Source organism: Tiliqua scincoides, chromosome 4 (assembly GCF_035046505.1).
Source record: "Tiliqua scincoides isolate rTilSci1 chromosome 4, rTilSci1.hap2, whole genome shotgun sequence".
NCBI classification, from domain to species: domain Eukaryota; kingdom Metazoa; phylum Chordata; class Lepidosauria; order Squamata; family Scincidae; genus Tiliqua; species Tiliqua scincoides.
Genome location: NC_089824.1, coordinates 152,356,146 through 152,475,759, shown reverse-complemented (window position 1 = coordinate 152,475,759; position 119,614 = coordinate 152,356,146). Strand labels below are relative to the sequence as shown.

Genomic DNA, 119,614 nt, shown 5'->3' with positions numbered 1-119,614 from the left:
GCAAGGGCTGGGTGTGAACTTATTTATTCTTTTATTTATTTTCATTTGAATGTCTTTGTGTACGTGGCCCCTGTGATCCTGTTTTGCTGTGGACAGGGAAAGAATCATGCCCTTTGTTAACAACTTTATAGCATGAATATATGAAGACACTGCAGCCAGAAAAGAAATCTGTGGCTGAATGCTTACACTAGATAATCTGCAGGCTATTGTAAGAAGCCTAGAAAGATTTGACTCTTTCTCCTGCTCCACTTCATTGGTTTTAAAGATTTTAAAAATACTTCTTAATCGGAAAGATTATTGTGACTTTTTTATATGATTCACATCACAATAGTTAGCAAACAAACACAGCTGAGAAGATTATCACACTTCTTGAGGCACTCTGTACAAAAGAGTAGGCAGTTGCCTAGGAATGTTTATGTCACAATCAACTAGTTTAAGGTTTGATTGCACTTTATAAAAACAAAAAAAAAATCAAGGCACAATGTTTTGGAAGCCTGGTATGATAATCCCAGGCACAAAAAGCATTGGAGGCGGTACATGTTCTCAGGGTGGAATGCATGTTTGTTTTAAAAATAAACGTGCACATCCAAAATTATATAGAAGGGGGCAGGTTTTTTATGTTAGTCGTTAAAAGAGTAACTTATAGCACATTCCAAAAAAAATGGGGTTGCAAATGAATTTGTACAATTTTATTGTGTTTGGCTGGGTGTAGAAATCTCATAATATGGAACTACAAGTTAGAATTTGCTGATTTTTGAATTTTCCTAAATCTGACCTAAAATATATGGTGTTGTATCTGCAGTATTACACAATTCTATTTAGATTTTACTTCTTAAATTGTCTTTAAAATAATGTTTAAATTTAATCACATGCTTCACTTATACCAGCAATTAAGTTAAGAACCCAGTCCTATCTCCTTCTATGCTAGCATGCAGCTGGACCAGTTCAACATGTGTTGCATGCTGTGGGGGGGGGGGGCAATCAGAAGGCCAATGAGAGATACGTTAGTTGCTGTTTTATGGAAACTCATTAAAGTTAACAAGTTTGGTAGGCCTTCCGGCTGTCTGTGGTTCTGCTTGGGCCCACACCAGCTGTGGTAGCTGGCGTAAGTCCAAGGAGAAGAAGCGGCTGGGTGAGTTGGAAAAGGGGGGATGGGTAGGATCCAGCAGGTGCTTTTGCCACTGAGATCTGCCCTCTCCAGCCTGCTCCCCTTCCTGTCCCAAACTACCCATCATTCATCCCTATCTTACCTGGGCCAGTGGAGTGTCTGGGTGAGTGTGGTGCAGTGGCCCCATCATGTGCCACCATGGCACAGCTATCACACTGCTGCAATGGGGGACTACAGCAGCAGATAGGATTGGGCCATAATTGTGTTACTTTCAGAGCCTTCGCAATCCTTCAAGTTGACATGTTTCTGTTGACTACTTCTTGGGGTTTAAGATCTTTCTGTTCACTGAACTTATTCGTTCATGACTTTGGTAGCTTTTTGAGTGCTTTGCCTCATCTGCATTGAAAGAAATGTCTCCAATGCAGATCTTGTACCATAATATTCATTTTTTAATGCTGATTGTTTCAATGCTTTAGTAGATTCTTGTAATCATGTGGCTCTAACTGCAAGAAGTCTCCAGCAGAGTAGGCTTCTTCAGTGACTTTGATCTACAATGCATTCTATCTGACTTGTTCAACTACAGGAACGTCAACATGCAAGGTCCCAAACCCTATTTAATGCAATGAGATTTAAGTTAAGCTCATTAATTTTAATAGGACTTGGGCTGCAATCATATCCACACTTACCAGGAGGTATCACACACTGAACATGGGACTTACTTCTGAATAAATGTGCATAGGATTGCAGTGTGAGAGTGTCAATTAACTTGAACTGGGTAGAACCAAAAGACAGGTGTTGGTAGATACAATTCTCTTGTGTAAATATGAGTGGGTCCTCTGTAACTGCAGATTTGGAACCTGTGGATTTGACCCACCACATGTCATGAATCAGCAGCTGAGGAGCCATTGAATCTCCCAGACCCAGCAGCACCCGGAGTCCTATGGACTGCAACCCACGTATTTCCTACAGGTTTCTGTATCCGTGGGGGATCAGGGAACGGATCCTCCGTGGATACCAAGGTTCAGTCTGTATCTCCATATCGCCTACCTCTGTACTTAAGGGCCAGAAAGCATGGCCTTGCTATCCTTGCTGAAATTATTCTTCACAGTAGCTTGGCATTGTTCTACTTTGTCTTGTATTCAAATGGGAGAGATAAAATAGTATGTCATGAAACATTCCATGTAACTTTACCCAAAATAACAGCCAAGCCAGAGATGATAGATTGCAGATACTGAACATGGTAGCTGAGCCTCTGGTTCCTGCCATCCCCTGTAATATGGTGAAGAACATGCATTGCAGTATTGTGACACTTCCCTGCCCTAGATCACTCCCTGTTAATACAGGGAGAAGAAAAATTCAGAGCATTGGTGTCGTGACACATGGTAACTTCAAGTAGAGATTATGGAACATGAGGAACTAGAGGTGCAGCTGTCATTTCTGGTATTAGGTGCACATTTACTACCATATCTAGTTTAGACACCAGTTGGTTGAATAAAAATAAATCACTTTGCTTGTTTGTAGCACTATCTTCCACAGTACTAAATTTCACTCAGGATTATTCTGAAGCTAAAATGAGTATCAGCTAAATTGGTATATGTGTTTTAAAAAACCTGAAAGAAGTCCAATTCTACCAGTCACTGGTTTGGTGGAGATCTTGTAGAAGATCAATACTCTAACCTCCCTCCCCTCTCAACATATGATAGGTGATACTGAACACACTCTAATAAGGCTGTGTGTGACAATCCTGAGCTTTTAGGCTGAGCTATTTAGCTTGGGGAAATCTTATGTGAAACACATTCAGATGTGCTCCACTTGGATTGAGTTGAATGTCTTGAGAATGTCCTAGCATCTTATTTATTGTGAGTCATTTGGCATAGTAAAATTATATGCCCATATGCATGTCATAACTAAGTGCACCAGAACTTGTGGACTATTTGATGTGGAACTAGCAAAACTTGAACTACCTCCTGCGACTAATGCAATTCAGAGGTTTCCTCACCAGCAATTCAAAATTTCCCTCCCCCTGTTTTAAAGCTGATAAAATATAAAGTAGATTAAGTGGACTTTTCCTTCTTGAATTTGTTCTGAAAATGTGACTTTTTAAGAAGTTGGATAATTGTTTAAGAACTGAGTTTGTATGTGTTGTGTTTCTGATGTTTCACAATGTGGAATCTTTATTAATTTAGGGATAATACAGAAAAACTAATTGTTTGTGCTAAGCCTATAACATGTATTGTGTTTAAGTGGGTTCAAGAAATAGATGAACATCAAGCTTTACTGGAAAGGAGAAATTTCTTATAAAACTGGTACGGATACAGTAAAAGGTACAGGTTCATTAGTTAAATTTTTGTTCTTAATTTATCTTAAAGACCTGAAAATTGCTCTTGCGCTCTTACTGTCTCCAAGAACAGTGTTTCATGAATGATAAAAAATGAAATGGAACCATTTTTACTAAGGACCCAAACTGATCTAGGGCCAGCCCAGAGCTTGCAACAGTGCTGATGTAGCCTTTACTGCATACTGTGGGCTGGCTGGGGGTGATGAAGTAAAGAATTTTCTATGGACCTGCTCCACTGGTCCTCAGTGGGCCTACTTGCATCTATGTGAGCAATTCCAAGTAGGTCCAGGAGGCATGTCAGGCCCATCCCAGGAGCATAGGATTTTGGTGCTGCTGCTGAGATCTGCCCAAAGCCTTTCCTCAACTTACCACCAGCCTAGTCCCTGCCCTGATCCTTGCCAGAATGCCTTCCCTGCTGACCCAACTAGTCCAGTGGGGGCTTGGACAGTTATTGGTGTGCCATTTGCTCTGGTGGTGCAGAATTGCAGTGGCTACCACACTAGCAGCCTGGGCTGATGGATCGTGAGATCTGTCAGTACAAGGCCTGGATAAGATTGGGCTGTAAGGATTGGTTCTACAAAACTGCACATTCATATTTTAGTGGGCTGTCACTAGAGTAGGTTGTGGTAAGTTGTAGTTAGCTTAATAAGTGGGAAAATCCACCAAGGACTGCAGTTTACAACCTCTGTTCACTTCAGCAGAAGCTGAAGAAAACTCAACTGGTATTTAGCACCCACTTGTAATGGTTGCATGGTTTTGACTGGATTCCAAAGTACTTTTGTTTATAACCATTTATGAACTGACACCGTGGCTAATTATGGAAAATATGACTGACTTATTTAAAAAATCATGAACATTTTTGAGATCCTTTTAGAGGCAATGGACTAAAGCATTGAGTAGATTAATGAAATATGTCACTTTAACACTACTTTCAAGTATGAAATAGATAAATGTTCAGTTTTCTAAGATAACCATTTGTTTGGGACCACATAATTGTAAGCAATACTAATGTTTTCCTTTAGTAGGGATAAACTGTAGGTTTGATTTTATTTTTTCAATTAGTTGTTGGGTCTGCTATTTTTAATGTGTATTTGTCTATAACTGTGCAAAGAAAATGAACTGCATAGGAATGGAGAAAAGAATTTGCACTAATTTGTAAACTTGGTTTTACTTTTGTTTGAGAAATATTCTTTTATATTCACATAAAAATTTTTTGACTGATTTTGTGGTCTTTGATTTTATATATTGTAGAATTCTGATCTATAGACTTGTCCCACATATAAACATAAAGGATAGCAATTAATAATGACCCTTTCTCAAGAACCAATGAAAATACATGTTACAGTGCCTTAAATCACAGTCAACAGATGTAGTAGTGGTGCATTTCATTTTTAGATTTCCATTTTGCTTCACCTATTGTGTTTTGGCTCAAAATAAGCATTAACCCTTTCTCTTTATGGCACTCGCCTCAATTTTAACTTGGGGGCGGGGGATACAGGGACCCAGGCATAAAAGTGACATTCACAGATTGCTGTAACACTACTTCAATTATATTGATAGCTTCTCCCACCAATTTTACAGGTTCTTGAGTCTCTCTTAAAACAACTTCTCAGATTTTTATACTCCTTGCCAGTATTGCACAAACACTTCTAGGGCAAAATTTAAGCTGCAATGCCAAACAAACATTTGATTAAATAACAGTGACACAAGGCTGCTGTGTACAGTCCAGTCCTATGCATGTCCGTGCATAGTCCCATTGTGTGCAATTAAGCTTACTTCTAGGAAAATGGTTGTAGGATTGCAGCCTTAATTGCTTTTTAAAAATATAGAAGAATTCATCAGTACCACATCAGATTTTTAATATCCTCAGAGTAAAATATAAATGGTCTGTTTTTTTCATAGGTTCAATCACACAGAATTTGGTGTTGATCTTTTACCCTAACTTTTGAAGAGCAGTTGATTGACTGAAGTATTAAACTGATTTTACTGTTGCTTATTCATTCAATGTGGACAGGGTTCTGTTCTGTTCTGTTCCAGGAACCCCCTGTGAATAAGGAAACCCACTGATAATGAAATTAGCTGGTTTTGAATTCCTGTAATCTTCCGGAGGTGAGCGGAGCATGTCTGAGGGTGTTCTGTGTTTTTATGAAAAACCCGAAGTGGCCACCTGAGGCCTTAGAAAACATTGTGAAGGGTGGGGAGGCCACACACAGAATGTGGAAATACATCTAGCACAGCTCCCCTCGTCTCTACAGGGTCCACATAGCTCTACATCTCCGCTCATCTCCCAGTTAGCTCCCCTCATCTCTACAGGGTCCACATAGTATGTGTGAGCCCCAAATCTGAATTCAGCAGGTCCACTGTATTTTAATCAGAGTCCTCAAAGCGATTTACAAAAGCAAAGAATGAGACTGTTCCCTGTCCCAAAGAGCTCACAGTCTATAAAAGACATAGGGGAAGCAAGAGAGGTTGAGGAGGGAAGTAGAAACAACATAAATAGGAAAATGAAAAGCATGTCTTTATTTACAGTAAACACTAGTATGCTGCCCTTCTGCAAACAAGGCTTCTGGAGGACCTTGCCAGTGCCATCACTAGGATTTGTGTCACCTGGTGCGGGAGGCCTGCGCATCACCCCATTCAGTGGGCGGGGCAACACCCCAGGTGGTGGGTGTGGTGATGTACCATCACCCCGCCCCCACTGGTTTTTTGGCTGTTCCTTTTGTTAGAACACAGATATTTCAATGTGGTTTGTTTAATTGCATTCTGCATGAAATTACGCATTGATATATAACATGATATTATTCCTCCAAACTCTGATTTTAGTGATTTTGAAAACTTGTGGTCACACACACACCAGACACACACACACACACACACACACCCGTGTCAACTTACTAACACCTTATTGCAGCAATTCTCAAACTTTTAGCACAGGGACCCACTTTTTAGAATGACAATCTGTCCAGGACCCACTGGAAGTGATGTCATAGCCAGAAGTGACATAATCACGCAAATTAAAATAAAAGAAATAAGGGGGAGCCAGTCCTGTTTTACCAAGTGAAATTTTCTGTAGTTTGCCTGCAATAACACCCCCCCCCCCCCAAAAAAAAAGAATCAGTGAGATTTTCAGCCCTCCCCAGTGTCCAGTTTAAAGTTCTATTTCAAGCATATCAAGATAAAGACCCTCCTGGCTTTACAAGTGCAAAATAGAAAACATGTCCCTTAACAGTTGAAGCCTCTTTTTTTTTTTTGGTCCTTTTTAGTGGGGGAGGGGTGGAGGAGAGGTTGCCTTCTGGAACATTTGTTGTGCTCCAGTTCCATCTGATTGGGACCATTCTGGTGTCCTCACATTTCCCTTTGCCTGGCCTGATCACAAGCCAAGGCATGTCTGCCTACTCATGAGTAAATGCAGCCATGTGGCTTAGTTCCGCTTTCCATAGGGCTCAATACACTCGCAGCTGGGAGGGAGGGACCTCCTTCTTGGGTTTTTTGGGGGTTGCATTCATTGGATAGGGACTGTTCTGGTGTCATTGGATTTCTCTCAGCCTGACCTTTCCAACTTACTAAGGCAAGCATGCCTACTTGTGAGTAAATGTGCAATACGGCTTGGTTTCACTTTCTATAGGGCTCCATGCATTTTTTTGTTTCCGTTTTTTTGGCCATAACTTTTGAAGAAAAGGAGCTATTTCACTCTGGTTTTTTGCATTGCATTCTGCTGAAAATTCCGCATCCAACAGTATATGGCATGACGCGGTTGCTCCTAAAAGCGTGATTTGAGTGCGTCACCCCCCTTGCTTGCCACCTGGTGCGGCCCACACACCCCTAGCGACACCACTGCACCTTGCATCAAACAATGGAAAAATATTGCAACAGAAAAAGGCAGGTGCAGGTGGGCATGCTTTGGTTGTTCCTTCTTTCCCTCACACCTCTATGGCCACTGTGAGGTGGGGGCACAGTCTAAACTTAGAGGCCCTAGCAGGTGGAGGTGGTAAGGGTGGTCCTTCACCTTGTAGACTTTCCATCCTCCTCCACCTCCTCCCACGCAGGTGACTTTCAGCCCTCTTCACCCATTTTCCAAGTTGCCACAGGCAGCAGACTAACGATCACTGTTGAATTATGAACCTTCCATAACATAGGCATGCTTGGCATCCTTATGGTATCACCATAGGGATGATACCATATATCAGGGGTGTAAAACATAAGGCCCAGGGGCCGGATGCAGCCCGCAGAAGCTTTTTATCTGGCTGTCAGGCTCTCAGCTGCTGAGCCATGCGAAGGTGTTACTGCTGAAAGAGCAGCCCACTTGAAAAATTGACCTCATATCTTGAATATGATCAAGATATGTATATTTTCTCTTCTATCATTTGAAGCTAATGAGTTTCCAAGTGAGAAAAAGTGCTTATTTTTGGTCATGACCTGTTTAATGACATCACTTCCTGCCTAATGACATCACTTTCGGCCCTCAGCAGGCATCATGAATGCTATTCGGCCCTCTATATGAAATGAGTTTGACACCCTTCCCATATATCATATATCAGTCTACATTAAGAGTGCATGCATGTGACCTACTTGTTATGGTTCTCATGTGTTATCATAGATGGGACAGGAATCAGAGTGAGATCACGCTGCCACTCCATGGAATTTACTTATCCTATTTCATTGTTTGTTTTTTTTAATCAGAATCACAATCTGATCCTGTTTGGGTTGGAACTGTGTACACAAATAGCTAGGAACAATGTTTTAAAGGTTAGCTAACTAGTTTTGTCTCCTCCTCCCCCCCCCAAGTCACTTGAGCTGCAGGATGCGTACAGAAGGGACAAGGCATAACCAACCAGGTTATCTTGATCTCAATGTTAGGCTTTCAGAACAGAACAACAGTCAACCTTCATTCTACTAAGAGCAATGATAGAATTACTTGCTCAACGAAGGTGTGCACGTAACTGGTATGGCTGGGGAGTCAAGGTAAGGCCCACTCTGTAGTCCAAACTTAGTGTCACATCTTTTGGAGCCTGGAAAGAACTTCTGCAGCAAGGTGGTGAGGAAAAGGAAAAAGCTCCATTTTAGCCAGCTGCTCTCCAAGACAAGCTCGCTTTCCTTGAATATGGAGGGAAGGGGAATAGCCATGTTAGCTTATGCTTTAGATACAGTGAATTTTGGTTTGATGACAAGTGGTAACACAGGAAAGCTACTACTTCATATGACACAACATTCCCCCCCCAAAGAGGTGAAAATCACTTTCTGCTTATAGAAACAGCCATGCTGTGAACACTTCTTTGAGAGTGAACGCCACTGAACACAATGGGGATTGCTTCTGAGTAGACTGTACTGTAGGATTTCATTCATGACATCCATCCTAAATAGGTGTGCAGTGGTGGAGTGGAGAATACAAGATCCTTTCCCACTTCTCATGTATCTTGCTGAAAAACGTAGCAATTTAAATGCTGATAGACACAGACAGGAGCTGCACATTGAAAGAAGCAATAGAGGAACTGAAAAAAGATGTAACATGTTGAACTCATAGATGGTGTGGCTTTCTCATTACTGTATTGGGGGGCACTGAATAGTTGGGGATGTTCTAGATTCAGTGGAAATGGAAAAGGTGCAAAAGAGAGCGACTAAGATGATTACTGGGCTGGGGCACCTTCCTTATGAGGAAAGGCTACGGCGTTTGGGCCTCTTCAGCCTAGAAAAGAGACTCCTGAGGGGGGACATAATTGAGACATACAAAATTATGCAGGGGATGGACAGAGGGGATAGAGAGATGCTCTTTACACTCTCACATAACACCAGAACCAGGGGACATCTGCTAAAATTGAGTGTTGGGAGAGTTAGAACAGACAAAAGAAAATATTTCTTTACTCAGCGTGTGGTTGGTCTGTGGAACTCCTTGCCACAGGATGTGGTGATGGCATCTGGCCTGGACGCCTTTAAAAGGGGATTGGACAAGTTTCTGGAGGAAAAATCCATTACGGGTTACAAACCATGATGTGCATGTGCAACCTCCTGATTTTAGAAATGGGCTATGTCAGAATGCCAGATGCAAGGGAGGGCACCAGAATGAGGTTATCTGGTGTGCTCCCTGGGGCATTTGTTGGGCCACTGTGAGATACAGCGAATCCAAGCAGCCCCTGGATAATCCTTTGCCTTTGCCTAACTCATCATTTGTAGGAAATCCATTAACTGTTAACCTGCAGAGAAGGGCATGAATGCTTGAATTGACCATTTTCCAGGAAATGGCTGGGGTTAAAGACATCAGGGGTGTCCCACTCATCCTTATCAAACAATACAGAGGTCAAGTTGGTAATCAAAATGGTTCCCTGCCAGAGAAGAAGCAGAGAAGTATAAAATCACATCAGGGAACGCATAGTAAAATAACCTGTAAATCTACAACAGGACTAACCTAGATTAGAGCCCAACCATATCCACGGGCTTACAGCAAGAAGATATGCTTTGGCCAGTTTCTTCATTTATTATTACGACACACCTCGATGTTCAGACCCCTGGCATAAAGTTTTAGCATCTCTAGGGAGGCGACAAAGACAAGAATAATACACTGTCTGAAGTTCTTGCTCTGGGTACACAAAACCCAGCCAGTTTGGTGTCACTGGTGGCCATTCAGGGAACATTCAAAGGCACAATGCTGCTTATTCTTTGAACTTCCTGAACAACTGCATTGGTATAAGGCATGCTGTCTCTGTCTTCCATTCTTTGCTGGCGGGACTGGCCCATCTCAAAGTCTATTTTGCTTTGAACTCTTGCTATAAACAAAGTAAAAATATGAGAAAAAACAAGGTTTGAAGAGTCTGCATTACACACTTAGAGGTGTTGAATTCTGGAGACAGCAAGGTTCTCTTAGCATCACTTCAGAAAATACTTAGATCCAAATTCTGGAACAGAATTCACACATGCAGTCCTGTTCATGAGCCACAAAACCACATTGCCTGTACTGTTTTAGTATTAGTACATTACTAGGATCTATGGCAACATTGCAGCCACAATCCAGTCCCTCTTTTTCTGGCCTGACTGTCTTGGACTCACTAAATAACTGCTGTATGTCTGAGAAGTCTCATTGGAGGCCAGGCACTTACACTTACAGGGTCATCAATAAAGACGATTTTTACTTATCTCTCCCAAATTATCTCGTTGCCCCTCTCAAATAGCACACAATATATCAGCATCACTGCACGCCACGAGTTCACAGAGGATAGGATTCAGCCATGTTATTTATCCCCCACATTGAAGCTGGAGAACTGAGCCTGCTGCACGGCGAATCAGGGTTCAAAACAATCTCAGCAGACTTAGAATTGTGGTTATCTTCAAGCTTTATTCATTGCCAGCAATGGGCTTCTCTTGGTGGTTCAAAATGGGGAACATAGAGAGCTGTGGTCTCTCAGTGTCCCAGAGAAAAAGCAACATTCCCATAGGTGTACATTGTTTAAATAGTATTCTGGCCTCTTTGTCTCTAAATCTCACACTCTCATTTGTTAGAAATTAATTAGCTCGTTTTACAGACATTTGGTTGGCTAGGTTGAACTGACCAATAAGAAAAATAGAAATTTGCATAAAACATGTCCAGAAGTGGCACTGTTCACCCAATTATTACTGTCTTTGCTTGTCTCTGCTTATTCTTCTATTGACCTGACCTTGACCATCTCTTTAACATTCTTAGTACCAGGCTTCTTAGAGCTGTGTGCCAGCATTGTTTAAACTAAGTTTTCTCTTATATGTGTACTTTAGGAGATGTTAGCAAGGTATAGTAGTAAACATATATTTATTCTGTACAGGGAAACTAACTTTAAATAAAGATTTCTCTTTTTAGAACTCTTTTCTTATTTATTTTAATTAAACTTAACTTTTTCTGTCAGCTTTTAGGAGCTTCATTAATGTTTTGCTGACCAGTGGACTTTCAAGAATGTTGGCCAATTAGACAACTTCATAGACAATTTATTACCTCATTATGCAGGTGTTTCTCTTATCTTAGAGACACAATGTTAGTTAGCTGGACTTGATTTACAAGTGTCCTCATTAGTGAGACTAGATTAATAGCTGCTTAGCTCAGACTTTCTTAAAATGATTTGAGTTATGTCTCTTTTGTGGTACTAAGAGATAAGTTCTTTAAATTATTTCATTTCCTGGCCAGGTGCATCTTTGACTTCTCATTATTTTCAAATCTCCTTATGAGTTATGTTTCAGTTAAAACATCAAACAAGACTTTGAATCTTACAGAATTGGAATGTACTCCAACTAACTTTTATTCTTACAATTAACCTATTAAATTCACTTAAAATACCATACTTGTACTTTAAAGAATAGCTTCAGTAATTATTAAAGCTATTTTCCTGGTTTAATTATGTCCAAATTGCTCCTTTTGTCCAGTTTGACTTCCAAGCTTTTGGGGGTGTGTTCTCTGTTCAGCCTGGCTCCATTTATCAATTCAATTAACTTCTTGACAACTGGATCATTCTGAACTCATCATTCTGGCAGGCTGCCAAGAGCAACACCCTTCAGGACTGCCTGACCAGCTTCCACTCTCTGTCCTCTGATCATACCCCTAAATTTGCCTTTGTTTATTTGTGAAATGCTTAAAACACTCAGGCTTCTAGCATTTGATATGTTCTTAAGCATTATTGTGTACTTTGTTTGTTTATTTGGCTAAAAAGGGAATCTTGTTGAATCACATTCTAACATTCACCTTAGCTTTTCCTATTGCATACAAAATACAACTTTTGCTAATTAGCCACTCATCTTGACATATCAGTTCCTTTGGCAGTTTGCCTGGACATTCTTTAAAACTGGATATTCCTTTAGCTGGGGTCCTCTCTAATTATTTGCTAGCTGTCAAATAGCACTTTAATTGGACTGATTTATTGGACTAGCCAATAATTGGACTAGCCGTACCTTTCACCTACTTCCAACTGTCTCAAACAGAGAGAGGGCAGAAATGTATCCTGCTGTTTGTCTTATGGGATCATATATATAAACCTAACTAATTTGCCCATAACATTGCATGAACAAGCATTTGCATAAATGATTAGTTTCAGCATTAGTAAACATGAGTAAACATTTAGCATTAAGTTGCTTACAGTGGCCTGTTGCACAAACAGACCCTCTCAGAAAGAAAGAGAGCAAAGTTGCTTCTCTGGGCCTGCTTGAGCAGAAGGCTGCTTCTGAGCAAACATACATGTTGGCTTACTTTGGGTATGGACTTTGGGTATGCTGAACTTACATCTTCTCCTTACATAACTTAACATTTGGTTCATAAGCACTATTCAGCATTGATACATCTTGGCATCATACATACATTTGAACAAAACATCATGACATTTTACTGTATTTCCTTCTGGCCTAAGTTTGGCTTCTCCCTTTGGCCTTGCCTTAAGCCAAATGGGAATGACTTAGCAAAGGGCCAATGACCTTTTAGTGAGTACATGGTAGAGGTGGGATTTAAATGGGGGAAGTCCCAATTTGCAGCTCAGCTGCTACACCACAGCAGTTATAAATCATAACGCTTCCAATCCTAACCCCCAACACCAACACTGATGCACAGGCGCCAACAAGGCATGTATGGGGGGGGGGGGTCCTGAGCCCTAACTAACCTGGTCTAATTGGTCCTAACCAACCTAACTAATTGGTCCTGAGCCCTAACTAACCTCACACTGGTGGACAAAAGCATAGAGTTGAAAGGGATGTCAAAGGTCACCTAGTTCAACCCCCCTGCCTGTATCAGGTGGCCTCATCATTCTCACCAGTGGCACTAGAGCAAACAACATTGGTGCACAGCTGCTGACCGAAGCTGACCCAGGTGAGCGTTAGGAAATAATAGATAGCCAGTTAGCTTAATTATTTTATGCTGATATGTTTCCTAGAAGTTTTTATGCCTCTAGCATTTGCTGCCTTTTGTAACTTTTTGTAACCCTATGTACTTAATAAAGTAAAAATCCTTTTACCATGTTGGTTCATGTCTGTTGGGAGCAAAGGTTCAGAATCCTGCCTAGCCGTTCAGCAAGCTACCAAAAATCCTCATTGTGGACTAGTAACTTGAGGACTGAGACTTTAAGTAAAGAAAGTGCTCAGTGCCTACAAGGGATATAGTTAAGCCTAGAGGGTCTCGGTTTCCCTGGACTGAGGCACTGGCTCTTACAGGGTGGTGGCAGTACTACCGAACAGGGATCTTTGAGGGCTCTAGGGTTCAGCACCAACAACTCTGAGCACCCAAAACCCTGGGAGTGAGACCAAGTATACGACAGTTCCTGATGCAGAAATTACAGTGGGCTATCATGTCTCTACCCTCTGCAGGGAGTGTGTGCTGCTATGAGAGTAATTTTGATAAGAACTCCTGAAATTCAGTCTTTTCCTAGGAGGAGGGTTTTGCCCAGGGAACCCTTTGGGCCAGCCTGAACTTCCTGGCAGCAAATTCATCCTTTTCCCCATTCAGTTGGGTTTGCACGCAGGGGACAGAAATGGGAGCAGGGAGTGAGTTTGTTAACCACTAGACACTACTGCCTGAATAAGCCTGCAGCTGTTGACCGCCTTCCCTTCACCCTAATAACGTTCCAATGTTATACCGATTTCTGATCTAGATTCCAAACCCAGAGAGACTTCATTCAGAGGGACAGGGGAGGTAATGGGCGATCACCTGATGTCTCTATTATGTGACATATTTTGGTCATGTCAAATGCTCTGGAACATGACAGACATGTGCTGAAATTAGGATTGTCTGCCTCCTAGACAACGTATGATTTCATATGCCGATACAGTGCTCCCAACCCCAACTTTCACGTAAGACCTTAAAAGGTCACTTCCAGTTTTTTTCTGAAAAACCCAAAGTGACGTTTTAAGGCCTTAGAACAGGCTCCAGTCCTGTTCAGAGCAGGCAGGGGAGTGGCCCGCAGACCACTGGCCCTCAGCCAGGTTCCACAAGTAGCACATGGCCCCTGAGTTTGACACCCCTCATGTAAGTATTCATAGGAACAGTGTTATTAGATGAAACCTATATGCACAAGGAGGAATTGCTCTTCTCCTTTCTTAAAGTGGGGCTGGATTATCTAAGGTGGGGAGGTGGCTGCACAGAGTCCAGCCACATGTTGCGCACATGTTTTGTAACGGCAATTGTGGGGGAAAAGTGATGCATTGAGTGAGTTGTGGAGGCTTTATTTGTAAAAGGGGGGAGGAACCCATCCACTGGGGCATCCATTCAGCACTGCAGGAGCACAGAGTGTGCAACGATGTTTTGGAACCACTTTGCAAAAGTTAAATATCTGCTTTTGGAAATGGCAGTAAAGGGTCAGATTTTAGTATTCAATGAATGAGAGAGAGAGCTGTGGGAGTTTTTAGCATAGGAAGGGGTTGTTGGAACTCAAGCAGAGGGTAAGCATGATCTGGCTCGGCTTGGAAAGGGAGGGTGTGTGTAGGCAGGGTTTCAAGCTAGTTACTGCTCTGATTCCCACTTGAAACCATGAAACTCTGAAAACTCCCTCTCAACTGACCTGTGGAGGCTTTATTTATAAAGGGGAGGAGCTGGTTAGGGTAGGAAGAGGAGAAGGTGTGTGCATAGATGTTTATCAGCATCTGTTAAGAAATCCTGCCCACCTATGGAGCTGTTTTGGGGGCATGGAGTGGCAGGACATGTGTATGACATGTGAGTGAATGCAAAAGTATCAAATGTATGTATGTGGTGGGGTTCACACTAGATATGTTCCTCTTGGCTGCTGTTCCCACTTGAAAACATGAATATGGAAGGACCAATTATAGGTTTGGGCCATTTAACTTCCAATCCCATTGCTATGTGATTAAGTCGTTAAGCAAACATTCAGCCCAATCTAGTGCCTTTGTTGTGTAAACAGACATTCGGACTGCCAGATACTCACTGGCTGCACAGACTGCTGGAGACCAATGACCTCTTCTTTGCATGAAGAGTCTCTTTGTTGTGTAAACGAACATTCTGCTGCAGGATATAGGAGACCTGATTACCTCATTAAGAGCCTGTGTTGTGTTTTGATCACTGATGTATATGTGGTTCATCATTAAGTGGAAGGTTGTTAAGCGGAGCATGCCTGTACATGATTTTCTGTCTCCTCTAGTTTGGTTATCCCCTGCCAAACAGACCAGCCCCAAACATGAAATGAAACATGAAGTCATGATCAGTGCACATCGTGGCAACTCCAACTTCCTCTCCACTTTACTTGTAGATATCTCTTATTGCCTGTTCAACTCTGATGTATTTATTATGCATTATTTTTCTATTCCTGGAGAACCTGTCAGAATACAATTTGGCTCTTGTGCCAAAATGTTTAGAGACCCCTGGCTTAGACAAATCAATTGACCAGTCTAGCGTTTGTTTCTCACAACTAAAAAATGAGTTGATTTTAATTTATATATTACCATGGCCATTTCTTTGAAATAAGCATCAATGAAATCTCGGGTTTCAGGTGGATTCCAGTCTTCTTTGCGCTTTTCAACCATCTCTTTCATAAAGGTTTTCACTTGATCCCATTTTTTATAAATAGTCTGATGAGGTCCTGGTAGGTACTTCATTAGGGTTGGACACATATCATACAACTGAGGAAACAAAAACCTGAATTATATTGTGTGGAGAGAAAAAATTAGAATTTCTAGAGAATCTCGTAGATCAGCCACATATCTGTGAGGTGTCTTTAGCCAGATAAAATATTGATTTGATGGACTGTAGCACACTGCCACTAAGAGGTTTTTAAGAGGTTTCTCTCTCTCTCTTTTCTCTTTGATTATATTGTAGTAACAATATAATCAAACCAAGTGGGTTATTCTGAAACAAAATAATCAATAAAAAGACTCTTAGATTAAGGCTTCTACTTACACCATATTGCTATTCTGGCAGAATGTTTCCATTCAGTTCCTCACAGGTCATATTCCCTTTGCATTCTCCTCTCTCTTGCTGAACAACTGCCTCCTTTCCAATTGTCAGCTTCTGACTCCTTTAGTCGCAACCAATTCAATCCCTCATCACTTTCTCTAAAATCACATCTCCTCCCCATCACCACTAATTCTAAAGGGGTTCTACTTCATAATAACAGTGCTGTGCTCTAGAGTCCCTCTAGAACTCTTAAGTTCTAATTTCTCATACCTTGGTCTCTTAAACTTTCATGTTTATAGAGATAGACACAGACAGGAGCTTGGTCTCTTAAACTTTCATGTTAATAGAGAATGCGTTAATGGCACAATCAAATCTAAATGACATGCTCCGCCGGCACTAGCCATCACAAAAGTGCTATACAGCATGTGGCAATGGTGTTAAAGTTAGGCACACTGGTGCCTTCCGGCCAGAGCCTTCCCTTGCATGTCAGCACAGCAGAGGAGACTTGCCAGAACATGTAAAATATGTGGTATGCTGATCTCGGAAGCTAAGCAGGGTCAGGCCTGGTTAGTACTTGGATGGGAGACTGCCTGGGAATACTGGGTGCTGTAGGCTTATACCATAGTCTTTCGAGACTGAAGGTTGCCAACCAGTTGTGGGTGCAGGGTGGCGGGAAACCGCTGGGGTGGGGGAGAGAAGGGGAAGGGGGCTGGGAAAGGGCAGTGACAAGGTTGTAGGGTGGGTTTGCTGAGGCCCAGAAAGGGGCAGGCTTGGCAGCACTGATATGTGTCATATCGTATTCCTGGGCCTGATCCAGACAACACAAATCAATGCAGACTTGCACAGCCATATCACTGGTGCATATTTATATCTGAGTTGACCGACAGTGGCAATTAGGGCTTTCCCTGGGGCATAACGACAAGTGTCCCCTTATCCCAAGGAGCCTTCCCACCTGCTAAGTTTCCTCATGGGATGCAGTGTAGTCCACGCTGTAGCTGCTGCATCAGCGCAGGAGAACTTGGGTAAGGTTGGGTTGTGAGCAATGTTTAAAAATGAATCTATATTAACACATTTGCTATTTCACCATAAAATCACACTGCTCTCAAGGGAAAGAAGCCAGCAGAAAGAAAAGACATCTTTTAGACAGCCTGTTACAGAAAAACAGAAGACACAGTACATATTCTCACAGAACTAGAGAAGACACTACACTCACCATAGAGATGTCACTGAAAATGGCACCTCCACAATTCTTTACGCCTAAGTTCTTTTACTTATTTAAAGTTTTTTCACCTGTGGAAAAATCCATGGATTTTTCTATCTCAACACCCTAAAAGGGCCCTTTAAATGAAAGGAAACCAGTCATTTAACAATAGCCTTGTTAATGCGAAAGAGGGCAGCCAGCTGACAATCCTTCAATCATTCTCTCTCCAGGCACTTAGAACAGCTTCACCCAAGGCAAGCGACCCCTCCCTTTCCCCTGAGCACCTGAAAGAGAGATAATTGCTTTACTCTGGGTGAAGGGAGGGGCTGCTGGCTCAGAGTGAAGCCTTCCTAAATGCCTGGAGAGAGCCTGATTGATGGATTGTCTGCCTAATGACTCTGTCTTACATCACAAATGTCAGCAAGGCTGTTTTTAAATTGCCTAGCAAAGGGACACTTTTTAAAATGGATGTGCTTTAATGCGATTTTTGCCATCCAGGTGAGTTCTGGGAACAGAACCCTTGCAAATAATGAGACTCAACCTGTATTATTATTTTCATAACACTTGGGTGGATGCCACCTGGGCCTGGTGACTTAAAGCCCAATCCTATACAGTGTGCATCGGCTCACCGCTGGTGTGCACTGTCGCAAATGTGCTGTAAGGCACATTAGCAGTCTCTAGTGGCAGTGCTCGCCGGTGCCTGAGTAGCGCTGGAGGAGCACCAGAGATTTGCTGCTCGGCATTCACATGAACTGCCAGGCAGTGGAGAGGTAGGTGGGAGCATGGGGGAGGTGGGGAGGAGGTATTCTAGGGTAGGGGGTGGCAGAGGGAGGGTGGGGAGGAGGTGTGCCGGGGAAGGGAGTGGGGCGGGAGGGAGGTGGAACCAGTGGAGCAAAGCTCCACCGGAACCTGAGCCTCTGTTTCGGGCTACCGGCCTGTCACAGAGGCACAAAATTCTACGCCAACCCTTGGGTCATCGTAGAATTGAGTAGCCCCATTGCAGGACTACTTGGCTTATCCGGGGGAAGGGGACGTCCCCCTTCTCCCAGGGAGCCACTGGCAATGTCTGCAGAGCACGCAGGATGAAGTGGCAGCCATTTTGAGTGCCAAGAGCACAGGACTGGGCTATTATTGGTCTTTAATTTGTCAGTTACATTTGAAATGTCTTCTCTTTTAACCTCTTTTAACCTCTGACTTAATTGCTTAGTCAGGAGCGGCCATTTGGCAGTTGTATCTGTCTGAAGTCTGCTGTGAAGACAGACGGAGATCATACTCAGAATCTGACCTCACACAAGAATATCCTGCCAAACCAATTTTTTTAAACTGAGCGCATAGACTTAGCTCTTCCAGATCTTGTAGAGCATTGCATCAGAGGAAGCCTCCTTGATCTGTGAATGCCCTGTACAAAACTTGAGGGGGAAAACCCTAATATTTCACACTGAGCTACCTGCTGCAACAGGTACCTTGTCAGTTTTGCAGCCTCAGAACAGAAACAGTACCTATCATCATCCTGTCACTTGCTGGAAACAAAAGCCTTCAGTAAGACAAACCTAGAAATAACCCTGCTACCTTGAGAAACCTGTACATTGCCGGAAGCATAAGTTTTCAATAACAAGTGAAGCATCTCCAAGGTGCTGGTGTTGAGGGTGCTTATTTCTCACTTTGCAAATTTTAACTCCTGCTTGTCAGTTACGGGCCTAATCCTATCCAATTTTCCAGTGCCGGTGCTGCTGTGCCAATGGGGCGTGTGCTGCATCCTGTGGTGGGGAGACAATCACAGAGGCCTCCTCAAGGCAAGGAAACTGCATTGCAGCTACACCAGTGCTGGAAAGTTGGATAGGACTGGGCCCTAAATGTGTTTGTGCACCAGTTCGTTTCACAGCTGATTACAAGTTTGACAGCACTCTGTGGATCATCACACATTCCAATCTAGAAGAATTATGCAGGTCAAGAATGGAGTGAAGAAGGAGTGAGGAGGCAGGCCTCAAGCTGCTGATTTATTATGCAAAAATGTACTGCCTGTTTCTCAGGTATGTAGCAAAAATACAGGTAGTCCCTGACATCAGGCTATCCACCTTACAGACATGCCAACTTTGGAATGTGCATGGCACTTTCATGCAGATGCAGTCCATCTGTTCTGATGTTTTTATGCAGGCATGATAGCGCAGGTTTTTGAGACAGACATTGGTTTTTGAAGTGAAGACACTGCAGTTTGAAGATGTAGAAGTGGTGGGTAAAGGACAGCCAGTACAGCACTTAATGGAACTTAAAGGAACGCCACGAGATTTGCTTTCTGTAAGCAAAGCCAGTAAGAACAGTCGTCTGCCTTCTGCAAAAGTGTTGCAGTTATCCAGGGTGCTGCTACTGATGATGTAAGAAATGAGGGCAAAGTTTGCAGGCTGGTCACACCCACAAAGAGGGCCAGTGAAAGTTGCCCATCCAGAAACCCTAAACAGAAAGTTGATAAATCTAAACCTTTGTTGATAAATCTAAGCAAAAGGGAGAGGGGTCGTGTTCTGGATTGGAATGATTACTTCTTCTTCTTCTTCTTTTTTAAAGGGAACCAGTTCTCAGTTAGGTTTAAGGCAGACAGGCTAGCAGACACCTTTTCACGTATGTGCAGGATCACAGTGGTAGCTACATATAGACTAAAACATGCTCTGCATGTGTATCATGGGATTAGGAGGAAACAGATACGCTCCAGGAACAAATGAACCTCTGCTCTATATATTCAATGCAGTGTTGAATTTAAATTGAGATTTTAATATCGTTGTCCATGTACACTCATCACCACCAGTGATAGATATTATAATTAATGTCAGAGCCATCTCATTCATCAAGCTGATGATGTGGTTGGTTGTGTGGAGTGACAGGTGTCATCACAGCGGCAGACTCAGGGTGCCCTTAACCTCCCTCCAGCCTGCTGTAGACAGAGGCTCACTGATCCGCTTCCTCACTTGCTAAAAGTGAACAAGAAGTGGATTGTCTGTTTCATTACCTTGTGCCTCCTCACGTGTTTCCCCCCCCCCCAAAATAGGAAGTGCAGGATTTGCTGCTTTATTTTAAAAGCCTGTGTGAGCAAGAAGCAGAATGAATGGAGCGGGTACTGCCACTGCCTGTGCAACTGTTACCCTCCACATCCCTGATCTTGTCTGATCTTGGAAGCTAAGCAGGGTCAGGCCTGGTTAGTACTTGGATGGGAGACTGCCTGGGAATACTGGCTGCTATAGGCTTATACCATAGCCTTTTGAGACTGAAGGTTGCCAACCATTTGTGCCTGAAAAAAACCAGATAGGTAGTGGTGATCTAGTTCCCCATTCATCACTTTGCAGCGCTTGCTCTTTTTAGGAAAAAAAAACACAATGAAAGGCAGTGGTGTAGCTTTTTCATTTGACACCCGGGGCCCATAAATTTTTGACAATCCTCCCTCCAGTATATGACAAAATTATTTTCAGTAACAGTAATGACATTAAATGAATGATAATAATGACTAGAATATAAATGCAGTGAACATTTCCCCATAAGTAAAGGATGAAAGTCAGTGCTGTCCCCTGCATGTCGTAGTCAGTGACATACAGCCCCTGCATCTGGGGGTTCAATGTAACCAACATGGTTAATAATCACGGATAGAACTATAATCCACGATTGATATTTAGAATCCACTTTAAAAGTCATCTAAGCCAGTGATCAATAACACCCATCTTCCCACCCACCCCCCACATTAACTTACAACCCCTTCTTCCTATTCAACAAACTGTAGGAGGTCTGTGTGACCTGAAAGACTTTACATAAAAGCAAAATCCATGAGAACGTTATTCTGCTATTATAAATTTTTCCTAGACATTCATAGAGTTACTCAACCCCCCCTTCTCTGATTCCCAGTCCTCATTCTCACCAGAATTCAAATCACATGGAATATGGCCCTCATTGAGTGAAACAAGGCCTCTGCTCTGTGATTTCTTGTCCTGCCAAGCGGTTTGCCTGGTGTGTGACCTGTGATGCTCTGGAGATCAAAGGGCATCGTGACGTCCAGTTTGGGAACCTTTGCATACCAAATAATGCTGTTAGTGGTAGATACAGAGTCTAACTTGACAGCTGTATTTCTGCACTTGGCTATGGTTTCTTTAAGACAGCTGAATGACATAATTCTGAGTGCAGTACTCTGGGAGACTCCCTGAGTCATTAGAACAATATTCAAGGATGTATAGAAGGGCAGCCTTATGACAAACACCTTGTGTGCAGGTTGTAAGTAAGTTACCAAAAGGCAAACTCTCTCAAAAGAATCTACTCCAAACAAATGAATCCTCTTTATTTATTTACTTATACATACATACATACCTCACATTCCACCCCGCTTAAGGGTCCTCAAGAAAGTTTACAACAACAACAATAATAATAAAGCACTTCAAGCTAAAGAAAAAACAGAGGCAACACAGTTGTTTGTTTCCAAAACAAACTCCTGCAAGCCCTTCTGCAGCATTTTTATCCCTGCCTGCACATGTCACCACTGGCTTAAGAGGTTGAACATGGCAGTATGTTGGCAACCTTCAGTCTCGAAAGACTATGGTATCGCGCTTTGAATGGTGGACATGGAGGTTCAATGGAGGTTGAACATGGCAGCAGGTACCATATCCATGAGGTAGCTGCACAACATCTGCAGCTCCTAAGAATTAAAATTTAATTTCCAAAGCTGCTGTTTGTAGCAAAGTTCTTTCTTAGACTTCCTATAAATGTAAAAGGATTAATGTTACATTGCTTTTCAGGGTGTGTCTATTTTAATACAGGTTGCCTTCTCCCTCCCACCCCCAGCACTTCCAAGGATCCACACGAATGTATATAATTTCAGTGGGGCATCCACGCTTCACATACTCTAAGTGCACATGTCATCTTCATCAGACTGAGCTCAGGGGAAACTGGTTCTCCATCTGACACGAGAAGCCATATTTGCACAGCACTAATTGGCCAGTTTCTCTTTTGGGCATGAAGATGGTGTCACCAATACGCAATGTCACTTTCAGTGCTGATTTGGCAGGTTCTTGTGGCAAAGAGACCTCTCCCCACCCAGGTTTTTATACCCAACTTCTTGCCAGTATTGCACAAGCAAATCTAGGGCAAAATGCAAGCTGTACTGCCAAACAAACATCTGATGAAACAACCATGACACAAGCCGCTTTGTCCTTTGGAATCCTATGCATGTCTATACAGAATCTCATTGCTGGCAATTAAGCTTGCTCCCAGGAAAATGTGTTTAAGATTGTAGCCTTAATTGCTTTATAAAAATACAGAGGAATTAATTAGTGGCACATCAGACATTTACTCTTCCCCATTAAAATATAAAAGATCTGTTTTTCCATGAAAACAAAAACAAAATTTGATGTTGACCTCTCTTTTAGGTTAAACCTTTGAAGAGCACTTGATTTACTGAATATAAAACTGATTTTATAAACTCTTTTAGAGTCCTCAGTGCAGTCTACAAAAAGAAATGAGACAGTTTGCTGTCCCAACGAGCTCACAGTCTGTAAGAGACACAAAAAAACAAAAGGCTGGGGAGGGATATAGAAGCAGGATAAACAGGACAAGGCAAAGCATCCATTTAATTATAGTAAGTAGTATGTTGCCCTTCAGAAAACAAGGCTTCTGGAGTACAACAGGAAAACAGTGCAGCAGAAAAAGGTGGAGGTGAGGTGCAGGTGGCTATGCCTTGCTTGTTCCTCTCCTTTTCCTCTCTCCATCTCTCTATGGCCACTGTTTGGGGGGGATGACGACACAGTCTACACTTAAAGAGGTCCCAGGGGGTGGAAGCTTCTAGTGCTAGAAGGGGCCAGCAGCGGTTCTGCGAATAAGCAGCTGCTCAGAGCAGGGCCAAGTGGCTTCTTGTCACAAAAAAACAGGCGCCGGCAGCAGCTTTGCAATGTGCTTGAGCCTCCAGAGGAGGAAGGTGTGGCAGGCGCACTGTGAAACAGCCACATCTGCCTGCTTCTGGCCTGCTCGCCCCCACTGCCTCGTTCTTCTGATGTGCAGACTTTCCATTCTCCTCCACCTCCTCACAGGCAGGTGACTGATGGTCCTCATCCTAGTCAGCCTGCCTCTCGCAATTTACCACAGACCACTCAGACTAATGTCCACTGTTGAATTATTTTGTCTCTTGGTAATTGGATGCATGAACAAGGCTGTTACGGTTTGAGTTCTGAGAAATAAGAACTGCATGAGTAGTGCACATGTGCTGCCTACTCGTTATGGTTCTCATTACTGTGGTAGATCTGCCAGGAATCACAGAATGAAATCACACTGCCACTCCAGTGGAATCTACTTATTCTATTGCTTTTCTTTCTTTTTTTTAAAAATGAGAATCCCAATCGGATCCTGCTTTGGTTGGGATTATGCATGCAAAAGGTTAGGAACAAGAGTTCTAAAAGGCTAGCTTCCAAGTTTTGTTTTTGCCCCACAGGTCACTTGAACTGCAGGATGAGTATAGAAGAGAGAAGGTGTAACAAACCAGGCCATCCAATCACTGATTTTGATCTCAACATTAGAACGTATCGTCAAATAACCTTAATTCTAGTAAGAGCAACGACAGATGTGTTTCGCTTAACGAGAATGTGCACGTATCTGGTATGGATGGGGGACCAACATAATGCCCACTCTGTAGTCCAAATTTAGCTTCACATTTTGGGGAGCCTGGAAAGTGAACTTCTGCAGTAAGGCAGTGAAGAAAAGGAAAAGCTCCATCTTAGCCAGTTGCTCTCCAGGACAAGAGCGTTTTCCTGGAAAAAAGGGGGGGGAATAGCCATGTTAGCAAATGTTTTCGATGCAGTTAACTCTGGTTTAACGACAAGAGGTCACACAGGAAAAATACTGCTTCATACTCCAATATATACTTCATACATACTTCAAAAATGCATACTTCATGCCCACCAGTGCATCACAACCCAGTTTTTGGTGGTTCGCAAAACTGACGGGGTAATAGACCAGTCTATGTGCATCAAAGGTTAAACAACCTGCTACTGTGGGGTGGGGAACACTACTGCCCAATCACCATTATATGTCAGGATATAAATTTACAAGCCTGAACAGGACAAAATGCACTACAGGTCAACCTGACCAGGTGCCTGTAATTAAGCTGAAAGTGCACAGTCATGCTGAGTCATCAAAAGCTGATACATTGGGTTGCTGTAATGTAAAATCTGATTGGCTAAATGAAATATAAAGGTGGAGGACCAGAAGCTAGCTTCTGGGGCTGTTTTCTTCCTCCTTCTGTCTGCACCATTTTGGACTGAACTGCCAAGAGACTGCTATGGACTTTTTTTTTTGCTGCTGTGTATATATATGTGAATAGACTTGGAAATGGGAGCTACTGTGTCTGCATCTTATTTGAACTACAAGGACCAGTGACATGGAGTGCTGGTATTTTCTTTCTAATCTGCGCATTCTGACATGATAGCCATAGAGGCTTAAGTGGCTGGTGAAGTGAAACATTTTTCAGTGGGTCTTGATGCTAAGCATTTTGAGAACCACTGCTCCACAGCATCCAAAAAACCACTAAGGAACCTTGCTAGAAGAAGAGGTGACTACTCTGAGTGACTGTCATCCTATGAAAACTTCCCTGAGAATAAGCCCCACTGAACACAACAGGACCTGCTGCTGAGTAGACACGCATATGACTGTGCTGTTGGATTTCACTCATGACATTCTTCCCAAATAGGTGTGTAGTGGTGGCAATAAAAGATCACATTTAAAATTGCACAATGGAGTATTTTGCCACATCTATGTATGTTTGGAAACCACAGGACAAGGAATAAATATACTGTTATGTCAAGGCTGCTTCTTTCCATACATTTCTCCTTGAGTACTGACAATCAAATACAAAACAAAAATCTGGCAGAAGTGTAAAATGATTGCTTTTCTTAGAAAAATACATGTAAGTAATGCTTGGGAAAGAATAGCTCCTCACGTATCTTGCCAAAAAAGGGAGCAATTTAAATGCTTAGTTATTTGATTTTTCTCTGTAAACCGCTTTGTGAACTTTTAGTTGAAAAGCGGTATATAAATACTGTTAATAATAATAATAATGCTGATTGAAACAGACAGGAGATGTGTATTGAGTCAAGTAGCAGAGGAACTGAAAAAAGATGTAACATGTTGAACTCATTGAGGATGGGGCTCTACTGGATGTAGGGGCACCAAACATTGAGGGTGTTTCAGAATGTTGACATATATTCCTTGCCTCCCTTCTAATTCCCAAACATTTGGAGATGTAACATTTAGATACACAGATACACAGATATCCAGTTAGTTTCAAACCAATATTAATTTGGCACGTAATGCATACAACTGAATGAAGGCAGGTTCCCACAGAGCGAATTGTGTACCAGGTAACACATAAAGCACCTGTTGCTCAGGCTGAACTGCAGTGCAAGGAAAAAACCTCTATAGTAGCTGCTTCACGAGTAACCAACATTGCAGACATACTGGAAACCAGGGAAGAGACTCTCTCCACAGCCTGTGCCTGACTCAGCATCAGGGAGGGGCCAAATCCCACACGGTTTGACTTGAGTCACAAATCTCCGCCCCCAATGACTTGAGTCAAAAACAAGTCCTAATGGGGACATTTTCTGAATCGCCCAGATAGTTTTCACAACTCAAAAGGACTCGAATCACAAGTCTTTCAATACATGTATCAGGTGCGGGGGGGGGGGGAAGAGTTTCTGCTGTCTCTTTCTGTGTGCGCTCTCTCTTTAAACACTTCCCTGGTTCTCCATCCCATCTGTAAACAGGGCAGAAGGGGTTGGGGCAGACCGTGTGAGAGGGGGACAGACGTAGCAAGAGGGAGGACATCACACGCAGCAGCTGCAAAGCTTACCAGGACGATCCAATCCTTTGCAGCTGTACTCAGAAATAGTCTCATTTGCACCGCTTATTCAGTGGAGCTTTCTTTCCTCCACCCCCAGGTAACAACAGAGCTCTCGGGAGCCATGCAATTGGAAAATGTGATCTCTACGAACATCCCCCTCCCCCCTGCTTCCCCACCTCCTTTTTCTCTGGGCTTCTCCAGTCTATTCCAAGGCAAGAATCCCTTTGGGCTCCCTCTCCTGCCCTCTCACCCCCCCCCCCAAAAAAAAGAATCAGACTGCCCACCCTTCTTTCAATGACCATTGATTCCTTCAGAGATGGGCAAGAGAGCCTGCTCCTGCCTCCCCACTCCTGCTCAGATGCAAAAGCAAACATTAATTCTTCTCTGCTTCCTGACTGGAACTTCCCTGCTGCTCGCCTGGTCTGAATGATGGTCACACAAGGTTCTTCATGCCATAGAAAAAGCAAGCATGTCACCCAGACGCAGACTCAAGTCTGCATGCGTGCGACTGAATGCTGAGTCAGGGGCCATTGACCCAAGTGTTTTGCTGAGTCCTCGAGTGTACATGAGTCAGCAAAAAACGCTGATTTTTGCAACTCAGACTCAACACAACAGACTCAAGTTCCCAATCCTGCTAAGCATTTGTAGTCAATCCACTAACTGTTACCTGCAGAGAAGGGCATGAATGCTTCCTTCTTCTTGAATTGACCATTTTCCAGGAAATGGCTAGGGTTAAAGACATCAGGGGTTTCCCACTCTTCCTTATCAAGAAATATGGATGACAAGTTGGCAAGCACAATGGTTCCCTGCCAAAGAAGAAGAAGCAGAGAAGTATATAAACATATCAGAGAACCCCTAGTAAACTGAAAAACTACAATACAGTATAGGCATCACCCATATCTGCAGTTTTCACTTATCTATGGTTCTTAAATCCCGCCAGTTGCACTCATGACTCACCTCTTTTCATTTGCAAATGCTTTACCAAACACAGCCTTTTCTTCAGATCCAGAAGGATGCAGGGAGCACTTGGACTAGCTGATGCTAAAGCAATGCTACAAGAGTGAAACAGTGGGAGGGAACTCTGCTTCAAGTTGGCGTTTTCACTGTTGCCTCCTGTAGCGTTCCTCTAGTACAGTGGTTCTCACACATTTAGCACTGGGACCCACTTTTTAGAATGAGAATCTGTCAGGACCCACCGGAAGTGATGTCATGACCAAAAGTGACATCATCAAGCAGGAAATTTTTTAACAATCCTAGGCTGTAATCCTACCCACACATACCCAGGAGAAAGTCCCATTGACTATCATTGTTAAAAGAATATACACAGTAGCCTGTTAAAAGTGCAGGTCTGTAACATTTCCCCAAATGCAGTTGCATAGCATGGTAACATCAAGTCTAATATATTAAAAATAAAATATTGAAGTGAATGGGGACCCACCTGACATTGGCTTGTGGCCCACCTAGTGGGTCCTGACCCACAGTTTGAGAAACACTGCTCTAGCAGCTAGCTAGTCTGCATTTTGCAAGGCTTTGGAAATGAAGGGAGGCGAGTTGCGAGTGTGTTGATGGGAATTTCAGTAGGGTTCACTACTATCCACAGTTTCTATTATTCACAGTGGCAGCAGAAGCTTATCGTCTGCAGATCCCAGGGGATGCCTGTATTAACCATTAAAGCCCAACTATATCCACTGACTTAGAGAGAAGATACGTTTTGGCTGGGGCCAGTTTCTTCAGTTAGTATTATGCAATGCCTCTACTTTATAAAGACATAGTTTCCTAAATGGTTTTTAAACATTTCCAAAATGTGACACCAGCTAAATTTAGGTTTGAGAAACACCAGATACTGGAGATGGAAGCCACCAGCAAGTTTCAGACCTAGCTATTGGTTCAAATTGAGACTGAAGCTGGAAATAAATTTCAGAGAGGTTATAAGTGAGCAAAAGACCAGTCTGTCTACCCCCCACTAGATTCTTACTTTGGGTATATGAAACCCAGCCAGTTCAGTGTCATTGGTGGTCATCCGCGGAGCACCGATAGGTATAACGTTGCTTATTCTTTGAATTTCATGAACAACCGCATTGGTATAAGGCATGCTGTCCCTGTCCTCCATTCTTGGCTGGCGGGACTGGCCAATCTCAGAGTCTATTTCACTGTGAACTCTTGCTACAAAGAAAGTAACAATACAAGAAAAACAAAAATTTGAATAGTGTGATATTAGAAAAGGTGGGACTGTTTAAAGAACAATGAATGTACAATTTGCACCACTGTAAATAAACCTGCTCATTTTTCATTTCCCCAAGGGAGAGCCTCTTCCATACAAGAAGAAACATTCATTAGTAAGAACAAACCTTTACATTATGTGTGCATCTTCTAAATCTGCTGATGCATCATGCTTCATATTCCTTAATGTAGTATATTGGGAGTTAGGCATGCATAACAAAGGGAAACAAATCTGTTCAACAAAGCACATGATCTATGAAGATGCGCTGTTGTTAAAGAGAAATGTTGAATGTGATAAAATTATGCAGTTATTACTAAAGAATATATGGAAAATATTGTAATATATATTATTCTATATTCCAATATAGAATGTTAGACTATAATATAACTATTTCTATAACTATAGACAGTTATATTATATATATTATTATTGAGATTGGAGGTGTGAGAGAAAGTTAAATTTTTCAGTTAGGTGAAGACTCTTAAGACTGGACTGCATTTGTTTCAGGGATTTCTTATTTCAGTGGTTCTTTAGCACCTGGACCCACTTTTTAGAATGAGAATCTGTCAGGACCCACCAGATTTTTTATTTTTATTTAGTGTATGGCATACAATACATTGACTTATATAACAGTTAAACTAGATCCAATATCAATGTCCAGTTCATCCAGCCGTTCAAGTACAGAGTTACCTTCATTGAAAAAGTCAGACCATGGGCCAGTATATGCCCTCAGTTTGCAGCCAGACACAATAAGGTATATGGTTTGGCAGGAAAACCTGCAATCACACTGTGGGGTAGATACTAGCCCCCATTTAAACATTGAGTTCTGGCAAACACTATGTAAGGTATGGATCCTAGTTTGTTATTATTATCCAGTTCAAAGTTTTCCAGTGCTGGCGAGGTAAGTTGAAACCTGGCACCTTAAGGGCACAATCCTAACCCCTTATGTCAGTGCTTTCCAGCACTGACAGAAGGGCAATGCAGCTCTGAGGTAAGGGAACAAACATTCCCTTACTCTGAGGAGGTCTCAGTGAGTGACACCCAACTGCAGGATGCAGCAAACGTCCCATTGGCACCGCTATGGCAGTGCTGGAAAGCACTAACATAAGGGGTTAGGATTGCTCCCTTAGTGTAGGATTGTTTATATATCTACCTGTTTCTGGGTGTTCAACTGCCTGTTTAACTTTCCATCGGGCGATGATGTTGAAATTATTGTGCAGATGTTGTGTGAGTGCCAGAGAAGGCTTCCTGGATTTAAGCCTACCAACTGAGAGATGAGGAAGATTGGCATGCACTGGTAAAAGTGAGTTTTTGGTGATTTTTCTATATCCTTTCACTAAAGCCTCTAGTCTCTGTAGGGCTGGTGGTGCTATGTGGCTCAAAACGGGGAGCCAACAGACAGGAGCGGGTCTTATACAGCCGCTTATGATCCTCATGGTTTCATTTAATCTGGCATCGATCTTGCTAGTATGGCAGCTGTTAAGCCACACTGGAGCGCAGTATTCTGCTACGGAGTAGATCAATCCTAATGCCGATGTTCTGAGAGTGGTGGCTGAAGCTCCCCATCTTGTTCCTATTAATTTCTGGAGTACGTTGTTCCTGGTATTGATTTTTGTGGCCGTGTTCTCGAGGTGTGACTTAAAAAAAGAGAGTTCGGTCCAAAGTTACTCCAAGATATTTTGGATGGGGATTGTAAGGAAGTAGGTTGTTATTTAGATAGACCTTCAGGGTTGCATTAAGTGATGCATTAAGGACCCACCAGAGATGATGCAATGACTGGAAGTGACAGAATCAACCAAGCAGGAAAATTTTAACAATCCTAGGCTGCAATCCGTCCCACACTTACCCAGAAGTAAGTCCCATTTACTATCATTGTTAAAAGCAACTTCATAGTAGCCTGTTAAAAGTACAGATCTGTGACATTTCCCCAAATGCAGTCACATACATTGGTAGCATCAAATCTAATATATTAAAAATAAAATATTGAAATGAATGGCGACCCACCTGAAATTGGCTTGTGACACACCAAGTGGGTCCTGACCCACAGTTTGAGAAACACTGTCTTATTTTATTAAAAATAGCTGTTTTGTCACATGCCTCTCAACACTCCTGACGTCTGTCAGCAGCTAAGGGTGGAAAGCATGTGCCCCGAACAAAGGGGTTCCAAACTTCTTATAACTCATTCACACCCATTCTTGCATACGTAAGAGAACAGAGAAATATTTGCTGCCAAACAAGGTCAAGTTTTACATTTAATCCAATCAAAAATCAAGACAATAGTCTGAGTTCCTGAGTAAGGAGGGCTAAACATACATACTCAATAGGTCAATCAATGCATATTGATCCCCTTTTCCTTGGAATTCACTGCCACATTCCTGAGGAAGGGCTGTTTCCTTGAGTGGCATACATGCTTAGCTCTGGGAACTCTTACTTCTTTTGCTCAGGGTTTCCAATCAAGTGTGAGAGAGTGTGATTCTTCTGTTTCCAAGGTGGGTGCTTTAACATCAGTTCTGCTGAACTACTAGCTTATAAGAAAGTAGAGTTCATAACATATAAGGTAACTTAATAACTAACTAAATAAGGGCACAATCCTAACCCACTTTCCAGCGCCGACATAAGGGCAATGCAGCCCCAAGGTAAGGGAACAAACATTCCCTTACTTTGAGGAAGCCTCCATGACCACCCACCCCCACCCCCCCACTGCAGGATGCAGCACATACCGCAATGACACAGCTATGCCTGTGCTGGAAAGTGGGTTTGGATTCGGGACTAAAATGATTAAAAAATGAGTATGACAGAAATGGACTCTGCATTTCTTTAACAGAAGCAAAGAGTCACTCTAATGAGCCAACATTACAGCATTGAATTGGGGAGTAGACATGAATGAAAGACTGAGAAACAACTGTTCCAATTCCACCTTGAATTTCTGGATGAAGTGCCATGTGTAGTAAAGCCCAGCGCAGGGTTGTAGTAGATGTTTCTGTTCCAGCAAAAAGCAGATCGAGTGTTGACATTAAGAGGTTTTGTTCATGGAAACTGGAAGCAGCACCGTCCTTTAAAATAAAACACACAAATGTGCCCGTGGGTTAAACTGTCACAAAACATCATCTCAACATCAGGTGATCATGGTGAGATCTAAGACCTCCGCAATCTGTCTAATTCAAGGACACTTCAAATGGATTAAGTCAGTGGTTCTCAAACCTTTTAGCTTGGGACCCACTTTTTAGAATGACAATCTGTCATGACTCACTGGAAGTGATGCCATGACCAGAAGTGACATCATCAAGCAAATTAAAATAAATAAATTTATTTTGTCCTTATTTGCACATTTCATTTTTTTTTAAATGAGACTTTTACCAAACCTTTAATATTTTAACCCTGAGTCTGCCTGGTCCCTGGTACAGAGGATTGTCATGTCTCCTTGTTCTGCAGGTGCTACTGGTAGAGGCCCTCAGTTTGGCTGTACTTGTCGTAAGAGGGGACTAAACAGCCACCGGGTAGATGGGACTTGTCAGCCTGGGAAGGCAGCTCATCTGAGAGAAGGAAAACTCTGATCCCAAACCTCCACTGCCTTGTGGCTACATCCAGTTATGGGAAAGGCTTCAGGAGTCAACCTCGAGGCAAAATCCGGAGCCGGAGTCCCTGAGGCAGTTCATGGCTGAACACAGTCACGTTCTGGCAACTCCTGCGAAGCCGCTGGAACCAACCGTATTGGCCTCTGCCTTTCCAATGGACCATTTCAGCGACGTGGAGAGGGGGGATTTGCTGCATGGGTAACTATCCTCCATACCTACTTTACCCAGGCTTCGCACTCTGGAGAGGACACTCTGTTCCAGAACCACCATTCAGAGCGTGACACCATAGTCTTTCGAGACTGAAGGATGCCAACAACTGGTAGAGTGATTTTGATAGGAACTCCAGTGATAGTGATTTTAATAGGAAATCACTATTTCATTTTCCAGAGGAGAGGGTTTTCCAGAGGAGAGAGTTTTTGCTCAGGGAACCCTTCTGGCTAGCTTGATCTCCTGGACTGGTGGCATGGATTCATTCTATCAAGATTTTCTCCTAATCAGCTGCATGTCTATGCTGAAGAGAGAGAAGGGGAGCAGGGAGCAAGTGTGCTAACTACTGGGAAATACTGTCTGGATTAGCCTGCAGCTGTTGACAACCCCCTCTCGTTCCTGTTGAAGGAACTGAACCCCATGATGTATTTTGTGATCCTGTGATGCTCATTTTATCTATTTCTATCCAACTATGCTGTATTTTAAGCTATCTGTTCTAGAAAAATTGTAGGTCTATTTTTAGATATTCTCTGGGAAATCCACAAACTCATTGATCAGTGAGGTGAGTATTGCTACTCAAAGGCAATAGGGCCCTCAGGGATAAAAGCAGCACCTGCAGGAAGGAAACGGGTGTGGATAGTAGAAGGAGAAAAGCTTGAGGGAGGAAGGGAGACTGAATTGATGGACTGCTGATGAACTAACTGACTAAAGGAATGGATGAATGGACTTTGGAGACTGCTGGAGACACTGGAGATTGATGTATGGCTGCCATGCCCAAGACCTACTAAGGACCAATGTGCTGCTGTCGTGGAGCGAGGAGCTGCTGGCAGGAGACGGGAGGAACGAGGGCCTCTGCAGGTTGAACAGGCAAGCTACCCTGGTGGTGGGGTCTGGCAGTCCAGCAGTGCAAAACTAAAGCCATTGGTGGGGAACAAAAGGAAGCTAATTAGCTTAATTCTTTAAGCAAAGCTTGGACTGGGGATCTGGCAAAACACATTCATCCTTTGCACTCCCCTACATGAGGCCTTCTTTCCAAAACCAGAGGAGGGTGCCTTGTTTTCCTTCTGTTTTCAGAATGGAACCTGTACACATTTACACACTGAATTCAATCAGAGTCAATAGTAAAAATAAGGAGATAAGCCACTGAAGGCTTAAACAAGTTAGTTGACCAGCTAGAATTTCTCACATCTTAAGCAACAAGTTTGTTTTAATTTGCCCATTACCTTGGCCATTTCATTGAAATAAGCATCAATGAAATCTCTGGTTTCAGATGGATTCCAATCTTTTTTGTGCTTTTCAATCATTTCTTTCACAAAGCTTTTCAATTGATCCCAATTTTTAAAGATAGTCTGATGAGGTCCTGGTAGGTACTTCATTATGGTTGGACACATATCATATAGCTGAGGAAACAAAAACCCAGATAATTATTTTGTTCAGAGGGGAAACCATTAGAACTTCTTGAGAACCTCACTGAAGAGGTGAAGTGTCCTTAGCCAGTGAAGTATTGATTTGCTGAATTCTCCAGCCCACTCCCACTATGTGAGGGATTTCTTTAGCCTCTCCCTGGTACCTTCAAGGCAACACTTGAACTTCATTTGAAGTAGTAACAATATAATCAAACCAAGTGGGTTATTTTGAAATAAAGCCATCAATTTAAGAAAGGAGACTCTTAAACTATGGCTTCTCCTTACACCATACTGCTATTCAGGCAGAAGTTTTCTATTTGGTTCTCAACAGGTCACGTCCCGTTTGCATGAAGGTTTCCATGGACCTCTCTCTCCTCTCTCAACTACCCCCTTCCCAACTGTCAAATTCTAACCAACTCCTTTACTCACAAGAAATTCTACCCCTCATCACTTTCTCTAAAATTACATCACCTCCCCAACACCACTAATCCTAAAGGAGTTCTATGTCATACCTGATAAGAGTGCTGGGCTCCCAAGTTCTTCTGGCACTCCAAGTTCTCAATTTCTCAGAGCTTGACTTTTTAAACTTCCAAGTCAATATTATTATAGAGAATATATTTAGCAAGGTTTAAAAATGAATCTAAATCAACATACTGCTCCATTTCACCATAACATCACACTGCTGTCAAAGGGAAAGAAGCCAGCAGAAATAAAATATATCTTTTAGACAGCGTGTTACAAAATATAAGCAGATATGGTACACACTCTCAGAGAACTACTCACCGCAGAGATGTCACTGAAAATAGCACCTCTGCAATGACTTCTCAGCTCTAATGTAGAAGCTATAGATCTGTGTTTCTCAACTGGTGGTACTGGTATCACCGGAGGTACTTGAGCTGGTGTTCGGTGGTACTCTCGGGACCCTCAGACCTCCACCACCTGCCAGCAAGACCAGCAATGCAATCTATCAAGCAGTAGAAAGAGGCTCAGCTTAGTAGGCAGAGTTCCAGCATGTGTTTTTTGCATGCTTGGAAAAAGCCCTGCTGACTGTCCTGAATCTTTTTACTGGTATTTGTTGTGTAGCATCTGGCCTCCCAGTCCTGAAGTAACTGGCATTGATGTCATTACAAGTTGCTTCTGGCGGTACTTCCAAAAGGTGGATCATGCAAAGGACAAATGTTGAGAAATGCTGTTGTAGATCGTATCTTGTCCCTGGCATGGGAATGCCACCACAAATCACATGGGCAACCCAATCCTTCCTAAGTTCCCCCACAAGGAAGCTGTACCTGGTTCCAGATGCTTCCCTGAAGGACTAGTGACTCATCCATTATCTGCAGTAACTTCTGGAACCGATGGTCTCAGTAATCAAAGCGGTCTCCAAATACAATGGAACAGATGATATTTGACGCAGCATTTTTTATCTGAAAATGAGGGTCAAATGGCTGCCCTGGAAGAAGAAAAGAAGCATTAGAGAAGCAATGAGATTGCTTATGGCTTCCCTGTAACAAAAACAGAGCATGAGGACAGTGTGGGGAGAAGAACTTTGATAAGAATAAAATATTTATTCATTATTTAAATCAAGTTCAGTAACTTAAAGAAGAGTAGCATGAGATGTACGGAGACCATGAAAAATAAACACGGTATATTGGTATTTTGAAGCAGGCTTCACTCTCCATTATAGGTTCGGCAGGGATTACCCCAGAATGACAAAAGTGGAATCCTACAGATGGACACCTTGTATATCCACTGAGGAAGTCTTACTGCCAGAGTGACACCTGCTAATGAGAACTGCGTAGCTATAGGTATCGAGCATATCCGCTATAAGCATCAATCAATATACAGTATTGCCAAGCACAAGTAGGAGAAAGATCTGTCTTGCATGGATGACATTTGAAATGGGCAAGGACTGTCCTCGTCAAAGACGGAATTAAAAGAACGCACCCACATCTAAAATGATGGTCCTGCAAATCTAAGTAGAGTTCCATTCTAGCATTGGCTTAAATGTCAGCAGAACCTCTACAAGCCACAGTAAAAAAGATCCTGTGGAGCTTTCTACTGATGTTTTCTGTATTATGGTTTGGAAACAGATCAGAAGTTACACTTTGGGGGGTGGAGCCAACACTCAGCGAAGTAGCAGTGAACCTCGGAGAGCTCCCCGGGGGGACTGCTAAATAGATGTGTTTTTCATGTGCCTAAACAACTAAGGCACGCTTCGTTGCCAAGAAGATGGTACGAAGAGCTGAAAGCTTGAACGGGGGAGTCTTTTGAAACAGGCAATTTCAAAGATTTCTCCCCATTTGCTCTGTGCTGAATCACATCGTATCCCGGTCGCCATCCTGGAGACGATCCGGAAAGCTGAGAACTCACCCTCCCACAGCCTAGATACAACAACATGACAGCGAAAAAAGCTTTAAAACTGTAAGTAACCTTGGCTCATTAAAAGGCATTAACAAGACTTTAACAAGAACTGCAATCAAGAGGTTGGAAGGAGGAAAAGATAACTTTAAGATTATTTACGTTGGCCGGTAGCCACCGAGAGGGGAAGTGAGTGAATCTGGATTTAAAGAAACCCCTGCTGGAGTAAACACAAGATTATTTTACTTAATGGTATGCATGGAAAAGAAATGACTAATTAATACTCAACGGCTGAAAAGATTTGCACTTTCGTTTTCCTAGTAAGAGGCCTGGAATCAGGCCTGGTCATTTAAAGGCATACTAACCTAATTTGACTGTGTTATTGACCTGGATTATTGATATACCCTTTTTGGAAGAAGGGATCCAAGTTAAAGCTTTGGATGACTCTTTAATGGTTTGACTGATTTGACATTGATTGGATGTGGAATATTGACATACTTTTTGGATACAAAAATTGGAAAGTAGCCCTACAAGAAGTGGCTGGATTTGATATTGACAAAAATGGCATTTAAAAATTTAAAGGATGTTAGTAAAAGCCAGACCTTATTAATGGATTTTTTGATGGATTTTAGAAGAGAAATGGAACAACAGGTCAGAAAATTATCTGAACAAATGAAGCAAACAAACTTCTCCCTGATAAGCATGCAGGAACAGATCACAAACAATAGACAAGAAAAAAGAATGGATCAAATGTTGGGTGAAATTAAAGAAGTGGAGTATTTTGAAATGAGACAGGAGATGGAAGAAGCAACCATCACTATAACAATGAAGAATGTTAAGGAAGAAAAAAGAGGAAACGTTCAGGGAGTAAGCTGTCTCAAGAAGAGGAAAAATTTATGGATTGAATCCAAAAACAACAGAATGAAGAAAAATAAAGAAAAAGAGAGAGGGGCCAAGAAATTTAAGAGATTTAAGAAGAAAAAGAAGAAATGGAAGTAGCAGTGGGAGGAGTAAGAAGGAACACCGATAAGACAGAGAACAAAGCAAGCCCTAAGACAGAAAGTTAAAATGGCTGAACAAGTAGAACTTTTTTCTTTTCTTTTTAATCATATTAAATCAAAGTAGATGTAAATGAAAATTTGAAATATAAATATTGCAAAAATTAAGTGGTATTAAGATAAATAAGGGTTATTTTTTAAAAGAGAAGTTATATAAAATAATCTACAGATGGTATTTTATTCTAGAGGAAATAGTAAAAGTGTAGCCTGGATCATCAAACAAATGTTGGATGAGTAAAGAATTGAGGAAATTTTTTATTATGTGTGGTGGAATGGCAAAAAAATAAAGAAATTCTGGAAAATGATATATAACATGTTATAAGAGATATTGAAACCTGTATTACCATTTCAATTGGAGACATTCCTCTTAAATGCAACATTAGAAACTAAGAATCAGATAAGAAAAACCTTATTTTAAATATTAGTTTAGTGGCAAGAAGACTGTATAAGTAAAAGTTTGAAGCCTTTTTATGATTGGATAATTTTAGAGAAAAAATATTGATTGTTTAGTTGAACTATTAATTAGTAGTTTAATAAATATGATAATTTTTGTGTTAATGAATAATTTAGTTTGGACCAATGTTGTAATCGATGGCCAATACCCTCATGTGTAACCCGTGTAGTCCCAGCCCTAAGTTTATCCAATGTTCCTTACCTGTACCCGTAATAAATAAATAAACTATTGCAAAACAAACAAACAAACAAACAAAAACAGAAGTTACACTTGGACCCTAGAGTATTATAGAACTTTATACCACAGCCAATATAACTGTGTGCTTTGTTCATTTGAAACAGCAGTGTATAGTATACAACACAAGCCATTGGCCACTGGCTCTACTTCTTACCTTTCTCATCTTTAATTGCATCTGCCAGGTATCTGCTCTCACCCTGTATTTGTTCTTCCAAACTTTTCTTCCCCAAACCAAAGTTTCTTAAAGTAGTTAAAACAAATCGTCTTTGCTGTTTCCAAGTAAGTCCATTAGAAGAAAGCAGTCCTGTATGGAATGAGTTAACATTAACATCCCATTGTAACTGGAAGCAATTTAGGCTGTTCTATTTGGGTACTTCTGGAAATCTAAAAAATAGTAGTTTTGGCCTAATAGAAAAAAATCCAAAACTATGGAATGGTACCAGTGGCGGGAGGGGGGTGAATCACAGCCAGCGTGCTACTACCCCCCCACCAACTGAGCTCTGTAGCATCCAGATTACTGTGGGGTGGTGAGAAAGCAACCATGATATCAGGCAGAAACCACCTGGCTAGGTATACAAGGATGCTGAGGGTCCCCATCTGTCTCAGCTAGAAGGGAAAAGGACAGAGACTTACAAGCTACTCTTCCTCCTCCCGCCCCAGTACTGACAAGGTACCATAGCATGACTTCTGTGGTCAGAACTGGATTTAGATGGAATCAGTATTCTTCCCACACAAATGAAACAGATTTATAAATGTGTTAAAAGGAAAATGGAAAAGAGTCATAGCAGCAAAAATTAGAATACAGTTTGGAAGAACTACCAAGTAGACAGAAAACAACAAGGACTAAACTCCTAGCTAACCATCAGCTAACCTCAGGGAGCGTAGTTCCAAGGCTCTCACAGAGTCCTGGTTCACTGTCCCTCAGCAAGGTCATCAGCCAGGCTAAGCCCAGCAAAAGGCAGACAACAAACTTTTCGCAAGAGGGACATTTTATGCCTTAAGCCAGGGGTGCTCACACTTTTTTGGCTCGAGAGCTACTTTGAAACCCAGCAAGGCCTGGAGATCTCCCAGAGTTTTTTTTACAATGTTCGCACCATCATAACATATAACATTTATGTGTACAATGTATGTTGGTGTACCTTGCATAACCGCATGAGCCAATATTGCACAACACAACATAATTAACTATAAACATTTTTATAGTTTATAAATAAACAATATTTTATTGTTTTATAACAATATATTTTATTTATTTTAAACTTGTAATTACTTGTAATTACTTTGTAATGCCTGAGCTTGCCCCAACCCCCCCAGGGCACACCTGAGGACTGTTAGTGGCACACTAGGGTGGTCTAGCCAAGCCATCCTTCTTACTCAGGCTTAAGTCACTGCCTTCCCCCCTGCCCCTGCTGCCTCCCTCCCCTCCCCTGCAAGGACTAACTGTGGTTTCCAAACTCCTGGAGAGTTTGGAAACCGCAGCAGTAGCGGGTGGGATGAACTGAGTGAGAGCAGGGGCAGAAGCAGCAAGAGGGAGGAGGGTCATGCAAGGCAGCTGAGAGGTTTACCAGTATGACCCAATTCTTTGCAGCTCTACTCAGAAGTAGTCCCATTGTGGCTGGTCATTCATGCTGGAACCATGCCATGAATCACTCCTCGATGGTTAGGAATCACCTCCCCCCCGCCCCCCACTTCTCCTCTCATTCATCCAGGGGAAAAAACCTACATCCAATGATTATCGGTCTCTTCAGAGATGGATTTGACAGCCCGCTCCCGCCTCCCTCCACCCGCCTCCTGCTCAATACAAAACCAACTTATTAACTGTTCCCTGCCTACTGGCTAGAACTTCCCTGCTCGCCCGGTCTGAATGATGGCTCCCCAGGCCTTTCATACTGCCAAAAAAGTAAGCAAGCACACCCAGACAGACTCAAGTCTGCATGCATGGGGACTCAGTGCTGAGTCAGTGGCCTCAGACTCCAGTCAGTGCTGGAGTCATTGACACACCTGACTTGAGTGTAACGAGTCAGCAAAAAACATGTGTTTTTGTGACTCGGACTCAAGTCATCTGACTCCAGTTCCCATCCCTGGCTTTGAGTATTATTCCATCACTACAAGCAGCTAACTATAGTCGGTTTTACACAATAGCAAGATTGGGTTTGGCATTCAGGGTACATAGAAGCATGAGGCACAGTTAATTCGGATTCAGGGACAAGTATACCTCCATGACATACATTCAGATCAATGTCATTCTTTACATTTGGTTTCCAAGTATAGGAAATGCAAAAACGTTTCCATTTTTGCAATCACTCAGGACAATCCCTTTCTGTGAAATAATCAAACACATTTTCCTTTCAAACTTAGCAGCGTAAGCCAGTGTTTCTCAAACTGTGGGTTGGGACCCACTAGGTGGGTCGTGAACCAATTTCAAGTGGATCCCCATTCATTTCAACATTTTATTTTAATATATTAGATTTGATGCTACCATGGGATGTGACTGCATTTGGGGAAATGTTACAGACCTGTACTTTTAACAAGCAACTCTGTTTATTCTTTCACAATGATAGTCAACGGGACTTACTCCTGGGTAAGTGTAGGAAGGATTGCAGCCTAAGATTATTAAAAATTTTCTTGCCTGATGATGTCACTTCCGGTCATGACATCACTTCTGGTGGGTCCTGACAGATTCTCATACCAAAAAGTGGGTCCCAGTGCTAAATGTGAGAAAACCATTGGTGTAAGCTATTGAACAAAACAAAAGACACTCACCAAATGTCCCTGTTATCTCATCCATGAGAGGAAATTGTGTACGATCTAGGAAGTTTTCACCCTGGTGGACAAGAACTTCTTTCACCAGAGGCAGTCCATTCACAACCACAAACCACTCTCTTCCCAACTGCATGCTGAAGACTTTGCCATATTTTTCTGCAATCTGGTAGGGGGAAGAACGTTAATGAGGTGATTAAATTACATATTTATTAGTTTGTCTGTTGAGCACCTCTAGTATGCCTGTAAGATGGAGGAAGGGAACCTAGGTTGCTAATGTTGGAATACGTGTGCAACTGCACCTACACGACTCTGGGGAGCTGTGTATTGTCCAGAAAACTGAGACCCCTTATCTGCCCTTTATGATGCCTGTAAGCTGTGTGCACCTTCGTGCAACTTCCCTTTTGCCCTCCTACCTCTTGCACCCTGATCAATGACAGAGCACTATGCAGACTCCTGAGCTCTGTCCTTGAATGGTAGGCAGCCATGACTGAAAGGCATCCCCTCACACCCATATAAAAAGAACAGCTATACTATTCTCTGTTCCATAAATAGTAGAAGCCTCTGTTACTTCAAATGATGCAAACAATTGTAGAAACTGTAAGTATTTCTTTGGAAATTTTAACTGCCTCTGCTCCTGTGTATAGCAGCAAACTAGCTGAGTGGCGGAATTTCCCTTAGGAAAAGGGTATTCTGCTGATTGCTCTGCTTCCCAGACCCCATCATCTCATCAAACAAATTATTCTAATGGGCTCAAGCCTTTTAACCCTTTTCACCTCATGGCACATTGGGGAGGCACTAAAATGGTCAAGACACACCAATCTTTATTTGACATTTGACAAGGTACACCACACTGCTGGTGGGGGCCTCACATCCCCCAATGACCCTACTAATAAATAACCCTCTCCCAAATTCCCATGGCACACTTGAAAGCCATTCACGGCACACCAATGTGCCATGGCACAGTGCTTGAAAAATGGCTGGGCTAAAGAAAAACCATAACAACAAACCCGAAGAATGGTGCTGTCTCCTTTCCTGCTCTCAAAAAGTTAATTGTTGATACTTTCAGATATTAGAAAAGTTTCTATTTTTAGAACAATCTGGATGAGCCGGTTTATAGAGAAGTAAGTGGTCTCTCAAATACCCAGGAGCCTCCATTACAGTTAAGAGGTCCCGTGCCTCTGGATACCAAACAATAACCACCAATGGTGGAAGGCTTTAACCTTCATGACTGGTTTGTGTCCCTGGAGGGCTTCCCAAAAGCTTCTGGTGTGGCTATAGATGGAAACAGGATTGTTATGAAGGTGAGGGCCATTATTTAGGAACTATATATTTTTTCCAGGTAACAATGAAGGACTGACTGTGTTCCATCAAATTCCCCTTTCAGTCTTGAGAAGTCATATGCTCACTGTAAGCTAACTGGCTTCCCACATCCATAAGATAGCCAATCCTAGTTATGCACCGCTGAACCCCACCACCCACGCAATGGCAATCAGCAGGTAGCTCGCCTGCGCAGGCTACAGAGTTCTTCCTTTCAACAGTCAGCAGTCTCTCTCACCACACCAGCAACTCCTCAGTTTTCAGTAGTTCCTGGGCAAGGCAAACTTCACTAGTCTCAGTTCTTGAGTGGTGGCAACCATACACACACCCTCTAGCAATGATTCTTTCATGTTTTTCCCCCCAAGGTTGTCTTTACCTCCACTAGGATGCAGCTGTGAACCACACCCACTGCAAGCCAAAGTTCTGGTTTTAACTCTATACTTCCCAGACCTGTCAAAACTAAGGGCTATTGCTGACACCATACACCAGGGGTTTTCAAACTGGTGGGTTACTACAACCCACCAGTTAGTGTAAGGGTCCGCCGTCCCTTTAAGAGGCAGGGGACAGGGCAAGGGCAGCGATGCAATCCCCAGGGGCGTGCTTTTACTTACAGGTGGCTGAAGGATGTTGCAGGAGGTGCGGGGAGGCCTGCGCAGCCCTCTGCAGGGCTCCCCTATGCTTGGAACATTGAAACAAAGTGGGCGCAAAGCACTTCCTCTTTGCATTTGCAACTGCTTGTTCCCCAAGTTGGATTCCGTCAAAGGATGCTACACTAGGTAGGCCTTTGGGATGGAGGTTCCAAGGAGCACATTTTCTATTAATTTCAAATAGCACTTCTAACCTGTGAGCAACATTTCTGGGGTGGGGAGGGAAGGAAAATTTCCAAGCATTCTTTATAGGGCAAGCTCTGATGTTCAGTCCAAAGATGGGGGCACAGTCTGGTCTGTTCAGAGTGTCCCTTTCGACCGCCTTACCTTCAGTGCAGAGAGATGAGGTTTCTTGGGATCCACATGGATCATGGTGCCCAGGACAGGAAGGGACACAGGCCCTGGAGGAAAGTCTTTGGGCCGTCTCCTTTTCAAGCAGTCAGCAACGAGAAGAAATGAAGCCAAGAAGAGCAGAACCTCCGACCAAGGCAGGGACTCCCAGAGTGCAGACAGCAACTGCAGCAGCATCTTGGATTCCTGGCCTGCCTTGCCAAGATAGACCCGACTGCTGTTGATGAAGAGGAAATAATTCTAAGCCAGTAAATGCAATCTGCGCCTGCTTTCTGTGAAACTGTTGCAATTATCCAGGCTGCTGCTACCTGATGATGAGGCAGAAAACTAGGGCAAATTTTGCAGGGTGGTCACACCCACAAAGAGGACCAATGAAGGTTGCTCTCAAAACTCTAAGTAGAAAGAGGATTTCCCTTCTTCGGTATTTCTAAACCAAAGAAAGAGGGTTCATGTTCGGAATTGGAACGTTGCCCTCCTATTTTCAAAAGGAACCAGATGTCAGGAACGTTTTGGAACAGTCAATTTGAAAATGTCCAAAACACGAAATGTGTTCCAAGTCTTTAAACCAGGGGTGTCCAAAGTTTTTGGCAGGAGGGCCACTTCATCTCTATGACACTGTGTCGGGGGCCAGGGAAAAAAAAGAATTAATTTTCATTTCAAATTTGAATAAATTTACATACGTTTACATAAATGAATATATTAAAGATTAACTTATATGAATGAATGAAGGTCTTGTAGTAGCTCAAGGCCTATAAAAGACCTTGCACAAAGCAAGGCTGGCCTTTCCTTTGCTGCCGCTACTGCATCACAGACGTGAAACAACAAGCCGTAAAGGGAGCCCTCATCCCACTGCTCACTTGAGAGGTCAAACAGTTGCCCTCACACTGAGAGCAGTTGCGTCGGGCCAGTGTGGGCTCCAACAAATCTCTGGAGGGCTAGGAGCTCATTGGAAACTAGGGGCTCCCAGAGGGCTGCATTGAGAGGCCTCAAGGGCTGCAAATGGCCCCAGGGCCAGGGTTTGGGCACCCCTGCTTTAAACCATGGATTAAAGTACACTGTAGGATCTAGTCCCAACATTTCACTTTCAGCAGTGGAAAGCATCTTCACAGGTTATAAAGAATTTGTGTCCTCTCAACTGTTAGCTGGCCACCAGCTTCACTGCCAGTTTCTGCTTGAATTGTTAAAGTCATACTAACACTCTTCCCCTGTTCATCATTGCCATGTAGGTCTCTCGTCAAAGTTTTTTATTTCAGTGTATTTGAGTGCTGGAAGTCGGGCTTTGCTAATACTGAGAGCCTCTTTTCTGTTGATATTGTTTTTACGTTTTTGAATTTCTGTGGCCTCTGTGTAGATTCTAGTTCCGTATTGTAGCACTGTGCAAAGAACCTGAGTCTGATTAAAATTCATTTGGTGAACTGTTCTCACAGCATGCTCTGCCACATGACTGGAGGTTTTTGCTTCTGCCTGTGCCTGAAAAAAACCATGCAGGCAGTGGTGATCTAGTTCCTTATCTACTCACCTGCACTTGCTTTTTTTTTTTTTTTTTGGAAAAGAACAATGAAAGGAGTGAAGTAAGAGACTGGATGCATATGAGTGAGCACACATTTGCATGCATGCATGCTGCAGAGGCAGCCGCATTGGGTCGGGGGAGGTATAGTTGGGCTGCCCTTCTTAATCCAATAACAAATAAAATGAATCTTAAATTTCCTTGTTGTCAATACTGCAATGCTTTACTTGGACATAATCCAGTTGGTATCAGTGGGAGTTGCTTCCAAATAAATAGGGTTAGGCTTTAACTATTAGTGTGAAAGAGAGATTTCTGCTCGGGGAATTTGCCCACTTCCAATAAATCTTGGCCCCTTTTTGTCTATCCTATCTTTGGGTTTTGAAGCTGCCTTGCAGCAGCTGATAATCACAAGTGTAATGGATGTTTGTGGGGTATGAGGAACATGATTTAAATTAAGGCAGATCAGAAAAAAAAATCTTTCACAATTTGGTCCTTCTTGTTAGCATGACGTTTTGTATTTGCAGCGTCCAGTGTTCTGGTCTACACCTGTCTAGAAATTGGGTACTTTTACCATCCAAACATTGTAAGTCCCCCCTCCCCATATTCTCCAAGCAGTTCCAAGCAGGAAACGGCTAGCAGCTTCTCTGGTTTGTAATCCTTTTCACTTGATAAATAGGGCCTTCAACAGTTTCACTTTTAAACATCATAAAAGCAGCATTCATTAATTAGGAATTGAACATGATCAGTCATTAGCAATTCCCATTCTTTAATGCAGTGATTCTCAAACATTTAGTACCAGGATCCACTTTTTAGAATGAGAACCTGTCAGGACCCACCGGAAGTGATGTCATGACCAAAAGTGACATCATCAAGCAGGAAAATTTTTAACAATTCTAGGCTGCAATCCTACCCAGGATTAAGTGCCATTTACCATCATTGTTAAAAGAATATTCATAGTAGCTTGTTTAAAAGTACAGGCCTGTACCATTTCCCCAAACGCAGTCACATGCCATGGTAGCATCAATTCCAATATATTAAAAATAAAATATTGAAATGAATGGGGACCCACCTGAAATTAGCTCGCAACCCACCTAGTGGGTCCCAACCCACAGTTTAAGAAGACTGCTTTAATGCTAGACGTTGCAAGCTAATGTGCAAAGGGTGCTCTCATGTGGTTTAAACTTGCAATTGCAGTTTGATAGCCTGTTCTTAAATATAAATTTTCATTTTAATGATTTTTTTTTCACAGAAATGAGTACATTTCTTTTTGCTCTTGTAATCCAATAGGTGTATTGCATTCATGATAAAAATGAACCTGAAATGGTAATTTATCCAAAATAAATTAATTGGCTACAATTCACTTCAGAATTGCATGCTTTGCAAATAAATGTTATGTGAACAAGGGGGCTCCATATCCATGGGTCACATATCTACAGATTGATGTGGATCAGGTTGGGCTGCCCTGGGTGTACCTTCTTACTAAGTGGGGGACAGCACCTGCTGGAGTGTGTGCTGAGTTCCAGTTCAAGTCAGAACCATTCTGGTGGCTTTGTGTTCCCCTTCTTCTGGCCTTTAATAAGAGCCAAGGCACATTTGCCCACCCATGAGTAAATGTGCACATGTGGTTTAGTTTTGCTTTCCATAAGGCTCAGTCCATTTTCCTTGTCAGCTTGGAGGGTGGGACTTTGTTCTCAAGAGTATTTGGGGGCCTGCATTCATCGGATCTGGTCCATCCCACTGGTATTGTGTTCCCCTTAGGCTGCCTTCAAAGTGGCCTGAGACATGGTTGCCTACTCATGAGTAAATGCACATGTGCTGCTCCATGTTTGTTTCCATGTGACTCAATATATTTTCCTTATCAGCTATCAGCTAGTCCAGGGCTTTTCAAACTGGGGTGTTACGACGCCCCAGCCTGCGGGTCTGGCCCCTGCCCCCTTAAGGGGTGGAGGCAGCCTGGAGGCAGGGAGGAGGCAGCGGTGCAATCCCCAGGATCGAGCCACTCAGGGGGGCTGTGGGGGCTTGGGTACATGTACCCAAGACCCTGCAGGCTCCCGGGGGTGCAGGGAGCCCAGCACCACCTGCAGCAGGGCTCCCCACAGCAGTGAAAGTAGATGCGGAGCGATCGCGCTCTACTTCTGCTTTGGGGAGGTGGGGCGCGATTGCTCCGCATCTACTTTCAGTGCTGCGGGGAGCCCTGCTGCAGGTTGCGCCGGGCTCCCCGCACCCCAGTGAGGCTGCAGGGGCTTGGGTATGTGTACCCAAGCCCCTGCAGCCCCCCTGAGTGGCGCGATCCTGGGGAACGTGTCACTGCCTTCCCCCGCCCCTGCTGCCTCCCCCCTCCTGCCCACACAAGAACTTAGTGGCTCTCAAACTTTTCTAGAGAGTTTGAGAACCACTGAGCTAGTCAGTTTCACAGCCCATCAAAAATTTGGTTGCAATCCACTAGTGGGTCATGACCACAGGTTCAGAACTGCTATCCTATTGTATTCAGTGGGATTTATTCTAACCTAACAGGACAATCCTATGCATGTCTACTGAAAAGTAGACATTGAGTTTAATGGGTCTTGTTCTTAGGTACATGGGTATAGGATTGCAGCCTATGGTTATTGTCAGGGCAGCAGGGGAGGATAGCCCTTGCCTTCCTGATAGCAGACTGGCACAGGAGCGCAGGGAGATAGCACAAGAAACAGGCGATCCAAACAGAGCCAAAGAAGCAGGCACAGGCTTGTTTGTTGCAGAAGCATGTATTGGTAAAGGAGCAGGCAGAAGAGTAGTCAGTTAAACGGTCCAGGAGTCAGGGATACAGCAAGGCACAGTCACAATAAGCAGTCCAAGTCACAGAACAAACCAGCAGCACAACACACAGAAACTCCACCACAGCAACCCACACTTGGTGTCTGTTCTTGCCCTCATATATACTGGGGCCAGCCAATCAGAATAGTTGTGACCTCATCGTCACAAGACTGTCTTGTGACCCTTTCTGATTGGCTGTTCAGTGGTTCACTGCACCACTCCACCACAACCTGTGTTACTCTGCACACATCCTCCCAGGTCACATGGCTCCTACCTAACACAGGTGCAGTTGATTGCTAATCACGCACATATACAGTGCTGCTGTTCCAATGCTTGCATTTCATACCAAGCCTGGACATCGAGGCCCCTCCTGCCACATCCTGGCTTACAACAACTCAGGGCCTGGGATGCCAAAGGCCTGACATGATATGGTTATTAAACACACTTAAATCTACTTTGCAATTGTGACCATTACAGAAAACAGGAAGCTAACTTTTAAAAAGCCAATTTTGGGCTTGTTAACCCAGTTTTGCCCAGCACACAGGTTTACACATGTGGTCCCTGTTCCGTATATGCAATGTTGGGCAGAAATGTAATAAACAAAATCTTCCAGCCGCAGTTCCAGTATAAGTGTAGATCTTTCTGTCAAAGGTCTGCTATTAAAACATGGACACGTGAAGTATCACAGAATTTTCCACAAAGGGGAGGTTTCTACATATTCATCCACTTGCATTAATGCTCTTTCTGCCAGTTCTTTGAGGAACAAAATGTATATTTATAAAAATACAATATTTTGTAGAGTCCAACCTGTGGCCTTAATTACAGCAATTAATTAAGCAATGTGGCCTTAATTACAGTCCAAATGTCAGTCGTGTACATATCACAAGTATTTTTCCAGGCACAGATGTCTGTCTTGTTCCAATATGCTCTTTACGTACAGTCAGTCCTCAGCATATATGAGTTCACGTATCTGTGAGGAGCAAGACTGAGACCAGCCCTGGCCATTTGCAAGGAGGGTCTCACTGTTTGCGATCACTTCTGCAGAAACAACCTTCCAGAGGCAGCAGGGACATTTATAATTGTGCCCCCAATTGGCACAAAGCGTGTTCAAGTGGATGGGGAAAGCAAGGCTTTCCCGCTCCAATTGCAGGTGCTGTTTAGAATGTCTCTGCTGCCTTGAGGAAGTTCCTGCATGCATCAGGGGCATTCAAAATGGTGCCCTGCAACCACATAGACCAGCACAGAGTGCTTTCAATGTCAGCAGCAGGTAAGTCACCCCCCCCCCAACCATCTAAACCCCTGGTCTGGATCCTATGGGATCATTGGGGTTTCATACGTACAAATTTGCAACCTGTGGTGGTTTGCAGGTAGTGGGCATTGACGGTACTTGTCCATCTCAAGCATGTGGCCCTTCTGGCAGAGACACCAAACAGCCTCCAACTCCTATTAGGCTGTTAATGAATAATATGAATTTTAAAAGGGGAAATTTAAAAAGTGGATCTTTTGATAACAGCCTGTTTGAGAGCTTTATGTCTGGCGCTTTTACAACACCCACCAGTAGAATTGGGCTCTAAGGGGAGTACCATGAGATTGGTAAGCTAAACTGGTAAATGTGTAGGGCAGACATATTCAAATATATAAGTCAGCCTTTTGTATTGCAATAAGTTACAAGAGAATGGTTCCAGTGATGGATAGTGAACAACAAGGAGTGAACAAGATAGTGAACAACTGCTTATTTTGCTATAAGCAGAAATTATTATTTTTTTAAGCCACTGCTTCTAAACAAATTGAAGAAAACTGAGACTCCAGGAACAGGTGGGAGAAATGGGATAAGCAAATGGAAAAACTTTCCCAAAGGGAAAAAACAGATTGCTATTTATACAAAGTAGCTTCCGTTTAACATATTTTTGAAGATCTTTGGAATTCTAAAATTTATAGCAGGACTCTAAAAGTTGCGCTTTTTAAGGATGATATACTGAGACTTCTATGACTAAGGGTGCAGTCCTAACCCCTTATGTCAGTGCTTTCCAGCACTGACATAAGGACAATGCAGCTCTGAGGTAAGGGAACAAACATTCCCTTACTTTGAGGAGGCCTCCGTGAGTGACACCCAACTGCAGGATGCAGCACACGTCCCATTGGCACCGCTATGCCAGTGCTGGAAAGCACTTAAGAGGTTAGGATTGCATCCTTAGAGGAGATATATTTGCTACCTTCCCCCAAAAATCATAACAATACAAGAACAGTTCATGGAATTAATAGCAGTTCCTTAGTAACAGCAGAGCCATTTTTCTGTGGTCAGAAATACCACAAAATTTCTGTGGTCAGAATACCACAGAGTACAGAATTTCAATAGCCTGCATTAGCAGTAACCACTATGGATGATTTTTCTTTCACACAACATAAATAACTGGAAATTGAGTTAAGGCCTTACACTGTTCCAGAAGGAGCTTCCAACATGTGAGGTGAAGCATAAACAATGAGGGAAATTCCAATTAATTATCAAACTCAGGCTGCAATTCTATACATACTTTCCTGTGTGTAAATCTCACTGAACACAATGAGATTTACTGTAGAATAGACATGCATAGGATTGTGCTGTCTGTTTTTTTAAAATCAAATTCAGGAACAGTTCAATTAGCAAACTGAAGTACATAATGTGCGGTTACACTGACCTAATCATTCTTTGTGGTAAATTCAAAATGTAAGAGACCTCAAAGAGGATGGTAGAGAGTACACGGCCCATGACTTGAGCCCTTAATGATCAGACTAGCACATGTTATCCTGTTTTTATTTTTAAAATGAGAATCTCCATCTGATCCTGCTTTGGTTGGGATTATGTATGCAAATGGCTGGGAACAAGAGTTTCAAAAGACTAGCTACATAGTTCTGTTTTCACATAACAGGCCTCTTGAACTGCAGGATGAGTACAGAAGGAATAAGGCTAACAAAGCAGGTCACCCAATCATTGACACAGATCTCAAAATTAGGCTCTCATAACTGAACAATGGAGGATATTGTCAGATAACCTTAATTCTAGTAAGAGCAATGACAGATGTGTTTCGCTTAACGAGGATGTGCACATATCTGGTATGGCTGGGGGGACAACGTAATGCCCACTCTGTAGTCCAAATTTAGCTTCACATTTTGGGGAGCCTGGAAAGTGAACTTCTGCAGTAAGGCAGTGAAGAAAAGGAAAAGCTCCATCTTAGCCAGCTGCTCTCCAGGACAAGCTCGTTTTCCTAGAAAAGGGGGGGGGAATAGCCATGTTAGCAAATGTTTTTGATGCAATTAACTGTGGTTAAATGACAAGAGGTCGCACAGGGTAACTATTGCTTCATACCCCACAGCAGTGGTTTTCAAACTGTGGAACTGTGGCCCACCAGTGGGTCACAACCCAGTTTTGGGTGGTTGGCAAAACTGTCAGGGCACATTATTCTATGTACATCAAAGGTTAAACAACCTGTTAACTGAGAGGAGCACCATTATAGACACAGTGGCTTAAGTGGCTGGTGAAGAGAAGCTTTTTTTCCCTGGTTAGCATTTCTCAGTGCTAACAGTTTTGAGAATCACTGCTCCACAGCATCCAAGAAACCTCTAATAAACCTTGCTAGAAGAGGTGGCTGCTGTGACAGTCATTCTATAAACACTTCCCTGAGAGGAAGCCCCACAACACAACAGGGCGTACTGCTGACATATGAATGCGCTATTGGATTTCACTCATGACATTCTTACTAAATAGGTGTGCATTGGTAGCAATAGAAGATCACATTTTAAATTGTACAGTGGAGTAAGTTGCCAGATCTAAGTATGTTTGGAAACCACAGGACAAGGAATAAATATACTGTTATGTCAAGGCTGCTTCTTTCCATACATTTTCCCATTGAGTACTAACAATCAAATACAAAACAGAAATCTGGCAAAAGTTTAAAATGATTATTTTTCTTAGAAAAATGCATGTAAGTTATGCTTGGGAAAGAATTGCTCCTTTCCTATTCCTCATGTATCTTGCTGAAAAAGGTAGCAATTTAAATGCTGACTGAACCAGATAGGAGTTGTGTATTGAGTGAAACAGAGGAAGTGAAAAAAGATGTAACATGTTGAACTCATGAAGGGTTGGGACTCCATTTCCTGTAGTGTGGGGGCACTTAACAGCTGGGGGCATTTCAGAATGTTGACTTACATTCCTTGCCTCCCTTCTAATTTCCAAGCATTTGGAGATGTTACAACATTAAGCATGGACACACAGATATCCAATTAATATTAGTTTCAAACTAATATTAACTTGGCATGTAATCCCTACAGCTGGATGAAGGCAGGTTCCCATGGAGCAAATTGTGTACCAGGTCACACTTAGAGCACCTATTGCTCTATAGTACCTGCTTCATGAGTAACCAACATTGCAGACATACTGGAAATCAGGGGAGAGACTCTCCACAGCTTGTGCCTGACTCAGCATCAGGGAAGGGTAAAATCCCACATGGTTTGACTTGAGTCACAAATCTCCGCCCCCAATGACTTGAGTCAAAAACAAGTCCTAATGGGCATTTTCTGAGTCGCCCAGATAGTTTTCGCAACTCAAGTCACAAGTCTTTCAATACATGTATCAGATGCGGGGGGGGGGAACAGTTTCTGCTGTCTCTTTCTGTGCGCGCGCTCTCTTTAAACACTTCCCTGGTTCTCCATCCCATCTGTAAACAGGGCGGAAGGGGTTGGGGCAGACTGTGTGAGAGGGGGACAGACGTAGCAAGAGGGAGGAGCATCACACGCAGCAGCTGCAAAGTTTACCAGGACAACCCAATCCTTTGTAGGTAGAAACAGTCTCATTTGCACCAATTATTCAGTGGAGTTTTCTTGCCCCCCCCCAAGTAACAACAGAGCTCACAAGAGCCATGCAACTGGAAAACGTGATCTCTACGAACATCCTCCCCCCCCCCCCGATTCCCCATCTCCTTTTTCCCTGAGCTTCTCCAGCCCATTCCAAGGCAAGAATGCCTTTGGGCTCCTTCTCCTGCCCCCTCATCCAAAGCAATAAAATCAGAACGCCCATTCTTCATCCAGTGACCACAGGTTCCTTCAGAGATGGGCAAGAGAGCCTGCTCCCGCTTCCCCCTCCTGCTCAGATGCAAAAGCAAACATTAATTCTTCCCTGCTTCCTGGCTGGAACTTCGCTGCTGCTCGCCTGGTCTGCATGATGGTCGCACAAGGTTTTTCATGACACAGAAAAAGTAATGCACACCCAGACACAGACTTGAGTCTGCATGTCGAACCAGGGGCCATTGACCCAAGTGTTGTGCTGAGTCCTCGAGTGTACACGAGTCAGCAAAAAAATGCTGCTTTTCGTGACTCGGACTAGTCACCTGACTCAAGTTCCCACCCTGCACAGCATTTGTAGGCAATCCACTAACTGTTACCTGCAGAGAAGGGTATGAATGCTTCCTTCTTCTTGAATTGACCATTTTCCAGAAAATGGCTAGGGTTAAAGACATCAGGGGTTTCCCACTCTTCCTTATCAAGAAATACGGATGACAAGTTGGCAGCTACAATGGTTTTCTGCCAAAGAAGAAGAAACAGAGAAGTATATAAACATATCAGAGAACCCCTAGTAAACTGAAAAACTACAATACAGTACAGGCATCACCGATATCTGCAGTTTTCACATCCATGGTTCTTAAATCCCCCCTAGTTGCACTCATGACTCACCTCTTTTCATTTGCAAATGCTTTGCCAAACACAGCTTTTTCTTCAGATCCTGAAGGATGCAGGGAGTACCTGGACTGGCCACTGCTAGAGGCATGCTACCAGAGTGAAACAGTGGGAGGGAACTCCGCTTCCTATTAGCGTTCTCACTGCTGCCTCCTGTAGCGTTCCTCTAGCTCTAGGGTTCCCAACCCATGGTCCGCGGACCACTGGCGGTCCGCAGCATCCCCCAAGGTGATCCGCGACGTGTCTGGTGAAAAAAGAAAAAAAATGCCCTTCAAGGCAGAAAAAAGGCCTCTGCAGCAGAAGCAGCCAATCAGAGCACCTCAGAGCCAATGAGAGCATAGCCTCTCTCCTTCTCCTGCCTCCCCCCTCCACCTCCCTTCCCTCCTTGTCTGTGAGTGCCCAGACAAGCAAAAAAGTGAAGCGCAGGCGCTTTGTAAGGAGCGCACACGTTTGTGCAGCCTCATGGCTCAGCTGCATGCAGAGGAGAGGTGCCCTGTCGCCCACTGCTCCAGCCTACTGCCTCCATTCCTTGACCCTGTGCCTTCAGGTGAGCCCTGGCAGCCTGGTTTCTCAGGAGTCAGATCAGGACTCCAGGCAGCCTGGGAAGTCCCTTTTGCGGGCGGACAGGGGGCGAGAGGAGGAAGGGGGGCCAGAGGAGTGGGGCCAGGGTTAGGAAGGGGGGCCAGAGGGGGAAGGAGAGGGGCCTGAGAAGGGGGAGGAATGGGAGTAATGAGGAGGAGGAGGAAAAGGAGCAGGCTCCCAAAGGCATCGCTGGCTGACTGCTGGGGGGGGGGGTTTCCCTGGGAGTGGGTTTCTCTGGATGTGATTTCCCTGGGAGTGCAGACTCCAGCTGGCCAGGAAACACAGAGGAAGGGAGTTGGAGGCAGTGTGGCAGCAGGAGAGGGGAGAAACAATATGCTCAACTCCCAGCCAGTTGGCAGGATTGGGCCCCCTGGATGTGCTTTTCTAACGCCCAGGGCTGGAGCAAGGGATTCAGGCAACCAGGTTTTTGCACCCCTTTTGGAGAGGGAAACAGGCAGCATCTCTGCTGACTTACTGCAAGCTGCCCACCTGGGGAGAAGCCATTCCAGAAGTTGCAGAACAGGCACCACCGTAGCCAAGTACAGCAGGTGTAACCCCTGACTTTTCCTCCTCAGAGAGCAGCAGCAGCTTTGTCCATGGGGAGCCCTCCCCCACCCCACACTTGGCCAGTTCCCCTATCTCCTCAGATTGCAATCCTATGCATGCTTACCTTGGAGTAAGCTGCAATGACTACAATGGGACTTACTTCTGAGTAGACATGCCTAGAATGGGGCTGTTAGTCACACTGTGGCTGTGATGGACTTCTCCAAAAATTTCTACAAAACCCTTTTAAAAGCATCTAGTCTAGACACCATCATCACATCTTGGAGCAAGGAGTTCCACAGACTAATGGCAGAGTAGGCAGCTGTTGTTTTGTGGCTGCAGCCTACCTATAGGCTTGCCTTACGGGTCCCTGACCTCCTAAAGGTTGGGAACCACTGCTGTAGCAGCTAGCTAGTCTGCATTTTGCAAGGCTTTGGAAATGAAGGGAGATGAATTGTGAGTGTGTTGATGGGAATTTCAGTAGGGTTCACCACTATCCACAGTTTCTGTTATTCACAGTGCCAGCAGGAGCTTATCCTCTGCAGATCCCAGGGAATGCCTATATTAACCATTAAAGCCCAACTATATCCACTGACTTACAGAGCGAAGATACGTTTTGGCTGGGGCCAGTTTCTTCCATTATTCTTATGCGATGCCTCTACTTTACAAAGACCTAAATGGTTTCCTAAATGGTTTTCAAACATTTCCAAAATGTGATACCAGCTAGACTGAGGTTTGAGAAGCACGAGATACTGGAGATGGAAGCCACCAGCAAGTTTCAGACCTAGCTATAGGTTCAAATTGAAACTGAAGTTGGAAATAAATTTCAGAGAGAAGTTATAAGTAAGCAAAAGACTGATCTGTCTACCCCCCACTAGATCCTTACTTTGGGTATACGAAACCCAGCCAGTTCGGTGTCATTGGTTGTCATCCGCGGAGCACCGAAAGGCACAACGTTGCTTATTCTTTGAACTTCATGAACAACCGCATTGGTATAAGGCATGCTGTCTCTGTCCTCCATTCTTGGTTGGCGGGACTGGCCAATCTCAGAGTCTATTTCACTGTGAACTCTTGCTACAAAGTAACAATACAAGAAAAACAAACTGAACAGTCTGACATACAAGGCTTCATTACAAAAGGTGGTACAGTTTAAATTAAATTATGGTGAATGTACAGTTTGCACAATGGTAAATAAACCTGCTCATTTTTCATTTCCCCAAGAGAGGGCCCTTTCCCTACAAGAAGAAACATAAAGAAACCTTTACATTCCATGTGCATCTTCTAAATATGCAAATGCATCATGCTTCATATTCCTTAACTGGAAGTTAAGCATGCAAAACAAAGGGAAACAAGTCTGTTCAACAAAGCACATGATATTTGAATATGCGTTGTGGTTAAGGAGAATTGTTGAATGCAACAAAATTATGCACAATTACTACAGAATAAAATATTGTAATATGCATTATACTATATTCTAATATAGAATAATTATAGAATATCATTGAGATTGGAGGCAAAGAGTCATTTTAATGAAGCAATGTTACAGATTGTATTGGGAAATATACATTAATGAAAGACTGAGTGTTACAATTCCACCTTGAATTTCTGGATGAAGTGCCATATACAGTAAAGTCCAGCGCAGGGCTGAAGAAGTTGTTTCTGTTCCAGCAAAAAACAGATCGAGTGTTGAAATTAAAAGGTTTTGTTCATGGAAACTGGAAGCAGCACCATCCTTTAAAATTAAACCCACAAATGTACCAGTGAGTTAAACTGTCACTAAATATCTCAACATCAAGTGAACATAGTGAGATCGAAGGCCTTTGCAATCCATCTAGTTCAAGGATTCAACTTCAAATAGATGGACAGCCCAATTCTAAGCTTCTCTAGTGTCCAGGGCTACAGCACCGTCAAAATGGTGACTGCTGTATCCAGTGGGGCCAGGGAAACACTGCCAGGTCTCCTCGGCGTAAAGGAACTTACATTCCCTTATCCTGTGTAGCAGCCAGACAGCCCCCATGGGTTTCTTCAGAATTGCACCTGCTGTTGTGTGGACGCAGATTCAAGGAGACCTGTGTTGTGTTTCCTGGCCTGGGGGGGTAGGCTGCAGTGGCACAGCCTGCTGTTGTCTCCGCCCCCCTCCCAGGCCCATTCATCTCTTCCCAGGCCCTCAGCCCAGTTCTGCCCCCTCTGCTCTCCCCTCACTCTGAAATGCTCTGTCGCCAGCCAGTGGTACAACTTACTGCTGGAAGCCCTCGCCACTTGTGCTCCAACACTGTGGCCCTACGCTGACTGTCACTGGGTGCGGCGCCAGAGGTGCATCTGTCGCTTTGGTGCAAAAGCACCTTACGGCACTTTTTGCGACAGTCAGGCCAGCAGTGTGTCAACGCCAGACCCAATAGGATTGGGCCCCATCAACAGCCTTCAGAATTACTTTCAGCACAATCCTATGCTTGTCTACTCAGTAGTCCTACTGACTTCATTGGGGCTTACTCTCAGGAAAGTGTGGATAGGATTGCAGCCTCAAGCTGGCATTTAAATTAAGCAAAGGGTAGTTCTAGCAAAGAAAGACTGATGACTTCTGGTGATGACTCTCCCACCGTCCACTGGAGCAGGTAAATCTGTAAGAGAGGTGGGAGGGGGTGGGCTGGAACAGAGGCAGAGAGGAAAGAAAACTGGGCATAATGGGGCAGGGAATCTGTGGGAGGGGTTGGATGTGGAGGAGATGGCATGCATCAGATCCTATCCCCCTTTCCTAAAGTCTCCCAGCCCCCTCCTCAGACTTTGGCCTCAAGGAGACCCATTGCAGTTTGGGAGGCTGCTTCCCGCCACCCTTAAAGGGGAGAGGTGTCCTTCAGATTGGCATGGAAGAGGTGCATGCCTCCTCCAATTATGGAGGAGCCGCGTACCACTTCTCAGGCCCCAACAGAGCCTTCTGTGCCACTTGTAAGCAGTGCGAAGGGCTCCATTGGAGTGCTTTGGGACAGCTGGTTGAGACGCCCAGAAGGCGAGCACCTCCCACTTCCTGGAAGTAGCACTTGCATGTCACAGGCGCCACTTCCAGCTGCCCCAAAGCACTCCAGTGGAGCCCTTCATGCCACTTACAAGTGGCATGGAAGGCTCCGTCTGGGCTTGGGCTGCCTTTTCCCATTTTTCAAAGGAGGAACGGAGGAGGCAGCCGCATGGAAGTAATTGTGGTGACGATATCGCCATCAGGACAGGCTAGCGCTGCTTCCAGAAGGCGGGTGGCACTCGCCTCCTGGGTGCCGCTTTAAGCAGCGCCAAAATGCTCCAGTGAAGCCTTTAGAGTTGCTTCTAAGTGGCATGAAACACTCTGTCAGAGCTACAGAGGTGGCATGCATTTCCTCCAAAATCAGAGGAGGTGTGAACCGCTTCCCACCATCCTAAGGACCATCCACCTCCCCTTTCATTGAAGGGGGGTAGAGGGGGTGGCCTAGACATGACCAGGAACTGCACCAACTATTGGTGCGGTTCTTGGCATACCTGGGGAGGGGGGCAGGTCACAGCAGTGCCCCCAGTGCAGCACCTGGAGCATTCGCCCTGCTTTCCCCCCTCTAGGTATGCCACTGTCTCTGGTGTTTCTTCAGACTTAGGATGCAGGAGAAGGAGATAACCAGATTCTGCTCACAATCCGAACAATGATTTCTGATCTAGATTTCATACCCACAGAGACTGGATTCAGAGGACAGGAAAGGTTATGGTAGATCATCTGATGTCTCTATAAAGCAACATACTTTAGTCATGTGAACTCTTCAAAAGCTCTCTAACAAGTTAGACCAGTGGTGAAATTAGGATTATCTGCCTTTTAGAAAGCATATGATTTCATATGCCAATACACACATGCATATACACAGTCACTCACTGAATTCAACCAGAGTAAATAGTAGCAATGAGGAAATAAGCCACAGAAGGCTTAGACAAATCAGTTGACAAGTCTAGAGTTTGTTTCTTAAGAAACTAGTTTTAATTACCCATTCATTACCTTGGCCATTTCATTAAGATATGCATCAATGAAATCTCTGGTTTCCGATGGATTCCAATCTTCTTTGTGCTTTTCAATCATTTCTTTCACAAAGCTTTTCAACTGATCCCAATTTTTAAAGACAGTCTGATGAGGTCCTGGTAGGTACTTCATTATGGCTGGACATATATCATAAAGCTGAGGAAACAAAAACCCAGATTATGTAGTGCAGAGGGGAAATCATTAGAACTTCTGGAGAACCTCATTGAAGAGGTGAAGTGTCCTTAGCCAGAGAAGTATTGATTTGCTGAACTCTCCAGCCCACTCCCATTATGTGAGGGATTTCTTTAGCCTCTCCCTGGTACCTTCAAGGCAACACTTGAACTCCATTTGAAGTAGTAACAATATAATCAAGCCAATTGCTATTCAAGCAGAATTTTTCTGTTTGGTTCCTCACAGCTCATTTTCTGTTTGCATGAGGGTTTTGTCGGACCTCTCTCCTCTCTCTCTTACTGACCAACTGCCCACTTCCCAACTTTCAACTTCTAACTTATTCCTTTACTCACAACAAATTCTACCCCTCATTACTTTCTCTAAAATTGCATCTCCTCCCCAACACCACTAATCCTAAAGGAGTTCTACTTCATAACATGATAGTAAGAGTCCCTCTGGAACTCCAGGTTCTCAATTTCTGAGAGATTGGTTTTTTACTTCCAGAACTTCCATGTCAATATTGTTATCGAGAGTATTGTATTGTATTGTAGAGTATGAGTATTGTAAGCAAGGTTTAAAAATGAATCTAAATAAAAACACTGCTCTGTTTTACCATAACATCACACTGCTCTCAAAGGGAAATTGATAAATTTCCTCTTCATAAATGACCTGGAGACAGGGTTGAGCAGTGAAGTGGCTAAGTTTGCAGACGACACCAAACTTTTCCGAGTGGTAAAGATCAGAAGTGATTGTGAGGAGCTCCAGAAGGATCTCTCCAGACTGGCAGAATGGGCAGCAAAATGGCAGATGCGCTTCAATGTCAGTAAGTGTAAAGTCATGCACATTGGGGCAAAAAATCAAAACTTTAGATATAGGCTGATGGGTTCTGAGCTGTCTGTGACAGATCAGGAGAGAGATCTTGGGGTGGTGGTGGACAGGTCGATGAAAGTGTCGACCCAATGTGCGGCGGCAGTGAAGAAGGCCAATTCTATGCTTGGGATCATTAGGAAGGGTATTGAGAACAAAACGGTTAGTATTATAATGCCGTTGTACAAATCTATGGTAAGGCCACACCTGGAGTATTGTGTCCAGTTCTGGTCGCCGCATCTCAAAAAAGACATAGTGGAAATGGAAAAGGTGCAAAAGAGAGCGACTAAGATGATTACGGGGCTGGGGCACCTTCCTTATGAAGAAAGGCTACGGCGTTTGGGCCTCTTCAGCCTAGAAAAGAGACGCTTGAGGGGGGACATGATTGAGACATACAAAATTATGCAGGGGATGGACAGAGTGGATAGGGAGACGCTCTTTACACTCTCACATAATACCAGAACCAGGGGACATCCACTAAAATTGAGTGTTGGGCGGGTTAGGACAGACAAAAGAAAATATTTCTTTACTCAGCGCGTGGTCGGTCTGTGGAACTCCTTGCCACAGGATGTGGTGCTGGCGTCTAGCCTAGACGCCTTTAAAAGGGGATTGGACAAGTTTCTGGAGGAAAAATCCATTATGGGGTACAAGCCATGATGTGTATGCGCAACCTCCTGATTTTAGGAATGGGTTAAGTCAGAATGCCAGATGTAGGGGAGAGCACCAGGATGAGGTCTCTTGTTATCTGGTGTGCTCCCTGGGGCATTTGGTGGGCCGCTGTGAGATACAGGAAGCTGGACTAGATGGGCCTCTGGCCTGATCCAGTGGGGCTGTTCTTATGTTCTTATGTTCTTAAAGGGAAAGAAGCCCGCAGAAAGAAAATACATCTTTTAGACAGCCTGTTACACAAAATAAGCAAATACTGTATACACTCTCACAGAACTATTCACCACAGAGATGCCACTGCAAACGGCACCTCCACAATGAGTTCTTTACTTCTCAGCTCTAATGTAGGAACTGTAGATCTGTGTTGGTCAATCAGTGGTAATCATCCCACCAGAGGTACTTTAGGTGGTAGCTGGTGGTACTCATGGGACCCTCACCACCTGCCTGCAAGACCAGCAATGCAATTTGGCAAGCTGCAGGAGGAAGCACAGGTTAGTGGGCAGAGCTCCAGTGTATGATTTTCACATGAATGAAAAACGCTGCTGTAAATCGTACCTTGCAGTGGGCATGGGGATGCCATAGCAAATGACATGGGCAGCTCAATCCTTTCTAAGTTCCTCTGCACTGATGCAGCGGCACACTGTGGCTTGTGCTGCATCCCACAGGGGAATTCAGCAGATGGAAAGTTCCCTCAGGGTAAGGGTAAGGGGACTTGCCCCAGGGAAAACTCCAGTCTGCACAATGGGTCTACTCAGACCCATGCCAGCTAAATGGTTGGTGCTAGTTCACATTGACCAGTGTTGGTGGATCAGGCACCAGCATGTACTGGTGCCACTGATCCTGCCCCTCCTGGGCCCAATCTGTCCATCGCCCACTTTGCCCACTACATTGTTATATCCCCTCCACACCCAGCACTGCTCACTGTTCCAATGGGTGTCACTCCTTGTACTGGCAGGAAGGCTTCAGCTAATGGGCATGCAAGTGTGATTAGAACTCATCATGGGACTATCATTTATCTTAGCAACCCCATTCTGAGCACAAAGCATAAACTACCGCAGACATTCGCCTATAAGTCGACCCCACAGATAAGTCGAGGGCAGCTTTTGAGCCAACAATCATGGAATTTTCTATGACCCTCGGATAAGTCGGGGGTTAAACGTAGAGGGGTGTCTGACTATAGTTTTGTCTGATTTTACCCCAGGCCAGATCCTGAAAAATAACCTACCACTAATTGTTACCTAAGAACTGTAGCCTCTAATTTATTAAAAACATAGTAAAAGATCATAAGATACATTTTTATTCTTTTTAAATTCTGGTCTTCACCACCTCTTTGTTAACACTATCCATGCACTGTAAACAACATACCAGTAGAACAGTGGTTCCCAACCTGGGATTCATGTACTCCCAACGGCACTCAGCAGGACCTTTAGGGGTACTTGAAAAAGAATGAAATAATGGCAGAAAAAGGCAGGTCATGCTCCAGAAAGCCTTGCAAGGAGCAGCAAGGCAGGAAGGGAGGTAGCTAGTTGGCTTTGAAAGCCCGACCAACAGCTAGTTTTTAGTCATCAATTCATCTATGAACCAGTGATTGAAAACCAGCACAGTAAAAAAGCTGAAACAAAATATGTAAACTGATCAATCACCCAGAATTTCTCAGCACACTTCTGGTGCAAAACAGTGCAAAGGCAGAGTCTTCTGTTCCTCAAACAGATAAAAAGAGAAAACACTGTGATGAATACATGAAGTCTGGATTTTCATAGAGAGGAGATGAGGGCTTGTATTATTACAAACATTTTGCTAATATAAAGGGTACAATTTATTATTGCCAAGGGATATGCAAGTGAAAAAGGCTGGCAACCACTGCAGGAGAACCATGAATCAAATCCACCTTTAAGGTGTCTGGTGTGTTAAGCCAGAAGCTCTACATACAACATACAACCCATAACACATAACTGAGAGTGTGTAATTCAATTCACAGCAGAGAGATGCAGTTGCATATATGCAGCTGCATATATTTGCAATCCTTTTTACTCAGAAGTAGACCCATTGCTTTCCATGGGTGTTATTCTTAAGTAATGCTGCATTGAATTGTAGCCTGGGAATTGTTGCTTCAAATGGAAAGGGAATCCCATCCTGGTGTTGAAAAAAAAAAAAGACCTCTGCCAAATGCAAAGCCTTTGCAAAAGGGAATCGGGTTGCAGCAGCAAAAGGAAATTGAGGGGAATAAGAGGTTAACTTTGGCTGAAACATCCCAGGAAAGTAACTATAGCAACTAACCAGCTGCCTGCCTAAGCTTAGCAGAGAAAGAACCTGTTCAGAGTTGAAAGGCTCTGCCTTCAGATTGACCCGGAGATAAGGCGAAGTGAGAATTGGAGCTTGATTACTTGGCAAAATTTTCACGTACTATACCTGAGTATCTACGGTAACTCTAGCTCTGTATACAGACAGAAAAATTTTCCAACGTTACTCAGTTATTCTATTTTTAGCATGATGCAGGAACTAGGCTGATTAGTTCATTCCATAAACCATTTTGTAAATGCCTCTCGTTGAAAAGCAGTATAGAAATATTCTTAGTAGTAATAATAATAATAGGGCTGCCTGTTATTCTGTTGTAGTGTGATGGGGGATCATAGCTGAATATTCCTCATGTTAAAACAAACTTCCAGCTCCTTGCTCCTAGAAAGCCAATATGACACAGAGAGGAGGATTCTAACCTACTAATCTGCTTGATGTGCCAACTTCCCATGTGCAAGGAGTTCTGACCATGAGGGGACATTCAGACATGCTGTTTCCTCCCTTTGTTCTGAAAGTCTTCAGAAGGATGTAGTGAATTTTTTTTTCCTGAAAGAAAGGAAGCTGTACCTGGATCCAGACACTTCCCTGAAGGACGATTGCCTCATCCAATATCCGCAGTAAGTTCTGGAAGTGACCATCATGGTAATCAAACCGGTCCCCGAAAACAATAGAACAGATGATATTTGACACAGCATTATTTATCTGAAAATGAGGGTCAAATGGTTGCCCTGGAAGAAGAAAAGTAGTATTAGAGTAGTGATGTTTGTTGCTTATGGCTTCCTTTCTACAAAAACAGGGCATGAGGACAGTATGGGAAGCTGAACTGGATTTTTATCAAAGTATTTATTCATTATTTAAATCAAGTAACTTAAACAAGAGTAGCACAGAATCTTTGAAGACTCAATAAGTCTCACCGCCTGAGTGACACTTGCTAATGAAAACTGTAGAGCTTTAGGTATAGCTTTCCAGCATAATTGCTGGAAGCATCAATCAGTATACAATATTGCCAAACACAAAAAGGAGAAAGATCCATATTGCATGGATGGCATTTGAAATGTTCAAGGATTGTGCTCATCAAAGACAGAATTAAAAGAAAGCATCCATATCTAAAATGATGGTCTTGCAAATCTAGACAGACCTCCATTAGAACTTTATAGCACAACCAATATAACAGTGGGCCTTGTTCATTTAAAGCGGCACTGTATGAATTGCGCAAGCCATTGGCTCTACTTCTTACCTTTCTCATCTCCAATTGCCTCAGTCAGGTATCTGCTCTCATCCTGTATTCGTTCTTCTAAACTTCTCTTTCCCAAGCCAAAGTTTCTTAAAGTCGTTAAAACAAATCGTCTTTGCTGTTTCCAGCTAAGTCCATTAGAGGCAAGCAGTCCTGTATGGGAAGGGTTAACATTAACATCCCATTCTAATTGGAAGCAATTTAGGCTGCTCTGTTTGGGTACTTTTGGACACATTTCAAAATTTACAAAAATAGCTTTATTTACTAGTATTAGGGGAAAAAAATCCAAAAACTATAGAACAGTAGTACCTTTATTGGTACCAGCGGTGGAAAGGGGGGGGGGAATGAATCACAGCCAGCACACTACCCACCCACTCCCCAAATGTGCCCCACAACATCCAGCTGACTGTGGGGTGGCATGCACTGAAGGCTGCACCAGTATAGGACTCAGGCTTTTTGCATTAATTACATTAGACCAGGTCTAATTACATTAGAGAAGGTGTCTCCAAACTTTTGGCATGATGGCTACATCTTGAACCTGAAATGGTGTGTTGGTTGGAAAATAAGTGAAAAAATAATTTAAATACACTGTGTCAAAACATATTTTGTACCTACCCCACTTTCTTGCCTTATGCACAAGTGTAGTCACACCAAGGTACAGAATTCACTTGCCTTCTCCCAGGTGCCCCGCAGCCAAGATCTCCAGCTCAAGTTTCTTTTGCTGCAAAACAATTCCACTACTATCTCTCTTAGATGCACTCCCCCCCCCCAAACAGGAAGGACTGAGAAGCAAAAACTGATTTGCAAAGGAAGGAGGGGGGAATGGATTTTGAAAAGGAAAGTTTTGAGAGAATGAATTTTTGAAAGGAAGAATATGGTAGAAAAATCAATATTGGGGGAAAAAACTTTTTTGAAGGGGAAATTATTTGGAGGGATTGAGGAGAGAATTTATGTGTTGGAGGGTGTGAGGCCTCCCTGTGGGGGGAGGGGAGGGCCCACCTGGCCTTTCCGAGGGGGACCCCCTTGTGGAGGCCTCAGACTAGTTCCCAAAAAAAAGGGGGGTTGTATCACCTGGCTCCCCCTCTTTGAGTTGGCAGCATTTGCCAGTCAGGAGCAGGGGCTGCTGTCAGCAGATCCTCCTGTCCACCTCTTCTAACTCCCAACTGCCTTGTTAACCCTGGCCTCCAGGTTTATGTAGGTCAGGCCCCTCCCCTTCCCTCACAGGGATGGTACAAAAAGGGCCTGTCTCAGGGCCTGTCCTCCCCTGGGATTACCACCACTCCTCCCCAGACTAGCTCTGTTTCCCTCCCACCTCCTCTCACCTGTTGCTGCCAGGGTTGCTCCTGAGAGGGCTGGGAAGGCTGCTGCCTCTGCTCTGGTCTCTGCCTTTGGGGGGTGGGTTGGCCCTGCCCACCTGGGTCCTGTAGCTCTGTAGACGATGTCAGGAGGTCCAGCTGTGGGCTCCCGATGTCACAGCCAGGTGCCCTGCCCGGCAAGGCAGGCCCCAGCTGGCTGGGCGAGGGAGTGCTCCCCTTCTCTCCCAAGGCGGGGGAGGGGCGGCTGCCCAGCAGCCGAATGACCTGTGTCTCGTCTCCCCCCTCCCTACTCCAAGGCAGAGGGGGAAGCGGGGGGTTCAGCACGCAGTGTTCCTCTGCTGCGCTTTGCTGCCCACAGGAGTGCCCAGGCAGCGTATAGGGAGGTGGCCCCATGTTCCACTGGCTTCCTCCCTGATCCTCTGGCCCAGAAGTCTTCTCCCTGGGTAAGTTGGGGACCTGTGGGAGGAGGGGAACCCCGACAGAGGGATAAGGCTTGGGGGAAAATTGAGTAATAAGTAAAGCTGGGAGAATTTTGAAAAATATTCCACCCACTGCTATGACAGAGTGGCTAACACCACCACCACCAAATATCCATGATGATTTTTAATGTAAAAAACATAGGTCTCCATTAAAGGTATTTAGTGCCATAAGTGAGAGCAATCCTGCAAACAATGATGGCTAAAGGTTTGTGTTTCACTGCTCCTTCATCTCTTGAAATATATGCAAGTGTTACACTGGGATACTGAAGCAACTAGATGTGATGCCCAATGGTCGCCACTGGAACCAAGGGGGCTGGGGGAGGGAGCGCCTGAGGCCTCCTCAGGGGAATGGGATTTTCATCCCCTTACCCTGGGTAACTGTACAGGCCCTGCAATGGGGCTACTCAAGTCTGCTATTTTGCTGACGCAAGCTGGAGAAGCTCCGTGTCAGACTCGCAAGCCTAACACAGAGCATAGGATCCAGCAGAGGCCTCATTTGTCAATCACACCCCCTCCCAGACCCAATCCTCCCCTCCCCCTACCCCAAGAAGCCACTCCGCCACCCGGCGGTGCGATTTCTGTCAGTGGCTTCACAACATGGCTTAAGCCCAGCACCAGCGCTCCCTCCTCACCATGTGCCACAAATATGCTTTATTTATGCCGTTTGTATCCTGCCTTTTTCCCCAAGGGGACCCAAAGTGGCTTACAAAAGGGCAGGTGCAGAAAAAGTAAAAAAAAACCATTGTAAAAATCCATTAAAATATTAAAACAAACCTTAAAAAACATAAAACATAATTACAAACAAGAAGAGCAACAGCAACACCTAAAAAAAAGAACAAGCCTGTAAAAGCCAGGCTTAAAAAGCCAAGGCTTAAAAAGCCAAGACTCAGAAGGCTTGTCTGAATAAATAAGTCTTCAGGTCTTGCTGGAAGGTGTCTAAGGAGGAAGCAGTTCATAACTCAAGAGGGAGGGAATTCCAAAAAGTTGGTTCCACTACTGAGAAGGCCCTATTTTGTGCCACCCCACACACCACCCTAGGTGATGGCACTTGTAAAAAAGCCTTCTCTAATGAACTGAGAAGATGAACTGGATTATACGGAAGTAGTTGGATCCCGGTCCCAAGTCGTATAGTGCTTTAAAGGACAAACCAGCACCTTGAATTGGACCCAGAAATGAATTGGCAGCCAGTGCAGCCCATTACAGAAGCAGCCGACAGAGTCAAACCACCTACCTCCATTGTCTACTTGGGCTGCCGCATTCTGCAGTAATTGCAGTTCCCAAACTGTCTTCAAGGGCAGCCCCATGTAGAGTGCATTACAGTAATCTAACTGTGATGCCACTGTGCTATGGAGCACCATAGCCAGGTCTGCACGAAGTATGGTCGCAGCTGGTGCACCAGCCGAAGTTCAGCAAAGGCCTCCCTGACCACAGCTGCCACCTGGGAATCCAAGAACAGCTACAAGTCCAGGTGAACCCCCAAGCTGAGGACCTGCTCCTCCAGTGGCACTACAACCCCATTCAGCATAGGAGAATACTCTAGCACCTACATCAAGGATTTCAGGACCTGGAGAACCTCTGTCTTGTTCCGATTTAATTTCAGCTTGTTATCCCTCATCCAGATCCTCACTGCCTCCAGGCAGTGCTCCAGGACCTCAACAGCCATCCTGGAACCAGGTGGAAAGGAGAGAAAGAGCTGGGTGTCATCAGCATACTGATGGCACCCCACTCCAAATCCCTGAATGACCCCTCCCAACTGCTTCATGTAGATGTTAAATAGCATGAAGGACAGGAATGAACCCTGTGGCACCCTGCACCTCAAAGGTCAGGGTGTTGAACAGGTATCCCCAGCACCACCATCTGGGACCCATCTGCCAAGTATCACTACAAAATGGTGCCCCCAACTCGGCCAATTGGCCCAGAAGGACACCATGGTTAATGGTGATGAAAGCCATTGAGAAGTCCAGCAAAATTAACAGAGATGCATTCCTCCAGTCTCCGGTGTAGGTTATTCACAAAGCCAGTTTCCATCCCAAAGCCTAGCCTGAAACCAGATTGAAAGGGTTTCAGATAATCTGCTTCATCCAAGACCCTTTACAGCACGTTTGCCACACCCAACACTGGAGGTACACTTCTACTGCAGGCACTCAAGACCACAGGATTGGGGTCCAAGTTCACTGATTTGTACCGATTAATAGATTTGTTTGATAGTGTCTTTTCTAGTGGCTGTCTGCTAGTGTTTTGCATCATTTAGATTGTGAGCCCTTTTGGGACACGGAGACAATAGTTATTTGATTTTTCTCTGTAAACCGCTTTGTGAACTTTTGTTGAAAGTTGAGCAAAGGCCTCAACTTAAGGCCTCCACGGTATATAAATACTGTTGTTAATAATAATAATAATAATAATAATAATAATAATAATAATAATAATAATAATAATAATAATTAATGTGGTGGTTGTATTTTAGCAAAGTTTTTATGGCCCTTGGCCTATATCAGAATTACTGTATATACCTGAAAGGAAGAAAAAAAAATTCTAAGATTTTATACTTAAAAATGGGGGAAAGGTCTTAACTTTGCATTGTCCCAGAGCTAGGAATACAGCTTCTGGATCTGCACTCCTGCCGGGAATGCAGATCAGATACCAGAATTATGAACACAGTGGCTGGAAGAAGGGTCATCACGAAGCCTACAAAAAGTCTGCAGTGAATCTTACACACTTTCTGGACCTCAGTTTCTATCCTGCATTCATTCTGCTGCCCCACCCCAGTCCTGCAGAATTGACTTTGGGCTATGAAGAGCTTTGGCACCATTTTGGTCTCCTCCAGTGCAATATTTAGATTAAATGGAAAACAAAGGACCGTTTATACCTTTGCATTAATGTCTAGTTAGTCATTAGACAGAACCTGGTAGTTGCCTTTGTTAGTGCAATGTACCACTTGAGTGTTATTGCATCATTACAAGCAGCTAACTATAGACAGTTTTACACAGTAGTAAATTTGAGTTTGTCAACTTTGGAGAAGAACAGAAGTACGAGGCACCGCTAATCCAAATTCAGGGACAAATGTACCTCTATGATATATGTTCAGATCCATGTCATTCTTTACATTTAGTTTACAAGGATAGGAAATGCAAAAACGACCATACATATCTCTCAGGACAGACCCTTTCTGTGAAATAATCAAAAACATTTTCCTTTCAAACTTGAGGAGCATAAGCAATTGAACAAAACAAAAAGCACTCACCGAATGTCCCAGTTATCTCATTCAGGAGAGGAAATGGTGGACGATCGAGGAAGTTATCACCCTGGTGGACAAGAACTTCTTTCATCAAAGGCAGTCCGTTCACCACCACCATCCACTGTGTTCCAAGCTGCATGCTGAAGACTTTGCCATATTTCTCTGCAATCTGGTAGGAGAAGGGGAAACAACACCAATGAAATTATTAAATTACATATTTGTTTGTTTGTTGAGTGCTTCTAATATGCCTGTAAAATGGAGAAAAGGAACCTACGTAGGTTGATACTGCTAGAGTATGGGTGCATTGCCACCTGCAGGACTCCGGGGGACAGTGTATTGTCCAGACAACTGAGATCCCTTATCTGCTCTCTATGGTGCCTGTAAGCTGTGTGCACCTTCGTGCAACTTTCCGTATTTGCCCTCCTACCTCTTGTACCCTGATCAATGACAGAGCACTACGGAGACTCCTGAGCTCTGTCCTTGAAAGTGGGCAGCCATTGCTGAAAGGCCTCCCCTCACACCCACATAAAAAGAACAGCTACACTGTTCCATAAATAGTAGAAGTCTTTAGTACCTCAAATATGTAAACAATTGTAGAAACTGTAAGTAAAGTATTTCGTTGGAAAGTTTAACTGCATCTGCTCCTCTGTGTGGTCAGCAAACTAGCTGAGCGGTAGAATTTCCCAAAGGAAAAGGGTATTCTGCCAGTCGTTTTGCTTTCCAGAACCCATCCTCTCATCAAAAGGCCATCAGATCCATGGGCTAAAGAAAAACCATAACAACAAACCGGAAGAATGCTGCCACCTCCTTTCCCAGCTCCCCAAAACTTAATTGTTTAAAACTTAATCTCTAAATTTTAATGGAGGCTCCAGGGTATTTGAGAGACCATCTACTTCTGCATAAGCTGGCTCATCCAGATCATCGTATAAACAGAAACTTTTCTAATATCTGAAAGTATATTAGAAACGTTTATATTTATACAACGATCTGGATGAGCCAGTTTATACAGAAGTAGGTGGTCTCTCAAACACCCTGGAGCCTCCATTAATATTTAGAAACCCTGTGCCTCTGGATACCAAATTATAGCCACAAACAATGGTAGAAGGCTTTTACCTTCATGACTGGCTTGTGGCCCTGGAGGGCTGGTGGGCTTCCCTAAAGAACTTAGCCTGGCTATAGTTGGAAACAGGATTGTCACAAAGGTGAGGGACATTATTTAGATATTAAATATTATTTTAGATAAGAATGATGGATGATAGTGCCCCCTTCCATTCATAAGAAACCATATGCCCCCTGTAGGCTAAGCAGCTTCCCGCATCCAAAAGGTAGCCGATCTTAGTTATGTGCCAAGCATTGCTGAACCCCACCACCCATGCAATGGCAATCAGCAGGTAGCTCACCAGCTCAGGCTACAGAGTTCTTCCTTTCAATAGTACTCAGTCAGTACGAGTCTCAGTCCACAGTCTCTCCCACCACACCAGCAACTCCTCAGTTCTCAACACCTTCTGAGCAAGGTAGCCAGTCTCCATCAATCTCCACTAGTATCAGTTTCTGAGTTATGGCAACCATAAACACACCATCTAGCAATGATTCTTTCACCTATATTCCCAAGGTTGTCTTTATCTCTGCTAGGTTATAGCTGTGAACCACACCCACTGCAAGCCAAAGTTCTGGTTTTAACTCTATACTTCCCAGACCTATCAAAACTAGGGGTGACTGCTGACATCATACGCTATCTCTTCAGGGACAATCTTCCGCATTCCCACTACAGCTTGATAAATTAAAGATGCTGCTGGAAAAACTGAATCATCATATATGCTTTGCTCTTAACATCAGAAAACTGTACCATTTGACATGGCTCTATTACATCTTTGCCTGTTTCCCTTTACAACATTTTTATGGTTAGGCAGAGTTCTCGTTCCTGTGTAGATAAAAAAGGAAGGGTTAAACTTTGAAACAAAGAAAGGCAGGGCAGAAGTGTGAAAGAGCTAAGGGGTGCAATCCTAACCAACTTTCCAGTACCAAGGTAAGGGCAACGCAGCTCAGAGGTAACAGAACAAACATTCCCTTACCCTGAGGAGGTCTCTGTGACTGTCCCCCAACTGCAAGATGCGGCACATGCTCCATTGGCACAGCTATGTCAGAACTGGAAAGTTGGTTAGGATTTTGGCCTAAGTCACTCTGGCCTTGGAAAGAGGAGATAACAACTGGGTGAGAATGACGTTCCCAGATACGTCCAATTTGGTGAAGAGCCAACTCCGTGTGGAATATGGGATGAAGCTGATTGGGTGCTGGTCAAATGGGGTGACATGGGTCAGTAAATTTGATAAGAACATGGATTGGTTCAGTTCCCTTGTGGGGTCCAAGAGGAGATGGCTATAAAAATCAGCTAGCCCTCATTGAGGTTTGCTTTGCCTTCAGATGGCTGCTGCCAAAGGCTCTCTCTCTTTAGACCAGTGATTTTCAACCTTTTTCAGCTTCTGGCACACTGACAAGGCACTAAAATTTTCAAGACACACCATCAGGTTTTTGACAATTGACAAGGCACACCATGCTGCCAGTGGAGGGCTCACATCCCCATTGGCCCTACTAATAAATGATCTTCCCCCAAATTCCTGTGGCACACCTGTGGACTACTCGTGGCACGCTAGTGTGCCACAGCACAGTGGTTGAAAATCGCTGCTTTAGACACTGAAATGGACTGACTAGTAAACTTGGTAATTTAGGGTAGAACTTTAAGTAGAGTAGACTAGCTAGCTCTATTATGTTTAGCTGTAGTGGTATTTACTGTTTCCCTGAACATGTCCTTGTATAACTTGCTGCCTTGGTAGGGAGTGGCAATGCTCCTGATGTACTAAATTTCTTCATCTTGATAAACAGATTTTTACTCCAGACAGAGTGTGTGTGCTTGCTGACTGGGTGTGAGAAACTTGCTCATTGGACATGAACTGTTGAAGGGAAAACTGGCAAAATTGCCAGGCACTCATGGTTGTGAGTGGACACAGGCATCTCCTTGGGGCAAGCAGAGCTAGGCTGTATGGCTCCTTGTTCCCCAAGTTGCATTCTGACAAAGGATGCTACATTAGTTCCAAGGAACACACTTTCTATTTATTTCAAATACCACTTCTAGCCTGTGAGCAACATTTCTGGGGTGGGGAGGGAAGGAAAATTTCCAAGCATCCTTTATAGGGCAAGCTCTGGTGTTCAACCCAAGGATGGGGGCAGGGTCTTGTCTGCTCAGAATGTCCCTTTCCACCACCTTACCTTCAGTGCAGAGAGATGAGGTTTCTTGGGATCCACGTGGAAGATGGTGCCCAGAACAGGAAGGGACACAGGCCCCGGAGGAAAGTCTTTGGGTCGTCTCCTTTTCAAGCAGTCAGCAATGAGAAGAAATGAAGCCAAGAAGAGCAGAACCTCCGACCAAGGCAGGGACTCCCAGAGTGCAGACAGCAACTGCAGCAGCATCTCGGACTCCTGCCCTACCTTGCCTAGATAGACCCGACTGCTGTCGCTGAAGAGGAAATGTTTCTAAGCAGCGAGAGCAGCCAGCTTTTGCTTTCTGTGAAACTGTTGTAGTCATCCAGGCTGCTGCTAACTGATGACGCAGGAAACGGGAGCAAAGTTTGCAGGCTGGTCACACCCATAAACAAAGTGAAGGCTGCACTGCTAAATAAAAAGAGGATTTCCCTTTTTTGGTAAATCTAAGCAAGAGAGAGAAAGGTCGTGCTCTGGATCAGAATGTTGCCCTCCTGTTTTCAAAGGGAACCCCTTGTCAGGAGGGTTTTGGAACAGTCTTCTTGAAAACGCTACATTTCCTACTCACTGAGAAGTTTGCCTCTGATTAGGTGGGAGAGTGTTGCATTTGCAACAGATACAGGTTTGGACCAACACTCTTCGCGCATAGAGTAGTGTTGAGAGGAGGGGAACTCTGTCCTCGTCAGGCACATGCGCACCTTTCTTTCTTTCACCCATCCTCCCTCCCTCCCTCCGCCTGACCTGCTCACCATGCTGCTCCCTGAAGTCCTATTGGCCTTAAATGACAAGAGGGAGGACACGTGGGGAGCAGAGGACGGAGGGTGCCTGCCTGTGTTTGGAGAGGGAGGAAGGAGTGAGTGAGTGAGTGCTTGTGAGGAGAGCGGGGGCTCTCCGATGCTGGTCAGGGCAGGGGGTGCGTGTGTGAGTGGAGCCGCTGCTAGGCAAGCAGGCAAAGCCCCCAGAGACCCTTGTGGAGTCCAGCCTGGACTGAGGAGGGGGTTCCCCTTGTGCAGCGGGACTAGCACAATGGAGAGAGGTGAAAAGCGGTGTGCCCCAAGGATCTGTCCTGGGACCGGTGCTTTTCAACCTCTTCATAAATGACCTGGAGACAGGGTTGAGCAGTGAAGTGGCTAAGTTTGCAGATGACACCAAACTTTTCCGAGTGGTAAAGACCAGAAGTGATTGTGAGGAGCTCCAGAAGGATCTCTCCAGACTGGCAGAATGGGCAGCAAAATGGCAGATACGCTTCAATGTCAGTAAGTGTAAAGTCATGCACATTGGGGCAAAAAATCAAAACTTTAGATATAGGCTGATGGGTTCTGAGCTGTCTGTGACAGATCAGGAGAGAGATCTTGGGGTGGTGGTGGACAGGTCGATGAAAGTGTCGACCCAATGTGCGGCGGCAGTGAAGAAGGCCAATTCTATGCTTGGGATCATTAGGAAGGGTATTGAGAACAAAACGGTTAGTATTATAATGCCGTTGTACAAATCGATGGTAAGGCCACACCTGGAGTATTGTGTCCAGTTCTGGTCGCCGCATCTCAAAAAAGACATAGTGGAAATTGAAAAGGTGCAAAAGAGAGCGACTAAGATGATTACGGGGCTGGGGCACCTTCCTTATGAGGAAAGGCTACGGCGTTTGGGCCTCTTCAGCCTAGAAAAGAGACGCTTGAGGGGGGACATGATTGAGACATACAAAATTATGCAGGGGATGGACAGAGTGGATAGGGAGATGCTCTTTACACTCTCACATAATACCAGAACCAGGGGACATCCACTAAAATTGAGTGTTGGGCGGGTTAGGACAGACAAAAGAAAATATTTCTTTACTCAGCGCGTGGTCGGTCTGTGGAACTCCTTGCCACAGGATGTGGTGATGGCGTCTAGCCTAGACGCCTTTAAAAGGGGATTGGACGAGTTTCTGGAGGGAAAATCCATTATGGGGTACAAGCCATGATGTGTATGCGCAACCTCCTGATTTTAGGAATGGGTTAAGTCAGAATGCCAGATGTAGGGGAGAGCACCAGGATGAGGTCTCTTGTTATCTGGTGTGCTCCCTGGGGCATTTGGTGGGCCGCTGTGAGATACAGGAAGCTGGACTAGATGGGCCTATGGCCTGATCCAGTGGGGCTGTTCTTATGTTCTTATGTTAGCAGCTCATGGCTCCCCCCCCCAAGCCTCCTACTCTCCTCTGCTCCCCACAGGTCCTCTCTCTATTTGTCCACCTCCTGAGCCTCTTCTCTCCTCCTGGCAAGGCTGCAGCAGCCCGACTGTTTTGGCAATCTAAGCCAGTAGGGCTTGCTCCTGTAAGAGATTGGGCTCTGAGGCTGCAACCCTATCCACACTATTCTGGGAGTAAACCCCATTAACCATAATGGCCTTGCTTCTGAGTAGTCATGCAGATAATTGGGCTCCAAGGCTGCAATCCTACTACACTTTCCTGGGAGTAAGCCCCATTAACTATAATGGAGACATTCAGAGGATTGGGCTGCAAGGCTGCAATCCTACCACACTTTCCTGGGAGTAAGCCCCATTGACTAGACTGGGTTTGCTTCCAAGTAGACATGCAGAGGATTGGGCTCTGAGTTGGCTGACTGTGCTGGGTTACCTGCGCATGCGCAGGACCCTGAAGAGCATAGCACGAAAGGCAAAGCAGCGTGGGAGAAAGGTTGCAGCAGGAGCACTGAGCTCCGCCTCATCCTGTATTCACATAATTCCTCAGTTCCACTTCCACAAGGTCAGTTGCTGGCTCTTATGATTGTCACCTGTGTAAGGCTGCAATCCTACCTTGCCTCACTTACCAGGGAGTAAGCCCCACTAAACACAATGGGACTTACTTCTGAGTAGACATGACTAGATTGTGCTGTAAAAGTTGAACAAGTACTTTCAACAAGTGCTTGCTAGTTTAAAATATTAGCCAACATTTCTCACTCACTTTAACAAATAAAAAGACCCAATTTAATTCATTAAATTTGATGTCATTCCCACAGCGGGGGGACTACATAATTTTTTTTGCACAGGGTAGCAACTTGGTTAGCTACGCCACTCTTGGAACTGCTCTCACAATAATAAAATCAGAAGTAACTGATCAGTGTCACTGATTGGCAGGAGATTCACAGCCCAAGCCAAAGCTTCCTAGCATCCAGGGCTGCAGCTGTGCCAAAATGGCGACTGCTGCTTCCCATGGGGCTGGGAAGCAGTGCCAGGGCTAATCAGGGACTTATGCTCCCTTACCACTTATGCTCCCTTACCCTGGGGGCCCCAATGGGTATCCTCAGATCTGCATCTACTATTGAGTGGCTGCAGGTTTGAGGAGACCCATGCTGGGTCTCCCAGGCTAGGAGTGGGGTTAGGATATGGTGGGAGAGTCTGCTGCCATCTCTGCCCCCTCCCTCGTTTGCACATCTTCCCTCCCTCAACCCTGGAGTGCTGCCCAGAGTTAGTGATCCACAGCTCAGCGCTTGCCTGGAGCTCTGGGTGCTGGTCCCCTGTACTTTGTCTGATGCTGGCTCAGCATGGAGTGACTTGCCAATGACCATTTAGTGAATTCATGGCAGAGGTGGGATTCAAATTGGGAAAGTCCCAATTTGCAGCTCAGCCGCTACACCACATCAGTTATAAATCATAATCCTTTAATCCTATTCCCCAACAACAGCACTGATGCACAGGAGCCAAAAAGGCATGTGCTGCATCCCATGGGGGGGGGGGCACTCAGACAGCCTGCAAAGGATAAGTAGAAATATTTTCTACTTACTTTCTGGCAGGCTCATGAGTGCAATGGGTTGCCTCATTCATGCGCTACATCTTTCAGTGGCATATGTCCAAGGAGAGGACAGGGGCAAGGAAGTTTGAAACAAAGGGGAGAAGGTCCAGAGTTGACCATTCCCACAAGATCCACCCCTCCTGCCTCTTCCCTGCCCCAGTACCTTCTTCCTTACCAACCAGAAACACTCCCTATCCTCTCATTCCCTCCCCCATCCTTCCCACTCTGGCCTGCCCCCAGCCCAACTCATCTCATGCTGGTGGACAAAGGCCTTGGCCTGCCTGCAGGGCACCAGCAACTTCACTGGTGGCCTCATCATTCTCACCAGAGGTACCAGAGAGTAACATCATTGCATGGCTTTTGGCTGGATCCCTGGCACTTCTGCCTGGATCCTGCTGGCACCACTGGTGGAACACACGTTGTGCCAGCAGAGCCCAGTGGTAAGGATTGGGCCATTACAGAATTAGTTTTATTACTACAGAATATATTGTAATCAGTGGTGTTGCTAGGGGGTGCGGGCACCAGGTGATGCGCTGGGTGTGTGTGTGTGTGTGTGTGTGTGTGTGTGTGTGTGTGTGTGTGTGTGTGTGTGTGTGTGTGTGTGTGTGTGTGATGCGCGCTGGGGGGTGATGTGTTGGTTCAGGCAAAAACTCTTAAAGTCTTCTACCCAAGCTGCTTGCAAACCAAGGCACAAAAGCTCAGATCCAAAAAGTTAAGACCAAAGGCAGTTTACTCACAATCTGATGCAGACTTATACAAATATTTTCTCGCATCAAGATTCTTAAAACTGGAAGACCAGGAGCCCTAAAAAGCTGCCCCTGGATGCACGTAAGTATAATAAAAAAAACAGTTTAAAACAGAGATTAAAATACACTCTCCTGTTCTGTAAAGGTCAGCAAACAAGAAGCTATATATACATAAGAAGGAATCAGCAAGGGGACACACCCTTCAGAAATACCATTAAAGGGACCACACACAATTTCAATTTTAAAGAACCAGATACTCAACTGATAACCACTACTCAGTGTTATTCCCCAACACCCCTTTTCAACACTGAGTAAGTGAATCTAAAAGATTCATTTCTGCTTGTAATTTCTGAAACCTATCTCTTGGTAATGGTTTTGTCAATAAATCAGCTATCATCATTTGTTTAGGACAATAATTGATCTTAATAATACCCTGCATAACCAAATCACATACATGATAATACTTTACATCTATATGTTTTTTTCTCGCATTATATCCTTCTGATTGCATCAGTTTTATACAGCCTTGATTATCCTCTTTAACTTGCACAGGAATTATTTCCTGCATTCCCATATCATTCAGTAATTTACAAAGCCATGTTGCCTCCCTACATGCCGCAGACCAAACCAATTCAGCTTCTGTAGTAGATAAGGCAACAATTGTTTGTTTTTTATTTCCTCAACTCACTGCTCCATCACCATACATAAACAAGTGTCCACTAGTTGACTTGTGATCTGAAGGATCTTCTGCCCAATCAGAGTCTGTATATACTACCAACTTTGGGCTATCTCTAGCTAGAAGCTTTAACTTAAAATCCAATGTTCCTTTCAAATATTTCACAACCCTTTGAATGCCAATCCAATCTAACTGTGTGGGAGAGTGCGTTCTTCTGCTCAAAATTCCCACTGCATTAGCAATGTCTGGTCTAGTTGTGGTTGATAAATAAATAATTTACCCACAGCTTCTCTATACTTATCATTACTGGGCAAAGGTTCAGCCTTTCCTTGCTTAAAGAAATCACTTTCCATAGGTGTAACAACTGAATAAGCATCTTCAAGTCCCAAAGATTCTATTAAATCTAGAATTTTTGGTTTTTGACTAAGAAAGTAACTTCCCTCCTCATCCTTCTCAATCTGGATGCCAAGATAAAAGGCTGTATTCCCCAATTCTTTAATTTCTACTTCCCTATTCAATTGAAATACAATATCTTTATAATCCTTTTCATCCTCATAAATCAATAATAAATCATCAACATAGACCAAAAGATACATCCATTTACCATTGCTATATCTTGTATACAAAGATGGATCTGCCTGTCCCTGCTTAAAATTATGTTGTGTCAGCATTTGGTAAAGTTTTTCATGCCAAGCTTTTGCAGCTTGTTTCAATCCATACAACCCTTTATGGAGCTTACACACTAAATCTGGACTCTTTTGATCTATAAAACCAGGTGGCTATTTCATAAATATTTGCTCTGTTATTTCTCCATGCAAAAAGGCAGTTTTTACATCCAAATGCCTGACACGCAATCCTTTAGATGCAGCGACACTTAAAAGCATCCGTATAGTTGTATATTTCACAACAGGTGCAAAAGTTTGATCATAATCCTCACCATATTTCTGTGAGTAGCCTTTAGCAACTAACCTAGCCTTGTAGCATTACACCTTCCCTTTTACACCCTGTTTAGACTTAAAAACCCATTTGCAACCTATTACCCTCTTGCCAGGAGGCAAGTGAGTTAAAGTCCATGTTCCATTCTTATGCAACGCCTCCATCTCTTCTTGAGCTGCATCTTTCCACTTCTTTGCTTCATCCATAGGCATTCTTTCAACTTGTTCCCATGATTCTGGGTCACACTCCGACACCAATCTTGCAAAATAAGTTAACCGGACAGGTGGTACACTTTTATTTTCTCGAAGTGATCTTCTAGGTTGTTGTGTGATGACTTGATCTTCCACCAAGACATCATCTAATCCTGGCAATTCTTCTTCTTTTATTGATGTACTGGCTTCTGGATCTAATTCCTGTATAACTTCCCCTTCTGATTCTACACTAACCATTGGGGTTAAATCCAAAGATCTAGATGTATTACTTTGATAAGCTGGAACAAGTATAAACTTCTCATCCGGTTCTGCCAGGTCATCAAAAAAGGTTTGACTTTTATCTACTTTCTCATCCTCAATAAAATGTAATACATGTCTTACTGTTACTGTATGCCAATAAAGGTTCTCGGAATTCGTCTTACTGTCACGCGACTTATATTCAAATCCATAACACAATAACCTTTAGAGTTTTCAGAAGAGCCAACAAAAATACCTTCTTCAGTCTTAGGATCTAGTTTAGAGTGCTTTTCCTTCGGAATATGAGAAAGAACCTTACACCCAAACACTCTGAGATGTTCTATACTTGGTGGTTTACCATACCACAACTCATATGGGGTTTTACCATCTGCTGCTCCCTTGGTGGGCAGACGATTCTGTATATATGTAGCTGTATTTACTGCTTCTCCCCAAAATTGATATGGTAATTTTGCATCTATAAGCATACATCTTACCATATCTAACAAAGATCTATTCTTGCGTTCTGCAATTCCATTCTGTTCAGGTGTGTAGGCCACTGTATATCTATGTACAATTCCCTGCTCTTCTAAATAATTCTGTGTAAGGTGTGAGAAATACTCACCACCTTGATCTGTCTGCAAACTCTGAGGTTTCCTTCCAAATCTATTAGTCACAACTGCCACATATTTCTTAATTGCCTCATGTGTCTCACTTCTCTTTAAGTAAGTAAATCATACAATATCTAGAATAATCATCTATAAAGGTTAATAAGTACCTGTTTTTGCCTATAGATGGAACCTGAAATGGTCCACACAAATCACTATGTATTAGCTCTAATGGTCTTGTAGTACGCTGCTCATGCCTTTGTGGGAAGGATGGTTGACTACCTTTCCCTTTTACACAATCTATACATCTCTCATTAAGATTATCACAAGGCTTTAACTTTATACCTGTTACCAGGTTCCTTCTTTGAAGATCCTGAATAGCATTTACATCTCGATGCGCAAATCTTCTATGCCATAGGTGGAGGCATTCTTGATTACAACCTTCCTTTATATACATTACTTTCTCACAAGCCAAATCTAAAACATACACACCATCCTGCAAAAAGGCTTGCGCAATAAGCTTATCATCTTTAGTTATAGTGCATCTACCATTACGAAAATTGATGTCATGTCCTTTGTTATCCAACTGAGATACACTCAAAGTATTTCCTTGCAAGCCTGGTATGTACAGCACATTATGTGCTACTGTATTGACAATTTTATCATCAGCTATACATCATAATCTTCCGTGTCCTTTACCTGCAACATCTCAGGTTTGTCCACTTGCTGTAACAACCTTTCATGTGCTCATATTCAAATTATAGAAAAACTCTTTATCTGCTGTACTATGGCTTGTAGCCCCACTGTCCACTATCCAAACTTGATTTACTGGGTTAGGCTGGGTTAAACTTAAAAATTTTCCTACAATTTTTTGTTCATCCTTCACTGATATTTCTCTCAACTGCATATTCCCCTTTACATTAAAATCTTTACTGATCACATTACACTGAGAAGAATTACTCTCTTCACTTAAGATTCTACTATTTACATTCCACAGGGGGTGAAAACTATCTTCTCTCCTATTATTCCTTCCTTTAATTCTAGGAGGACAAAAATTTGAGCTGGGGCATTGTCTTGCAAAATCACCCTTACCCCCACAAGAAAAACAAATAAGTCTTTATCCTGGAATTTCCCTTGTAGTTTATAGTTAGAGCCAGTCTTCTCTTTATACTTGTAAGAGGTACAATATGTCCATAATTCAGCTAATACTTTGTTGAATTGATTGGTTTCAATGTTGATACATTGCAGAAGCATGTATTGGTAAAAGAGCAGGCAGTAGTCAGTCAAACGGTCCAGGAGTCAGGGATACAGCAAGGCACAGTCACAATAAGCAGTCCAAGTCACAGAATAAACCAGCAGCACGACTCACAGCAATCCACACTTGGTGTCTGTTCTTGCCCCCATATATACTGGGGCCAGCCAATCAGAATAGGGTGACCTCATCATCACTAGACTGTCTTGTGACCCTTTCTGATTGGCTGTCCAGTGGTTCACTGCACCACTCCACCACAGCCCACTCCGCACACATCCTCGCAGGTCACATGGCTCCTACCTAACACAGGTGCAGTTGATTGCTAATCACACACATATACAGTGCTGCTGTTCCCATGCTTGCTTTTCATACCAAGCCTGGACATCAAGGCTCCTCCTGCCACATCCTGGCTTACAACAATTCAGGGCCTGGGATGCCAAAGGCCTGACATGATATGGTTATTAAACACACTTAAATCTACTTCGCAATTGTGACCATTACAGAAAACAAAACAGGAAGCTAACTTTTAAAAAGCCAATTTTGGACTTGTTAACCCAGTTTTGCCCAGCATACCAGTTTACACATGTGGTCCCTGTTGCGTATATGCAAAGTTGGGCAGAAATGTAATAAACAAAATCTTCCAGCCGCAGTTCCAGTATAAGTGTAGATCTTTCTGTCAAAGGTCTGCTATTAAAACATGGACACCTGAAGCATCACAGAATTAATTTTCCACAAGGGGAGGTTTCTACATGTTCATCTACTTGCATTAATGCTCTTTCTGCCAGTTCTTTGAGGAACAAAATGTATCTATATAAAAATACAATATTTTGTAGAGTCCAACCTTTCTTCCAGCACAATGTGGCAATTACAGTGCAAATGTCAGTCGTGTACATATCACAAGTATTTTTCCAGGCACAGATGTCTGTCTTGTTCCAATATGCACTTTACGTACAGTCAGTCCTCAGCATATATGAGTTCACGTATCTGTGAGGAGCAAGACTGAGACCAGCCCTGGCCATTTGCAAGGAGGGTCTCACTGTTTGCGATCACTGCTGCAGAAGAAACCTTCCAGAGGCAGCAGGGACATTTATAATTGTGCCCCCAATTGGCACGAAGCGCATTCAAGTGGATGGGGAAAGCAAGACTTTCCCGCTCCAATTGCAGTTGCTGTTTAGAATGTCTCTGCTGCATTGAGGAAGTTCCTGCATGCATCAGGGGCATTCAAAATGGTGCCCTGCAACCACATAGACCAGCAGAGTGCTTTCAATGTCGGCAGCAGGTAAGTCACCCCCCCCCAACCATTTAAACCCCTGGTCTGGATGGGATCATTGGGGTTTCATACGTGCAAATTTGCAACCTGTGGTGATTTGCAGGTAGTGGGGATTGACGGTACTTGTCCATCTCAAGCATGTGGCCACTTGCAGATGCCCTTCTGGCAAAGATACCGAACAGCCTCGAACTCCTATTAGGCTGTTAATGAATAACATGAATTTTAAAAGGGGAAATTTAAAAAGTGGATCTTTTGATAACAGCCTATTTGAGAGCTTTATGTCTGGCGCTTTTACAACACCCACCAGTAGAAATTGGGCTCTAAGGGGAGTACCATGAGATTGGTGAGCTAAACTGGTAAATGTATAGGGCAGATATAAATATAAGTCAGCCTTTTGTATTGCAATAAGTTACAAGAGAATGTTTCCAGTGATGGATAGTGAACAACAAGGAGTGAACAAGATAGTGAACAACTGCTTATTTTGCTATAAGCAGAAATTATTATTTTTTTAAGCCACTGCTTGTAAACAGATTGAAGAAAACTGAGGCTCCAGGAACAGGTGGGAGAAATGGGATAAGCAAATGGAAAAACTTCACTTTCCCAAAGGGAAAAAACCGACTGATATTTATACAAAGTAGCTTCCGTTTAACATATTTTTGAAGATCTTTGGAATTCTAAAATTTATAGCAGGACTCTAAAAGTTGTGCTTTTTAAGGACGATATACTGAGACTTCTATGACTAAGGGTGCAATCCTAACCCCTTATGTTCCTGCTTTCCAGCACTAAAGGGCAATGCGGTTCTGAGGTAAGGGAACAAACATTTCCTTACGTTGAGGAGGCCTCCGTGAGTGACACCCAACTGCTGGATGCAGCACACAGTCCCACTGGCGCCGTTATGCCAGTGCTGAAAAGGACTGACATAAGGGATTAGGATTGCGCCCTTAGAGGAGTTACATTTGCTACCCCCCCCCCCCGCAAATCATAACAATACAAGAGCAGCTCATGGAATTAATAGCAGTTCCTTAGTAACAACAGAGCCATTTTCCTATGGTCAGAAATGGAATTTCAATAGCTTGTATTAGCAGTAACCACTAGGGATGATCTTTCTTTCACACAAACATTAATAACTGGAAGTTGCGTTAAGGCCTTACACTGTTCCAGAAGGAGCTTCCAACATGTGAGGTGAAGCATAAACAATGAGGGAAATTCCAGTTAATTATCAAACTCAGGCTGCAATTCTATACATACTTTCCTGTGAGTAAATCTCATTGAACACAATGAGATTTACTGTTGAATAGACATGCATAGGATTGTGCTGTCAGTTTTTTTTTAAAATCAAATTCAGGAGCAGTTCAATTAGCAAACCGAAGTACGGTTGCAATGTGGTTGCAATGACCTAATCATTCTTTGTGGTAAATTCAAAATGTAAGAGACCTCAAAGAGGATGGTAGAGAGTACACGGCCCATGACTTAAGAGCCCTTAATGATCAGAGTAGCACGTTATCTTGTTTTTATTTTTAAAATGAGAATCTCCATCTGATCCTGCTTTGGTTGGGATTATGTATGCAAATGGCTGGGAACAAGAGTTTCAAAAGACCAGCTACGTAGTTCTGTTTTCACATCACAGACCTCTTGAACTGCAGGATGAGTACAGAAGGGATAAGGCTAACAAAGCAGGTCACCCAATCATTGACACATACCTCAGCATTAGGCTCTCATAACTGAACAATAGAGGATATTGTCAGATAACCTTAATTCTAGTAAGGGCAATGACAGATGTGTTTCGCTTAATGAGGATGTGCACATATCCGGTATGGCTGGGGGGACAACGTAATGCCCACTCTGTAGTCCAAATTTAGCTTCACATTTTGGGGAGCCTGGAAAGTGAACTTCTGCAGTAAGGCAGTGAAGAAAAGGAAAAGCTCCATCTTAGCCAGCTGCTCTCCAGGACAAGCTCGTTTTCCTAGAAAAGGGGGGGGGGGAATAGCCATGTTAGCAAATGTTTTTGATGCAATTAACTGTGGTTTAACGAAAAGAGGTCACATAGGGTAACTACTGCTTCATACCCCACAGCAGTGGTTTTCAAACTGTGGAACTGTGGCCCACCAGTGGGTCACAACCCAGTTTTGGGTGGTTGGTAAAACTGTCAGGGTACATTATTCTATGTACATCAAAGGTTAAACAACCTGTTAACTGAGAGGAGCACCATTACAGACACAGTGGCTTAAGTGGCTGGTGAAGAGAAGCTTTTTTTCCCTGGTTAGCATTTCTCAGTGCTAACAGTTTTGAGAATCACTGCTCTACAGCATCCAAGAAACCTCTAATAAACCTTGCTAGAAGAGGTGGCTGCTATGACATTCATTCTATAAACACTTCCCTGAGAGGAAGCCCCACTGAACACAACAGGACTTACTGCTGAGCAGACACACATATGAATGTGTTGTTGGATTTCACTCATGACATTCTTACTAAATAGGTGTGCATTGGTGGCAATAAAACATCACATTTTAAACTGCACAACGGAGTAAGTTACCTGATCTAAGTATGTTTGGAAACCACAGGACAAGGAATAAATATACTGTTATGTCAAGGCTGCTACTTTCCAGACATTTTCCCATTGAGTACTGACAATCAAATACAAAACAGAAATCTGGCAAAAGTTTAAAATGATTACTTTTCTTAGAAAAATGCATGTAAGTTATGCTTGGGAAAGAATTGCTCCTTTCCTATTCCTCATGTATCTTGCTGAAAAAGGTAGCAATTTAAATGCTGACTGAACCAGACAGGAGTTGTGTATTGAGTGAAACAGAGGAACTGAAAAAAAGATGTAACATGTTGAACTCATGAAGGGTTCGGGCTCCATTTCCTGTAGTGTGGGGGCACTTAACAGCTGGGGGCATTTCAGAATGTTGACTTACATTCCTTGCCTCCCTTCTAATTCCCAAGCATTTGGAAATGTTACAACATTAAGCATGGACACACAGATATCCAATTAATATTAGTTTCAAACCAATATTAACTTGGCATGTAATACCTACAGCTGGATGAAGGCAGGTTCCCATGGAGCAAATTGTGTACCAGATAACACATAGAGCACCTGTTGCTCAGGCTGAAATGCAGTGCAAGGAAAAAAGCTCTATAGTAGCTGCTTCACGACGACATTGCAGACATACTGGAAATCAGGGGAGAGACTCTCCACAGCCTGTGCCTGACTCAGCATCAGGGAGGGGCAAAATCCCACATGGTTTGACTTGAGTCACAAATCTCCGCCCCCAATGACTTGAGTCAAAAACAAGTCCTAATGGGGACATTTTCTGAATCGCCCAGATAGTTTTCGCAACTCAAAAGGACTCAAGTCACAAGTCTTTCAATACATGTATCAGGTGCAGGGGGGGGGGGAAGAGTTTCTGCTGTCTCTTTCTGTGCGCGCGCTCTCTTTAAACACTTCCCTGGTTCTCCATCCCATCTGTAAACAGGGCGGAAGGGGTTGGGGCAGACTGTGTGAGAGGGGGACAGACGTAGCAAGAGGGAGGAGCATCACACGCAGCAGCTGCAAAGTTTACCAGGACAACCCAATCCTTTGTAGGTATACTCAGAAACAGTCTCATTTGCACCACTTATTCAGTGGAGCTTTCTTGTCCCCCCCACCAAGTAACAACAGAGCTCACAAGAGCCATGCAATTGGAAAACGTGATCTCTACGAACATCCTCCCCCCCCCCCCGATTCCCCATCTCCTTTTTCCCTGAGCTTCTCCAGCCCATTCCAAGGCAAGAATGCCTTTGGGCTCCTTCTCAGGAGAGCTCACAAGTCTGCATGCTGAGTCAGGGGCCATTGACCCAAGTGTTGTGCTGAGTCCTCGAGTGTACATGAGTCAGCAAAAAATGCTGATTTTCGCAACTCAGACTCAACACACCAGACTCAAGTTCCCAATCCTGCACAACATTTGTAGGCAATCCACTAACTGTTACCTGCAGCGAAGGGCATGAATGCTTCCTTCTTCTTGAATTGACCATTTTCCAGGAAATGGCTAGGGTTAAAGACATCAGGGGTTTCCCACTCTTCCTTATCAAGAAATATGGATGATAAATTGGCAAGCACAATGGTTTTCTGCCAAAGAAGAAGAAGCAGAGAAGTATATAAACATGTCAGAGAACCCCTAGTAAACTGAAAAACTACAATACAGTACAGGCATCACCCATATCTGCAGTTTTCACTTATCCATGGCTCTTAAATCCCCCCAGTTGCACTCATGACTCACCTCTTTTCATTTGCAAATGCTTTGCCAAACACAGCTTTTTCTTCAGATCCTGAAGGATGCAGGGAGCACCTGGACTGGCCACTGCTAGAGGCATGCTACAAGAGTGAAACAGTGGGAGGGAACTCCGCTTCCTTTTAGCATTCTCACTGCTGCCTCCTGTAGCATTCCTCTAGCACAGGGGTGCCCAAAGTTTTTGGCAGGAGGGCCACATCATCTCTCTGACACTGTGTCCGCGGCCGGGAAAAATTTACATTTAAAATTTGAATAAATTTACATAAGTTTACTTAATGAATATATTAAAGATGAACTTATATGATTGAATGAAGGTCTTGCAATAGCTCAAGGCCTATAAAAGACCTTGCACAAAGGTGCAAGGCCTATAAAAGACCTTGCACAAAGCAAGGCTGGCCTTTCCTTTGCTGCCGCTACTGCATCACAGACATGAAACAACAAGCAGTGGAGGAAGCCCTCATCCCACAGCTCACATGAGAGGTCAAGCAGTCGCCCTCACGCTGAGAGCAGTTGCGTCGGGCCAGTGCAGGCTCCAACAAATCTCTGGAGGGCCAGAGATTACATGTATTCCATGTAAACCCAAGACTTTCACAGCTAGTGAAGCAAATGCAAGCACAACCATCACATTAATTATTAAATAATCTTCTTATGTATTACAAATTTAATTGTATTTTTTGTGTGCGAGGCTGGGGGGGTTGTATGTGGTCCCACCATCTCCAAATTTTGCATTAGGGGTCCCCGAGTTCCTAAAGGTTGGGAACCACTGCTCTAGCAGCTAGCTAGTCTGCATTTTGCAAGGCTTTGGAAATGAAGGGAGGTGAGTTGCGAGTGTGTTGATGGGAATTTCAGTAGGATTCACTACTATGCACTGTTTCTGTTATTCACAGTGGCAGCAGAGCTTATCCTCCGCAGATCCCAGGGGATGCCTGTATTAACCATTAAAGCCCAACTATATCCACTGACTTACAGAGAGAAGATACGTTTTGGCTGGGGCCAGTTTCTTCCGTTATTCTTATGCAATGCCTCTACTTTACAAAGACCTAAATGGTTTCCTAAATGGTTTTCAAACATTTCCAAAATGTGACACCAGCTAGACTGAGGTTTGAGAAGCACGAGATACTGGAGATGGAAGCCACCAGCAAGTTTCAGACCTAGCTATAGGTTCAAATTGAAACTGAAGTTGGAAATAAATTTCAGAGAGAAGTTATAAGTAAGCAAAAGACTGATCTGTCTACCCCCCACTAGATTCTTACTTTGGGTATATGAAACCCAGCCAGTTCGGTGTCATTGGTTGTCATTCGTGGAACACCAAAAGGCACAACGTTGCTTATTCTTTGAACTTCATGAACAACCGCATTGGTATAAGGCATGCTGTCTCTGTCCTCCATTCTTGGTTGGCGGGACTGGCCAATCTCAGAGTCTATTTCACTGTGAACTCTTGCTGCAAAGTAACAATACAAGAAAAACAAACTTTGAACAGTCTGACATACAAGGCTTCATTACAAAAGGTGGTACAGTTTAAATTAAATTATGGTGAATGTACAGTTTGCACAATGGTAAATAAACCTGCTCATTTTTCATTTCCCCAAGAGAGGGCCCTTTCCCTACAAGAAGAAACATAAAGAAACCTTTACATTCCATGTGCATCTTCTAAATATGCAAATGCATCATGCTTCATATTCCTTAATGCAGTATATTGGAAGTTAAGCATGCAAAACAAAGGGAAACAAGTCTGTTCAACAAAGCACATGATATTTGAATATGCGCTGTGGTTAAGGAGAATTGTTGAATGCAACAAAATTATGCACAATTACTACAGAATAAAATATTGTAATATGCATTATACTATATTCTAATATAGAATAATTATAGAATATCATTATTGGAGGCAAAGAGTCATTTTAATGAAGCAATGTTACAGCATTTTATTGGGAAGTATACATTAATGAAAGACTGAGAGTTACAATTCCACCTTGAATTTCTGGATGAAGTGCCATATACAGTAAAGCCCAGCGCAGGGCTGAAGAAGTTGTTTCTGTTCCAGCCAAAAACAGATCGAGAGTTGAAATTATGAGGTTTTGTTCATGGAAACTGGAAGCAGCACCATCCTTTAAAATTAAACCCACAAATGTACCAGTGAGTTAAACTGTCACTAGATATCTCAACATCAGGTGAACACAGTGAGATCGAAGGCCTCTGCAATCCATCTAGTTCAAGGATTCAACTTCAAATAGATGGACAGCCCAATTCTAAGCTTCTCTAGTGTCCAGGGCTACAGCACCGTCCAAATGGTGACTGCTGTATCCAGTGGGGCCAGGGAAACACTGCCAGGTCTCCTTGGGGTAAAGGAACTTACATTCCCTTATCCTGTGTAGCAGCCAGACAGCCCCCATGGGTCTCTTCAGATTTGCACCTGCTGTTGTGTGGACGCAGATTCAAGAAGACCTGTGTTGTGTTTCCTGGCCGGGGGGGGGGGTAGGCTGCAGTGGCACAGCCTGCTGTCGTCTCCGCCCCCTCCCGGGCCCATTCATCTCTTCCCAGGCCCTCTGCCCAGTTCTGCCCCCTCTGCTCTCCCCCTACTCTGAAACGCTCTGCCGCCAGCCAGTGGTACAACTTACTGCTGAAAGCCCTTGCCACTTGTCCTCCAGCACTGTGGTCCCATGCTGTCTGTCACTGGGTGCAAAGGCAGAGGTGCATCTGTTGCTTTGGTGCAAAAGCACCTTCCGGCACTTTTTGCGATAGTCAGGCCAGCCGTGTGCCAACGCCAGACCCAATAGGATTGGGCCCCATCAACAGCCTTCAGAATTACTTTCAGCACAATCCTATGCTTGTCTACTCAGTAGTCCTACTGACTTCATTGGTGCTTACTCTCAGGAAAGTGTGCATAGGATTGCAGCCTCAAGCTGGCATTTAAATTAAGCAAAGGGTAGTTCTAGCAAAGAAAGACTGATGAACCCCTGCGTGTTGCTATGCTCCCCATTTCTCTTTGTGTATTTTCTGCTGTGTCTTCTGGGGTTTGGGGCAGCTAACATCTCAGCAGCTGGGATGCAAATTATAGACAGTCATTGCCAGAAATCACTAACTCCTGCAAAAACATTCCGGCTGGAAGACTAATACACTTGCCTCCTGGGTGTCACTTTAAGCAGCCCCAAAGTGCTCCAGTGAAGCCATTTGAGTTGCTTCTAAGTGGCATGAAACACTCTGTCAGAGCTAGAGAGGTGGCATGCATTTCCTCCAAAATCGGAGGAGGTGTGAACTGCTTCCCACCATCCTAAGGACCATCCACCTTTCGTTAAAGGGGGGTAGAGGGGGTGGCCTAGACATGGCCAGGAACTGCGCCAACTATTGGTGCAGTTCTTGGCATACCTGGGGAGGGGGGCAGGTCGCAGCAGCGCCCCCCAGTGCAGCACCTGGAGCATCTGCCCTGCTTGCCCCCCTCTAGGTATGCCACTGTCTCTGGTGTTTCTTCAAACTTAGGATGCAGGGGAAGGAGATAACCAGATTCCCCTCGCAATCCAAACAATGATTTCTGATCTAGATTCCATACCCACAGAAACTGCATTCAGAGGACAGGGAAGGTAATGGTAGATCATCTGATGTCTCTATAAAGCAACATACTTTAGTCATGTCAACTCTTCATATGCTCTCTAACAAGTGAGACCAGTGGTGAAATTAGGATTATCTGCCTTTTAGAAAGCATATGATTTCATATGCCAATACACACATGCATATACACAGTCACTGAATTCAATCAGAGTAAATAAGCCACAGAAGACTTAAACCAGGGGTGCTCAATAGGTGGATCATGATCTACCGGTAGATCGCGAGGCAAAATGAGTAGATCGTGGAGTGCTGACCACCCCCCCCCTTTCAGGTGCCTCTGGGAGGAAACGCCGGGAGTAAGGCCCATTGTACTCAATGGGGCTTACTCCCAGGTAAGTGTGGCTAGGACTGCAGCCTCACAGCCTAATCCTAGGCATGTCTACCCAGGAGTAAGTCCTGTTATACTCAGTGGGGCTCAAGGTACACCAACATACATTGTACACATAAATGTTATATGTTATGATGGTGCGAACATTGTAAAAAAAAACTCTGGTAGATCTCCGGGCTTTGCTGGGTTTCAAAGTAGCTCTCGAGCCAAAAAAGTGTGAGCACCCCTGGCTTAAACAAATCAGTTGACCAGTCTAGAGTTTGTTTCTTAAGAAACTAGTTTTAATTACCCATTCATTACCTTGGCCATTTCATGGAGATATGCATCAATGAAATCTCTGGTTTCAGATGGATTCCAATCTTCTTTGTGCTTTTCAATCATTTCTTTCACAAAGCTTTTCAATAGATCCCAATTTTTAAAGACAGTCTGATGAGGTCCTGGTAGGTACTTCATTATGGCTGGACATATATCATAAAGCTGAGGAAACAAAAACCCAGATTATGTAGTGCAGAGGGGAAATCATTAGAACTTCTAGAGAACCTCATTGAAGAGGTGAAGTGTCCTCAGCCAGAGAAGTATTGATTTGCTGAACTCTCCAGCCCACTCCCACTATCGGAGGGATTTCTTTAGCCTCTCCCCAGTACCTTCAAGGCAACACTTGAACTTCATTTGAAGTAGTAACAATATAATCAAACCAAGTGGGTTATTTTGAAATAAAATCAATTAAAAAAAACCCTCTTAACCTAATGCTTCTCGTACTTACAACATATTGCTATTCAAGCAGAATTTTTCTGTTTCGTTCCTCACATGTTCTGTTTACATGAGGGTTTCGTCGGACCTCTCTCTCCTCTCTGTTACTGACCAACTGCCCACTTCCCAATTTTCAACTTCTAACTTATTCCTTTACTCACAACAAATTCTACCCCTCATTACTTTCTCTAAAATCGCATCTCCTCCCCAACACTACTAATCCTAAAGGAGTTCTACTTCATAACATGACAATAAGAGTCCCTCTGGAACACCAAGTTCTCAGTTTCTCAGAGCTTAGTTTTTGAACTTCCATGTCAATATTGTTATAGAGAGTATATTAAGCAAGGTTTAAAAATGAATCTAAATAAAAACACTGCTCTGTTTCACCATAACATCACACTGCTCTCAAAGGGAAAGAAGCCCGCAGAAAGAAAATACATCTTTTAGACAGCCTGTTAAACAAAAAAAGGAAATACTGTATACACTCTCACAGAACTACTCACCACAGAGATGCCACTGAAAACGGCACCTCCACAGTGAGTTCTTTACTTCTCAGCTCTAATGTAGGAACTGTAGATCTGTGTTGGTCAATCAGTGGTAATCATCCCACCAGAGGTACTTTAGGTGGTAGCTGGTGGTACTCATGGGACCCTCACCACCTGCCTGCAAGACCACCAATGCAATGTGGCAAGCCGCAGGAGGCGGCACAGGTTAGTGGGCAAAGCTCCAGTGTATGATTTTCAGAGCTCCAGTGTATGATTTTCATTCATTCAGTGTATGAATGAAAAGCCCTCCTGTCTAATTTGAGCCTCTTACTGGTATTTATGTGGCATCTGGCCTCCCAACCTAGAAGTAATTGATTTTGATGTTACTACAAGTTATTTCTGGTGGTAATTCCAAGAGGTGGATCATGCAAAGTGGTACAGCAGGGGACAAATGTTGAAAAACCCTGCTGTAGATCATACCTTGCAGTGGGCATGGGGATGCCACAGCAAATGACACGGGCAGCCCAATCCTTTCTAAGTTCCTCTGCACTGATGCAGCAGCACATTGTGGCTTGTCCTGCATCCCACAGGGGAATTCAGCAGATGGAAAGTTCCCTCAGGGTAAGGGGACTTGCCCCAGGGGAAGCTCCAGTCTGCACAATGGGTCTACTCAGACCCATGCCAGCTAAATGGTTGATACTAGTTCACATTGACCAGTGTTGGTGGATCAGGCACCAGCATGTACTGGTGCCACTGATCCTGCCCCTCCTGGGCCCAATCTGTCCATCGCCCACTTTGCCCACTACATTGTTATATCCCCTCCACACCCAGCACTGCTCACTGTTCTGATGGGTGTCACTCCTTGCACTGGCAGGAAGGCTTCAGCTAATGGGCATGCAAGTGTGATTAGAACTCATCATGGGACTATCATTTATCTTAGCAACCCCATTCTGAGCACAAAGCATAAACTAACTCTAGCTCTGTATACAGACAGACAAATTTTCCAATGTTACTCGGTTATTCTGTTTTTTAGCATGATGCAGGAACTAGGCTGATTATTCCATTCCATAAACCATTTTATAAATGCCTCTCATTGAAAAGCAGTATAGAAATATTCTTAATAATAATAATAATAATAATAATAATAATAATAATAGGGCTGCATGTTATTCTGTTGTAGTGCGATGGGGGATCATAGCTGAATATTCCTCATGTTAAAACCAACTTCCAGCTCCTTGCTCCTAGAAAGTTAATATGACACAGAGAGGAGGATTCTAACCTGCTTGATGTGCCAACTTCCCATGTGCAAGGAGTTTTGACCATGAGTGGACATTCAAACATGCTGTTTCCTCCCTTTATTCTGAAAGTCTTCAGAAGGATGTAGTGAATTTTTTTTCCTGAAAGAAAGGAAGCTGTACCTGGCACCAGACGCTTCCCTGAAGGACGACTGCCTCATCCAATATCCGCAGTAAGTTCTGAAAATGACCATCATGGTAATCAAACCGGTCCCCAAACACAATAGAACAGATGATATTTGACACAGCATTATTTATCTGAAAATGAGGGTCAAATGGTTGCCCTGGAAGAAGAAAAGTAGTATTAGAGTAGTGATGTTGCTTATGGCTTCCTTTCTACAAAAACAGGGCATGAGGACAGTATGGGAAGCTGAACTGGATTTTTATCAAAGTATTTATTCATTATTTAAATCAAGTAACTTAAACAAGAGTAGCACAGAATCTTTAAAGACTCAATAAGTCTCACCACCTGAGTGACACTTGCTAATGAAAACTGCAGAGCTTTAGGTATAGCTTTCCAGTATAATTGCTGGAAGCATCAATCAGTAAACAATATTGCCAAACACGAGAAAGATCCATATTGCATGGATGGCATTTGAAATGGTCAAGGATTGTCCTCATCAAAGACAGAACTAAAAGAAAGCACCCATATCTAAAATGATGGTCTTGCAAATCTAGACAGACCTCCATCCTAGCATTGGCTCAATGACAGCAGTAGGAAAGAACCTGTGGAGCTTTTCACTAATGTTCTCCATATTATGGTCTGGAAACAGATCAAAAATTACATTTGAACCCAGGAGTATTATAGAACTTTATAGCACAACCAATATAACAGTGGGCCCTCTTCATTTAAAGCGGCAGTGTATGAATTGCGCAAGCCATTGGCTCGACTTCTTACCTTTCTCATCTCCAATTGCCTCAGTCAGGTATCTGCTCTCATCCTGTATTCGTTCTTCTAAACTTCTCTTCCCCAAGCCAAAGTTTCTTAAAGTCGTTAAAACAAATCGTCTTTGCTGTTTCCAGATAAGTCCATTAGAGGCAAGCAGTCCTGTATGGGAAGGGTTAACATTAACATCCCATTCTAATTGGAAGTAATTTAGGCTGCTCTATTTGGGTACTTTTGGACACATTTCAAAATCTACAAAAATAGCTTTATTTACTAGTATTAGGGAAAAAAATCCAAAAACTATAGAACAGTAATACCTTTATTGGTACCAGCGGTGGAAAGGGGGGGGGAATGAATCACAGCCAGCACACTAGCCACCCACTCCCCAAATGAGCCCCACAACATCCAGCTGAATGTGGGGTGGCATGCACTGAAGACTTCACCAGTATAGGACTCAGGCTTTTTGCATTAATTACATTAGAGCAGGGGTCTCCAAACTTTTGGCATGATGGCTACATCGTGAATCTGACATGGTGTGTGGGTCGGAAAATAAGTGAATAAATAATTTAAATACACTGTGTCAAAACATACTTTGTACCGATCCCACTTGCTTGCCTTATGCACAAGTGTAGTCACACTAAGGTACATAATTCACTTGCCTTCTCCCAATTCCCCTACTGCCAAGATCTCTAGCTCAAGTTTCTTTTGCTGCAAAACAATTCCACTACTATGTCTCTTGGATGCACTCACCCCCAAACAGGAAGGACTGGGAGAAACAAAAACCAATTTGCACAGGAAGGGGGGGAATGGATTTTGAAAAGGAAAATTTTGGGAGAATGAATTTTTGAAAGGAAGAATATGGTAGAAAAATCAATATTTGGGGGAAAAACATTTTTTGAAGGGGAAATTATTTGGAGGGATTGAGAAGAAAATTAATGAGTTGGAGGGTGTGAGGCTTCCCTATGGGGGGGGGAGGGCCCGCCCGGCCTTTCCGAGGGGGACCCCCTTGTGGAGGCCTCAGACTAGTTCCCAAGAAGAAAGGGGGATTGTATCACCTGGCTCCCCCTCTTTGAGTTGGCAGCATTTGCCAGTCAGGAGCAGGGGCAGCAGATCCTCCTGCCTTGTCATCCCTGGCCTCCAGTTTTATGTAGGGCAGACCCCTCCCCTTTGGCCCCTCCCCTTCCCTCACAAGGACGGTACAAAAAGGGCCTGTCTCTGGGACTGCCCTCCCCTGGGATTACCAGCACCACCACCACCAAATTCACCACCACCACCACGAACAAAACATGGTGCATGTTTTGTTCAATTGAACAAAACAATTGAACAAAACAAAAAGCACTCACCGAATGTCCCAGTTATCTCATTCAGGAGAGGAAATGGTGGACGATCGAGGAAGTTATCACCCTGGTGGACAAGAACTTCTTTCATCAAAGGCAGTCCATTCACCATCACAATCCACTGTGTTCCAAGCTGCATGCTGAAGACTTTGCCATATTTCTCTGCAATCTGGTAGGAGGAGGGGAAACAACACCAATGAAATTATTAAATTACAAATTAGTTTGTCTGTTGAGTGCTTCTAATATGCCTGTAAGATGGAGAAAAGGAACCTACGTAGGTTGATACTGCTAGAGTATGGGTGCATCGCCACCTGCAGGACTCTGGGGGACAGTGTATTGTCCAGACAACTGAGACCACTTATCTGCTCTCTATGGTGCCTGTAAACTGTGTGTACCTTCGTGCAACTTTCCGTATTTGCCCTCCTACCTCTTGCACCCTGATCAATGACAGAGCACTATGGAGACTCCTGCACTCTGTCCTTGGAAGGTGGCTAGCCATTGCTGAAAGGCATCCCCTCACACCCACATAAAAAGAACAGCTATACTGTTCCATAAATAGTAGAAGTCTTTGGTACCTCAAATACGTAAACAATTGTAGAAACTGTAAGTAAAGTATTTATTTGGAAAGTTTAACTGCATCTGCTCCTCTGTGTGGTCAGCAAACTAGCTGAGCGGTAGAATTTCCCAAAGGAAAAGGGTATTCTGCCAGTTGTTTTGCTTTCCAGAACCCATCCTCTCATCAAAAGGCCATCAGATCCATGGGCTAAAGAAAAACCATAACAACAAACCGGAAGAATGCTGCCACCTCCTTTCCCAGCTCCCCAAAACTTAATTGTTTAAAACTTAATCTCTAAATTTTAATGGAGGCTCCAGGGTATTTGAGAGACCATCTACTTCTGCATAAGCTGGCTCATCCAGATCATCGTATAAACAGAAACTTTTCTAATATCTGAAAATCATCCAGATCGTTGAATAAACAGAAACTTTTCTAATATCTGAAAATCATCCAGATCGTTGAATAAATAGAAACTTTTCTAATATCTGAAAGTATATTAGAAAAGTTTATATTTATACAACGATCTGGATGAGCCAGTTTATACAGACGTAGGTGGTCTCTCAAACACCCTGGAGCCTCCATTAATATTTAGAAACCCTGTGCCTCTGGATACCAAATTATAGCCACAAACAATGGTAGAAGGCTTTTACCTTCATGACTAGCTTGTGGCCCTGGAGGGCTGATGGGCTTCCCTAAAGAACTTAGCCTGGCTATAGTTGGAAACAGGATTGTCACAAAGGTGAGGGACATTATTTAGATATTAAATATTATTTTAGATAAGAATGATGGATGATAGTGCCCCCTTTCCATTCATAAGAAACCATATGCCCCCTGTAGGCTAAGTAGCTTCCTGCATCCAAAAGGTAGCCAATCCTAGTTATGTGCCAAGCATTGCTAAACCCCACCACCCATGCAATGGCAATCAGCAGGTAGCTCACCAGCTCAGGCTACAAAGTTCTTCCTTTCAATAGTCCTCAGTCAGCAGGACTCTCAGTCTCAGTCCCTCCCACCACACCAGCAACTCCTCAGTTCCCAACAGCTTCTGAGCAAGGTAGCCAGTCTCCAGCAATCTCCACTAGTATCAGTTTCTGAGTTATGGCAACCATAAACACACCCTCAAGCAATGATTCTTTCACCTTTATTCCCAAGGTTGCCTTTATCTCTGCTAGGTTATATCTGTGAACCACACCCACTGCAAGCCAAAGTTCTGGTTTTAACTCTATACTTCCCAGACCTGTCAAAACTAGGGGTGACTGCTGACATCATATGCTATCTCTTCAGGGAGATTCTTCCGCATTCCCACTACAGATTGATAAATTAAAGATGCTGCTGGAAAAACTGAAACATCATATATGCTTTGCTCTTAACATCAGAAAACTGTACCATTTGACATGGCTCTATTACATCTTTGCCTGTTTCCCTTTACAACATTTTTATGGTTAGGCAGAGTTCTGGTCCCTGTGTAGATAAAAAAGGAAGGGTTAAACTTTGAAACAAAGAAAGGCAGAGCAGAAGTGTGAAAGAGCTAAGGGGTGCAATCCTAACCAACTTTCCAGTACCAAGGTAAGGGCAACGCAGCTCAGAGGTAACAGAACAAACATTCCCTTACCCTGCGGAGGTCTCTGTGACTGTCCCCCAACTGCAAGATGCGGCACATGCTCCATTGGCACAGCTATGTCAGAACTGGAAAGTTGATTAGGATTTTGGCCTAAGTCACTCTGGCCTTGGAAAGAGGAGGTAACAACTGGGTGAGAATGACATTCCCAGATACATCCAATTTGGTGAAGAGCCAACTCCGTGTGGAATATGGGATGAAGCTGATTGGGTGCTGGTCAAATGGGGTGACATGGGTCAGTAAATTTGATAAGAACATGGATTGGTTCAGTTCCTTTGTGGGGTCCAAGAGGAGATGGCTATAAAAATCAGCTAGCCCTCATTGAGGTTTGCTTTGCCTTCAGATGGCTGCTGCCAAAAGCTCTCTTTCTTTAGACCAGTGATTTTCAACCTTTTTCAGCTTCTGGCACACTGACAAGGCACTAAAACTGTCAAGGCACACCATCAGGTTTTTGACAATTGACAAGGCACACCATGCTGCCAGTGGAGGGCTCACATCCCCATTGGCCCTACTAATAAATGATCTTCCCCCAAATTCCTGTGGCACACCTGTGGACTATTTGTGGCACGCTAGTGTGCCACAGTACAGTGGTTGAAAATCGCTGCTTTAGACACTGAATTGGACTGACTAGTAAACTTGGTAATTTAGGGTAGAACTTTAAGTAGAGTCTAGCTAGCTCTATTATGTTTAGCTGTAGTGGTATTTACTGTTTCCCTGAGCATGTCCTTGTATAACTTGCTGCCTTGGTAGGGAGTGGCAATGCTCCTGATGTACTAAATTTCTTCATCTTGATAAACAGATTTTTACTCCAGACAGAGTGTGTGTGCTTGCTGACTGGGTGTGAGAAACTTGCTCATTGGACATGAACTGTTGAAGGGAAAACTGGCAAAATTGCCAGGCACTCATGGTTGTGAGTGGACACAGGCATCTCCTTGGGGCAAGCAGAGCTAGGCAGTATGGCTCCTTGTTCCCCAAGTTGCATTCTGACAAAGGATGCTACATTAGTTCCAAGGAACACACTTTCTATTTATTTCAAATACCACTTCTAGCCTGTGAGCAACATTTCTGGGGTGGGGAGGGAAGGAAAATTTCCAAGCATCCTTTATAGGGCAAGCTCTGGTGTTCAACCCAAGGATGGGGGCAGGGTCTTGTCTGCTCAGAATGTCCCTTTCCACCACCTTACCTTCAGTGCAGAGAGATGAGGTTTCTTGGGATCCACGTGGAAGATGGTGCCCAGAACAGGAAGGGACACAGGCCCCGGAGGAAAGTCTTTGGGTCGTCTCCTTTTCAAGCAGTCAGCAATGAGAAGAAATGAAGCCAAGAAGAGCAGAACCTCCGACCAAGGCAGGGACTCCCAGAGTGCAGACAGCAACTGCAGCAGCATCTCGGACTCCTGCCCTACCTTGCCTAGATAGACCCGACTGCTGTCGCTGAAGAGGAAATGTTTCTAAGCAGCGAGAGCAGCCAGCGTTTGCTTTCTGTGAAACTGTTGTAGTCATCCAGGCTGCTGCTAACTGATGATGCAGGAAAGGACGTAATAGGAAGAGAGTAGTGACTATCAGCAGCTGCGGAGATATTGGAGTGATTGTGGCGCCATCTGTTGGAATTAGTTCTTTTGTTGTAGCTTTTTTATGTTTAGCTTCATATTGAGTCCATCGACTTTCCGATACAATTCCATTTCGATGCATCCATTCCATTAATTTGTTAGTCGATTCCAGTTGATTCTTAGCGTATATCACAATTATAAAGGGGGATACCGCCATTTGTAAATTATTCCATGTTCCCTCAATATATTTGTAGCTTCTTCCATATCCCTTCTAAAAGCTATGGTCTCAGGAGAAAGATCATTAAATATTTTCGCAGGATTCTCCTTAATCCTTAATGTTTCTAGATTTGTTCTGATGACTTTTAATAACTTTTTTAAAATGAAAATTCCAAAATTTTATTAAAATGTCTCTTGGAGGCAATCCAGTTGATTTTTCCTCCCATGCATTCTTTCAAAGTCGCATTGTTGTTGAGGGAATATTGTTCTCAATCATTGTGAAATGTCCTCTGGAAGACTCTTATCCCCATCCTTCTCTTCCAAACCCCTAATCCTTAAGTTCAACCTCCTGCTATGATCCATAATTTTCACCAATTGCTTTTCCATTTACGCTACTGTTGTTTCCAGTCTATATATTCTCGCCACATTAGTTTTTATTCTTCCTTCTGATTTTTCAGTCTTATTCTTTACTGCTTCTATTTCCTTTTGAATATTTTCAATTCTATCTGTAACTTCTTCTTTTACTCCTTCCATCTGTATATTAAATTTCTACATTTCTTTAGTTAGTTTATTATCTATTTCATCATGATTTCCTTTTCCACATTTGTAACAGACTGCTTTTAATATTCTTTAATTCCTCCTGGATTATTCTCTTTTCCTCTTTCAGCCATCCTGTCAGTATTAATACTCTGTAATTGTCTAATTCTTTCCAAACAATGATCATTTGGAATTTTAGATGTTCTTATCCAACTGACATTTCCATTTTTCCTCCCTCCTGGCACTGGTTATTTTCTGATGTTTAAAAAGTTGATTTTGTATACTTTACAATCATGTTTTGTAAATTTCCAACAGATGGCGCCACAATTACTCCAATATCTCCTCAGCTGCTATCTCCAGCTGCTATTAGTTATATAATCAAATGGTCCACGTGGCTTCCACTTTAACTTTTTAGTAATAGATAATAACTTACTTCTTCCAAAACCCACCTCTATCACTTAGAAGGGGAAAAGAAAATAGAAAAAGCTCAACTGCACCCCATCAAAGTCTACCAATGTCAGACCCTCCATTAACCAATGGGGGGGGGGGGAGGGAGAGAAATCTTCAGTTGCATTCTTATCTTCAATTTAACTCATCTATGTCCCATCAGCTTTCACATTCACTGGGTAGGAATCACACATTTAATCTCTCCCAATCCTTAGTTTAATTGTATTTTCCTTCTGAAACAATTACACAGGCCAACATACATTTTGCTTCCTTAAACATTACACCAATTCCTGGGTATATTTGGGATGCTGATTCCAAAAATGGCATCCGTTTTGCCCTATCATGTCTAGTTTTGGAGATATATCTCCACAACTAGACGTGATGGGGCAAAATGGATGCCATTTTTGGAATCAGCACCCCAAATTCATACCAAACCACCACAAGGTTTGGGAAAAACATTTCTGACTTTCAATTTTGTAGGCCTGTGTTAATGGAGGAGAAAGCAGCCATTCAAATATAAAGGGGAGGAAATTGTCTCCATTGTTTTCACCAAATTTCCAGCTTGTCTAATCCTCCCCTTTAACTTTTCCACTTTAATTCTATCGGTTTCTTTACTCAAGTCTCATCATTCAAATTAAGCTGTTCAATTAGGGAGATATCTTCTTATTTGCTCTGGATAAAACTTTATCCCGGCAGGAGATATAAGAGTTTTAGTGTTCATGCCATGCTGCTGGAAACCACACCCTAGCAAATCCCCTTTCCTTACACAAGTGCTTCCCTCTTCCAATTATTTGGCTATAACATTTGATAGAATACCGAAAATTCAATATCATTTGCTTCATTGCATTCTGCATTAAATTACCTATAGCTCTCTTGCTGGCATAATTCCAAGTAGATCTAAAGGGGCATGTCAGGTCCAGCCCCTGTGGCATAGAATTTGGTGCCACTACTGAGGTTCGCCCAAGGCTTTCCTTTGACATACCCTCAGACCAATCTCTGCCCCGATCTTCCCTGGAATGCCTCCTTCACTGACCTACCTGCTCCAATGAGGGCTTGGAATGTTGTTGCCATGCCATTTGCACAAGACCTGGCTAAGCCTGGGCTGTACAGACTGCTTCTACAAAACCCTACATTCATATGTTATCAGTGAGCTCTCCACCAGCACAACAGCTGCAGGACAATCCTAGAGTTTCACAAACGTGCTATAAATCAGGTTTGCGCGCAGCCCTCCCCAACCAGAGCTCTGCAATCTCTTGTGCTGCCAAGCAGCTTAGTTGGTGTGTGACTGGCAATGCCATGATAAGCCCAGGGCATCATAACTCCCAGTTCAGGAACCTCTGCATATAAAATCATTCTGTTGGTGGTAGATACAGAATCTCATTTGACATCTGTAGAACCATTTGCTTCAAGACAGCTGAATGATGTAATTCTGAACGCAGTGACCTGGGAGACTCCCTAAATTATAAGAACACTAGTCAAGGATGTACAGAAGGGAACCATATGATCAAATCCTTGTGTAACAAATCAGGTTGTTACTAAGCTAGCAAAAGGGTAGCTCTGTCCTGGCTTGGCTACAAATGAATCCAGCCAGAGCAAAAACAGAGGCAACATGCTTGTTTGTTTCCAAAACAAACTTCTGCAAGCCCTTCCTGCAGCATTTTTTTTCCTGCCTGCACATTGGCTTAAGAGGTTGAACGTGGCAGCAGGTAACATATTCATCCATATGCATAATATCTGCACCTCCTAAGAATTAAAATTTAATTTCAAAAGTTGCTGTTTGTAGCTAAGTTCTTCCTTAGATCTCCTATAAATGTAGAAGGATTAATGTTAATCCTTTTACACTTAATTAAATTAATGGACTCCATGTTGACAATGTCTAGTGATGTCCCTGTTGCACATGTCAATCCTGTTTTGGGGGATTATTTTCAGCTTGTAGAACCTCAGGATGTGGAGAGGATCCTTTGGAGTGTGAGGCCGTCCACCTGCCCACTGGATCTGTGTCCAGTATGGCTGGTTAGATCTGCCTGGGAGGGACTGGCTGAGTGGACAGAGAGGATAGTAAATTTTTTAGTCATCTTTGAGTGAGGGGGTGTTGCCTCTGGCATTAAACCCTTTGCCCAGCTTTGGCTGGTGCGCCAGCTGTGGCCATACCTGTCTTGGGCGGATCTGGCCACAGTGGTCCATGCCATAGTGACATCAAGATTATTGTAATGCGCTCTATATGGGGCTGCCCCTGAAGACTGTCCAGAAGCTACAGCTAGTGCAGAATGTGGCGGCTCGTGTAGTTGCTGGGGGTCAGCAGTTTGACTCCGTCACGTCGCTACTCCGGCAACTGCACTGGCTGTCCATTCATTTCTGGGGTGAATTCAAGGTGCTGGTTATGACCTTTAAAGCCCTAAATGGCTTGGGACCAGCATATTTGAGAGACAGCCTTCTTCTGTATAGTCTGGTACATTCTCCAAGGTCATCAGAAGGGGCCAGGTTGGTTGTACCATCATTGAAAGTGGTGAGGGGAATGGCGGCCAGAATCAGGGCCTTTTCGGGGGTGGCACCTGCACTGTGGAATTCCCTTCCCTTGAATTGAGAGCAGCTTCCTCATTATTAATATTCCGGCAGGGCCTAAAGACTTTTTTATTCAGGAAAGCCTTCAAGGCACTATAAGGGCTGTGTTTATAAATTTATAAATTATGTCTTTTACTGCATGCTTTTAATCTGCTGCTATGTATTTTATGTTGTTTTTAATTGTTTTTAAGTGTTTTGTAGTTTTAATGTTTATTTGTATCTTTGTTAGCCGCCTTGGGTGCCCTTCAGGAAGAAAGGCAGAATACAAATCTAATAAATAAAAATGTTCCATTGCTTTTCAGGGTGTGTCTATTTTAATACCAGTTGCCTTCTCTTACTGCCCCCCCCCCAGTGCTTCTAAGGATGCAGATGGTTGTAGATCGGGGTACTCAAACTTTCAACTTTAGGGATGCTGGACCTTTAACAGGTGTATAGAAGAGAGAATTTCAGCAGGTGCAGCTTGTCATCTGTGGGATGACAAGTTGCACCTGCTGCAATTCTCTCTTCTATACACTTGTTAAAGGTCCAGCATCCCTAAAGTTGAAAGTTTGAGCACCCGTTGTAAATACTTTCAGTGGGGCATAAACCGCTGAAATACCTTCACATATTCCAAGTACACATGTTATCTTTGTCAGACAGAGCTCGGAGGAAACCGGTTCACCACCTGACACTAGAAGCCAAATCTGCACAGAACGAACTGGCCAGCCTCTCTCTCTGGCATGAAGATGGTTTCACCAATATTCAATTCCACTTTCAGTGCCAATTTGGCAGGTTCTTACGGCAAGCTAAAGCACACAGATTTCTATACCCCACTTCTTTCCAGTGCTGCACAGATTCATCAAGGGCAAAATACATGGTACACTGCTAAACATTTGATTAACAACCATGTGCTGTAGTAGACCTGCCAGGAATCAAGAGTAAGATCATATTGCCACTCCAATGGAATTTACTCATCCTATTTCGTTGTGTTTTTTTTTCCAATGAGAATCCCAATTTGATCCTGCTTTGGTAGGGACTATTTATACAAATGTCTAGGAACCAACATTGTGAAAGGCTAGCTATCTACTTCTGTTTTCACCCCACAGGTCACTTGAACTGCAGGATGAATACAGGAGAGACAAGGCATAACAAACCAGGTTCATCCAATCACTGATTCTGATCTCAACATTAGGATCTCATAATAGAAGATATTGTCAGATAACCTTAATTCTACTAAGAGCAATAACAGATGTGTTTTGCTTAACGAGGGTGTGCACATATCCTGTATGGCTGGGGAGACAATGTAAGGCCCATTCTGTAGTCCAAACTTAATGACACATCTTTTGGAGCCTGGAAAGTGAACTTCTGCAGTAAGGCGGTGAAGAAAAGGAAAAGCTCCATCTTAGCCAGCTGCTCTCCAAGACAAGCTCGCTTTCCTGGAATGGGGAGAGAAGGAGAATAGACATATTGGTTTTACAAATAAGTCGTTAAGAACTGTAAGTAAAGTATTTGTTGGAGTATTAACCTCAGTCTCAGTTTTTATTTCTTACACCAGAGATTTTCAACCAGTGTGCCTAGACAATTGTCAAAAGACTGATGGTGTGCTTTGACAATTTTAGTGCCTTGTCTGTGTGCTGTGAGATGAAAAAAGTTGAAAATCGCAGCCTTATGCAAATAATTTTGTCTTCGTTGCAAGTAGCCTGGTGGCAGTGACAGTGGCATCACTAGGGTTTTCGTCACCTGGTGCGGGAGGCCACCGCCTCAGCCCTATGACGGACCTCCTCCTATGCAGTGGGTGGGGCAACACCCTGGGTAGTGGACATGGTGATGTACAATTGCCCAGCACCTGCTGGTTTTTTCATGGTGACTTGATAGAATATAGATATCTCAACATGGTTTGTTTCATTGCATTTTACATGAAATTATACATCGATTGATATATAAACATGCTATTAATTGAAAATACCAAGTTGTAAAATTTTTTGGCATGTAGTAGTGTAACCCTCTGTGCACATTCCCTGGTGTGGCCCACACCCTCCTAGCAACACCATGTGATAGTAAATCACTTTTGATCACAAGAGGAGCTTTCTTTTACCTGGGTCACTGTGCTCTGCTTACCAACCACACACACAGGAAATAGCCATGTTAGCTACAACTTTTGATACAATGAACTCTGTTTTGATGACAACGGATCACACAGGAAAACTACTGCTATCTCCTTCACAGCATTAAAAAAAAACAACCATTCAAATGTACCTTGATAGAAGAAGAGATGAAAATCACATTCTGCTTTTATTGACTGCCATCCCATGAACACTTCCCTGAGAGTAAGCCCTTCTGAACACAATTGGATTTACTTCTGAGTAGACATGCAGATGACTGTGCTGTCCAATTTCATTCATGACATTCTTCCTAAATAGGTGTACAATGGTGGACCGGAGACTCCTCCTATACCTTACAGCAGTGGTTCTTAAACTGATGGGTCGCGACCCACCAGTTTATGTAAAGGCTCCCCCCTTCCTTTAAGAGGACTCCCTAAGTAAGTTTTTGCAGGGGAGGAATGAGGGCAGCGACACAATCCCCCAGGATTGCATCCCTAAGTGGGAGGTGAGAGGGCTGCTTTTACTCACATAGGGCTGCAGCAGGCTTCAGGAGGTGCGGGGAGCCCTGCGCACCCCTCTGCAGGGCTCCCCAAGGCTTGGAACGTTTGGAAAAAGCAAGCACAAAGCACTTCTAGTTGCCAGGACATGCTTTGCGATCACTCATTTTGCAGAGGGCTGCACAGGGCTTCCTGCACCACCTGCAACGTCCTGCAGGCCTGTGTGAGTAAAAGCACCCCTTTCGCCCTCCCCTTAGCAATGTGATCCTGGGGATTGCATCACTGCCCTCGCCCCTCCCCAACAAAAACATATACAGGGAGTAAGTCTTCCTAAAGGTTTGAGAAACCCTGCCTGACAGAGAAAGGTAGCAAATTAAATGCTGATTGAAACAGACAGGAAGTGTGAATTGATTGAAGTAGTAGAGGAAATGAAAAAGATGTATCATATTGAGATCATGGAGGATGAAGGCAGGGCCTCTGAAAGGAATTTTATCAGGGGGTACAAAGTTTCTTTTGGGCCCCTTCCCAGAGATGGGGAGGGCAAAACAGGAGGAAAGGTGGCAACAGCTGGAATGATCTCTGGAATCCAGGTCTACTGGACTTCCTAACGCAGAGCCCAGGTCTATCTGCCCATGTGGCATCAGCAACTTGATACAGTAAAATGGAAAACTAAACACACTCCTAAGTCTCTCTAAAATCTTTTAAAAATATAAAATCATTGCCAAAAAAAATTAGCATATTTGTATTTAGGCTCACACTAGAATGAAAAGTGTTCTGTACATACCAAAATTTGCTTCTGCAGCAGTTGTAGCCCCACAGCTGTGTCCCTGAGCTCCTATACACCCCTTCCTGGCAAGCTATTCCACAAGCCAAGGAGTTATTGTCGCAGGCCAGTTTCCTCCCAGTGTTAATTTGGCACAGTGTTAAGGAGTGTCATGTATGCATTCTTTGGTCCAGCATATATGGCTTGCCAACAGCTGCAGTAGCTGCAGCCACAAGCTCATGGTAGTGTCCCCAGCATCCCATGCGGGCAGCAAGTCTGAGTAGATAGGAAAAGGTAGGATCCCAGGAAATTTCTGGGCCCCCTCCTTTGGCTCCTGGGTCCCTTTTTTGACCCTGGGCCCAGGTACAAATTATCCTCTTTAACCCCCTCTCCTAGATGGAGGACTCTTCTTGAATGGAGGACTATTGTATGTGGGGGCACTGATCAGTTGAGGGCATTTCAGAATGTTGACATAGAAGGTTATATGTTATTTCTTGCCTCCCTTCTAATTCCCAAACTTTTAGAGATGTAGGGTGCAATCCTAACCCCTTATGTCAGTGCTTTCCAGCACTGACATAAGGGCAGTGCAGCTCTGAGGTAAGGGGACAAATATTCCCTTACTTTGAGGAGGCCTCCATGCATGACACCCAACTGCAGGATGCAGCACACGCCCCACTGGCACCGCTATGCCAGTGCTGGAAAGCACTGACATAAGGGGTTAGGAATACGCCCGTAACAACATGAAACATGCACACATAGTCATCAAATTTAAGGCATTTCTGCCCATGGTTGCAGATACACAACAGGGCTCAAATATGTGCACTTGTGGACTAGGCAGAAATGGGTTAATATTAGTATTAAACCTATATTGACTTGGCAGATAATGCATACAACTGGAACAAGACAGGATTCCATAGAGCAAATTGTGTGTAACACAGAGCATCTATTGCTCAGGCTCAGCTGTGTTGCAAGAAAAAAAAAGCTCTACCTGCTCTGTGAGTACCCAACATTGCAGGCATACTGGAAACCAGGGGAGAGACTCTCTCTACCGCCTGTACCTGACTCAGCATTTGTAGGTGATCCGTTGATTCTTACCTGCAGAGAAGGGCATGAATGCTTCCTTCTTCCTGAATTGACCATTTTCCAGGAAATGGTTAGGGTTAAAGACATCAGGGGTTTCCCACTCATCCTTATCAAACAATATGGATGTCAAGTTGGGGAGCAAAATGGTTCCCTGCCAAAGAAGAAACAGAGAAGGATATAAACACATCAGGGAACTCCTAGTAAAATAGCCTGTAAATCTACTCCAGGTGCACCCACCCCGCTATATGTGTGGGTTCCATATCCACAGTTCACTTATCCATGGTTCTCAATACTCACCATTGAGCTCACGACTAACCTCTCTGTTTTCCAAATGCTTTGCAGAACGCAGCTCTCTCTTCCTTTTGCTTTGGAACAGGAAGGAGACAGGGAGAACCTATTCCAGTCGCTGCTAGAGGAAAGCTACGTGAGGCGACAGTGTGAACACTAACTGGAAGCGGACAGCAGTAAGAATGCTAAACTCCTGTTTGCATTCTCAATGTTGCCCCCTATAGCGTTCATCTAGCAGCTACTAGTTTGTGTTCTGCAAAATGTTTTCAAAACATGAGTTGTGAATGAGTTGTGATGGGGGAATTTAAACAGGGTTCGCTGTTATCTGTGGTTTCTGGTATATGTTGTAGCAGCAAGAATCTAACGTCTGCCAGTAACAGGACATGCCAGTACTAACCTCCTAGACTTCAATCAAGAAGAGACATGTTCAAGGTCCCACTTTTCCAGGAAGCCTAATGGGTGACCTTGGGCCAGTCACCATTTTTCATCCTGAACTATCTCATGGGGTTAACTGGAGAAAGGGCAAGGTGCGCGCGCACAGAGGAGTGCACAACTTAACAACCTTCCAGTTAATGATTACATAGACAATGGTGGTCAAAGCACAGCAAAGAGGCTCTTAATGCAAAGAAGAGGCAATTGGTCTCCAGTAGCCATGCAGCGGAATGTTTGGCAGGGAATGTCTATTTACACAAAGGCATTTGATTGGGCTGAATGTTTTCTTAACCTAATCTCAAAACAATGGGGATTGAAGAATGTATCCCTGTCATTAAATGGAGCACACCTGTATAATGCAATTTATGTCAGGTAAACAAAGCTAAAACTTGCAATTTCAATTTTTCATGCTATATAAATATCTAAAAAGTTTTTATCAATAAAACATTTACAATGCACACTTATCTGGTAGTTAAGTCCAAGTTATCGCAGTGAATGTATGGCAAAACATACATAGGATTACACAGTTAATGTGGCTTACGTGTTATACAGGTGGCCCTCAGTATCAGTGGCTCTGGTATCCATGAATCCACTTATCTGTGGTTCCCTGTAGCCCCCTGCATGCCAATTATCTTAATTTATGTTCACAATAGTTGTGCAAAATACCTCTTGCTATAACCAAGCAAGCAGGCATGCAGCCCCTTACAATTACTGTACATCTCTTGCTTTAACAGACAAGCAAGTAGGCAGGCTAGAAGGAACAGTGAAAGATAACAAGAAGCAGAAACAGGAAGTTAATGTTACCTGTCTCTTCTAGCCTGCCTGCTTGCGCCACCAGTAAGTTCACCCCAAGATATGCTCACCCAGCAATCAATCTAGAATTGATTCATGCAAGCAAACACACGGTAGGAGAAGGCAAGGAGTCTCACGGGGGTATTAATTAAATGGGACCTGGAAGATTCTTTCGGATCTCCCAGAACACGTTCAGATGGATTTAGCATATCTTCGTCCTGCTTGCATCCCAACATTCTTGCAACTTTTCTTGTCAAGAAAATACCAAGACCAAAACAAACACTTCTGGTTCCATTTGTCACAGTCTTTCAGGAACGGCCAGGCCTTCAACTGAGTGCATATACTTTTGTCTGCCAATGACAACCATGACAATGGTATGACACACCACAGTTTTGGCACCTCTAGGGAACAGTCAACAAAGAGAAGAACTGTACATTGTCTGAAGTACTTACTTTGGGTACACGAAACCCAGCCAGTTCAGTGTCATTGGTGGCCATCCGGGGAACATTCAAAGGCACAATGTTACTTATTCTTTGAACTTCATGAACAACCGCATTGGTATAAGGCATGCTGTCTCTGTCCTCCATTCTTGGCTGGCGGGACTGGCCAATCTCAGAGTCTATTTCACTGTGGACTCTTGCTACAAAGAAAGTAACAATGCAAGAAAAAACAAAAATTTGAACCATCTGACACACAGGTTTCATTACAAAAGGTGGGACTGTTTAAAGAATGATGAATGTACAATTTGCAACATTGTACATAAATTTGCTTGGTTTTCATTTACCCAAAAAAGCCTGCCTCTTACGTGCCAGGAGAAGCATATGTCATTAAGAACAAATATTTGCTGCACATTACATGTGCGTCTTCTAAATAAGCAACTGAATCATACTTCATATTCTGTGCAGTGCAATCCGATCTTGCAGTGGCAGAGGCAGGCCAGGAGGCCTGCACTGTATCCAGCGCAAAACTGGGGCCCAAAAAGGCTCAGCCAGAGACAAGTGGAAATTTTTCCTCTTGCCCCCAGGTAAGCTACCACAGCCCCAATGGGTCTCTTTGGACTTATGCCACGTCCAAAGGTGGCATAAGTCAGAGGAGAGCAGAGTGGCTTGCAGCCCCTCCATGCTGCTCAGGGAATGGGGTTCGGATCCAGCATAATAGCTACGTTCCAGCCCTGCCTCCTGCTCCCTGCCGCCCCTGGGACAGCCCTTCATTCACCCTCCCCCTGACCCAGAATGCCTCCCTCCCTCCTTCTCCCTGCCATCCACAGACCCTTGTGTTGGCCAAGCTTGGCCGATGCAACCCTCCCTGCCTGAGTTGGCTTGGAGGCTAGATTCAGCCTCCTTGGGCTGGCACGCATTCCTGCGCCGGCCAGCTGACTCTCATGGAGGCGCAAACATGCTTTGAGCTGGCACAAGGGACTTGTGCCAGCCCAAGGTGCAGTCAGGATTGCACCCTTAATGTACTATATAGGAAGTTAAGCATCTATAACCACGAGACACAAGTCTGTGATATTTGAAGCTCTGCTGTGGTTAAGAAGAATTGTTGAATGCGACAAAATTATGCACACATATTAACTACAGAATATATAGAAAACATTGTAATATATTATATTCTAATAAAGAATAATTATAGAAATGTTATCATTGAGATTGGAGGGAAACAGTCTACTGAAGCCACACTACAGCATTGTATTGGAGACTATAAATTAATGAAAGGCAAAGGAGTAATTATTACGATTCTACCCTGAATTTCTGGATTAAGTGCCATATACAGTAGAGCCCAGCGCAGGGTTGTAGAAGTCGTTTCTGTTCCAGCAAAAAACAGATCAAGTGTTGAAAATAACAGGTTTTGTTCATGGAAACTGGAAGCAGCATCATCCTTTAACACACACACAAACGTAGCAGTGGGTTAAACTGTCACAAAAACATCACCCCCAACATTCCTATCAGTGGCTGGAGCTCACTGCTGCAGTGCGGAGGCTTGGAGAGGGGCTGTGAGCCTCAAGGACCCTCTGGGAGTCTTCATAATCCTTCCAGGTATGTTACCGTGCCCCTGGATCCTCGTGGCGCCACCTGTGCTGCTATGCTGTCAGGGCACCCCCCCACCCCCACCCCACAGCCTCTTACAGGGTTCTTAACTCCTTTGGAGGAGTCTAGGAAGCCCTGGCTTAGACAAATCAGTTGACCAGTCTAAAGGTTTGCTTCTCACATCTTAAGAAATGAGTTTGCTTTAATTTGCCCATTACCTTGGCCATTTCATTGAGATAAGCATCAATGAAGTCTCTAGTTTCAGATGGATTCCAATCCTCTTTGTGCTTTTCAATCATTTCTTTCACAAAAGCTTTCAATTGTTCCCAGTTTTTAAAGATAGTCTGATGAGGTCCTGGTAGGTACTTCATTATGGTTGGAAAGGTATCATACACCTAAGGAAAACCAAAGTTATATAGCGCAGAGGGGAAAACATCAGAACTTCTAGGAAACCTTGTAGAACTGCTGTATATCTCTGAGGTGTCCTTAACCAGAGAAATATTGATTTGCTGGACTCTCCAGCCCACTGCCATTATGTGAGGTTTTTCTTTTTTTTCTCCAGTACCCTCAGGTCAACACTTTAACTTTATTTGAAGCAGTAACAATATAACCAAACCAAGTGGGTTATTTTGAAATAACATAATCAATTAAAAAACACCGCTCTTAAACCAGTGCTTCTGCTTAAGCCATATTGCTTTTTGGCAGAATTTTTCCATTTGGTTCATCACAAGTAACATTCTGTTTGAATGAGGCCTCAGACCTCTCTGTCCTCTCTCTTACTCACATAAGAGCATAAGAACAGCCCCACTGGACCAGGCCATAGGCCCATCTGGTCCAGCTTCCTGTATCTCACAGTGGCCCACCAAATGCCCCAGGGAGCACACCAGGTAACAAGAAACCTGCATCCTGGTGCTCTCCCTTGTGTCTGACATAGCCCAACTGCCCCTTTCCCAACTGCCAACTTCCGACTCCTTTACTCACAAGAAATTCTACCCCTCATCACTTTCTCTAAAATCACATCTCCTATCACCACTAATCCTAAAGGATTTTTACTTCAGAATCAGATAATATGAGTCCTGTGTTTCATAGTCACCCTGGAACTTCAAGCTCTAATTTCTCAGAGCTTGATTTTTTAAACTTCCATGTCAACATTATAGAGATACATTAGGCAAGGTTGAAAAATGAATCTAAATTAACATACTGCTCAGTTTCACCACAACATCACACTCCTATCAAAGAAGCACATCCCCTGCACTGGCCCCAGGGTGTCACACATATGCCATAAGGCATGTTTGTGCCACTGAGTGAGGAGGGAGGCCAGCGCACGGTTGTCACTGTGGCCAGCCGAAGTCACACTGGGCTAGCACAGGAGGTAAGGCTGCACTTGCCAAGTCAGGCTGGAGCAGGGGTTTGGGGAGGGCAGGGGGAGGATGGACCCACGGGCGGTCCGCAGCCGAGCGGGCGGTGGGGCCAGGATCTGGCACTTGTACCAGATCCTAACCCCAGTCCTGGGAAGCCTAGAGCAGCTCTTTAGGTGGTGTGGATCTGAGCAGCCCCATTAGGGCTGCTGATAATTACCCAGGGGAAGGGCAATGAATTTCCCTTGCCTCAGGCTGAGCCATAACCAGCCACAGCCCCTGTTGGATACAAGGTAGGCCAGCTGGTCTACCCATTGCAGCACAGGTTAAGATGGGGCTGTAAATTACCTGAACTAATTATAATAACTGCTGTCATTAGTGTTTGCAAGCAGTTTATGAGGCCTTAATCACACTCCGATCAGAGCTTGAACTCTGTTCTTGTCGGCTGAATGGAAATGGCTCCTCTGAGCAAGCTCCGTGTCACCCAAACAGGAAGAATCTCTTGAAACCTAAAAGTGAACAGTATAAAGCAATGCATCCAAAACTGTGAGTTGGGATCTGCTGGTAGGTTGCAACCTGATTTTTGGTGGGTTGCCAAAGGGCGATGGAAAAATCAGATAACTAAGGGCGCAATCCAGAGTCATGCTTGGGCCGGTGCAAGTCCCAGAGGTGGCGCAAGTCTGTGGATACCCATTGGGGCTGCAGTGGCTTGCACTGCACCTATGTCAAGCCCAGAGGCTATTCAAAAATCAGATACTGTAGCTGCTAATTCCCCTGTAGGATCTCAGCTGCTGCAGTTTGTAAGTATGTGCAAATATAGGGGGATAAATGATTGTGGGCGCAATCCAAACCTTTAGTAAAGCATGTTTGCGCCTCCTCGAGGGGAAGCCAGGCCAGCACTCCAAGAAGCGCCGGCCTGCGGAGGCTGACAGACGCCTCCGTGCCGGCTTCCCCTCTGGTGAAAAGTTAGACGTGGGGGGACAGGGAGGAGGAGGGAGGGAGGGTGATGGATGGCCCCTGGGGCAGGCAGGCAGGTGGGTGAGAAGGAGGCGAGGCTGGGATTCAGCAGTAATGCTGGATCCCAACCCCCGTCCCTGGGGAAAACAGAGTGGCTTCAAGCCGCTCCACTCTCCTCGGACATGTGCCTCCTCAGGAGGTGGCACAAGTCCGAGAGACCCATTGTGGCCAGCACATACACAAGAAAAGTTTCCCTTTGCCTCTGGCTAAGCCGCTGCTGGTCACAATCCTGCGGTGGATACAGCGCAAGCCTCCAGCGCAAGCCTCCTCCTAATCATTTTCGACTACCTCGACCACAGAGATGTCACTGAAAATGGCACTTCCACAATGAGTTTTCTACTTCTCATCTCCAATGTAAAAACTGCAGATCATACCTTGTACCTGGCATGGGACGCTACCACAAACAATACAGGCAGCCCAACCCTTCCTAAATGCCCCCATACTGAGGCACCAGCGCATCATGGCTTGCACTGCATCCCGAGGAGAATTTAGGAGGTGAAAAGTCTCTTTGGGGAAAGGGGACAGCCTCAGGGAAAGCCCCAGCCTGTGCAATGGGTCTACTGAGACCCACACCAGCTAAATCGTTGGTGCAAGTCCACACTGACCTGTGTTGGTTGATCAGGCACCAATGCGCTGCTGCCACAGATTTCACCCCTCCTGGGCCCAATCCACCCAACTCCACCCCACCCCCTGCCCTGTTATGCCCCCTTCCCACTCCTGCATTGCTCAGTGTGGAGTTGACCCGTTCTAGTGGCCATCACTCCTTGCACTGGCAAGAAGGCTTCAACTTAATGCGCATGCATGTTTGTTTGGAACTCACCACAGGGCTGCCATTTATCTTAGTAATCCCGTGCTGAGCACAAATCATAAAATAATTCTTTAGCTCTGTATACAGAGACAGACCAATTTTCCAACATTACTTGGTCCTTCCATTTTAGCATGGTAGAGGAACATGGTTGAATATTCCTTTCCATAGACCACTTTGAGCCCAATCCTGAGCTGCCCAGGAGCACAGCTGTGGCAGCACCAAAAATGACTGCCGCCACATCCTGCACACCCAAGGCAGACTTTGGTCCCCTTCCCCCAGGTAAAGCAAGTAACCCCACAATGGGGCTATGCAATTCACCACCAACCAAAAAGTTGGCGGTGAGATAAAAGCCTCCGTGCCAGGTAGCGAGCCTGATGCAGAGGCTTTGGATCTGATGAAGCAAAGCTCCACCAGCCTCTCCTCCCTCTCTCCCCAATCCCTCCCCTGGCACGCCTTCCCCTGCCCTCTACCCGCCTCCCTGTCACGCCTTCTCCCCACCATCTCCCCGCCCTCTGCCCGCCTCCCCCTCCCCGGAATGTCTCCTCCCCGCCTCCCCCCACACCCCCATTTTCGTGTCCGCTGCTCGGCAGTCTGTGTGACCACTAAGTGGCGGATACCAGGTGCCTGCCGGGTGCTAGCCGAGCACCAGCCAGCGCAGAGCTTAGAATTGGGTCGGCATGTAAGCTGGCACACGGAGCTCAGGATTGGGCTCTTAGTGATCTACTCTCATTGAAAAGCAGAACATTAAAATTATTAATAAGGCTGCCTGTTATTTTAGCATGATAGAGGAACAGGGCTGACTATTCCTCATGTAAAAACCAACTCCTTGCCTCTGGAAAGCTAACAGAGGATTCTAGCCTGCTGATCTGCTTGATGTGCAGCGAGTTTTGACCATGAGGGGACATTCAAACATGCAGTTTCTCCTTGCAGTCTTTAGAAGGCTGTAATAAATATTTTTTTCCTAAAAGTTCTCAAGGAAGCTGTACCTGGCTCCAGATACTTCCCTGAAGGACTACTGATTGATCCAATATCTGCAGTAATTTCTGGAAACGATGATCATGGTAATCAAAGCGGTCCCCAAAAACAATGGAACAGATGATATTTGAAACAGCATTATTTATCTGAAAATGAGGGTCAAATGGCTGCCCTGGAAGAAGAAAAAAAGCATTAGAGAAGCTATGAGACTGCTTATGACTTCCTTGTTACAAAAATACAGCATGAAGACACTGCAGGGAGAGGATCATTGATAAGAATAAAGCATGTATAGGGCAGTGATAGTAATTCAGAAACATAAAAACATGAAGTGAAAGGCAGAAACCTTAAGCATTAGCAACACCTGGCTACCTGTCCTCAAAAATGTGAGGATATGTGGCTTTAAGAACATGCAGAGTGACAGGTAGGAAGAGTTGCCAGATTCTCCTTTAAGAATTCAGTCAAGACTCAGATGATCCCTTAGTCTAGTGGTTCTGAAATTGTGAGCCGTGTCCCCCTGGGGAGCCATGGAATCCTTGCAAAAAACTCAATGTATAAGATTGATACCTAATGGGGAGCTGTGACCAATGGCCCAGTAGGTCAAGGGAGCTGCCATTTTGGGAACCACTGCCTTAGTCAATTAGGGTCATGTGGAAGCACTGTCAATTAACTATTTAGTTTAGCAAGTAGTCAAGCCTACCATCTATATAAGTGCACCTTTTCCCCAGAAGACCAGGACAGCATAGAGTACTCTGGTGCTCCTACACCTGTAAAATGCCTGCCAAAGTTGCAGGAGAAACATCAAGAGATACAGTTTTATTGGACCACAGCTATCAAGACTGAACAGCTTTCATATTATTAATTTATTCATTTTTTAAATCAAGCTCGGAAACAAGAGTACCATGGGATCTATGGAGAATGTGAAAAATGAACACAGTGCTGTGATGTTTTCAAGTACGCATCAGTCTTCAATGTAGCTTAGGCAGGGATTACCCCAGAATGACACTGGTGAAATACTACAGATTGGCTGTAAGATTCCCACAATGCATTCAAGGGATTAGTGTGACACTTGCTAAGGAAAAATGCACATATAGGCAGCAGTTCCCAAATGTCTTTTGAGGTGGCCTCCTCTTTCTGGCTCTCCCAGACACTACCATCTTTGTTCACTCAGTGTCTTGGGGGATCCAAGATGGTGGCACACAGTAGAGCTGGAAGAAGAGACCATCAGGGACATTCCATGACACCCCTGTGATTTAACCTTGGAACCCGAGGGCACTGCAGTGCACAGTTTGGCACAGCTTTCCAACATATTCAATGGAACCATCAGTCAGCATATTGACAAGCAGAAATAGGAGAAATCAGACTTGCCAGAATGGCATTTGGAATGATCAAGGATTGTCCTCATCAGAGACAGAATTAAAAGAATGAACCTATATCTAAAATGATGGTCTTGCAAATCTAGACAGAGCCCCACGGTAGCATTGGCTCAATATCAGCAGAAACTCTACAAACCACAGAGGAAAAAAGCCTGTGGAGCTTTTCACTGATGTACTCCACATTATCATGTGGCAACAGATCAAAGTTACATTTGGACCTTGGAGTATAACAGAGCTTTATACCACAGCTAATATAATTGTGGGGCTTGTTCATTTAAAACAGCAATCTATGGATTTCAGAAGGCATTGGCACTGCTTCTTACCTTTCTCATCTTCAATTGCATCTGCCAGGTATCTGCTCTCATCCTGTATTCGTTCTTCTAAACTTTTCTTCCCCAAACCAAAGTTTCTGAGAGTCGATAAAGCAAATCGTCTTTGTTGTTTCCAACTAAGTCCATTAGAAGCAAGCAGTCCTGTATGGGAAGGGTTAACATTAACACTGCACTCTACCTGGAACCAATTAAGCCTGCAAATTGGTTCCAGGGCACCAAATACTCTTTACACGTAACCACCATGAAAGCTAGCTACATTGGATTCAAGTACTAGGACCAAGAAACATACACTTATCGTTTCTCCATGTGCATTATGTTTACCTTTGTACTTTTGTAATAAAACTATAATCTTTTATTAAAAGTTATCTTTCTCTCAGTCTCTTAAGCAAAAGCGAATTTCTCTGCATTACGCCGTCTTGTTATCCAGCCTGCGATCCTGAGGTTCCAATAAGAGCAGTGTAATAATTCCCCTAAACAAAACAGCCCTTTTGGTAACAGGGGTGCACCCTCCAGTCCCTGCAGCAGCGTTCCTGTGTGCAGGGAGCCCTGCGCAAGCGCCTGCAGGGCACCCCACGTCAGGGAAAGAAAGAGTGGAGTGATCTGCTCTGCTTCCGCAAAAGCCAAAGCGGAGTGCAATCACCCCCCTCTCCCTTTCCCTGACCTGGGGCGCCAAAGGTTGTGCAGGGCTCCCCACAACCCCGGGAGGCTGCAGGAGGCTTGAGCAAGTGCACCCAAGCCCCTGCACCCCTGAGCGGTGCGATCCTGCGGATGCGCTGCTACCTTCCCACTGTCTCCTGGCTGCCCCGCCCCTTAAGGGTGGGGCGTCACAATACCCCAGTTTGAATTCCACTGAATTAAGCTATTCTATTTGCTTACTTATTCCCCCTGCTAACTGGGTAAGAGGTACTTTTTTCTGGTGTTCCTTCTGCATTTTTTTAGACTGTGAACCCTTCTGAAACAAGGAGCCATCAGGAATTGACTTCTGGCAGTGGAGAAGTGCTTTTGCACTATTTTGGGTCTCCTCCAGTGCAATATTTAGATTAAATGAAAAATGAAGGGTCATTTACACTTTTTCATTAATGTTTGATTTGACCATTAGGCAGAGCATTGTCAGTTGCCTTTGCTAGTGTAATGTACCACTGCTTTGAGTATTATTCCATCACTACAAGCAGCTAACTATAGTTGTTTTACACAACAGCAAAGTTGGGTTTGGCATTCAGTGTACACAGAAGTGCGAGGCACAGGTAATCCAGATTCAGGGATCCTCTGTGACATGTGTTCAGATTGATGTCATTCTTTTCATTTGAAAAACTGACCTACACATCACTTGGTACAATCCCTTTCGGTAAAATAATCCGACATATTTTCCTTTCAGACTTGAGAAGAGTCAGCAATTGAACCAAAAAAGGCCCTCACCGAATTTCCCAGTTATCTCATTCGTGAGAGGAAATGGTGGACGATCGAGGAAGTTTTCACCCTGGTGGACAAGAACTTCTTTCACCAGAGGCAGTCCATTCACCAACACAACCCACTCACTTCCAAACTGCATGCTGAAGACATTGCCATATTTTTCTGCAATCTGATGGGAGAAGGGGAGGAATGTTCATGAGATGATTAAATTTCATATTCGTTTTGTTTGTTGAGTGCCTCAAGTATGTCTGTAAGATAGGGGAACCTAAGTTGCTATTGGAATGTGGGTGCAATACCACCTGCAGGACTCTGGTGGGCAGTGTACTGTTTAGACACCTGAGACTCCTTACCTGCCCTCTCTGGTGTCGGTAGGACATCTGCCCTTTTATGATGATTTCTCCTGCCTCTTGCACCCTGATCAATGACTTAGCACTATGCAGGCTCCTATGCTCTGTCCTTGGATGACAGGCCGCCACAGTTGATGGGCACCCACCAGAAAAGAACAACTATATAGATCTCTGTTCCTCTGATACTTCAAAAGATGCCAATATTTGTAGAAACTGTAGGTAAAGTATTTCATTTGAAACTTTAACTGCCTCTGCTCCTGGGTGTTTCACAATGTAACTTGGATGGGGAAAAATTGTCCAGATTAGGTTGGATTAGCCCTTTTGTTCCCTATGGTGGCACGATCGTGGTGACCGGATTGCTACTATTGCCCTGCCCTTTAAGAGGCAGCGACAGAAGTTCCCTGGCTGGGGTGATGTAACACCCCAATTTGGCAAACTACAATATATCATTGAAATATCCTAAAACAGTAATTGCCAAACTGTGGGATGGGATCTGCCAGTGGAACAGAACCTGATTTTTGGGTGGGTTGCAAAACTGGTAGCTTGGAAGGAAAATGTACTGAGTCCTATGTAAATTGAAACGGAGCCACATGCACATGTTTACTCGTGAGTAAGCAACCATACATCAGTCCACTTCAAAGATCAGACAGAGGTGAACGCAACACCACCAGAATGGACCCAATCCAATGAAAGCAGGCTGTAACAAACCTTCCTTCTCAAGAAGGAAGTCTCCCCCCTCCAAGATGATTAGGAAAATGTATTGATCTCTACAGAAAGGGAAACTGAGCCACATATGTGTGTTTGCTCATGAATAGGCAAATGTCCCTTTGCTCTTATCAAAGGCAACACAAAGGGGAATACAAGGTCCCCAGAATGGTCCGATCCAATGAACATGGAGCTCAACAAATGCTCCAGAAGCCCCTTCTCACCATAGTAAAAAGGATAAAAACAGAGGCTTCAGTTGCTGGTAAAGTGAAACTACTTTACCTTCTTTTTTTTAATCTGATAGAGATTAATTTTTAAAAATGGGTCCCTGTACTAAAAAGTATTGGAATGAAAAGTTGGGGAACTCTTTAGGAAAAGGCAAAACCTGTACAATCTAATTAGCATGGCAAATAATTTATGGGCATTATTTAAAAGGCCATGAATTCAGAAGGTTAAAAAAAAAAAAAAAGGAAGTTCCACCAGGAAGCCTCTAAAGGGGGAGCAATTGATAAGACAAGAGGGAAGATTTCCATTAAGTGGATGCCATTACTGAGAAGGCCCTATTTCTTGCTGCCATCCCTCTCATTGCCATGGGTGACAGCCCTTGTTAAAGGACCTCCTCTGATGACTGGAGGGGATGAGCCAGATTATACAAAAGTAAGAAGTCTCTCAAATACCCTGGAGCCTCCATTTGAGGCCCCTGTGCCTCTGTGTACCAAATGATAGCAATAAACAGTGGAAGACTTCTGCCTTCATGACCGGTTTGTGGCCCTGGACGGCTTGTGGGCTTTCCAAAAGCACCTGGCCTGGCTATAAACAGAATGACTAGATGGGCCCTTGGGCTGGAGATTCCAAGAAACATGTTTTCTCTTAATATCAAATATCACTCCAAACCTATGATCAATATTTTGGGGCAGGGGAAGGTAACTCTTCAAGCATTCTTTATAGGGCAATCTCTGGGGTTCAGTGGAAGGATGGGGACAGGGACTTGTCTGTTGAAAGTGTCCCTTTCCACCACCTTACCTGTTGCATAGAGAGATGAAGCTTCCTGAAATCCACACTGAACATGTTCCCCAGAACTGGAAGAGCCATCGGCCCTGGAGGGAAGCCTTTGGGCCGTCTCCTTTTCAAGTAATCAGCAACGAGCAGAAAGGAAGCCAAGAACAGTAGAACCTCTGGCAAAGACAGGGATTCCCAGAGTACGGACAGCAACTGCAACAGCATCTTGAGTCCTGTGCTGCCTTGCCAGGACAGAATCTACTGCCGTCTATGAAGAGGAGATGATTCTGAGCCAGCAAGTGCAATCTGCGTCTGCTTTCTGTGAAACTGTTGCAATGATCTGGGCTGCTGCTACTGATGATGTAAGAGAGCAAAGTTTGCAGGCTGGTCACACCCACAAAGAGGGCCATTGAAGGTTGCCCATTAAGGAAATGAAAGCGGATTTTCCTTTGTTGGTAAATCTAAGCCAAAGAGAGAGGGGTCATGTTCTGGATTGGAACCTTTCCTCCTGTTTTCAAAGGGAACTGTTGCCAGACAGGTTTCAGAACAGTCATCCTGAAAATGCTTCCTTTCCTGCTCACGGAGAAGTTTGCCTGTGGCTACGC

The 119,614-nt window shown here is 43.9% G+C and overlaps 3 protein-coding genes and 1 pseudogene across 4 annotated transcripts; all 4 read right to left on the bottom strand.

The window, feature by feature from the left end:
• Positions 1 to 23,917: 23,917 nt before the first annotated feature.
• On the bottom strand, positions 23,918 to 43,098 carry LOC136648485 (cytochrome P450 2J2-like; annotated as a pseudogene).
• Positions 43,099 to 43,101: 3 nt separating this feature from the next.
• Positions 43,102 to 72,260, bottom strand: LOC136647670 (cytochrome P450 2J2-like). Of its 2 annotated transcripts, XM_066623346.1 has the most exons (10): positions 71,601 to 72,260; positions 68,343 to 68,505; positions 63,310 to 63,459; positions 62,640 to 62,800; positions 58,053 to 58,229; positions 55,649 to 55,784; positions 54,939 to 55,126; positions 52,636 to 52,774; positions 50,251 to 50,463; positions 43,102 to 43,138 (listed from the first exon to the last, which is right to left on the bottom strand). In XM_066623346.1, the coding sequence occupies exons 1-9, from the start codon at positions 71,799 to 71,801 to the stop codon at positions 50,288 to 50,290; spliced, it is 1,491 nt and encodes a 496-aa protein (XP_066479443.1). In that variant the 5' UTR covers positions 71,802 to 72,260; the 3' UTR covers positions 43,102 to 43,138; positions 50,251 to 50,287. The 2 variants fall into 2 exon arrangements, with proteins under 2 accessions (XP_066479443.1, XP_066479442.1); XM_066623345.1 differs by lacking the exon at positions 43,102 to 43,138 and having other exon boundaries at positions 47,219 to 50,463.
• A 10,036-nt stretch (positions 72,261 to 82,296) lies between these two features.
• Positions 82,297 to 97,845, bottom strand: LOC136647669 (cytochrome P450 2J2-like). The gene is made up of 9 exons (XM_066623344.1): positions 97,598 to 97,845; positions 94,250 to 94,412; positions 92,919 to 93,068; positions 92,144 to 92,304; positions 89,791 to 89,967; positions 87,532 to 87,667; positions 86,813 to 87,000; positions 85,258 to 85,396; positions 82,297 to 83,251 (listed from the first exon to the last, which is right to left on the bottom strand). Exons 1-9 carry the CDS (start codon positions 97,796 to 97,798, stop codon positions 83,076 to 83,078), a joined length of 1,491 nt encoding a protein of 496 aa, XP_066479441.1. The 5' UTR covers positions 97,799 to 97,845; the 3' UTR covers positions 82,297 to 83,075.
• Positions 97,846 to 102,961: 5,116 nt separating this feature from the next.
• Positions 102,962 to 119,234, bottom strand: CYP2J2 (cytochrome P450 family 2 subfamily J member 2). The gene is made up of 9 exons (XM_066624599.1): positions 119,034 to 119,234; positions 116,965 to 117,127; positions 115,540 to 115,689; positions 113,855 to 114,015; positions 109,904 to 110,080; positions 109,401 to 109,536; positions 108,111 to 108,298; positions 106,159 to 106,297; positions 102,962 to 103,137 (listed from the first exon to the last, which is right to left on the bottom strand). Exons 1-9 carry the CDS (start codon positions 119,232 to 119,234, stop codon positions 102,962 to 102,964), a joined length of 1,491 nt encoding a protein of 496 aa, XP_066480696.1.
• Between the last annotated feature and the right edge of the window lie 380 nt (positions 119,235 to 119,614).

Excerpts from the sequence above, each read along its gene's own strand:
- LOC136647670 (XM_066623346.1), bottom strand. The coding sequence starts at position 71,801 with ATGCTGCTGCAGTTGCTGTCTGCACTCTGGGAGTCCCTGCCTTGGTCG. Across the intron at positions 68,506-71,600 it reads CTCATCTCTCTGCACTGAAG|ATTGCAGAGAAATATGGCAA; the intron begins GTAAGGTGGTGG and ends TTCTCCTACCAG. Across the intron at positions 63,460-68,342 it reads TGAGATAACTGGGACATTCG|GACTGCTTGCCTCTAATGGA; the intron begins GTGAGTGCTTTT and ends CTTCCCATACAG.
- LOC136647669 (XM_066623344.1), bottom strand. The coding sequence starts at position 97,798 with ATGCTGCTGCAGTTGCTGTCTGCACTCTGGGAGTCCCTGCCTTGGTCG. Across the intron at positions 87,001-87,531 it reads ACTTCATCCAGAAATTCAAG|CAAGAGTTCACAGTGAAATA; the intron begins GTGGAATTGTAA and ends GTTACTTTGCAG. Across the intron at positions 83,252-85,257 it reads ATTCATGCCCTTCGCTGCAG|GAAAACGAGCTTGTCCTGGA; the intron begins GTAACAGTTAGT and ends CCCCTTTTCTAG.
- CYP2J2 (XM_066624599.1), bottom strand. The coding sequence starts at position 119,234 with ATGCTGTTGCAGTTGCTGTCCGTACTCTGGGAATCCCTGTCTTTGCCA. Across the intron at positions 117,128-119,033 it reads TTCATCTCTCTATGCAACAG|ATTGCAGAAAAATATGGCAA; the intron begins GTAAGGTGGTGG and ends TTCTCCCATCAG. Across the intron at positions 110,081-113,854 it reads AGGGAAGTATCTGGAGCCAG|GTGTATGATACCTTTCCAAC; the intron begins GTACAGCTTCCT and ends GGTTTTCCTTAG.